The sequence below is a fragment of the Xyrauchen texanus genome, chromosome 43, assembly GCF_025860055.1.
Source record: "Xyrauchen texanus isolate HMW12.3.18 chromosome 43, RBS_HiC_50CHRs, whole genome shotgun sequence".
NCBI classification, from domain to species: Eukaryota; Metazoa; Chordata; class Actinopteri; order Cypriniformes; family Catostomidae; genus Xyrauchen; species Xyrauchen texanus.
The window spans coordinates 2,665,065-2,809,243 of NC_068318.1; the positions used below are offsets into that span (position 1 = coordinate 2,665,065).

General features: G+C 39.0%; 4 protein-coding genes across 6 annotated transcripts in view; 3 read left to right on the forward strand and 1 right to left on the reverse strand.

Moving 5' to 3' along the window:
• The first annotated feature begins 417 nt into the window (after positions 1-417).
• chd1 (chromodomain helicase DNA binding protein 1) lies at positions 418-89,588 on the forward strand. 2 transcript variants are annotated; one of them, XM_052116265.1, is made up of 37 exons: positions 418-648; positions 24,754-24,882; positions 25,589-25,769; positions 36,665-36,793; positions 39,629-39,681; positions 39,786-39,935; positions 44,852-45,111; positions 45,242-45,467; positions 45,554-45,654; positions 45,741-45,919; positions 46,026-46,150; positions 48,096-48,312; positions 48,663-48,752; positions 49,058-49,248; positions 52,079-52,267; positions 52,408-52,570; positions 53,109-53,261; positions 53,481-53,552; positions 54,276-54,425; positions 56,978-57,126; positions 57,287-57,383; positions 57,635-57,730; positions 57,831-58,007; positions 58,428-58,588; positions 61,992-62,033; positions 62,116-62,249; positions 62,340-62,478; positions 69,577-69,727; positions 69,862-69,984; positions 74,478-74,627; positions 78,318-78,575; positions 78,829-78,954; positions 82,454-82,632; positions 82,752-82,851; positions 84,623-84,674; positions 84,834-85,068; positions 89,015-89,588. In XM_052116265.1, exons 2-37 carry the CDS (start codon positions 24,830-24,832, stop codon positions 89,313-89,315), a joined length of 5,352 nt encoding a protein of 1,783 aa, XP_051972225.1. In that variant the 5' UTR covers positions 418-648; positions 24,754-24,829; the 3' UTR covers positions 89,316-89,588. The 2 variants fall into 2 exon arrangements, with proteins under 2 accessions (XP_051972225.1, XP_051972224.1); XM_052116264.1 differs by lacking the exons at positions 418-648; positions 24,754-24,882; positions 25,589-25,769; positions 36,665-36,793 and having other exon boundaries at positions 39,004-39,681.
• Positions 89,589-92,415: 2,827 nt separating this feature from the next.
• On the reverse strand, positions 92,416-102,224 carry reep5 (receptor accessory protein 5). The gene is made up of 5 exons (XM_052116307.1): positions 101,981-102,224; positions 101,695-101,788; positions 98,121-98,259; positions 93,807-93,975; positions 92,416-92,942 (listed from the first exon to the last, which is right to left on the reverse strand). The coding sequence occupies exons 1-5, from the start codon at positions 102,096-102,098 to the stop codon at positions 92,893-92,895; spliced, it is 570 nt and encodes a 189-aa protein (XP_051972267.1). The 5' UTR covers positions 102,099-102,224; the 3' UTR covers positions 92,416-92,892.
• A 504-nt stretch (positions 102,225-102,728) lies between these two features.
• Positions 102,729-117,575, forward strand: dcp2 (decapping mRNA 2). The gene is made up of 11 exons (XM_052116284.1): positions 102,729-102,966; positions 103,925-104,076; positions 104,262-104,389; positions 104,490-104,588; positions 104,690-104,842; positions 104,946-105,058; positions 105,813-105,908; positions 108,522-108,636; positions 114,432-114,512; positions 114,589-114,640; positions 117,210-117,575. The coding sequence occupies exons 1-11, from the start codon at positions 102,914-102,916 to the stop codon at positions 117,347-117,349; spliced, it is 1,182 nt and encodes a 393-aa protein (XP_051972244.1). The 5' UTR covers positions 102,729-102,913; the 3' UTR covers positions 117,350-117,575.
• A 23,470-nt stretch (positions 117,576-141,045) lies between these two features.
• The window catches only part of ca9 (carbonic anhydrase IX), a 117,637-nt gene continuing 114,503 nt past the window's right edge, over positions 141,046-144,179 (forward strand). Inside the window, exon 1 of one of the 2 annotated variants that reach the window (XM_052116286.1) lies at positions 141,046-141,256. In XM_052116286.1, the coding sequence (XP_051972246.1) occupies positions 141,127-141,256 (130 nt within the window). In that variant the 5' untranslated portion in view covers positions 141,046-141,126. The remainder of the gene's footprint in view (positions 141,257-144,179) is intronic. The other variant, XM_052116285.1, reaches the window with a different exon arrangement.

Here is a 144,179-nt window from a genome sequence, read left to right on the forward strand (position 1 = left end):
AAACAATTACTGAGTGCATCTTCAATACCTTATATATATATATATATATATATATATATATATATATATATATATATATATATATATATATATATATACATACATACATACATACACACACACATTTTTTTGTAGTTTTGTGTAGTTCATATTTTATCAGAATTAACCCCCACCCACCCGCTTCCTTGATCCATGGTTTAGACAGCTGTATTTCTTCCTTGAGTTAAAAGTTGCTAATTTCGTTCTCGCTGGTATTTGTTATATCAGTTACATTTGGTTACACCTGCACATGTTACTTTGTTTCATATTCATCAATACTGCTGTTTCGCGGGAGAGCTGCTGCAGGTGACGTCACATCCCGGGGTTTCGCTCTCTCATTTTCTGTGCTCGCTCACTGGTCAAGTGCGTCATGGCGGAGGCCGGATGGTGTAGGATATACTGCTGAAATATGCCTGCTATCGCAACCTTTTCTCCAATATATGGAATACGAGAAACTGTTTTGCAAATAAACACAAGACTATCTTGAACGCGGAGGGAGAAATCTCAGGAACTCTTGTCTCAGAATAAACTAAAATTGATTTGTGGAGCTCTTGAGCGTTCGCGGCTCTCACCAAAAAGAGAGTCGGACAGCAGTGCACGGGCAGACAGGTAACACAAAACACATTTAATATGACTGCAGTTATGTTTGAAACATGAGGAAATTATGTGAATCGCGAAACAATCTTGGATTGGGGTATTCGTCAGGAAAAGTCCGTATAATGTTCATTATATGTTTGTATTTGGGGGGTTTGAGTGCTAATGAAAACTAGATGAGCGGCGGATCTACAAGAGCGCAGTGCGGGATTCAACAGCGTGATGATCGGAGACTAATACTCTGAAAACGCCTGAAATTCAGTCTGCACCTCCGATGACCATACAAAGTCCACGAGTTCATTATCACAGACGTTTATTTAAGAGCATGGAAAAAATCTGTTGACTCAAAAGCAGAAAATCCCTTTATAATAAAACTCTTGAGTCAGGCTGCTCATTTAGCTTAGCAAGCGTGCTAACTGGCTAAATCGTATGAGCAAGGTTATTCAACACCGAATGTAAACAAAAACATGAAAGTAGTTGTATATTCCCTGTAAATGGGATTTAAACATGGGTATATTGTTTAAATCTACACGACTGTGTATATGCCATGCTCCAGAAGAGTGACTTTGTTTAGCCTACCGGTGGCCAAACAGTTAACACATGCTTCTCTCTTAACTTTAGCTTGATGCGCTAAGTAGACAATCCTGCTAATACAAAACACACTCATGAAAGATTTTAAATATAGCGCCAACCCAGCACGACTAGTGGGGTGAAAGATTAAAAACATTGTCCCAAAGTAACAATGTGTGGTGTAAATTTTAATTTTAAGTGTACATTAACTTAATAGCGACGGTTGTTAACCGCCCCGAACATAAAAATAACCCGACAGTGATGCGCTGTTAAGCCGAGCAGGGCGCTGCCGCAAGCGGCCGCACTGTGCAGGAAAGTCCGCTGCTTTGTAGGCCTGGGTCCAATGGCCTCTCCGATCAACATCAGACTGAGCAATTTCAGTGATTAAGCAATGCTGAACAGTTCAATTCATAATGATAGATAGGAGACTTATTTGTGGATTTTGCTTCGGAAAACGTTAACGCAGTGTTTAAAGGTTGGTCAATACCTGAAGCATACAGTTTAACGACGATGAAAGATATGTTTAGAGTTTTGAAGGGAAAGAGTACATGTAGCAGTTTATCGCCATTCCAACAATAAGCAAACAGTGGAGAGAGGACAACTAGGTAGGGTTGCACCAGCTGTGCGTTAGTTCTCACGTAAGTTGGGACGTAAAGTTCACACTAAGGGCTTAGTAATTACTAGTTAGTTTGTATTTAAGTGCTTAATTTGGTTTTACCGCCTGTTCTTAAGGCAAAACTTAACTAGTAGGTCGTAAACTTTCTGTAAAGTGATGCGTTGTCGCATAATATGACGTTTACCTGTATTTATCCAATAAGCAGCCTTCAAATCTGTACACAGAATTGTTAATTTCAGTTTGATCTAGTTACTGTTGATGTTCAAACCTTGTTTACTCACGTAACTGTCAGCTGTAATAAATTCTATACCCATTAAAATACGATACGTAATATAAGTTTAATAAATAGTATATTTGCCCTGTGTTAATAACAATATAGAGTCTAGGAACTGTATATAAAATAAGGGGTGATTAATAAATACTAATACAACAGGCTGGGAAAATAGACATTTATGCATTTTAATATCCTATATATATTTTTAATGTGCTGAAACTTGACACCGTGCGACGCATCCTAAAAACTGCACCGTTTGAATGGTTTCATGCTGAAGAGCCGCTTAAAAGTAAAACTTTGTTTCTCTCGTAAGTCAACATCATAATGTATATCTAAAGGACTGAAGCCTGTCACGCAAAATATGAGCTCATTGATGTCATAAAATATCAGTCTGCTTTTTTATTCCAACCGTTATTCCTGGTCGGAGGCTTCCGTAGTGTTATGTCCTACCTAAGTTTAGTGGTGCAACGCTCAAATATTTAGGAGTGCGTAAATTGTGACTTGGGGCCCATTTACGCCACAACAAGACTAAGGGGGCTTTCACACTAGCACTTTTGGTGCGCACCCCGGTTCGAATGACGTCAGAGTTCGGTTCGTTTGGATGATGTGAACGCTGTCTTCCGAACTTGGTGCGCACCCTCGAACCGTACTCGGGTCCGCTTAAAAAGGTGGTCTGGGGTACGGTTCATGTGAACTCCAGTACGGTTCGCTGCTGATATGAACGCAATCGAACCAAACCGCGGAAGTGAACCGCTATTGATGACGTATAATGTGGTCGTCAGTCTCACACGCGTCACTTTCAAAATGAGCGGAAAGGGTTTACTTTCGTGCATGCGTGCGTGCGTGCGTGTGTGTGTGTATACACTTACCTTGACGAAAAGCGGGATTGACGCACACGCACTGCAAGCAGAGAGATGATTTCTGCTTGCCTTCGCAAAAATTGTCTTCGGCGGACAGCCCGCTGTCTTTTGAACGATTTCAGTATTTTTGCGGCAGACAGACGCAAGTGTGTTTCTGTATCTTGATGTTGAAAACAAAACCAAAGGTTAAAAAAAAGAAGAACAAATGTGAACCGAGCAAGTCTATTCATTGAATTTTGACGCCTTTTCATTTCGCGGTTATCAAGCAACACGATTACGCACCAGCTGCAGCTTCATGACGCAAGTGTACCGCAGTTCGGATACAAATATATAATGTGAACACAGTCCATCGGGGGCAGGGGGGAGGGGGGAGCAATCGAACTCGGGTTCGGAACAGGCAATCGAACCAAGTGTGAAAGCCCCCTAAGTTGTAACTTGCGTATAGCTGGTGCAATAGCTTCTCTTGATTGGTCAGCTTCAGGTTGATCGCCAAATCGGCCCGAATCTTTTAAACATTCGTAACATTTATTGGGATGTCATAACCTGCTTGGCTCGCTTTACTCAGAATTCCTCTCACACGATGTGAGCTGCACAGTAAAAAAAAATCCTGTTGGTTTTACAAAACAAATCTGGCAGTTGTGGTTGCCATAATAATTATGTAGAAAATAAAGTTAAATGTACTGTAAAAGAAAAAAAAAAATCTGTTAAATTTTCAGTAAAAGACATTCATAAACATGCCTTCTGAAACTGTATAAATCTGTTGTTTACTTTATAAGGTATTTTGTTAATCACCGTAGTAACCACAGAGGGGGCAGTGACCAATAAATATATAGCGACAGTGCTCAGTATCACTCACACAAACACTAAACACCATCATGGTAACACATATGAGATTTAAATAATGCAGTAAACACTAACTAAATTACTTCAAATATAAAACAGAACACCCCAGTGTACGAAACTGACGAAAAATATGACGAAACACAACTATTCCCATAAAATAGAATGAAATGTAATGGGTCATGAAGGTAATTGTGGGAATGCCCGATTACTGTTTTTTTACTGTAATTTTAACAATAATTTACTGTAAAAAAAAGTACATGTACTCTTGTTCTTTTTACCATAAAGTTTATACCTTTTACATTTAAATAATGTAATTTTTAAATAATTTTATTGTAAAAACTACTGTATTGTCTTTTAAAATATATTAAAACATTTTACTGCATATTTTGCAGTTAATATTTGTTAATCAATTAAAATTGTATTTCTGTAGCATTTTTACAGTATTTTACTGTTAAAATTACAGAATTTTTTTACAGTGTGCGACCACACGAGCATCAACGATTTCCACGCGATCTCTCCCGACTGGAAAAAAACGGTTGGAAGCCTGCACAATAGCTGAAAATCGCACTATGTACACCCACCTATAGATGAACTTTTAGGATGGTTGTAATGCCACTGTTTTTAAAAAAATTCAACATACCGGCTCGTTCACACTCCTCTCTCATTTGGCATAAATCCAAAATTTTCCCACCTCGGAGCTGTGGAATGCGGCTTTGAAACCAAGTTCATTTGGAAGTATTCTTCCAAACTTTCTGCCTGGAATTATGCAGTCCTCGGGAAAAACACCTATCAGCCTCAAGTAACACAATCTTCACCTGTCGCTGTCCGTTCTGTGTGTGTGTGGAGGGGCTGCCTGAGCCCCGCCTCCGACACATAGAGCAGACGAGAGGACAGAAGCGGCGCGACTGGCTTAAATATTTGTAATATTCATTCTTATGTAAACAAACACAATGGGCAATATCGAGATAAGCAAAAATTATCGAGGTCACGTCCATATATTTTACGATAAGTCGATAACGTAATTATCATGACAGGCCTTGACGTCCATAACACTGGTATGTCTTACCACAATTTACACCGGGTTATTTCATTAATGAGTCTTATAGAGGCTTGAGTTCATTCATCAGATCATAATTTACATCATGCTTTTTAACCGCATGCAGAGTGGAGCTTTTGTGTCGCTCAGTTCATGCCCGTGAGCAGCCTTTGGAAGACACGGCTGAATCTTCGGATGACACGCAGCTCATTTTTCCATCTCCGTGAGTTAACGAACCCCACATAACACACGAGACACGTGAACAGTGCAGCGTGTCTTTCTCTGTACATGACGTAACTAATGTACAGAGATTAGTTTTTATCCTATATCTATATACACTGGCAGCTAAAAGTTTGGAATAATGTACAGATTTTGCTCTAATGGAAAGATATTGGTACTTTTATTCACCAAAGTGGCATTCAAAGTGATCACAAATGTATAGTCAGGCCATTAATAACATGAATACTATTACATTTACATTTATGCATTTGGCAGACGCTTTTATCCAAAGCGACTTACAGTGCACTTATTACAGGGACAATCTCCCCCCGGAGCAACCTGGAGTTAAGTGCCTTGCTCAAGGACACAATGGTGATGGCTGTGGGATTCGAACCAGCGACCTTCTGATTACCAGTTATGTAATATACAATTTGAAATAAATGTTCAGACCTTCTTAAACTATTTAAAAAAAAAAAAATCCTTCACGTGCAGCATTGACAGCTTTGTAGATCCTTGGCATTCTAGCTCTCAGTTTGTCCAGATTCTCAGGTGATATTTCACCCCAAGCTTCATGTAGCACTTGCCATAGATGTGGCTGTCTTGTCGGGCACTTCTCACGCACCTTACAGTCTAGCTGATCCCACAACCTCAATGGGGTTAAGATCCATAACACTCTTTTCTAATTATCTGGTGTCTTTTTGTATTTCTGTTGTGAAAGTGGCTTTTTCTTTGCAATTCTTCCCATAAGGCCTGCACCCCTTAGTCTTCTCTTTACTGTTGTACATGAAACTTGTGTTAATCGGGTAGAATTCAATGAAGCTGTCAGATGAGGACATGTGTGGCATCTATTTCCCAAACTAGAGGCTGTGATACTTATCCTCTTGTTTAGTTGTTCTTCTGGGCCTTCCACATCTCTTTGTTCTTGTTAGAGCTAGTTGTCTTTTGTCTTTGAAGACTGTAGTGTACACCTTTGTATGAAATCTCTTGGCAATATCAAGGATTTTAGTGCCTTCATTCATCAAAACAGTGATTCACTGAAGAGTTTCTAGAGAAAGCAGTTTCTTTTTTGCCATTTTTGACCTAATATTGACTAGTCTATTGCATTCTGTGGCAACTCAAAAACAAACACAAAGAAAATGTTACGCTTAATTTATTAAACCAACTTTTGGCCGTGTGTGTGTATTTTATATATATAAGGGCTGTCGATTTAACGCGCTAATTCAGTGCTATTAATTTTATTAAAAATAATGCGTTAAAAAAATTAACACCATTAATCGCAATGCTCCCGGACAGTCATATGGTAGATTCCTGAGAAATGCAAGCTTGTAGTACCACCTGTTTACTCCAGAGGGCAGTAAGTGAAACTTTGGCTGTGTGGCAATGCGCAAAAAACAGCCTTGAGCAGCAGACACACAACAAACATTGCGTTACGTTCTTGTGTTCAAAACACTTGGAGCGCAAATCCGAACTAAGGGATCTAAATATGTGTTCTAAATATTAAACTATATTTAACTTGACACAGTGACCTAAAAATTTTATGTTTATGACGCTACACAAGCATGTCTGACGCAGGTGTATATTGACGGGTCCTTAATCAAGCCCTCATAATAAATCTCGAACTGATTGACAAATTCACTTGTGTAATGGATTCCTGTGAACTGTATGCCAATGATTGGCTTATGTTCAATAATATGGTAGTAAACAATACATTGTATTCTAAAGCCACTTTTTGTATTGTCTTATTAATGATTAACTCTTCTGCCACAAGAATGTAATGCATTTTAATTATCTGTATATTTTTTTATTATATATATATATGAGGGGCTTTCTCAGTAAATGTTTATGCGATTATTCACGTTTAATTAATCGGGACACCATGTAATTAATTCGATTAAAAACATCGGTTATGTTGTTTTTGTTGTTGATATTGAATTGCTCATGCAAAAACATCACAAGAAAAGTGGTCGATACTAGATAGTCACTATGAGGGGAAAAGTCTCCATGGGTGTCCTGTGCTCTTAAGAGTTCTCTTCCAGAAAGTTAGGCCTACTAAGGGAAAAGTACCAGGATGTTGGGTGGGAAAGGGCATATAGGCCTACACGTTTGCAACAATGAAATGTGAGTGTGTGATGACAGAATTTTCATTTTAAGTGAACTATCAACAAGTCAATACTCAGCTGTTGTATTAAAAATATCCTTTTAATGTTGACAAAATGCATAAAAATGGAGGAATGCTGTACAGTAGCTTGGTTGATTTTGTTTTAGATCTGTTATTATCTGTTTCTTTACTCACAATGGTGCATTTGTGTGCTTATCCTGAATGTCTCAACCGAGTGGAGAATGTGAGATTACCTCAGTATCCATGGCAACACGAATACGTCACACAAGAGACTGCTTGGTCTCCACCCTCTCCTAAAGTGTTGGGTTATAGTTAAAATTATTAAATATTGATATTTTTCACACCAAAAACAATCGTATTGCTTTAGAAGACATTAATTTAACAGTCTTTATTGATGATGTTTATGCTGACTGTCTGTGATTTGTGTGAAAGAAAAATCGCAATTCGCTTAGACCTACTGAGCTAAGAAATTTAAAATTTTTCTTCAAATGTGTTCTGTAACTCCTGGGATATGATGAATAGTGGTCAATTGATATGTCGTAGATGTCAACAAATCTCAAATTCTAAAACAAAATCAGAATTTAATTATCAGCATCAGTCGATACATTTTCCCCTTTGGAAGTGACTGAGACATGTAAATGACCAGTCACGGTTAGTTTTGTGGTTTCGTTCCATGGGGTTACAAAAATAATAGACTGGTATTCAACATGGTGTCATTTAAACGGTCCGCATATCAGAGCAGCAACAGAAGTGTTTGAGCTCATGTTAAAGTGCTGCCTGTTTCATTCTCCCTCTCCTCAGCAGTTCCCTGTAACATTTATAATGATAAAATGCAAATATCAATAAAACTTCTATTGTGTACCATATGCAAATATGCAGATATCTCATTTAAAAAGATGTAATTCAGATAAAGATAAAATCCAGCATTTTCATCCTGTCGAGTGCTCCTCTTAAATCGTCCTCTGAGGTACTTATTCCATCAGCCAGAATCAAAAACTTAAAGCTCAGGATCAAAACTTAAGATTCACAAATCATGACGGTCAGTCTGTGACAATCCAAGCAGGCGATCCAGGCCGTTTAAACTGTCAGGAAATTGTTGCTTGTGCTAGATGTGAGGGCAGTTTCAAAGTAAAAGCATTTTACGTGTGCTAGAAGTAAATATCTTATTCACTATGCACTGTATGTGCAATTGGTTTGATTCTGTATTTTTTGAGAATGCGATTGCTAATGTTACATGCCATCCATGGACTACTGTGTGTACTGTTATTGCTTTCTAATATAATAACAATTTCTTCATGTGCAAATAAATTACAAAAATTTTATGACTAAACAAAAATATGAAGAAACCGCTATCTACCATTTAAAATACCAAATATATATATTTTAGTGTGAAATTTTTAAATACAGTGCTAAAGAGTTTACTAAATATTTTTAGAAATTGTATGTTTGTTATTTACTAAATTGTGATATATCAGCATGAAAATAATTAGGGTTTTATTATAATGCAATTATCACCAGGGAATTTGTATTTGTGGTTGCGTACTCGTAGGGGTGTGAAAAAATATTGTTTTTGCGAATAATCTTCATTTGAACTATATCGATTCTTAAATCCCAAGATCGGTCTTTGTTCACCTTTTTGTTTGCCAATGTGTGAATGGCTTGTAACGCAATGTAAAAAACGAGCCCTTCCTGGACTTTTATTAGCCTGTAGACTGATTTTCATGCCAAGGCAGCGGGTTGGCTTTGCCAGGAAAATCCAAAGGATGTGACGTTTATGCACGCTCATGAGAGCCTAGTCTCAGTGCTTCTCTTCTGCTATTCAACAGCAAACTGCAACACTAGGTAACGTTACCTTAGAGATAGAATCCAGCAAATGTCCGGCTGCAAGCACAACACTGACTCTTACACAAACTCAGCGTAAGCCAAAAAAAAAATTATCTACTGAATCCCATGTGGCTAAGCGGGAACGTGATCGTGGTCGATCGAAAACTAGAGTGGACATCGGCAGGGCGTTTGATTCCTGGAGGGACCGTTGTTCGGTTTTGGGGACCCTGAATTGGCGTTGTTATTATTGGACAGGTAAGGTTGCATAACTGCAAAGCATGTGAAATATAGTGCCATAAGGATTGATCTGACCTAACTTCATCTTGCCTGCTAATGCTGACGAATTGCAAGCTACCTTGCTTAATAACTTAAACATTATTCCAACATTCTTCTCTATATACTAAAAGTCAGGTATACAGGATATATTTAAGCAAATACGCTGGTTTCTTGATTTGTAGTACAACATATACATACTATAGTAAACTGTCTGGTATAGTTTATTATGTAGCTGTATGTGTTTATCAGTATGCTATGTTAGCTAATAAGTGGTTTTAGTTTATTCTCAAAGTTTGTAGTAAACCAATCATAACTGTGTAATCATAACATCTGTCAGCATGATGCCGGTGAATCACGTTCAGTCTCTTTGTATGTTACATCATTGTTTTGGCCTTATGGAGTGTGTGCATGAGTGTGAGCATGTGCAAAAGGTAGCTGGAGTTCACTTAAAGGCCACAGGTGTTATTAATAATGAGGGTTTCTGAATCGTACGTACTCCTGGTTCTGTTTCATTCCTACTGACCGCCAGAGGCAGTGTAAACACTACTAGATTATTGCAGCGCCAGCCAGATAGGTCGAGAGAATATACCAACAAAGTCACGGATTGACGTATGCTGAGCCCTGGGGGTTGTAAACCACAATCGCTCAGCACTCTGCCTCTTTTGCTTTCGTGGTAGTTTGTTTTGGTTAAGTGATATATTGCGCTGTCAAGTGCAGCTTACGAGAGCAGCGAGATATCGTCCTCACAAGCTGTGTCAGCGCGCATCTACGCCTCCGCAAAGGATTTTAAGTGTTTAGCCGTGTTTTGGTGAGTTTCGTTCCTTTTTGTTGGTAACACTCTGTGCCTCTCTGTGCTATCCGGTGGCTGGTGTTTTCCGCGCTATAAGTTAATGGTCTCCTGTTGACGTTATCATCATCCATTCAGTTGTTTTGAACTTTTTTCAATTTTTTTCGTGAGATATTTCTTGACATTACCTGTCTGTTCACCCGGAGGAATCATTTCATTGTTATTTTCCTTGACTTAAACCTTACGATTCTAAACCGAAGTTGTTATTAGCGAGTAACTATGGCTCACAGCTCGATTGCCACTGGTTTCCCACTGATTTGTAAGCTGTGCCCTAATAATCTCCTCCCGGACGACGGTCATGACATCTGCCCGTTGTGTTTGGGTGTTCAACATCTGAGAGAGGCTCTCACGGACCCATGTCTGCACTGCAGTCTTTTACCTATGTTGGAACGGCGGCTATGTCCAAATCAGTGAAGTGGTTTACTCCTGAATATACTAATTGGCCCTATAGAAATAAGGTGTTAAGTTAGTATGATTTCAAAGTACAAAAAACTTAATGTTTCTAGATGCTCAGATGATTTAATATAATGTTCATTACAAACATGAAATGCAACAACTTAAATATTAATTGCAATTATGTAAAACAAACCAACAAAAAACACTGCATCGTGATTGGAAAAACAAAAAACTGCTTCGTGATGAACGTGTATGTCTGCCACCACCAAAGACCATTTTTGACCTAGGGAAAAAAACCTGCCTGTATAATTAACCGCATTAGCTGGGAGATACAGTGCATCCAGAAAGTATTCACAATGCTTCACTTTTTCTGCATTTTGTTATGTTACAGCCTTATTCCAAAACAGATTGAATTTATTATTTTCCTTAAAATTCTACAAGCAATACCCCATAATGACAGCGTGAAAGAATTTTGTTTGAAATCTTTGCAAACTTTGCCATGACACTCAAAATTGAGCTCAGGTGCATCCTGTTTCCACTGATGATCCTTGCTGTATCTACAACTTGATTGGAGTCCACCTGAGGTAAATTCCATTGATTGGACATGATTTGGAAAGGCACACACCTGTCTATATAGGGTCCCACAGTTAGCAGTGCATGTCAGAGCACAAACCAAGCCTGAAGTCCAAGGAATTGTCTGTAGACCTCCGAGACCGGATTGTATCGAGGCACAGACCTGGGGAAGGGTACAGAAAAATTTCTGCAGCATTGAAGGTCCCAATGAGCACAGTGGCCTTCATTATCCATAAATGGAAGAAGTTTTAAACCAAAAGGACACTTCCTAGAACTGAGCGATCAGGGGAGAAGGGCCTTAATCAGGGAGGTGACCAAGAACCCGATGGTTGCTCAGACAGAGCTCCAGCGTTTCTCTGTGGAGAGAGGACAACCTTCCAGAAGAACAACCATCTCTGCAGCACTCCACCAATCAGGCCTGTATGGTAGAGTGGCCAGACGGAAGCCACTCCTCAGTAAAAGGCACATGACAGCCACCTGGAGTTTGCCAAAAGGCACCTGAAGGACTCCCAGACCATGAGAAACTAAATTCTCTGGTCTGATGAAACAAATATTGTACTCTTTGGCCTGAATGGCAAGCGTCATGTCTGAAGGAAACCAGGCACCTCATCACCTGGCAAATACCATCCCTACATTGAAGCATGGTGGTGGCAGTACTGGAACTAGGAGACTAGTCAGGATCAAGGGAAAGATGAATGCATCAATGTACAGAGACATACTTGATGAAAACCTGCTCCAGAGCACTCTGGACCTCAGACTGGGGAGAAGGTTCATCTTCCAACAGGACAACGACCCTATGCACACAGCCAAGATAACAAAGGAGTGACTATGGGACAACTCTGAATGTCCTTGAGTGGCCCAGACTTGAACCTGATTGAACATCTCTGGAGAGATCTGAAAATGGCTGTGCACAGACGCTCCCCATCCAACCTGATGGAGCTTGAGAGGTCCTGCAAAGAAGAATGGGAGAAACTGCCCAAAAATAGGTGTGCCAAGCTTGTAGCATCATACACAAAAAGACATGAGGCTGTAATTGGTGCCAAAGGTGCTTCAACAAAGTTGAGCAAAGGCTGTGAATACTTATGTACATGGGATTTTTTTTTTTTTCTTTTTTTTTTTATTATAAATTTGCAAAGATTTCAAACAAACTACTTTCATGTTGTCATTATGGTGTATTGTTTGTAGAATTTTTAGGAAAATAATGAATTTAATCAATTTTGGAATAAGGCTGTTACATAACATGTGGAAAAACTGAAGCACTGTGAGCAAAAGGGACATTGTAACTGAAATAAACCCATATTAATCGATATTGAATTGAAATTTTAATCGATTCGAGAGATTGTGAATTTAATTGAATCTGGAAATCTGTATCATTGTTTAAGTGCTCATTCTCCCTCTCTCTCCTCAATAGTTCCTTGTAACTTTTAACTGTCTTGTTTAATGATAAAAGCAAATATCAATAAAACCAATATAATATACCATTTGCTAATATGCACATATTTGGTTTAAACAGATGTAATAAACCAACCTCATAACGTCCAGTTACCTGAGGAGCACTCATTTATCTCCTAAAGCACGTATAATATCAGAATCTTCTCAGCAGTTCCCTGTCACTTTTAACTTTCTTTTCTAATGATAAAAGGCAAATATTAAAAAAAAACTTCTGTTATATACTGTTTGCAAATATGCAGATATCTCGTTTAAACCAATGTTATTCACAAATCCAGTGTTTTCTTCCCCTTGATGTGTGTATTTTATCAGCCAGAATCAAAACGTAAGGATCGGGATCAAAAGTTCCTCTGATTCACAAATCGTGATGGTCAATGGTCACAATCCAAACAGGCGATTCAGGCTGTTTAAACTGTCAGGAGATTGCTGAACCTGCACGCGCGCGACCAAAGTCTTTATAGCAAGTCAGTCCAATGTCAACCATTTTTGGAATGCTTTCGGGAGGCTATTTCCAGTCATGAAAGTGCAGCTCCGATCTGCTTGAATGGGGAAAGGCCGAAATCTCAAATGGTTTGACAAAATTACAATCAAAGAACATATTTCATATCAGCAGTAAAATCTGACAATACTGGTATCATATGTGTATCATAAGTAAATGTCTTATTCACTTTGTACTATTGGTGCAATTGGTTTGATTCTGCATTTTTTGAGCAAATTTGATTGCTCACATGGACATGCCATTTATGTTTGCTGGACTTCTGAATGTCGTGTTTTCAAAAGTACCGGTAATTTGGTGCCAAGTCGATACTAAAATAAAAAGATGTAATGATACCAGTGTTTTTGCAGTACCGAACTCTGACTCAATCCGGTACCAGTGCGCAATATGACCGCTCTGTTAGTCCTTTTACACTGAAATGGAACATTAGCAAATTAAAATCGTGTCATGTCCTAATGTCATTTATTAAACTGCTAATGGCTGCCTTCTTGGTGTGGATGAGCGGAGTAATTTGAATGTATAAATTCTACAGCTCAAACACTGGATACGCATCAGACATTGAGAATCATTTGCATTGTTTCAACTGCAGAGCACTCATCCACTGTGAACCATGCAACACGTATAAACTACATATTTATATAATTAAATCACACGTTTGCGCTTTAATCTCAACTCAAACTTTATTTACATTTGAAGTCAAAAGTTTGCATACATTTAGGTTGAATTCATTAAAAAAAATGTTAACCACAGATTTAATATTAGCAAACTATAGTTTTGGCAAGTCATTTAGGACATCTACTTTGTGCATGACAAGTAATTTTTCCAACAATTGTTTACAGACAGATTGTTTCACTTTTAATTGAGTATATCACAATTCCAGTGGGTCAGAAATTTACATACACGTTAACAAGTCTGGTTCATCCATGGGAGCAATTTACAAATGCCTGAAGGTACCACGTTCATCTGTACAAACTATAGTATGCAAGTATAAACACCATGGTACCACGCAGCTATCATTGTTTATTTGGAAGACCCTTATGCGAACTAGCTTTAACTTCCTGGCTGATGTCTTGATGTTGCTTCAATACATCAACATAATTTTCCTTCCTCATGATGCCATCTATGCAGCAAAGCACCCCCACAACATGATACAGCCACCATGGTTTGGATGGTGTCCTTTTGGCTTGCAAGCCTCACCCTTTTTCCTCCAAACATAAAAATGGTCATTATGGCAAATGGCAAAACATTTAAATTCAGAGATGAATAGTAAAATATCATCTGTGTAAAGCAAAAGCTTATGTGCCATTCCTTCCACCACCACCCCTGGAAAATCATCCTCATTTTTTATTGCAGCTGCTAATGGTTCCAGGGCAAGACAGAACAATAATGTGTAAAGAGGCAACCCTGCCAGGTGCCCCATCCAGAGTAAAATAATCTGAAATTAATCCATTTGTTTGTACTGCCGCTACCGGGTGTCTATAAAGTAACTTAATCCATCCATTAAAAGTATTCGCGAACCTGTATATTTCCAAAATCTTAAAAGGATAATCGCATTCTGCTAGGGGTGCAGCGGTATACCGGTTTCACTGTGTACCATGGTTTGAAAATGGAGTTATCATACCATGTACATTTGCTTATGTACGGTATTGAGAAAAAAATACAACCGGATGGAGAATCTCAACTGCGCGTGCGCATCTCCTTTATTCCTTGTCTGCCTGTCAGACTCGTCAACTTGCGCAGCGGAGAAATTGTCTGAGAGAAGCGAGGCGGTCTGACATGATGTGTGTGTGTGTGTGTGTGTGTGTGTGTGTGTGTGTTAAAGCAGTGTTTCTCAACTAGTCTATTCGTACAGCAGGGAAAGAGCAATGCCATGGTTCTCCCATTGAAGATATTTCTGCGGCCGCCCAAGTGATAGACTATTTAGGACTGCCGACGTAGATTTAATGATAATCTCGCAAACGGCTAAAGCAGACATGGGCAACATGCGGCCTGCGGGCTGGATCAGGCCCTCCACATGGTTTAATGGGGCCCGCGGCTCATTTATCGTAAAAGTGTTTTTATTTTTCATTGGATATTTTAGTTAACTTGCATTGGGACGTAACGTGTCTCCACAAGCGTTTAACATGCTCAGGGTTGCCAGATAAGAGACGAAACACCCCCAGGTTTGAGATTTATACTTGCACAAATTGGAAATATTCCGCCTAATGTTATACTTATTTTGTGCAATCTGGCAACCATGCACACAAGTCTGCTATTGCTATCTCTTCGCTTTCCCCTTTGAACAAACATGGCGATCTGTAGTGCAATATTCTGCTCAAGGAAAAGTGTTATACGGCTACACTTGTGTCCATTCTTGAGGCTGCTTGTGATGTTTGGTGCTACTAATTTTGCAGGTAAACCTTCTCAGTGATTAAATTAAATATTTAAGTAGATCTCGGCATCATTGACACACGCAGGAGTAATCATTGACGTGAGCAAAAGCAAGCCAGAGACAAATATCTATTTATTATTTGTGCAATTTAGAAACGTTGAATTCCCTTCACACCTGTATGTTAATCTAACTCTTGCAGTAATCATTTATCATATTCATTCAGTTGTGTGCTGATAGTGAAACCATCGAGGAGACCCGCATCATGACTCTTTCAGCATGTAAACGGGTAAAGTTTTAGGAAAAGAAAGTAAACTTGCCCGCTTTGCAACAAACATTAAAAGTTCTATACATATATTTTTTTAATTATTAAAACTGAATAATAAATTAAAAGGAAGTAGAGATGGAAAAATACATTTATAATCTCCGCCTTTATTCAGTTTTTTAATGCCTCATAGAAAAGTATCTGTCTTTGTAGAGCAATATAATACTTTAGGCAGTTGCAGAATGGTCTCACTAGTCACAGATACACTTCAGAAAATGGAGTACACAACTATTTCTGGGCTTACGAGATACAAAAACTAAACCAATGCAGAACATTGTATCTCAAAAGCAAAAGAAAAAGTGGCCCCCTATGCACTATTACAGCCCGATGTGGCCCCTTTAACAAAATAGTTACAAATATTAATAATTACACATCACCTTTAAAAATTAACTGTTATATTTTTTCAATGTTATAGTTTGATATGAAATAATCTAAAGGTAAAATCTATTAGACCTCATTTTATATCAACAGTGGCCGTTTTAGTTAAAGTTCAAGATGTGTTTCAGCTAGTATTTATTTTCATAAATACATTAATTCATTATTATTACTATTATTTAAGACTAGCACACTGACCTAACCATGGTAATAAGGAGCCTTTCCTTCTGTGTAATATGTGTATAAATATGTAATATTAGGTAACAAATGGGATGATAATAATGGGCTCATAAAAGTAAATATTCTCTTCAATGTTTAAAATGGTGAGAGACAAATTCCTGTATATCATACCATGAAAATCTCATACCATTGCAACCCTACATTCTACCATAGCAAAGAACTTTTCGCTGTCAATTGAGATGGCAGCGACCGAAGTCTGATCATTCACCATTGACCACATGATACTGATGAAACCCCTAATGTTATCAGAAGAGCTGTGGCCCCGAATAAACACCACCTGATCTATATGTATAAGAGATGTCATAACTTCATTTGTAATCCAAACTTTTTGACTATTTTTTACATCTAGTTGGATCAGGGAAATTGGACAGAAAATCTTACTCACTTGGATCTTTGTCCTTTTTAAGAATCAGACTGATCCGGGCTTGTGTCATGGTTGGCGGAAGCTTTCCATTCTTTAATGATTCTGTATAAACTTCTAAAAAAGATCTATAAAATTCAGCGGCAAATCCATTTGGCGACGGAGCCTTGACTCATCCAAGTTTATCTAAGAATCATAGTTTTTCAGTTTAGGGAGTTTTAATGATTCCACAAAATTTCTTATATCTTCATCATTAGATGAATACATGGAGCTATAAATAACCGAAGTATTCTAACAGAGCACGATTCTATTTGGCTCTCAAAGATGCACGGGCGCATAATATACTGGACGCGCCAAGGCAGTCGCGTGCATGTACAAGATCGTGCAGACACGGAGTACAATCCAAGCACTGTCCTTGCTCTTTTCCAAGTGTTTTAGCAGCAGCTAATATGAATGTGTAGAAAATAGCATTAAAAAACCCCACTTTATTAATTTTGTAGCAGGATTGCACGTCTTACGCAACATTTGAAGTATCCCTGCACATTCCGTGTTCACAGTGCATGAAATCCCAATATTTTTTGTTTTTACATGTTGGTGAAAAGCAGTAATCCACACATTGGAACACAAAATATCAACGGTTTCATTCTATACGACTGAAAATCCATGTCCCTCCAAGCATAATGTCTCATCATCATCTCTCTCTGTGCAGCGTAGACTGTTTAACACGCCTGTGCTCTCATAAAGGGACAGAGTGCTGGTTTTATTCCCACTGTAAAAAAAAAAATCTCATTTATTCACCTTTAGAGATAAAGCGCCGAATGAAACATAATAAACTTTGTTAAACCCCAGTTATAAATCTGCCTGGAAATCACAATCTGCTCAGTATCCAAAATGTAAGTACATTTAATTAGGTTAGTTTCAAAACATAATAATTCGACATGTAATGGCGTTTGATAAGAAGCAAAATCACTATGGCTATTCGAATATTATTATCAGTGTGTTTATCTGCAGGGTGAAGATGAATATTCAAAACAGTCTACTTCATATCATCCTCATGAAACACCAGTTATTTCTCATTTCTGGACCGTACAGGTTTTTTTGTGCTTTGTGAATCAGGCTGTGTTGGTCTTGTAGGTTGTCTGATTTCATGTTATATACACATTGTTAATTCACAGATTATGCCTAATCTGTATATTCATATATATATATTGCCCTAATGTATATTACACGTCACAACAGATTCCTTTTCTCAGTGATTCGTATGTTTATCTCATTCAGCCAATAATCGCATCTTTAACTTGGTGATTAAATCATTTATCCTTTGTGTGAATATACTACACATGGCCAAAAGATGCATGACTAAATGGGTGACTGAAAACCCATCATCTGCACAACAGAACTCTTCGCTTAAAAACTCATGTGTAAATGGCAGGAAGGCTGAGGTTAATATGATGCATTTATGAATTTGTATGTGTAAAGCGCTTTGGATTACATAAGGCATAAATCGTATCTTGCAAATTATAAATGTGATTCAGTTTGGGGGGACTTTGTCTTAAAAACATAATATACGTAGAAAAATAATTATCTTCCAACACATTTTTAGATCCAAGAAGGTTAAAAACGGCTATTTATCATTTTTGTGTTGGTGTCAGTGAAAATTTTGGCAGAGCCAGTAAAAATCTGAAGCACTGACCCCACCGGGCCATTAGCGAGAATCCTTGGCGTTGAGCCCTGCAACTGTTCTTCATTAGACATTTCTAAAAATGACTAAATAATTTTTTTCATTTTATATTTTTATGATTTTTTTTATTTTTATCAAATTGCAATACATATCAAATCGGCTAGAAAAATATCATTGCAATATCGAATCAGGAGGTCTGTGGCAATTCCCATCCATAGCACACCAGTGCAATTTTCTGCCGATCCGGCTGGAACACCGTCCTGAATTACTCTTGACGGTGTTTCCAGCAGCACATCTATGCAGCAGCGCTGCCCTTTACTGACTCTAAAGCGTAAAACACAGCTATACAAGTGCCAGCTCTTTTGAATCTACAGCGCAAAACATACGGTGCTTCTGGTATAGTTCGATCCCAAAAGTACCATTCTAGTGAGCGAACAAGTAATCTTATACTGATGTGCAAGTTATGAATGTCCAACTCAAAAGTAAATAAGTCACAAGCCTGAAGTAAAACAGGCTACATTACACAGTCTAAACTGTCTTTAGAACATTAACTGTTTATTTAATGAAGATATGTGTCTCTATTAAATCAAGCAGTGCATTAACTGACTGGTTGTTCATATGACAATGTATAATTAAAGATACATGAGTTTTGTTGTAATAAATGGAATTGTATAAAATAATAAATTAATGAAATATGCAATCACATTTCATGTTGGTTAAGATTTTAATTTAAAATATAGTTAGGATCTATTTTTGGGTTCCATTTAGGGATGATCCGATACGGAAATCTCAGTATCGGTCGATTCTGATTGATACCAGTGTGGTTTTTAGCATAATCAGTTTAGAATATCTTTTCATTATTGTGTGGAACTAATTGGGAGTACTCTTTAATATGTAAAACACAAACCTCTAACTACACATTATTTCAATATAAATGTATAGCTTATTAAAAAACACTTTATTATTAACTAGTATACTGGATAAAGTAGCAGCAAAATTAACAGCAATTCACCAGTAGAAAAGAAACCAGTGTTTTTTTTTTTTTTTTTCCAAAAATGTTTCACATTTTTTGTTCAATATATTTGTAAGACATCAGTCCACTTTTCATTCACAGTTATTTTTTGAAACCCATTCAATTTAAATATTGTTATAAATTGTAAACAAATACTAATGATGACAATAATAATAATAAATGGTTATTATTATGGACTTTTGACTTTGAATTTTAAATACAACAGTAATATATTTAAGTCCTGCACTTTTTAAATCTCACGCTTTTATTTTGACATTCCATCCAAATTCTCCTGGAAGTCCTGTATGTATATGTTTGTATGCAAGTTCACAATGTGCTTCTTATTCAAATTCTGGTCTAATGCACCTCTGGTGCCATTCTATATGCATATTATAAGTGAACCGAACTATTGAGCATCTACATCTGAGATGTTGTTTATGAGTAGCGCTCAAATGTTGTGCAACGCGTGAAGGCAAACATAGCCACGAGTGTGTGTGTAAATGGAGCAGAGCCATTCACTAATATGCTGGCGCTGCGCACACAAATATATTTACCTATTAAACACAGCCTTTTGTGATTCACAGAGCTATCGCACGTCTTCAAGTGGCTTTGAATAAAATGCACGAGTCATATGAACTGCTTTAATGGTGTTTAAATGGTTCTTTGTCATTTTTGGAGCTTGACCGTAATGAACATGACTAATACACTATCTCATTTGGATCGGGCTCGTCGAACTGATATTCTATCAGTCTAAAAGCTTCTGTATCGGAGCCGATACCGATCCAGCTATCAGATCGGTGCATCCCTAATTATATTTACGTCTCTTAAAAGGTTGCAAACACGTTTTACAAGAACTGTATTCAATGTATCTCTGATTGTTATATTTGCTCTGTAGAAATCTGAAATGCATGATTGTAACAGACAGAGGGTAGTAAATGCAATAAGAATTTCATTTCCATATAATTATAATTTTTTTTTTTTAAAGTACTAAAAGAATGACTGGAATCGTTACTGTAATCATTAAGGAACCAGAATCGTTAAGAGTAGTCTGAACCGGAATCGTAAAATTGTTTTCTATTCGCATCCCTACTTGCAATACCTAGCTGTACTGTTTAGGGCGGCTAGGGTCCGGATTGGGACGTAGGGAATGACTTTTCCTTTTGCTCGCATTCATGTTTTCCACAATAATAGACTGGTGTGCAACAAAGTCTGATTCAAGCAGTCCCCTGATGAACAGATGTGCATGAGCTCATGTGCTGACTCCCCATCTCTCCACAACTCTTCCCTGTAACATTTTTATTTTATCTAATTTTCTCCCAATTTGGAATGCCCAAATCCCACTATTTCTTAGGTCCTCATGATGGCGCGGCTACGTCTCGTCTCTTATCAAGTGGCTCACTGTGCATAACGGCGTGGAGACTCAAAGCACGTAGAGGCTCATGCTACTCTCTGCGATCCATGCACAAATTACCACGTGCCCCGTTGAGAACGAGAACCCCTAATCTTGACCGTGAGGTGGTTACCGCATGGGATTCTACTCTCCCTAGCAACTGGGCCAATTTGGTTGCTTAGGAGGCCTGGCTGGTGTCACTCAGCATTCCCTGGATTCGAACTCTCTACTCCAGGGGTGGTAGTCAGTTTCAATACTCGCTGAGCTACCCAGGCCCCCTTACCTGAAACTTTTAACTGTCTTGTCTAATGATAGCAACACTACTTCTATCATACACTCACTGAGCACTTAATTAGGAACACCTGTACACCTACTTATGCAATTATCTAATCAGCCAACTGAATGGCAGCAGTGTGACACATTACATTATGCAGATTCGGGTCAGGAACTTCAGTTAATATTCATATCAATCATCAGAATGGGGAAAAAAACATGTTCTCAGTGATTTCAACCACGGCAGGATTGTTGGTGTCTAGACAGGCTCTTTTGAGTATATCTGGAACTGCTGATCACATGGGATTTTCATGCACAACAGTCTCTAAAGTTTACTCAGAATTGTGACAAACATTTCTGCAGACAGAATGCCTTGTTGATGAGAGAGGTCAACTGAGAATGGCCAGGCTGGTTGAAGCTGACAAAGGCTACAGTAACTCCGATAACCCCTCTGTACAATTGTAGTGAGAAGAATAGCAATATGCTGATATTTCGTTTAAAGTAAACTACTGAATTTCTTTCAAAGTTATAATTCACTAACCTCACAAAACATGCACAAATGTATTGATTTCTTCTTGTGAAGCTTGTATTCCTGTGGCGCACTCATAATTCTTCCTGTGAAGTGTTTATGATATCAGTCTGGATCAAAACTCTGTCCCTCTGGCTCATGAATGTTACATGACACTCAAATGCTACACCAGCCATGTCAGCATTTCAGAGCTGTTTCCAAGCATTATGAAAGCAAAATGCTGCAGGTCCACTCCATTACGCAATTCCAAATATCTCTACTGCTATAATTTATTATACAAATCTATAAACTCCACACAGTAGGCTGATCACAGACAAGGAGGCGATGACAGCATTTTATTAGACTTGTAATGAGGAATTCACACAAATGAAGGTACATTTTCTATGTTGCCGGTGAATTTTGCAGTCACACACCACTCTGATGGGTGTTTTTTGTTTCTGTTCAATTTGTTAGCTTGTAAAATAATGCAACACATTCCAGTTTTGTCCTCAAGGGGGATCTGTTGGCCTACAGTCAGTCAGTAAGGTTGCTGGTGTTTACATAGTAAACAGTAGCTCTGTGCTACTTTCCCCAGCGGCTCAGCAGTAGTCTCAGTTAGCTGTAAATCTAGAAGCAAGACGAAAGCAATGTTCATGCCATTGCGAAGAAGTTAACACCTCTCTTGGTTTTCCAGTGGATGTTTTCCAATGACTTATTATAATAAAGAAACTCAATGATTTTCATGGCATTCGTTTTAGTAATTCAGTAGCTGACTGAATTAATTGACTCACTCAAAAAAAAAAATGGTATATTGTGTTTTCAGGCTCATGAACTCTGTGCACAGCCATTCAGATGTTCAATCGGGTTCAAGTCTGGGCTCTGGCTGGGCCACTCAAGGACATTCACAGAGTTGTCCCGTAGCCGCTCCTTTGTTATCTTGGCTGTGTGCTTAGGGTCGTTGTCCTGTTGGAAGATGAACCTTCGCCCCAGTCTGAGGTCCAGAGCGCTCTGGAGCAGGTTTTCATCAAGGATGTCTCTGTACATTGATGCATTCATCTTTCCCTCGATCCTGACTAATCTCCCAGTTCCTGCTGCTGAAAAACATCTCCATAGCATTATGATGCCACCACCATGCATCACTGTAGGGATGGTATTGGCCAGGTGATGAGCGGTGCCTGGTTTTCTCCAGATATGACGCTTGCCATTCAGGGCAAAGAGTTCAATGTTTGTTTCATCAGACCAGAGAATTTTGTTTCTCATGATCTGAGAGTCCATCAGGTGCCTTGTGAAAAACTCCAGCTGGCCTTTTTACTGAGGAGAGGCTTCCCTCTGGCCAATCTACCATACAGGCCTGATTGGTGGAGTGCTGCAGAGATTGTTGTTGTTCTGGAAGGTTCTCTTCTCTCCACAGAGAAACGTTGGAGCTCTGTCAGAGTGACCATCGGGCTCTTGGTCACCTCCCTGACTAAGGCCCTTCTCCCCCGATCGCTCAGTTTGGCCGGGCGCCCATCTCTAGGAAGAGTCTGGGTGGTTCCAAACTTCCATTTATGGATGATTGAGGCCACTGTGCTCATTGGGACCTCATCTCAAGGATGATCAGTGGAAACAGGATGCACCTGAGCTGATTTTTGAGTGTCATGGCAAAGGCTGTGAATACTTATAAGTATTCACAGCCTTTGCCATGACACTCAAAATGTGATTTTTAATTTTTTTTTAATTTTTATAAATTTGCAAAGATTTCAAACAAACTTATTTCACGTTGTCAATGTGGGGTATTGTTTGTAGAATTTTGAGGAAAATGTTGAATTTAATCAATTTTGGAATAAGGCTGTAACAAATGTGGAAAAGTACTTTCCGGATGCACTGTATATGTCAACGTACTTTAAAATAAAAATTTTGTTTTGTTGTTAGAAGTGAACAATCTGAAAAATATTTTTATAAATACACTCTGGCAATGAAATATTTAGAAAGATAATTATAATCTGTGTTGTTTTTTTTTTTGTTTTTTTTATACGAGTGAGATGAGGAAAGAGTGCTGTTGCATTACTATATATCCTCTTTATATTTGCATATTCCAAATGGACTCGAACCGAATTTAACCAAACATATTTTTTAATGTCTGGTTAAAATAACACAATAATAAAAACAAGTTACAGTGATATAAATACACATGGAATAATGTACATTAAGGAAAACGGGTATAGAATGTATGATGTTTTACATTACTAATTATATTAAAGAAAACCGGCTCACAGGCTTTTCTTTATTTAATTAATGCACTTTTGTGTTGAAGTTAGAATTTCTTTTGCATGGTGAGCGCTGTTACAGCAATACATTTTATGTAATATCCTTGCAATAAAATGTCTTCGCTTGTAGTAAAATATTGTATGTAAAAGAGTCTTTTTATGTGATACTTTATTGTGAGCTAGTCCAAAGGAATTGCCGAACCTCACAAATTTTTTTTTTTTTTACTGCCAGGATAATATAACGGGCACAGTGATATTGAAAATAATGTACATTAAGACAACACACAGGTGTATTATAAAATTAGGTATCAGCACATTACATAAATGGCATAAGAAAGATCAAAGATGTGTAAAAGCTTTTACTTTTACACTTTTTTATTATTAAACTCTTGCATTGAATTCATATTTTTTTGTTCATGAGACAAATAAAAGTGCACAAGAATACTCTCCGCTGTCTTTGTTTATGAATATTTATAATAAAAACACATTTATTATAAGCAGACTTTCAAAAATTAGATGGGGTTAATGTTTGTATGAACTATAATTATTTAGTTTAAACTTGACAGTTGATTAGCACTACCATAGTGCTGGATTGAGCAGCTGCAGGATTGCAGATCCATTGCAGTCTGAAGGGAAAAAAAATAAAGCTTAAAACTGCTATGTGGAAAAAAAAAAACTTTGGGATTGTCGGCGGACGATTGGCCTGACCCGATGTGAATAGCGACATTAGAATGCATTGTTCCTATTCAAAAGCTTTCCCAACCCTGCCTGTACTTAACGTGGAACATTCCTTAAAGGCATCTCTGGATCTTTAGCTGAGGTTATCAGATTGCTTTTGTTTTGACTGCAGTGTCTAAGGAATCAATCTGACTGAACAATAGTTACAGAAAAGTACATTTAATAGAAGTAATTTTAAGAGCTTCTCAATGTTTTTATTTTTTAGGTGAGCTGGTCTGTGAAGTGCCACACACCGACTGTAATCTCATCTTGGACTGATCTTTAATACCTGATCCACTGAGATGGATGGACGCAGTGAGGATGAAAGTGTCACCAACAGTACTGGGGAGTCCAGGTAATCGGATGGAATATCATTTTAATGTTTAAGGTTGAAATATAAAAGGAACAGTCCAAAAATGATGATCATTTTCTTTCCATCATGTTGATCCAACCCATGTTATTTCCTCTGTGAGACACACAAGGAGATGTTGGAAAAAATGTCCAAGCTTCTGTTTCTCATTACAAGAAAATTGGATGATGATTCATACACTCAAACTCAAAGGACAAAGTACCACAAAATCATTGCATTATATTCCAAATCATCTGAAGCCAAACGATACCTTTGTGTGAGAAACGGGCTAAAATTGCTTATTAAATTGTAAATTCATATTCATTTAATATTAAATGCATTGTATAAATGCCATTTTTAACAACATAAGTATATGGAAAAGATAAAGCAAGCAAGAAACAAACAATGGCCAAAGTAGATTTGATGCAATGTTCAAAATTTAAGTTGTTTCTCTCTGTACTAAATATTCACCTGTGCCACAGCCAGTGTTGAAGTGATGGACTAATCAGATTGTTGTAATCATATCACAAAAATCAAGATTAATGCAAATTATATTGTTTAATTGTAAAAATACTATCAATTGTAATCTGCTTGCAATCATCATCATTATGGTTAAAATGTATTAATCTTATAGTTTACAATCAGAACATGCAAAGTGTCTTGTTTGAAATGATTCATCTATCTGATTTGTATAAATGTGCATGTGTCTCAGTAACTCAGATGATGAGTCTGGGTCAGGCTCTGGCTCCAGCTCAAGCAGTAGCAGCTCCAGTAGTAGCCAGTCAGAGAGCAGTGACTCAGGAAGTGGCTCAGATTCCGGAAGCCAGTCAGACTCTGACTCTGAGAAATCCAAGGAAAAGAATGATCAGGACAACAAAATTGATGGAGCAGCGGTAAGGCTTTATACATTTTTTTTGTTAAGTTGTCTGATGAATGGGTAATTGCCAATGTACTGCTTTAAAGGGGGGTCAAGCACCACAATTCAATCACTTGCTTAACACACTCCGAGATATGTTTGAACATCAACAAGTGAGTGGAGACAAAAAATGGTTTAAGGGCTATTTGCTGTATATCAGTATATCATGGCACAACGTTTGAACATGTGAAGAGTGATGATGATAGAACAGTTTGCAAATTAAAGTTTTGGGTGTTTTATCCAAACTTTTGAGAATGAATTGAGAACCTCACTCAGAGCATTGGCACCAAAACAGCTTTGGGGTGTAACATAAAAAAATTGGTATTTACACTTTCAAGGAATGTTTCCTTTGAAACAGTTGAACTCTGTTTTCAGCATTTGTGTCAATGTTGTTTACCACAGAAAATAATTGTTCTAAAGAAAAAAATAATGTGCAATAAGATACGTACAATGAAAGAAAACTGGTCCAATACACAAAACGGTAACTGCACACTTTCAAAAGTATAGCCTCAATACTTAAACATAATATTCGTTAACATGACTCTAATGTGAAAACCTTTTCCGTGTAAAGTTATCCAGAATATATGACTTTGTTGTCATGACGAAGTAACATCAGTAAAGTGTGTAGGCCTAAAGGGCATGGTCACACATACTTTCTCAGGGCAAAATTCCATGGGCGAAGCTGGCATTGGCTGACCAAATATATAATTGTCAAGCAGCCATTTTAATGCTGCACTTTGTACTCCGTGTGTCTTGAGTTAAAAAGAAACTGGCCGCTAAAATGATATCCTTGTCCATCGTGAATATTCAGTGTAGCTGTGTCTGAATTATCGCTCACACAGAGCAATTCCTATTGGTCAAATCAGTGCGAAGTCCACCACTGGAAGCTAAATTCACTATTGCACAGATTCCCACTATGATGACTGTATTTTCCCATGGGATGTTGCAGTTTGAAAATATGTGACTGTGCGAAAGTTACCATGACTTAAGGCAATGTAAAGGATACCTTTTGCGTGATGTGTGCACTTGGCAGTCTTGTGATGTAGGGGCATTTACATTTTTATTAAAACACAAAGGGACCCCCCCAATGTCTTTTTTTTTTTTTTTTTATTATTATTTCTTATGGGGTGTCCCTAATGCCTTATGGGGGGGCCCCCGCATCCCTCTTTTAGCAGTTCAAAATTAGTGTTGTGGGGGTTTCAAGGCCCTTTAAAGTAAATGTAAATCCAAATTTGAAAACATTTACTTCATGTTTTTAGTCTCATTGTGCATGATTCATCAGTACATGTTATTCCAAAGAATAAATGTTTGGTAAAACGTTGTTTTACAGTTTGTCTCGCATATACAGTGTTGAGGAAAAAGTATGTTACCCTTTGGAATTACCTGCATTTATGTAAAATCTGGTTTGATCATCTAAGTTGCAGTAATAAACACAATTTATTTTAACTTATAACACATAAATTATTGTATTTTTCTTGTACATATTGAATACTTCATTCAAACATTCACAGTGTAGGTTGGTAAATGTATGAACCTCTAAGCTAATGATGTTAACAAAAGCTAATTTAGAATCAGGAGTTGGAAAACCTGGCATCCAAATTAATCCGAGATTGGAGGTGTTTGTTAGAGCTACTTTGACTTCTAAAAAGTACTCAAATATTTTAAGTGTGCTAGAAGCATCTGCTGATGTGGATCATGATTCGCAAAAGAAAAAGTTCTCGGAAGACATACTATCAAGAATTGTTGCTTTGCATAAAGCTGGAAAGGGTTACAAAGTTATTTTGAAGAGCTTATTCATCTGTCCACAGACAAATTGTCTATAAATGGAGACGATTTAGTACTGTAGCTACTCTCTGTAGAAGTGGCCGTCCAGCCAAGATAACTCAAAGGGCACATCACAAAATGCTCAATGAGGTAAAAAGAATCCTAGAGTGACCGCTAAAGACTTGAAGGAATGATTGGAACTGGTTAAAATATATGTTCATGAGTGTACTATACAGAAAACATTAAACGGCCATGGTGTCCATGGCAGGACACCACGAAGGAAGCTGCTGGTTTCCAACAAAAACAATGCTGTGCACCTAAAGACCACCATGACGTGTTTTGTGAAATGATAAAACGAAGGTTGAATTGTTTTGGAAGAACACGCAGCACTACATATGGTGTAAAAAAGGGCACCCCATACCAACATGAAAATATCATCCCAATGGTGAAGGGCTGATTCGGGGCCTGGACTGTTTGCCATCAAGGGAAAAATGTATTCTCAAGTTTATCATGATATCATACAGGATAATGTCAGGGTGGCTGTGTTCATGCTGAAGCTTTGTGAAGTTGGTTGATGCAGCTGGACTATGACCCTAAACATCGAAGTAAATCCACTACAGAATGGCTTAAAAAAATAAATACACTTTTTGGTGTGGTCCTGTCAGAGCCCAGACCTTAACCCAATAGAGTTGCTGTGGAATGAGCCATTCACAGCAGACATTCTAAGACAATTGGTTGATGTTATTGCAGCCAAAGGAGGATCGACCAGTAGGACTGTTGGGGTGACAGTTTTTACCACCACGGTGATTAAGGACCAAAAAACTTGCTTCAGTGGCTCGAAATTTAGCTACCGCCAAAAACTTTAAACGGTAGGAACAACCCTGGCAGGGATGTATCTGAATGGTCGACTAGTCGTTCATCAACCAGTATGTCAATTAGAGAGGTTGACTTGTCATTTTAATAAATAAATAATTTTATTTGTATTTATTTTTTACTAATATTTAAAGCTTAAAGGCCTAGTTCACCCAACCAGTGGTGTCTCAGGATCATTATTTAGTGTGGGCACAAACAATCACTTAAACAATTATTTGACCAATCTTTGAAACATTTCTGAATGATTCCAAATTTTGTCTGTCATTTTGACAGATAAAAAATAAATAAGAAAATCATTGTAACCTAGCGCCTCTGTTTTGACTTCACTATTTGTTCCTCACATTCAAGTCATGTGCCCTGTTTATTCCCTGATATTAATATGCATATTAGATGTGTATTAACTGGCACATCATTAACCCCTGGTATTGTGCATCTCTTTTGTGTTTAGATTTTGAGTAAAGGGTATCTGATTTCATGACTGCATACATCGATCATTACTTCAGTGTGTTAATGCATGAAAATAAAGCACAAACTGCATAATAACAAAAGGATAACACAAAAAGCATAACAAAAATAATCAAAACAACAAACTCTCAATATTTAGCAGTCATTGATATCTAATAAAAACCAAAGCATCAACAACACAACACCTCAATGCAATGGCATACAATTAAGTGAAATGAAGAACAGTGCTTAACTAATCCAACCAGTAACGTAATCTAAAAAAAATTGCTTTTAAAACTTAACAATGAAGTTCACTACACAGGTCTGCAGTCAAGATGGTAACTTCTGATGCTCATGTCAACAGCTGACATAAATATGATTGAAGCTTTTGCCTGGGGCTCAGGGGCAAAGGCAAACTAGCCCTCAGGCAATCATTGAATGCTGGTTACACATGCGCATGACGTTCTCCAGATCTCCGTTGATTAACATTGAAGATGAAGAACTAGCCCCACACATAGCAAATGAGAATGATTAAATGGCTTTTACGCAACATACCTTAATAATAATAGACTTTCTCAGTAGAATATATACTTTTTTTTTTTCTTGTATAATGGACATATAATACATTTTAAATTGTGGTAAATATATTTTTTTTCTTAAAATAATTTATGATGCCATGCAATTTGAACAACAGTTCCACCTCAGGTTGCGTCACTTGCCCCTAATGTAGAGCTGCGGCTGCACCCAACAATAAAAATGATCTCCTCATTTGCTCATCCTCATAGCATCACGTCTGTATATGACTTTCTTCTGCAGAACACACAGATTTTTAGAAGAATATCTCCGTAGGTCCATACAATGCAAGTAAATAGTGACCAAAACAAAAAAGGACAAAAGTGGTGTAAAAGTAATCCATAAGACTTTTTTAAAAATCCATATGTTCTGAAGCGATCCAACCGGTTATCCGAAAACACTTTCACCTTGAACCTAAAATTTCATTCTGTTTAATTTTCTTTTGGTAGCATTTAACTACATTAATGAAATGCAATGCAAATTGTTAGGCAGCAATAATTAGGGAAAACAAGGGAATTTATTATGTGCACACCTAATGGGACAACTGGCTTTTTAAATATTCATTAAAGTTTCAATTCTCTTATCGTTTACTCTACTCTGGTGGTCCATATCTTCTGAAGTAAAATGATAGGTGTGGGTGAGAAACAGATCAATATTTAAGTGTCTTTTACTATAAATTATCCTCCCTGCTCAGTCAATCTCCACTTTCACTTTTACATTATTCTGTTTTTGGGGATTTACGTCGTTCTTGCATATCGCCACCTACTGGGCATGGAGGAGATCTTATGAAAAAATTACTTAAATATTGATCTGTTTCTCACTCACACCTATCATATTGTGACTGAACACATGAACTGGATTTTTTTTTATTTTAAATCAAAATATTGTGTAAATATCTATTAAATAGCCCTAATCAATGATTGATTTGCAATGGAGTTTGGCATCAATGTTTTGAAAAGCTAGTGATGCAATAACAAAAAATGGGTTAACAGTTATTTATAAATATTTTGCATCTCTCTGCATCTTGCTTAGATGTTGTGTGCACAAGTTCTGCAAGTCTCCACAATGACAGTATGGTGCCAATTAAATTATATCTGCATCTCCTGCTTCGATCAACGTGCCGGAGTGCCGTTATAAAGACAGCTGGCTGGCAGAGGAGAAATTAAAATCTCTATCTGTATGCAGAGGAGTGATCAACAACAAGGGAATCCTATGTCTAAGTGTAAAGAAAAAATTAAGACGTCAATTGATGTCTGCATTTATTTGCACTAAGCTAAATATTTCGTTAACTTGAATTTACTTTGGAATAATTTGCAATCAATATGTACTATCGAATTAATACTTAAAGTAGGGCAGAGAGTCAACTTATGTGATAAATTATGTTTAATGTAGGGCTGAATCAATAAAAATAAAATTGAAATATAGCTGCAAGCAGCGATGGCTGGCCCAAGCCGGTGGCACCGCCACCCCCGTGCCTTTAGGGTTGCTGTGCACGATGGGCAATAACGTAACCTCGCTTTGACTGTCGAGAAGATGTGTGCTGTAGAGCTTGCCTCAGTGTGGGCTCTGCAAAAGTGCGCATCGAGGGCACATATCAACCACAAAGTATGCGTGAACACCCTTCTGATACCTAAAATGAAAAATGGTTGTGGAGTTAATGGACACATGAAATAAGTACACAAGACTGAAAATTCATATGAAGTGTGCCATTTGGGACAGGGCCTATGACCGTGAACCACAATAGTCACATCTATGAGGTAATTCAAATGTAGAATAATTTTAATGTCATAGGTCAATATTAGGGCTGGGATAAACTATTATTTTTTAAACGATTAATCTAACGATTCATTTTTTTCAGTCCGATTCGATTTCGATTCGATTAATCGACTTGTGACAACACCGGTAATACCGGTTTCATCGGGGGTGGGGGTGTATAAAATGTAAAAAAAAAAAAAAACATTTGCCGGGAGTTTGATTGACTGGCGACCTGATCAATCAATCATAATACGCCATTTTTGTCCGACAAAGTAGTCAGGAGAGAGAAGATTAACGTCGGTGGATTTGAATTTGAATAATGGATTGTAGGCTACTGTACTGACATCTTTCCGCGGTTAAAACAACAGTCCTTCTGATGTAGGCTACATTCATGTTTAGCCTATTTGATGCTATAAATTAACAAAGGAAAAGATGATCGGTTCACGAGCAGCTTTAACTGAGGCAATCTGTCACGGCACATTAAAGAGCCACAAAATAGTAGGCCTATTTATGGTTTAATTTTCTTTGAATGACCAAATTTGAAAGTTGAGACTTTATTAAATGTTACCTGCTTGGACCTGTCTGTCAGCGCGTTGTCAGTGTCCTCTATGTATTTTTTACGACATTCATAGCTATAAGCGCATTATTAATAGCTATAAGCGAAAACTTTAGGTGTCGACAATGTATTATAGCCTACTCCAACATAGAGTGCAAAGTGGGGAGTTGAAAAAAAAACTTATGGTGCTCTGTCATATGCAGCTGCAACCGGGTGGCGCCTCTTCAGGTGCTGGTGCATTGCCGTGGTGCTAGAATGGAAGGCCATCTCCATTTTGCAAAGACGACATATCACGGAATTGTTTCCTTTTAAATTAAAGAATTACCATACTTTAGAGGAACGAGTGCATGCCGCCTTGCACTTCTGATAGTCTGAGGAGCCACTTGTGTTTTTACTACTCGCCGGCGCCGCCATCTTTGTTTTGGGTCCGACGAATCGACGCGCATATTTTGGGTCGACGTATTTTTTGCGTCGCCGTCATCGATGACGTCGCCGCGTTGTCCCAGCCCTAGTCAATATCTTTTGCAGCACTTAAATGTGTTAATCCAGAAGGCCAGTATTTATCTGGAGGTCTTTGTACAGGTTTATCAATGTAATTATAATTAAATGTACTGCTGAAGTTTCATCGAGATCAGTTAATGTATGCAGAAGTCTGACAGATTTTGACAGTCTACCTTGCTTTTAAGCTCCCTTTATGTGCTTTTTGGAGCTTCAAAGTTCATTCCATGTGTTCCATATTCAAACCAAAATATCTGACTTTCTGTTGGTATGTTTGTTCACTTGAGACATAAGAGGGTGATTTCAAAGCATTTTGAAAGTGACACACTTCCTTCTGCCAGTTGGTGGCGCTATAACTTTGACTCACAATAGTCACATCCATGTGACACACTGCTGAAGTTTCATCGAGATCAGTTTATGTATGCAGAAGTTATAACACACTTCCTTGCTATTTGCTCCCTTTATATGCTACCTTTATGAGGTTTTTGGAGCTTCAAAGTTTCATTTGAAATGTGTTCCACATTCAAACCAAAATATCAGACTTTCTGTTCGACTAATGACTGTAAATTTGGAAAATTGTCTGGCTCCCTCCACACACACACACACACACACACACACAGAATTGGCAGGGGGCACTTTGTCAGAGAGAGACAGAGAGAAAGAAAAACACAGAACGGGAGGGGCCACTCTGTCTGTCAGAGAGAGAAAAATTCCAAGAAATCCACATTCAAACCACAATATCTGACTTTCTGTTGGTCGGAGCTAATGACTGTAAATTAGAAAGTTGTTCGGCTTGAAGAGAACAATATACACGCCGAGTTTTGTAACTGTAGATAGAACTAACTAAGTTATAACACACTTTATGTGTCCTTTTTAGTCCTAAATTAATTAGCTACAGTACTAAATCGTCTAAATTTCCTCGCCTCTGCCATACCGTTCGAGATATCAAAAATCCGTCCGCAATGTAGCATCCTCAATGTCTTGACTTCATGCTGACCGAGTTTGGTGGCGATTGGATTCATTCTCTAGGAGGAATATATATATAATTCCAGAGCATGTGTTTCCAAACAAGCAATAATAGCCGACTTCCTGTTGGGCTGGCGTAAAACTTAGAGCACGAAAGTTGTTCGGCCCGATGAGATCTACAAGTGTACAGAGTTTCATATTACATGCAAGCATGTTTGATATATGGACAAGTGTTCGAATCCCATTCCAGGGGGCGCTGTCGAGCCCCCCTGCCACGCCCGGGTACCATCTTCAGCCCGGCCCTGATGGCCGCGGGTTCTGACCCGTGTGCAAAGTTTCAAGAGTTTTCGAGCACGTTAAGGGCCCCAAAACCTTGAAAAACAAAAATAAAAGCATTCTCACTCATCAGCCAAATCAGCACCCTCCCCACAGACACAGAGAGACGTAGGGTCAGTGAGAGAGGGAGAGAAAATTCTCCAAAACATCCACATTCAAACCAAAATATCTGACTTTCTGTTGGTCTGAGCTAATGACTGTAAATTAGAAAGTTGTCCGGCTCGATGAGAACAATATAATTACTGAGTTTTGTGACTGTGGGTCAAAGTGTAAAGCAACCCCCCCACTTTTGTCAAAAGGTGGCGCTACTGAGCCCCTGCACCACGCCCGTTTCTGAAACTTTGCACATGTCTACTGGCTAATAAATGTGATGTGTCTGTCGAGTTTCATGCAATTTCAAGTATGCTAAGAGTCTCAAAAGCATCAAAAAAGAATATTCAAGTTTGAAGCATTGCCGCGGCAACAGTATCGAAGATATCAATAATCCTTTCACATGTCTACATCTGCCGTGTGTTTACATTACACACCAAAAGTTTTAAGTAAATCGGGTAAAAATAAGAGGGTGATTTCAAAGCATTTTGAAAGTGACACACTTCATTCTGCCAGTTGGTGTCGCTATAACTTTGACTCACAATAGTCACATCCATGCGATTGGCCTCTTACAGCGAACACACTGCTGTAGTTTCATCGAGATCAATTAATGTTTGCAGAAGTTATAACACACTTCCTGTTTCTCTTTTCGCGCCATCATTTTGTTTCCTCGCCACGGCCAAACCGTTCGAGATATCAAAAATCCGCCGGCAATTTTTCATCCTCTATGTCTTGACTTCATGCTGACCGAGTTTCGTGGCGATTGGTGGAATTCTCTAGGAGGAGTATTTCAAATTCTATTGCATGCGTTTTCCAAACAACCCTAAATAGACGATTTCCTGTTGGGCTGGGGTAAAAAGTAAAAGTATGAAGGATATATGAAACGATGAGATCTATATGTGTACCAAGTTTCATATTATTACATGCAAGCGTGTTTGATTTATGGACCAAGTTTTCGGACCCCGTTCCAGGGGGCGCCGTCGAGCCAGCTTCAGCCCGGCCCTAATGGCCGCGGGTTCTGACCCTTGTGCAAAGTTTCAAGAGTTTTAGAGCACGTTAAGAGCCCCAAAAGTGCCCGAATAGTCGTAAGAAAAATAATATTCTAACGAAAACAATATTGCCTTGCCTTTTCAAGGCTTGGGCCCTAATTCACAATGTGGCCTGTTATTTATTAACCCCCCCAAAAGGCTGCGATTCAATTAAATAAATCTATACAAATAAATAGTCTGGATTAACAATGGTCCAAGCCCACCTGCAGTTTTTTTAACTGTCTTAGTGGCTTGCAAACATCGGGCAGCCCACACAAACTCCATCCATCTCAGGACTGTTCATAGATTGGTTTGCTAACAGTGCGCGGTGCTTTTTTCTGATCATGTGCATTGAGAACGCAAAGTGTTACAACATTGCAAGGAATACATATGTCTTCATTTTACCATAAAGTCTTGAGGGTTTAATAGGACCAATGCTGTGTGAATGAATTAACTTATGACAAAAATATTACTTTTGTACTACAATAAAATTAACATTATATTACAGTAATATAATATTATATATTGAAATCTCTGAAGTTGTCACGGACGTTCCAGATGCTTTACGTTAAATAATTTTGTATAATTTGTAGTCAAGTATTGTTTATTTATGTTTATTTAAATTATGTATTGATATGTTGGTACATTTACCAATAATATGATTAACACATTTTATGATGAATATTATTCTTCCATGAACTAATTAAATGGAAAACACGACTTGATTATTTGAAACTTGCAGAAACATCTGCAAAACTTGCCACTGAAATCACTCATTATATTCATAATAACAATATAAATATATATATATATTTATATTGTTATTATGAATAGAATGAGTGATTTCAGTTGTTCAGATGGCGAAAATATGTAGGCAAAGGGGCAATTGTAAAGCTAGAATCGGGCACACATTCAGCAATGCCTTTAAACATGTAACACTGCTTATCAAACAGGGTTTCTGCAAGTTTCAAATAATCAAGTCATGTTTTCCATTTAATTAGTTCATGGAAGAATAATATTCATCATAAAATGTGTTTTTATAATCAAAATCAGAATGCGCTTTATTGCCAAGTGTTCTCACATACAGATTTTTTTTTTTTGATGATAGGAGAAACAAGAGTGCACAGAATATTATGGTGAGACACAGAATATAAAACTAGTTAAGAGTATAAATAGACATACAAATAATATGACATAACAGAATGGCATATGTACATGTGCAAATGGTAATGTATGCTAGGTTGGGGTATGTAGACTATTGAATTAAATATGTGAATTTACATATGTACATGAGATGTATTTACATTATTGCACTATGTAAATATAATAACAATAACGTAATATTCTTCAAATCAGTCTGATAATTGCAGTCACGTCTTATGCTAGTGTGAGGGAAAACAATCCTATCACATTGAAATGTGAAAAATTCACAAGCGCTTTTTTTTAAAATAGCCCAATCTATTTTATTTTTCTTTAAATTTTCTACATGAAAATGAATAACTAACTACAGTAACCAGGTATACAGGTACCCTATGGTAATTCATGCCAAATAGATAACATGTGTAGCTGAATGTGTCTGTTAATGCAAAACTTTGGTTGTAATCATATTAAGGATTCCTGTCTTGACTATCTGTGGGCTTGAAGGAATTCTTGAAACTTACATTTTTATAGTTTGGACAATGTTTAAAATCACAGAGGATGCTTTTATTGTTGCATTTTTGTTAATTAACATTTAGAATAGGATAATATGTAAAGCTTTGAGGTGCTTGAAAATATGATTAAGGTATCTTAAAAATGCTTGAAAAGTGCTTAAATTTCACTCTTAAAAAAAAAAACCTATACGATCCCTGACTCTGGGATTGCTTTTATGTTGGGAGTGCACCTATGATGCCTTAAAATGCTGCATAATGTAGGCAGCTCACATGGTTGTGGAACAGAGCCGGTATATGCCATGTATTAATTCCATGTTTTTGCCACTCTTTACTGTAGTTTTGGAAGTCCAACCCCAGTATCTTGACAGTGCAAAGGTCAGCCATGCTCAGGAAACAAGAGCAACTCCAGCTACAACAAGAGCAACTCCAACAGCAGCAGAGCTCCTCAAACAGTGGCTCAGATGAGGTACTGCATGCATGTACTGCAGAACAGTCACTTAATGAAATTCGGACCATAAAATCATCATAGAGCTGTTTTTTTTTTTTTTGATGAATTTTGCTGTGCCCCTTTCCGATTATGGATGATATTAACAAAATCTTAAATTGCAATATGAGTGATTTTATATCATGATAACTATTTATATCACAATATAGTATTTATTTATTTTTTTATTCTGGAAAACCATTAAAAATCTGTTAACATTGTAAATAACCATATTATAATGCCTTTTTTATTTTGGGAAAATCTTGTCAGTGATATGCTTTTTAAATGCAAACAACTTTCCGCTCAAATCATTTTCTCTTTATTTAGTACTTGACAGACCGTCAAAGTTAAACATGAATTAAAATAACCACTCAAAATTCAACCTTACCATAATACTCTATTTCACATTATGCCAAATTTCAGTCTATGTTATTGACCAATATTATACAATTTCCTCAAACTCTTTTCAAAGCAAAGTAACAAAGAAAATATTACATTTTATTTTAGTAAAAAAAATTAAATAAATGCACAAAAATAACACGTCTTGCAGAAAATAAATTCCAAATATATTTATAAATGCCTTGCAAAAAAATAAAAACAAGTTTGTATAAACAAGTGTTCATCTTCGCACGACTCAGATTTTTCTAATCGGTGTCGGCTTTTGTGTACAAACACCACAGATGTCACCTGTTTAGCCTGTTCAACTATTAGGTTTTTTTTTTTTCATATCCAAACTGTCATACCCAAATCTGAAGGCTCCTCTTACCCACATACAGTGAAGTAAAATTTTGGTCTAATTTTTAAGGAAACTTAATTATTGTATTATTATTATCAATAATTGTTATTGTATGTGTTCAAACTACTGTAATAAACAGATTATGTCTTTGAAAATGCATAACTCAAGCCCTGTATGCTCTTTTTATATATGGCAAGTTTTGTTTGATTCCACTAGATGGCAGAAAATACTGAAAAAAATAAACATTTCTCTATCATTTACCATTTAAAAGGTATTACTATGAAACTGAAGGGAGGCAAAATGGCCATTTAGTGTCTCCAAGGTCCTGGGTTATCCAAAATGCAAAAAGAAGCTATTTCAAAGAATATTACACCAAAAATCCTACTTTTATTATTTGGTATACATGACAACAGCACTTACAAGGATACCCAAACAGGTTTTCTTATCATATTTTCAAAGACACACAAAATATTAGTAATGCGATAGATGAAAAGTAGACCTGAGACAATTGTGAAGATGTTTTTATTTATTTATAATATCATAACAAATGTATAAACTAATATAAAATGTAAAACAGTAATATACTGCAACAATAATACAAAGTGCAAATATTTCTTTAGAACAAGCAAATATTGAATGAAAATGACAATAAACAGCTATATAATTTGCAAACACAATCTATAAGGGTTTGCAATTTATATATTATATATTAATCCAGTTGCTCTAAAACAGCCTAAGCACCAACAAAAGCTTTTTTGGAAACATATTGAGAAATAAGAAGTAGAAATAAGTCTCCATGTGCATCTGCAAGTGCTTTGGCAATACGAAGTGCGTCTCACGTGAGCGCACGTTACAGGCCTCGTGTTGACGCCCAGTTGTGCACAGACTAGGATGATGATGATGATGATGATTATCTCAATCTCTGATTCTTCGGTAGGGAAAGATGTACATGTCTTTGATCATCAATTTTCCAATGATATGTGTCTCGTCATTATCAGTAGACAATACAATATTTTGCCGATTTTATGAAATCGCAACCTATGTTCTGCTCTACTGTGTTTACAAATATAAAAGATCTTTGTGATCCATTCAGCGATCATTTGATCTATTGTTTTATTCTTACAAAATAAACAAAATATAATCTGCAGAATGAGAGCTTTTGCTTGATATATGGCTTGTCTATGTTAATCAAATCTTAGAGATATGAAAAATATTCAAATTCATAATCATACTTGATTTTTCTGTATATTGGTTGCGGAAGTGGGAATTTAAACATTCAAATGCTGCACGATGTAAAATAAGTAAGTAAATGATGGTTTTGTGTGAAAATTAGTGGGTCTTGGCTTTGTAATGATACCGGTAATGATTACTGTAATGAGACTGGTATCCATCAGGACATATAAATATTGAAGGATGATAGTGATTATATCATTTTGATATTTAAAATGGGTTTAAGAGTTGAACAGGTTAATAAAAAGCTCCCCTTAATTTTCTTGACTTTTCTATTGATCATATTGGCAATAATTCATCAAATGAAGTATGGATTTGTGATGTAGTGAAGCACACCTTGGCATGTTAAAGAGATGATCCAGATCTCTGGATCGCAGTGATGCTGTCATGGCAGAGTGTGTCAGATCACGTTGGACTGCTGCTGCATTCACTGTATAGTACTCCGAATTGGCCCGCAAAATCAGAATTGCAGAGAATGAGCAATGAGTTTGTGGCCGTGTTTGCGGCATTACCTGATCTATATAATTCCTTTAGTAAATCAGGCAATTAAACCAGCGTGCACAAATAACAGGCAATTTTGCCAGCCACAACTCATTTCTCGCTCAAGCCTGCTTTCAGTCTCACATGAAGCATGCTCACTGATATGCTTGTGCTGCGCACAAGGATATTTACATATCATGATATATACACAATATAGGAAAATTATATATATAAATATAATCATATCGCCCAGCCCTACATCCTCCTTGCCCCTTTTAAATCTTGTAGCTGCTGTGGTATTTGCTGTCTTCTCTGCTCTATTTATGTACTTGTTTTCAGTTCCAATAAACATGTTATGTCCTTACCTGCAGGACTCTTCCAGTAGTGATGACTCAGACGATGACTCAAAAAGCAAGAGTAAAGAGTGAGTGAATGTATATTTGATGTGTAAACCCTTTGCATTGATCCAAAATAGATTCAGTCTCACTCTAGCTTCTTTTTAAAATGTGTTTCCTGTTATGTGTGCAGGTCTGGATCAGACTCTGATTCGGGTTCGGACTCTCGCTCTGGTTCGGGAAGTGGCTCATCGGGCTCCTCTGCAGAGGAGGGGAACAGTGATGAGTCTGTGTCTGACTATGAGCCCAGTCAAAAAGTCAAAAGCAGAAAACCTCCAAACAAGTACTATTTTCACCTTGATTTTAGGTTTAGTCTGGAATTTGTTTTTATGTAAATGACTTCTGCTTTCTTTTCAGAGCTCAAAACACATGAGAACATTGGCATTGGTGCCACCAAGTTCTATAGATTGTGACATTAACACCTGATTTTACCTAACCGGGCAGAGGAACGGTGACTGGGGAAAAATTAAAAATAGTGATAGTATTAATGTGTTGCACAAATTAAGTGCAATTTCACAATAAGTTATAATATTGCATGTTTTTGTTTACTGTTATTACTAAAAATAATTGTAATTTATATAGGGTTACAATCAAATACTCAGACTGTGGGTCCCTCTTAAGCTTTTAAGCTCTTAATTATTGAAGAACCTCATCCAGGTGGTCTCGAACCTATTGTTTTGGTGCGGAAGCTAATGCAGTTGATGTATTCACATATACCTATACGAACCGAACCAAGGGAGAAAACACACCAGGTTCTAAAACAAATGCTCGCTGAAGCTGTTCAAAAGATACACGCAAAAGTAAATTTTTTTAGCTGGTGGTGGCGCTAAAGAGTTTGTTTTAGAAGTCCCAAATTTGCTATGGTTCTATGGGCTACCAAAGTCTCCCAGCCAGAAGAATATTAATAAGTAACTGATTCAATAGGTGCCACAGCACTGTCTATCACCCCTGATAATAGATAATTATCTGATAATGGATAATACTACATTAAGAAATTACAGAAATATACATATAACAATTGTATTATATATGTATTATATTAACAATTATTAAAATTATTATTATTAGGGGCCAAGCCCCGAAGGTTGCTTTTGGCACCAGTTGTATCCATTAGTTTTCTTCCTCTTAAGCAACCTTTTCACTGCTTACGACAAACACTAGGATGGAAATCAGTCATTTCCAGTGGAGAGTCACACAGGAGCTACGTGGTCTTGCGACCATATCCTGATGCAACATTTCGGATCCGATTTGAGCTTTGGCTGTGTTGAAATATTTCAACACGTTTGACGAGACCTAATGCGAACATCTGACCTGATGTGATGTATTCATGCAAAGCTATCAGTGAGAAATATCAATGGATTTTGACCTAAACTTTATACTAAATGGCAGCTACAGCTGAACTTTGGACAGTTATGAACGTCGAAGTCAGAAATGATTGTCTACGTTGCAAATATATTACAAAAAGCGTTTTTATTACAGTAAACGTGATTTAAATTTGTTATTTGTAAATTTGTTAAATTTGTGAATTGAAATCTTCATATTTCAATTCACATCTATTTATTTCAGCTTTACGTTTGCTTTTTTATGGTTGTTGTTGCTGTAAATTATCATAATAACTACATAAAACAGTTTTAATAATAAATAATACTATTAATAATAAATATTGAGTGAAAAACTATCATGAATTTTATTGAATTCCTTCATCTGCTCAATAAAATCACACACAGTAATGTCATTCTAAGGTAAACATTTGATAGCTTCTCCCTTCATGAATAAAATCCATTGGGAGCAACATGAGACAACTGCCATCTACTGACAACTTCATCACAACTGCCACTAGGGGGAGAAATAAGACAGTCGTATGTGAATGATGGAGACGGTGAAAAGGCGGCTTTATTATAAAACTTCAGGCTGGCAGCCCATGGAACTGTTTGTAGGAAAATTATGAAATTTGGCACACTGATGGTGGTAGTGATGAATAGTCCCCATAGCAAATTTGGGACCTACAGGACAAACGCCATTGTGCCACCACCAATTCAAAAATGAACTTTGCTTTTGTGCGTATCTTTTGAACCATTTGTCCTAGAGACCCAATTCTTTTTTTTCCTGATTACTCTCCTCTTGATTTAGACCCTTCAACGATGATTCAAGGACCTTTTAAATTAAAACCCTGCACATTACAGTGGCTGCCATCTTTTAACTTTGAAACGTTTCTGTTCCTTCAAACTTAGTCCGATTTGTCCAAACAATGGAAATTAAAATATATCTATAAATCTCCAGACCAAGCCGCACAGAATTAATAGTACAGAATTGAGAGTTTTGCCTTTTATTTAAAAGTTACAGCATCACAAAGCTAAAGAGGTCGATGTAAAACTGAAAGTGAGTCTGTATCACTATAAACCCTTTGTCCTATCAAAACGAAACTATGTATGGGTAAGCTTCATTAGGACCGTTATCTGAGGGTACATGCAAAATTAGGTGACCGCACCACCTATGGGTCAAGAAAATTTCAAAGTGGCTGTTTAACGCTGTTACTTTTGAAAGGTATGTCTTAAAATCTTGTGCATTCCTTGGGTCAAGAGGATTTCAACTATACAAATATTTCCAAATTGTCCATACTGCCTGTCCTCCTTATTGATTTTCCACTTTTGAGTGCATTGTTGAATTTAAAGGAAAATTGGAATGCATTATCAACATGTCCTGAAGATACCTGGGTAGTTTGGAGACAGTGGGTTAGAGTAAGGCAAAGTTCTGCAACCCTCTACAGACACGTTGGAGAGAATCGCCATTTGCTAGTCATTTTTATTTTCTTTAATTGAAAAACTTTTGACAACATGCAAGCGTGTGTATATATGTATATATGTGTGTGTATTAGGGCTGTCGATTTAACGTGTTAATTCAGTGCAATTAATTTGACAAAAGATAATGCGCTAAAAAGATTAACGCAATTAATCGCAATGCCCCCGGACCATAATAAGGAAGATTCCTGAGAAATGCAAGCTTGTAGTACCACCTGTTTACTCCAGAGGTCAGTAAGTGAAATTTCAGCTGTATGAGCAATGCGCAGTTTATACAGTGAAGAAAACAACCATCCAGCAGACAGAACAACACAAACATGCGTTACGTTCTTGTGTTCAAAACGAAGGAGCGCAAATACGAACTAAGGGATCTCAAGATGTGTTTAAAGATTTAGTATTAAACTATATTTAACTTGACAAAGTGACCTAAACATTTTATGTTTATGACGCAACACACCCGATGCACTACACAAGCATATTTGACGCAGGTGTAAATTGACGGGTTCTTAAACAAGCCCTCATAATTAATCTCCAACTGATTGACAAATTCACTTGTGTAATGGATTGCTGTGAACTGTGTCAATGATTGACTTATGATCAATAATATGGTAGTAAACAATACATTCTATTCTAAAGCCACTTTTTGTATTGTCTTATCAATGATTAACTCCTCTGCCACAAGAATGTAATGCATTTTAATTATCTGAATATATGTTATTTATATATGTATATGTGTATATATGTATGTGTGTGTGTATATATATATATTTTATATATATATATATATAATTTAATATTTAAAGATTACTATTATATATTGATATAAATGTTATAATCATTATATATTGAATTATTGTTATATGAGGGGCTTTCTCAGCAAATATTTGTATTTGTGATTAATTGTAATTAATCGGGACAACATGTAATTCATTCGATTAAAAAATGTAATCGATTGACATCCCTAATATGTGTGTGTGTGTGTGTGTGTATTTACACACACACACACAAATACACACACACAGCTCTGGAAAAGAGACCACTGCAAAATTATCAGTTTCTCTGGATTTACTATTTGTAGGTACAGTTTAAGTCAGAACAGTTTACATCGACTTAGGTTGAAGTTAGTAAAACTAATTTTTTAATCATTCCACAGATTTAATATTAGCAAACTATAGTTTTGCCAAGTCATTTAGGACTTCTACTTTAAGTAATTAGTAGTGCTTGTCGAGCAAAACATTGTAATCTCACATACTAGTTGTTGTTCTTATTCTTCCGTACAAAATTTCGGCACCTAAAACATCCCGCACCGTTTAGTGTAGACCCATGAATGAGGTGTCAGATCGACCGGTTTCTTTGACACCTGTGCTTATGACTTTTTTAAGGGGGTGGGAGGTGCTCCCCTGGGGGCCAAAAAAACGTCCTGAAGTTTGGGGGTAAGATGTACCCCTGGGGGGGTAAAACGGGCACAAATATGCCCCATAGGCATACTATGGCAAGGGTCTCGCCCATGAAAACAATTGTTTTACCCTACTATGACAAGACACTTTTGTGGGATCATATCAACCAATCAAATTGTCGTAGAGACGTGGGGGTGGGCTCATTTCACTCAGACTACCAATCAGTCTTTAAGTATCACCTTGGAAATTGTGCAGCCATGCCCTAGCAACCATATACAGCACCCTAGCAACAGCCCCATACACTTCCATTCCAAATGGCTTAGATGAATATCTTCAGAACAGAATATTGTAGACACTTGGGGTTTGGCTCTTTTGAGTCAGGTTAGTAAGCAGCCAATACGAATTTCACTGATCACTGGCTAGCCACACCCTGGCTACCAATTAGAGCACCCTAGCAATGGGTTTCAATTACAGTGTAATATCTTCGGATCAGAATGTTCTAAAGACATGTGAGTTAGTTTGTTTTAATTGGGTGAGCAATCGGTCAAGTATCATTATGAGAACTTGGGGTACTTAGCCACACCCTAGCAACCATCCTACGCTGTAGGATGTGGATGAACTGAAAGCATTGTTGGCTGAAACCTAGAGTAAATTTTCACCACAGCTTTTATAGAAACTTGTTGATTCTATGCCCAGACGTTGTCAAGAAGTTCTGCGAACGCAAGGATTGCAAACTAAAATACTTGAAATTGTAATCTTTAATGAATCCATTATCAAGTGTCCAAATATTTTTTTGTCTTAATATTAAACCATATATCTGTTATTTTATCATTTACTGTTTAGTCCACTAGTCTGTTAGTCTTACAGATCCCTAGTCACATTATAGAAGTTAAATGTGTTGTAAATGCTGTTTCATGTCGTTTCAGTACACCATTATGCTCAAAAACATTTAGTCTTGTAATTTACTTTGTTAAAAACTGCCTGGATCTCTTCTGTTCTCTCAGGGCTAGTGCTAGGAATGGGAAGAGCAAAGCTTCAAAGAAGAAGCCCTCCCTCTCCTCAGATGAAGAGGATGATTATAAGAAGGCCCTAGCAGGACCTCGGCGGCAGGCCACAGTCAATGTGAGCTACAAAGAAGACGAGGAGCTGAAAACTGATTCAGATGACTTGGTGGAGGTGTGTGGAGAGGATGTGCCTCCACCAGAGGAAGACGAGTTTGATACACTGGAGAGAGTGATGGAAATTAGAATGGGATTGAAAGGAGGTAAGGATGGCCCCAAAACATGCTAGATTTGCATTTTTTGACAATTTGAAGGATAGAACTTTCAGTCAGTTTAGCAGATATCATTTATAGTGGCACTGCTTTTGTTAAGGTGTCATTTTGTCCCTTACAGCAACAGGGGCTGTGACAACAGTTTATGCCATAGAGGCAGACGGAGACCCCAACGCCAACTTTGACCCTAACAGGCAGCCTGGTGAGGTGCAATATTTGATCAAATGGAAGAATTGGTCTCACATTCACAACACCTGGGAAACAGAGGAGACTCTCAAACAACAAAATGTGAAGGGCATGAAGAAACTGGACAACTTCAAGAAGAAAGAGCAGGAGAGGAAGAAATGGTATGAATGCTTACAGAAATATAATTTCCTGTAGGTAACATGGCTTTAGTTGGTGCTGATTCTGTTTTTGGACACTGTGTCCACAGGCTCAAAACTGCTTCACCTGAGGATGTGGAATACTTAAACTGTCAGCAGGAACTCATGGATGATCTGCATTCACAGTATCAATTTGTGGAAAGAATCATTGGTAAGAGGACGCTGTCCTTAGTTTTCATTGTTTTGAAAAATCGTTGGGAGCTTTTACTAATCCTTGCTGTTGTCTTAATCTTAAAGGACATTCAAATCAGAAGTCGGCTGCAGGTTATCCAGACTACCTGTGTAAATGGCAGGGGCTGCCGTACTTTGAATGCAGCTGGGAAGACGGAGCTCTTATTGCCAGAAAGTTTCAGAAGTGCATTGATGAATACATGAGCCGAAATCAGTCCAAATCCATCCCCTCCAGAGATTGCAAGGTAACCTTTTCCAAGACACTAGACCTTGAGCACACATCTATTGCAGAACACTTGAAATGATATAAGCTACTACCCAGTCACTTAAAGGATGTTTGATTTTATTTAGGTTTTAAAACAGAGACCACGATTTGTGCCAATGAAGAAACAGCCTCACTATATTGGTGGAGATGGCCTAGAACTGCGGGACTATCAGTTGGACAGTCTGAACTGGATGGCCCATTCTTGGTGCAAGTATGTACATTTTGCACATCACCTCAGTTTTGGACACAAATCTGACATCCCATGTAATTTTACCCAAAGTCTTGCCATCTTGATGAAAAATTAAAAATCCAAAAAATGAATGACTGAATACTGTCAATAATACATAATAATAATAATAATAATAATATTAGAACAAACCTTGGTGATGCTAATATAGAGTTTATCATGAGAAGCTAATTTTGTGTAAACCATCTGTGTGTTTAAATCAAGGTTATTAGTTTACTTTTTATGTTTTTGGTACTTAGTCTGTTCTCATGGTGTGGATAGCCTTGTTGCTGATATGGTGCTAAAAATAAACAAATAAATATTTGCTAACTGAAACCAAATTCCATAAAGTGCTTGATCCTGTTCTGTACACACACACAGATCACTAATTTATGAGTGAGAACTGCATTCCACAACCAAATTCAATCCCGAAAAATGTAGGTAGTGATGACCCAAATTTTATAAATTCCACATAGTGTCTACAAAACCAAATAGAACATCTATTTATTGAAATTCTGCTGAATGATAATGTACTACTTGGGGCTGAAACAATATTTAGCTGTTCATTCCTTAGCAATTTTATCTGCAGATATCAGTATTGACTGTCTGCTTGCAGTATTAAGCTGTGTCCCAAACGACACTATACACTTAAAAATATATAATATGCACTCTAATATGGATGTAATTTTCAAAGTGTAGCATCATCCCAAATGGAACACTTAAAGATTTCTACTACACTTAAGCATTGAACTTACATTTGTAAGTTGCTGAGTCCACTGAAGTTTTGCTAGCTCCTACATTCTTCATTATTTATTTACAACTGTTTTGTCAGACCAGTGGATGCAGACAAAACAAAGGCACAGAAGGAGAACATTTTTTTATTATATTGTAAAAAAGCAGCTCAAACTTTTAGTCAAAGTATTAAGTGGCTATGTGTACTTGTAGTCTAATAAGCAGCTAGCTCCAACATGGCACTCCATGAATTTCTGTCTAGGGCAGAGACAGTGCTCAGCACTGTAAAGAGGTGCACACACACACTGGATGAGTTTTTCCTTAGTGTACAACTTTGTGGAGCAGAACACAGTCTTATTTGCATTATTTCCAACTTCACACTGCACATTAATATTGTGAATGTTATTGCTCTGATCAAGCCAACAGTGTTTTAAAAATGCACGGGACCATCCAGCCGTGACAAGTTGAGTAACCTGTCGAAAGAGCAGAGAATTCCACATTGTGTACAAAACCAAACTGGACAACTACAGTAGTTGTTAATGACGTGATCAATAATGTGTGTGAGAAGTGTTTTACCTTTTCCTGGTGCAAATCACACAAAGATAGTTATGCGTCTTCATTTATATATTAGAGTCTGTCTTCACTGCAGTTTCATCAACCCTGCGGCCTCAGGGTAATCCTTACATGTTTAACAGCTGGCACTTAACCACCACAAACAAAATACAGTGACATTTGAAATAAAAATGTAGGGGATTCATGCGGTTGTCACTCCCAAATCTTTGTAGTGTGTATGTAGCCAGAAAATATTTTCAGTTTAATTTTATTACCTTAACTTTAGCTTGTTACAAAATCTTTTTCTTTTATCATCTCTGTTTGTTGCATTGCAAGCATGACATCTACTGGCCATTATGATGTTCCAGCTGTGTTTGGAGTTTTTTTTGTACTGACCCAACAAACTTAAATGTGCACCTTTTGAAGCATGCACAAGGATTTGTACCGTGACATGAAAGACAGAGAGATAAAAATGGTCACTTCTTTGGAAATTGCACAAAATAGAAATTGATGCCTCTGTGCCTCTTTTATGAAATGTAACAAATTACCTAATGTCCTGAAAAAGTCCTGTAAATTTATCTCTGAAAAAGAGTGGGAACCCTTTTTCATCAGTTGCTTCATAACTAATACTCTTCTGCTTTCCCAGAGGGAACAGTTGTATCCTAGCAGATGAGATGGGTCTGGGAAAAACCATACAGACCATCAGCTTCCTCAATTACCTGTTCCATGAACACCAACTCTATGGGCCCTTCCTGCTGGTGGTGCCTCTGTCCACCCTCACATCTTGGCAGAGAGAAATCCAATTGTGGGCTCCTCAGATGAACGTTGTTGTCTACCTGGGTGACATCAACAGCAGAAACATGGTATTTAATGAAATGCAAGACTGAGCTGTTCCTAGAATGTTTACAGGAAGTTTTAAGCACTCGAAGGTCGTATTTTATTTTTTTTACACCTAGGCTTGTTATTGTGTAACTTGACATTGTGCGGTGTAACAAAAGTTTAACTTCAACTGTTCTTAACTTGACACACTGTCTTGAAAAGGGAATGCTCATGCATGTGTACATAGTTCAAGAGAATAATAGAAACTGACTACTAAATACACATTCATGGTCTTATATGCCTTGAGCTTTGCATTTTTTATTGATGTCTCTAAGCCCTCTTATTTTTGAACCCCTCATGTAACACAGTTTTAAATTTGTTTCTGCTTGTTTAGATCCGGACACATGAATGGATGCATCCGCAAACCAAGCGACTGAAATTCAACATCCTGCTTACTACTTATGAAATTCTCCTGAAGGATAAGGTACTAATTGCAGCTGAGACAATAGCTGTCCCTTCCTGAGCACTTTTATCTGCAAATATCAGAATTTTCTCCTTGCGGCATTTGTTTCCTCTAGTTAACTTAAGAGGTTTACTGCGGTCACATTATGTAGATTTGTTGGACCATCTTATGTTTGTCATTTTCCGCAGTGAGGGTTTATTGTGCTTGACGGAGGAAGTTTATTATGCATTATAAATGAGAAGCTTAAACTTTTATAAGTATTTTTCTGTGGCTACAAAAGTCTAATAAACAAATTACTTACTCTTTCTGTTCTGTTTCTCCTGCAGTCGTTTTTAGGAAATGTAAGCTGGGCATTCATTGGTGTGGATGAGGCCCATCGGCTCAAGAATGATGACTCACTCCTCTATAAGACCATGATGGAGTTCAAGTCCAACCACAGGCTCCTGATCACTGGCACACCCCTGCAGAACTCCCTCAAAGAGCTCTGGTCTTTACTGCATTTCATCATGCCTGAGAAGTAGGTGGCTGCTCTTGTGTGTTAGTGAAACATTAATTCTATTAGATATTTGTCCACAGACTTTTTATTGTTGCAGTGCTGTGAGTTTTTCATGGGGATTTTGCAATAATTTGTCATATCTGTTTCTGTGTTCGTATGGCAGCATTTAAAGGGTTAGTTCACCCAAAAAAAAAAAAATGTAGTCATTGTTTACTCACTACTGTGTTATAACCCCATTCGACTTTCTTTATTAACACAAAGAAAAACCTTATATGATAAGGTTTGGTGAGAAAACAAAATTGAATGTATTATTTAGTGAAACTGTTTGCCGACCGTTATTCTCCTGCGCATTCATGAGTCTGCATGGGAGCAAGTTCACACAGCCCCGATTGTGAAATAGGGCATTCAAGCATTTACCTGCTATATCTGCATAGTTACCATAATCTTCACTACTTTAGGCTCTGCCTAACCAATCATCACTCCTAATGCCGAAACCTGACAGCCAATACGAGTCAGAGTAGGGCAGTTCCCCCCCCCCACCCCCAAAGTCTGCTACACTGCGAGTCGGACACACTGCCGAACGAACTGCATGTCGGAAAGCAAGCCTTTAAGTTAGCTTACAATGTTAACTGTCCTGTCAGAAACAGTGATGTTGCCAATTTCATTATTTATCCCACTGTATCCCACATTATGTATTCAATAATGTTAGCTAAGCTAATTGTTCATTTATGGAGACTAGTGGCAGTAACCTGGATGTAATGTAGGCTAACGTCATCAACAGGATAAAACATGTCGGTATCTTTCTCTTGTTGCACGTTATCTATAAAACATGTAAGCTAATGCAAGCAGGAGCCAGCTCCTATCTGCTAGCTTTTACAGAAATGAGCCTGACCTCCGTTTTACATGTTGAATACGATGCTGATAAATAAAAAATGCACGTTTTACATTTTAAACGATCATGGCCAGAAAGATACAGATTTTAATTTAATAATTATATTTTACCGTATTGGTCCGAATATAAGACAATGTTTTTTCTCCTCAAAATATGTCTGAAAAAGCACTCGTCACAGCCGCATGCACATGGAGCAGAAATGCGCTCCAGATACTGTTCTGTGTGCACCCGGAGCAGAAATGCTCCCTCGCGAGGATGTTTTACACCAGCGGATATGGTTCTGTGCGCTCATATTACGTACGCGTGCCTGATTTGTATGTGCGCTATTATGGTACTAGGCAAACATCAAAAGAAAGTATATTTGCCCATAATGTGTAACATTCAATAGCCATTCAGACTGTCAAGTACACCCTCCAATCCGGGGAGAAGATGGCAGTAGAGTTCTTCAGACGACATGATGTCAAATATGGGGAGGTGCATCGCACACTCTGCAAGAACATCCGTTCAGCAGGAACCACTAACAAACGCCAGCAGCAGCAGAGTCTGCTTAAAAAGAGACTCAACTGTGGCTGCAAAGAATCTAGTAGTGCTCAGGATCTCAAAAAACAGGCAGCTGAAGAGGGGAAGGCTGAGACATGGTTCTAAACAGAGAAAACGGGCCCTTGAGAGTCTGGTTCTGGTGAAAAAATAAAAAAGACCCCTCTTTTTTTGTGGAATGACTTGCCTCCACACATTAAAATGGCCCCCATATTTTATGTGTTGTTGTATTTTCTTTTTATTCTTTGTGCAACACTTTGGTAACCTAGTTGTTTTTTTTGTAAATGTGCTATATAAATAAAGTTGATTGGATTGGATTTTTTGCTGGCGTATCTTTCTCACCTTTTTTACCCCTGACCAGTTTTCATGCCTGATAGAATAGATGCATTTCTATGCCCAGCCTCATGTTTATCATTGTTCCTCAGAGTATATCAAACTAAGTGATAGAGGCGGGAATGTCCGTCACCTTCTCCATTCTGAACCGGTGAGTATTTGTGTCAGAACTACTACTGAAAAGAGCGATACCTCAGTGAAAACATTTGGTAGGTGTAACTTTGTTGCCCAAAATCAAGTCATTTTTAACTGGCTGGTGAAACGCTGGCTTCAATATCCTGTCATGAGAAAGTTTTTTGACCGGTGCCAAGAAACCAAGTGATCAACAGTACTGTCTATGTACTGTCACTCTTCATGGCTGGTTGGGACAAAAACTCTGATTAACATTGTAAACATACCTTTTGTCAAACAAACCATTTCGTGTGCCATCCGGTTAGGACATGGTGTGCCTGCCTTCAGCCTCCTATGTCTGTCTATCTGTTTGATTGAGAACTCTGTTTCAAATAAATAAGGCTTAGAAATGTATCTATTCTCTGACTACAAACTCATCTCATCAGACATATTTAGTTTGGTGTTCTGGTTTGTGTGCAGCTGTGAGCATCGCTGTTGCAAACCTGTTTTAAAATAAAATGAGTTTTCACTTGAATGCCCCATCTCATGACAGATACTGCGATATTCAGAGGAGAGCAACGGTCGGACAAAGGTTTCACTAAATAATACATTCGATTTGTCTTTCTCACCAAACTTCATAGAATGAGTTCATAACCATGGAATCATTTTTGAATTCTGAATTATACTTTTGCATCCTTTTGAAGCTTGAAGAGGTGGTCGCCATTGTATGACATCACTGAGCAAATGTTTTCGCTATTTTGTCATTTGTGTTAAGAAAAAGTAAGTCATATGGGGTTATTAACACAGGGGTGAGTAAACAATGACTGATTTTTTTTTTTTTTGTGAACTAACCCTTAAAAGACAGTTTAGGCCTTGAGCAATCAATGGAACTGAGAAACAAAATTATAATTTTTTACTTAATTAGAATTTTGGAAATATGTATTTTCCCAATGCTGATATATGTTGCCATGTGTGCAGGTTTCACTCGTGGGAGCTGTTTGAAGAGGATCATGGAAAAGGTAGAGACTCTGGTTACACCAGCCTTCATAAAGAGCTGGAGCCTTTCCTACTGCGCAGGGTAAAGAAGGATGTGGAGAAATCTCTGCCCGCCAAGGTGGAGCAAATCCTCAGGGTGGAGATGAGTGCCATTCAGAAACAATACTACAAGTAAGAACCAACATCATTTAGAGCTGAGAGATATTAACTAGACTTTTTCAATGATGTTGGGTGAACTATTTATTCCAGTGCTGTCTGATGGCTCCTTGGCTTTTCTCCATCATGTGTAATGAATGTGATTTGTTCATTAGATGGATATTGACAAGGAACTATAAAGCCCTTAGTAAAGGCACTAAAGGAAGCACGTCGGGCTTCCTCAACATCATGATGGAGCTGAAGAAATGCTGTAACCACTGCTACCTCATTAAACCACCTGATGACAACGAGTTCTACAACAAACAAGAAGGCCTACAGGTGTGTTTAGCTGAATTGCTCTTGGGTATGAAGCTTGTCTGAACTAGACACAATGTATCATAAGGTTGTTTTTTATTTTTATCCTGCCTAAAGTTGAAATAATGGGAAATTTGAAAATCGCAGCCTATCAGAATAAAATGTTATGTTTAATATAAAGCTATGTGATCAGGATTTTGGACCAATAGGATTCCATTGTGATCAGAGCTATCCAGTGCGACATGAATGACATGGAAGCAAGTGACCATCAAAATATTTTGACAACAGATTGACAGTAATTGCTGGTTAGGTCAAAATCTCATTAAGATAAAAGATAAGTGATTTATTGCTTAACACTGTGCAACGTCACGCCTATTTAAGGACACATTGTTTTGAATTTTCATTACAAAACCCTTGATGTCGGTAGTTACATGTCAAATTTGAAGTCGTTTCAATAGTTAGTGCAGAGGCATAACATTCTGTCCTTCATATCCACAGCTAACTAAACCATTGTGAATTCTGCAATGCCTAAATACTGATTGGATTGTTATTCTGTCTGCAGCATCTGATTCGCTGCAGTGGAAAGCTGATTCTTCTTGACAAACTGCTTGTGCGGCTGAAAGAACGAGGCCACCGCGTGCTCATATTCTCCCAGATGGTCCGGATGCTGGACATCCTGGCCGAGTACCTGAAGTACCGTCAGTTCTTATTCCAGGTGATTAAGGAACTCTTTCAAAGTGAGGAAATGAGAGCTGGTGGATCAAGATATGACTTGTAGGGTTCACACGGTCGACAATGTGAATACCTGGAAATATATCTGAAAATGTAATTACTTGTGATTTCCAGGCCTGATGTGGCTCTGTAGTCAACAAACTTTTTTGTTTGTTGTTGCTCATTTAAAAAAAATTTTTAACGTATACATTTGTGTTTTTAGAGACTGGATGGTTCCATAAAGGGTGAGATGAGGAAGCAAGCATTAGATCATTTCAATGCAGATGGCTCAGAGGTATGTTAAACACTTTTTACAGCATGCCCTAACCAGACGCGACACGATTAGATTCTAGCTACAAACAATCTGTATGTCCTGTTCACCCTTAAGCTGCATTTAGACATTCGTTTTTTTGCGGCAATGTCCAAATGGATAAATATGCAATCGCACACATGGGAAAATTAGTCCATGAATTACATCCTAATTCAGTCTGTTATAATTATGTTCACCGGTAGGCCTGTTATTTAGCTGATTTCTACGTGACAGGGAATTGGAGAGAAAGTATGAGGGACTTGTCACCAACTATAACCATTCTGAATCAGTGTGTGTGGCAGACCTCTGTCTGAAAAGAGGGAGATTTCAGCACAATAGTTGGTAGGTGTTACACCCTCGGCCAAAATTTTGTTGTTTTGAACCAGCTAGTGAGATGTCTGCTTTAATGTACTGTTATGAAATCATTTTGGACCGATACACATCGGACAAGATCGAACACTCATTCGAAGATCGTTCACAGTGGTGATGTTATCTGCCTCGACGCCGCAGAAATGGAAACCAATTTAGGGGTTGAATTTAGGTCCTGTCATTTGTTGATTGTCATGTTTGTGGCTGGTTAAAAAAAATAGACAACATAGAAAAGATACCTTTTATCGCACATCGCCTCTGGTTGGGGAAAATGTTATAATGTTGCATGCTGTTCTTTTATTTTTTGGCTCATTCACATGACTGTCTTTGTCTCTGCAGGATTTCTGCTTCCTGTTGTCCACTCGAGCTGGTGGTCTTGGCATTAATTTGGCCTCTGCAGATACAGTGGTTATTTTTGACTCAGACTGGAACCCTCAGAATGACCTGCAGGCGCAGGCCAGAGCTCATAGGATTGGACAAAAAAAACAGGTGAACAACCCTCTAATCGGGGTTCCCACGCATCCTGGAAAACCTGACATTTTGCAATGCAGTTTTCCAGTCATGGAAAATGTGTAAAATACCTTAATGTCCTGTAAAATAATAATTTGTCCTGGAAAATATTTCAGTATAATAAAACTGTTTGACTGGGCTGCAAGCAAGGTTTCTGTTACATGTACAAAAGCATGTTAACGATCGGGACACAGAATAGGAGTAAAATACACAAATTTGTATCGTTTTGTGTCTGCTGGCGGCTGCACATTGTGAAACAACATCACCGGTTAAGGGTGCTTACACCCTCATGATTGATTAAAGCTACAGCCAATCGTGAGCTTTGCAGTCACGGTCCAACCGAGGCAGATACCTTGATTGGTTAGAGCTACTGCCAATCACGTGCTTGGCTACAGCAGCGCCTGCACAGTGAAAAGCGGCATTCGAGAAAATTCTCATTCGTTAACTGAATGACCTGGTATGTGTACTAGTGTTGTCACGGTACCAACATTTCAGTAGTCGGTACCAATACCAGTGAAATTTCACTGTACTCGATACCATTTTCGGTACCAAAGCAAAACACAAAAACAGGTTACTGAATAACACTTTTAATAACAAAGTCTACAAAACATTAGCAGCAGAACTAAGAACAGAAATATGCCATTGAGCAACACTTTAATTTAAATATATTATTTTTATTTATACAAAACTGAACAATGTATGTTTAAAGTATTTTTGAACACTTATATAAGATTTGCTTCAACTTTTGCAACTTTTAATTTACATTTTTACCAAGAACTAAAAACAAAACCTAAATAAACAAGCATACAATAGAATTAATAAAAAACTATTTCCAAACTAATTTGCAAAGTGCTCTCTTATTAATAAAGCTGCATTTTGCCATTTTTCTTCATGATAAGAAATTCATATGGACATATACATAGATATTATGATTAAATAAGTTCTAATCTAGCTGCATTAAGCGTCTGCGCTCGAGGGATGAGCGTCCCCGAGGCAGAGTCTCTCTCCGCCGGGTGCAGTTTCAATCTCTCCCCCTTAGATCGGGACATTCGCGCAACTCATGGAAGAGGCACCGACCACACAGAGAAATGGCAGTTTCTGAGTTTATAGTTACATTTACATTTATGCATTTGGCAGACGCTTTTATCCAAAGCGACTTACAGTGCAATTATTACAGGGACAATCCCCCCGGAACAACCTGGAGTTAAGTGCCTTGCTCAAGGGCACAATGGTAGTGGCCGTGGGGTTCGAACCAACGACCTTCTGATTAACAGCCCTGTGCTTTAGCCACTACGCCACCACCACTCCGTAGTTATTAACATGAGTTTAATAAAGCTATAACACATTAAATTTTACTGCATTTAAGATGAAATGCCGGGGTGTTTCCTTTAAAGAGCTCCGCCTCCGCTTATCCCACAATGGTACATGCTTCTGAATGTACTTTTTTTTTTTTTTTTTTATCATTCCCTAATATTTTGGGAAAATAAACTGAAAGTTTAGCATGCATCTGGACTGATCTGTGTAATTCTTCCTCCATTTCATGTTACGTGAAATGAGATCAAACGACTATTCAACAACGAACATTTTTCTCGTCAATTTTGTATTTTCGACGATGTCGATAATGTCAACTAAACGTTTCAGCCCTAATGCAAATTATAATATGCTTTTAAACTCAACTGCTTTAGTTGCTTGAATAAATCCGGGTGTATGTCTTTCAGGTGTTTTATTAAGTTTGATGTGTTTCCTCGTTAGAAAATTGCGACAGCTGCGTTTTACATATGATGTTTCCCCAACCTATGAATTTCCAAACCTGGCTTTTTCCACTTTTCTTTTCGACAAGATTCAGTTGAAACTCCGCAGCAGCTTTGCTTGTCATCTTTTGTTTGTTGTGAGAGTTCAAAAGTTCCCGACTATGCATGGGTACCAGGTACACCCGGTACTCTGTACCCCAGTATCTCCCGAAATTCTGGTATCGTAAATGTTTTGTTTGAGTACCGACATGGTACCGGAGTACCGGTATTTTTGACGACAATAATATGTACTGACCGATAGAATGAGTGGGGCATGTTGTTCGTTTACTTAAGCTTTGGCATGCAAATCTACCTTGCTCATCAAGGAGAGAAAAGGGTGGAAGAGCTATTAATGTGTAAAGTGACTGATATTTATACACGTTGAGGGGATTTCACATGACTCACGAAAGTTACAGCTTGTTACAGCTCAAAATAATCATAGCAAAGAGATGACCTGAGATTCGACCTTTTTCGATTTTTGATATTTCGCCCTCAAAATATAGGATCAGAAAAAGCGTGCACCCAACATTTTGTGAGCTTTTTCTTACCCTTCAAAACATAGCAAACATTGACAGGTCACTCTGTTCCTTACACTCTGTCCATCATTTATATATTGGATATTGTTTTTGAACTTTTTGGGCATTCTTGCACTGATTACCAAATTCTGATTTATACATATATTAGGTAATAATGAGATTTTAACTCCAATGAAAATTACACACTGCCTTGGTTCTCTCCCAGGTGAATATATACCGTCTGGTGACAAAGGGCTCAGTAGAGGAGGAAATTATTGAAAGAGCCAAAAAGAAGATGGTGTTGGACCACCTCGTGATTCAGAGGATGGACACCACTGGGAAGACAGTCCTTCATACGGGTGCTGCGCCTTCCAGGTACTTCTTTCAATAGAACTTTCCTCCAAGACTTAATCATATTTTAAAGGCATGTTCAGGAGCCATGTAATGCATAAGTGGTTCCTTTTTGTGCACCAACTAACAGAGTCCTCTTCAGAATTATATAATCGCTCACTATGATTGTCTTATTCCTCTACAGTTCCACTCCATTCAACAAGGAGGAGCTGTCGGCCATCCTGAAGTTTGGAGCTGAAGAACTATTTAAGGAGCAGGAAGGAGAAGAGCAGGAACCTCAGGTCTGTAGGGTTATTCTAGATTGGTCCATTGGTTTAATTGTGGTTTTCAGGCTTGGAAAAGACAGACATTTTTGAGAATATAGTTAGTTCTACTTATGCTCATTATAGAATGATTTTAAAAATCCTTCGCTTTTAATCATGAATAACTGAAAGTCATGGAAAAGGTGTGAGAATCTTAATGGCCCTCTGTATATGTACGTGCACTGGTGTGCAGCTGATTGTGTTTGACAAGCTGTTGGTTGATCTGGTAGGAGATGGATATAGATGAAATACTAAAGAGAGCAGAGACCAGGGAGAATGACCCTGGACCATCGAATGTGGGAGAGGAGCTCCTCTCACAGTTCAAGGTACATGCTTTAGCACTGTTCCAAGACCTTCTCAAAGGCTGTCTACCAGACCCAGCACATGATTAACATGACACCAAACAATGCTTGCTCTTTCCTGCAGGTTGCAAATTTCTCCATGATGGATGAAGAGGAGATTGAAATGGACACAGATAGGAATGTTAAGAACTGGGATGATATTATCCCAGAGGAGCAGCGAAGGAGACTCGAGGAGGAGGAACGACAGAAGGAGCTTGCAGAGATTTATCTACTGCCCCGCATGAGGAAATGCGCTAAACAGGTTTGTCTTTTTTTAGACAGGGTAGTAGGGTTGAGAGAGGGGAAGTGGCATCAGTACATTACCCAGTTCAGACTCAAACCTGAGTGTTTGTGAGCCAACAAATCTTATATTTGAGCATATGCAATGACCACTGCACCACAGCTCTTACCTGAACAGGTTAGACATCACACGCTACAACAATGTTGGCAAATTTACCAAAACCTGCTTTGTTTGACAAAAGTGTGTTTGTATTATTATTTTATTATGGAGGATCATATCAGATTCATATTTTACATAATGATTCATATACCTGTCATACATTATATGAAGAAGCATACCGTTCATACCAAACTTGTTAACCCAGGAGCTGCTCCAGTTGTGGGGTGGTGCTATAACTGTACCTCTTGACAATGTTTTAATCTGTTTATTTGGTAATAACAGACCAACTTTAATGGTAACGAAGGCAGACGCAGCCGGAACAGGCGATACTCTGGTTCAGACAGCGATTCTGTCTCGGACAGGAAACGGCCCAAAAAACGGGGAAGACCTCGAACCATTCCAAGAGAGAACATTAAGGGCTTCACTGATGCTGAGATACGCAGGTAAAACATATGATGCCTAGGTTATCGAATATTTTAACAATATATTTCCAAAAATCTTTGTTTGTTTCAATGTTTTTTATTAAATAAATGTGCTAATGCCCTTTATTGAATAGTACAGTGAATTAAATATTTAATGACAGATAGGACTGTCACCGTTATGAAATTTAACTGACGATTAATTGGCAAACATAAAATTGAGATTAATTGACAATTAATTGTCTTTTTTAGGGCAATGACGATTAATTGTCATATTTTTTAAGGTAAATGTATGCTTCATACACCTTTTAGAAGTCCTTGTTTACATATTTAACTTCAGATAATAAAATTGGGATATATGATTTCCTTAAGGCTGAAAAAAATATGTTTTAAATATCAAAATATTTCCTAATACTTAATGTTTCTTTTTGGTCAACTTCAGGCTTTGTGAATTTTACATTTACACTGTTGTTTTTGGAACTCATATTTTAGAATATATTTTTTTTAAAATGAAAATATAGATTTTTTTAAAATATATATTGCATTATAATATATTATATTATGCACTAGTAAAATATTTCTGGCCTAATTTCTTCACTTCCACACATTATTTTAATGCTCTTTGATTAAACACACAAGCCCTTATTTCTCATGAAGCAAAACCTATGAGATTCAGTTTCATCATTTTTTCACAGTGTAAAATTACCTCTCCTCTGTGTCACTGCATGTATGAACCAAGAACATTTGCCACGTTTGCCATTAGACAATCGTTTAAAGTGAAGCTGGAGGGTTTTGCGTTCACTATCAAAGTTTATATATCTTTGTTTATATTTTTGCTGGAGTTTGGCACGAGCCTATACTGATGGCGCGTGAATCAGAGCACTGTTAGTAAAATACGATTCGGATGCTTTATTCTGCTTTCCTCGCAGTCACTCTACAAAAAAGTAAATGTTTTGCTCAAGACTGTACTGAAAACATAAAAAGCAGATAAGCAAGCATCAAGGTCACATTGTTCCATCTGAGGCCTATTTCTCACATTGCCCACTTTTGTCTCAAAGAGATAAGTGCCTAAGATGGCTACTCAAAAATCACAACCTGTTTACTTAACATTCTAACTTTTACTCATTACCATCATATTCCTCCCAATGTTTTCCATAACCATTTCTGTCAGCATCTTCAAGGTTTATCAGAGCCAAAGAATTTCTCTGTTCCTGTCCATAATCTGTGTTCTCTTGGTGTGGTATTGGGTTTACTTGAACTACTTTTGTTTGTTGTTTTCTCAATAGCTCAGACAACCATAGTGTGATCACTTAATTCTACCATGGCACATCTACCTATTCACAATTCTGGCAGAGCAGTGTACCTTTACCGCTGGTGTAAATGCACTATGCAGCATATGCTTACATACATGACTATCTTTCTTTCCTGTGTTTTTTTGCAGTAAATTTAGCTAGTTTCCACCACAAATTGGTAGCATAGGTATGTGGTGCATCAACATCATCTATCCATCTATCCTTGTCTTCGTCCCTTCTAATTCTCAAGTTCCTGGTTAGGCACTGGCGCTGCGTGTCCAGCTCCTCCAGTACTTTCACCATTTGCTTTTGAAATAGTCAGGCTCTCCCCTGATGCATGCTTCACATGGCTAGAGTGTATCCACTGTGGTTGCAGATCTGTCAGTACCCCCATCCTGGTGACCGTCAGAACCGTTGTTGGACCCAGATACTTGTGCTCACTGAGCTTTGTTGGTTTCAAACACTTTACTAGGACCTGCTAGTTTGGAACAAATGGGTGAGTGGGTGGGAGAGAAAGAGAAACATCACTATTTATGCTATTCAATGTTTTGACAAGGGAATCCACGTAATCAGCTACTACCACCTAGGGCATGATGATTCATCGACGTCATCGATTACAGAAATGCGTCGATTTGCATAACATGCGTCGGTGCGTTGCAGTGGAATAATTAAAATGCCAGTGCCCGGTTTAAGCATGTATTCCCAGAAGAACAAGCTGCAGCTAAAAAAACTCAGCCCACGGTGATCTAAAGCATGGGAGTATTTTAGCCAGAGACCCACAGTGTGGTGCTGAGCAAGATATGCAAATTAGAAATGGCAGCACCTTAAGTCCGGTTTTTACTTTTTGTCCCCACCCAAACATGATATAGTTTTACAACACGTGTTTCTGTTAGTAGCAGTCACTTCGCCCCCATGTTAAAAGTAATTTCTGCACCGCTGCTAACGTAACTGTACACCATGCGTCATCCAATTTTGTTATTTGTCCGCTTTATATTTTCTGTTTACTTTAACGGCCATGTGAAAATTAAGAAAATGGCGTAAACTGTGTGACTTACAGTCTGTAAATAATTTAAATTATATTCCTTGCCCCACTGAGAATTAATGCACATTGCAATAGCTGGTTATTCCTGTTAGAAAAAGTTAACTGTTGCTCGAATCGCACTAATTTTGTAACTAAGTTGAGGGAGAGAGGAGGAGAGGTGGAATGTGGAGGGAGGGGAGGGAAAGATGGAGGGGGGGGGAGAAATTGTGTGTATGTGCTAAGTTGGGTGTGTGTATAACTAAGACTTGATTAAGAATGCACAAGTTTTAGTTATTCCTGTTAGAAAAACATTTAAGTGTTACACAAAGTGCACTAATTTTTACTGTAAAATGATTTTATGTTGGACTGCTCAACTCGAGGTTGCACAATGTTTTGATATTCCTCCTGAAAGTGACGTGAATTTTACATTTGTTTCATTTATTTTGTTGTTGGATTGCTTAATGTAGATTGCACTTTCCTTTTACTCTAATTGAACAACTTCTTAATTAAAATCACTCCAAAATAAAATTAATCTACATTTAGCAATCCAACAACAAAATAAATAAAAAATGTTCACTGTTGGAATGCACTGAAATTTCAGACCAGAGGCACTGTTCACTCATTATTTGGTAATTAAACCCAGTGAAGAATTTTAAAAATTAAACTTTTATGTTCCATGAAAGTCAGTCATGTAAGTTTGGAGGGACATTAGCGTGAGTAAATAATGACAATTTACATTTGTGGGTAAATTAATCCTTAAATAAAATGACATGAAGTACCTTTTTGTTAATTATTTTTTTCTTATAATGTTTATTTTTATATGCAACTTGATGGATGTAATCAGAAGACCAGCAGTACAAATACAGTTTCGCATTGTGTAACCGTTATGCAAAACGAATATAAATAAATGGATAGTTCCAACTCTAAAATGAGTTAATCTGATTTAATGCTACAAGTTGCTTCTTAGCTTAATAACTACATCAGGCACTAAATAAAATCTACAGAATAGCAAAATCTCTACTGGTTGACATGTTTTTACTGCTACCCTGTATATTCCTTCATACAATGCTATAACTTAATGTCTTCCAATGTAACTTGTTTTTTCTCTTTACAGATTTATCAAGAGTTACAAAAAATTTGGTGGCCCATTGGAAAGGTAAAAAGCATTTTTTAATCAATTTTATTTGGAGACAGTGCCACCTTGGCCTCTTGTTTACGTATCTGTGTGTGGTTGACAGGCTTGATGCTATAGCACGAGATGCTGAGCTTGTGGATAAATCAGAACATGATCTGCGTCGGCTGGCTGAGACCGTTCACAATGGCTGTCTGAAAACCCTGAGGGAGAATCCCTGTGGACCGGAGAAAACCTCAGGCAAGAGCGTTGTGAAACCTCTGACACATTGACCCTCATTTGTCTGCGTAAACTGTGCCCTCATTGTCTTTGGTCTTGCCTTGTCATCAGGAGGCAGACGAGGAAAGGTGAAAGGACCCACCTTCAGGATCTCAGGGGTCCAGGTTAATGCTAAACTGGTGATTTCTCATGAGGAGGAGCTGGCACCGTTACACAAAGCCATTCCTGCCGACCCTGAGGAGAGGAAGAGGTGACCAAGAACTAACTACTGCAGAACTGTTGTGTTGAACTGTTCTTGTTAAAGTAACATCAAGAAATTGACACAATCAAGTTAAGCAATAAATTAAAAAAAGGCATCAAGAAGTAAATCCTTTAATGACAAGACATTTTGTTGAAAACTTGGCTTCTTGCACACTGTGAAATCTCAGTCAAAAACGTGCCGTGCATAACTATATATTAAACATTAAATTTGTTCTGGTTCGCTTTAGTCGCTTTGCTTATTAAAATTTCAGTGAGGACAGAAAGAAGGACAGGCACATCAAGCACAGTGTTAAAGGAGTCATGACATGCGCATATATATACAGTGAGGAAAATAAGTATTTGAACACCCTGCTATTTTGCAAGTTCTCCCACTTGGAAATCATGGAGGGGTCTGAAATTGTCATCGTAGGTGCATGTCCACTGTGAGAGACATAATCTAAAAAAAAAATCCAGAAATCACAATGTATGATTTTTTAACTATTTATTTGTATGATACAGCTGCAAATAAGTATTTGAACACCTGTCTATCAGCTAGAATTCTGACCCTCAAAGACCTGTTAGTCTGCCTTTAAAATGTCCACCTCCACTCCATTTATTATCCTAAATTAGATGCACCTGTTTGAGGTCGTTAGCTGCATAAAGACACCTGTCCACCCCATACAATCAGTAAGAATCCAACTACTAACATGGCCAAGACCAAAGAGCTGTCCAAAGACACTAGAGACAAAATTGTACACCTCCACAAGGCTGGAAAGGGCTACGGGAAATCGCCAAGCAGCTTGGTTAAAAAAGGTCCACTGTTGGAGCAATCATTAGAAAATGGAAGAAGCTAAACATGACTGTCAATCTCCCTCGGACTGGGGCTCCATGCAAGATCTCACCTCGTGGGGTCTCAATGATCCTAAGAAAGGTGAGAAATCAGCCCAGAACTACACGGGAGGAGCTGGTCAATGACCTGAAAAGAGCTGGGACCACCGTTTCCAAGGTTACTGTTGGTAATACACTAAGACGTCATGGTTTGAAATCATGCATGGCATGGAAGGTTCCCCTGCTTAAACCAGCACATGTCAAGGCCCGTCTTAAGTTTGCCAATGACCATTTGGATGATCCAGAGGAGTCATGGGAGAAAGTCATGTGGTCAGATGAGACCAAAATAGCACTTTTTGGTCATAATTCCACTAACCGTGTTTGGAGGAAGAAGAATGATGAGTACCATCCCAAGAACACCATCCCTACTGTGAAGCATGGGGGTGGTAGCATCATGCTTTGGGGCTGTTTTTCTGCACATGGGACAGGGCTGACTGCACTGTATTAAGGAGAGGATGACCGGGCCATGTATTGCGAGATTTTGGGGAACAACCTCCTTCCCTCAGTTAGAGCATTGAAGATGGGTCGAGGCTGGGTCTTCCAACATGACAATGACCGAAGCACACAGCCAGGATAACCAAGGAGTGGCTCTGTAAGAAGCATATCAAGGTTCTGGCGTGGCCTAGCCAGTCTCCAGACCTAAACCCAATAGAGAATCTTTGGAGGGAGCTCAAACTCCGTGTTTCTCAGTGACAGACCAGAAACCTGACTGATCTAGAGAAGATCTGTGTGGAGGAGTGGGCCAAAATCCCTCCTGCAGTGTGTGCAAACCTGGTGAAAAACTACAGGAAACGTTTAATTGCAAACAAAGGCTACTGTACCAAATATTAACATTGATTTTCTCAGGTGTTCAAATACTTATTTGCAGCTGTATCATACAAATAAATAGTTAAAAAATCATACATTGTGATTTCTGGATTTTTTTTTTAGATTATGTCTCTCACAGTGGACATGCACCTACGATGACAATTTCAGACCCCTCCATGATTTCCAAGTGGGAGAACTTGCAAAATAGCAGGGTGTTCAAATACTTATTTTCCTCACTGTATATATATATGCCACAACCTTAAAACCACCTGCCTAATATTGTATAGGTCCCTCTCGTGCTGCCAAAACAGTGCCAACCCGCATCTCAGAATAGCATTCTGAGATACTATTCTTCTCACCACAATTGTACAGAGCAGTTATCGGAGTTACCATAAACTTTGTCAGACCAGTCTGGCCATTGTCTATTAACCTCTCATCAACAAGGCATTTCTGTCCACTGAACAGCCGCTCACTGGATAATTTGTTTTGATCCATGGCGTAAGAAAGTAGTTCCATGCACAAATGTGTTTTTATGACCGTACTCAGTTTTTCTCTTGTTCATTGAACTGGTCTGGTCACTCGTAATCGTGCTATAAGGCCCTAAATCAGCACTGCCAAATCACAGCAGTGCTGCTGTAGGGCCATATTGCACTCTTGCTCGTGTGATATTGATTAAATATCTTCCCTGAGGTCCACTTATGTCAGTAACGTTTATCTATTTTTTTGCACCATAATTTAATAATATATGATAATTTTCCACCCTGATTCTAGCCCTCTGTCTGAAGTGCCCAGTTCTGAACTATCTGACCCTTTAAGACTTCAATGTAAACGTCCACTGATCTGATGAACATTGTGCAACACCTCAAATAAAGCTATATTTGAAACTTAATCAGAAGTAAATGAATGAGCTTCACATAACCTAAAACTACATTTCGGGGTTAACATGTCGTACACTGAACACAGTTCATCTGAATGTACCAAAATGTTCACTAAAGCACAGCAACTATCAAACAGTCATAACATTTGAAACATTCATGTATTAAACTGTTTACAGTACTCACGGGTCTGGTAGTGTTTAACCGCTGCATCTTTCATTAACATTTCCTTTGCAAAAATTGAATCATATTGTGACTAGCTTATAAGCAATCCTTGCTGGTATGAGCCCAAAAACACATACAGTCCACAATTACCTGTTCTGAATACGTGAACGTAATCCAATCCATGGTGATGTTGGGTGCACGACACATTGTCCGTGCATGCGTTTCTCCCAGACAGTGGCAGCATCAGAATGAGAATCATTTTTAAAAGTTGCGCTTGTACTTCTCTTGAAAGGTGATGCACATCATCGGAAACGCATGTTTACAAAAGACCAACAATTAAATATTGCACAGATGGGTGCAAAAACTGTCCAGTATGCCTTCAAAACAGCAAGACACAGCGCAGCTGAATGAAGTAGAATGGAGGTCTCGTTTATTTTATGTAATTTTTTTTATAACTTGACATTGCGTCTTTTAAAAGAGCCGTGAGATTCATGATATTCATCTTGTGTAGAAAAATATTTAATTCCAGATAAATATCCCATGACTGATCCGGTCTTCTCTTCACCTGTGTGACTGAGCACCAGTTGGTGGGGCCAAGGGTGCAATGACTAAAAATAGGCATTTATGTCTTGCTGAAGAGGCAGTCAAATGCAGACGTATTTGGTCCTTGTGATCTCACAAGTTCCACAAATTCCAAACGAACCTTTTCAACAGCCTGGTTTAAATAAATGTATCCGAAGTAACAGTCAGTATCTGGTGTGGCCACCACGGTAGGGTTGCACTAACTGTGTGTATGGTATCACGTAAGTTGGGACGTAAAGTTCACACTAAGGGCTTAATAATTACTAGTTAGTTTAGTAGTTTAGTAACTAGTAGGTCGTAAACTGATGCGTTGTCGCATAATATGACGTTTACCTGTATTTATCCAATAAGCAGCCTTCAAATTTGTACACACAAGTGTTAATTTCAGTTTGATCTCGTTACTGTTGATGTTCAAACCTTGTTTACTCTCGTAACTGTCAGCTGTAATACATTTATATCCTCATTAAAATACGATACGTAATAAAAGTAGATTTAATTTAATAAATGGTATATTTGCCCTGTGTTAATAATAATATATAGGCTAGGAACTGTAGATAAAAAAAAATAAGGGGTGATAAATATTAATACAACATGCTTGGAAATTAGACATTAATTCACTTTAATATATATATATATATATATGAATGTGTTGAAACTTGACACCAAGCGATGCATCCTGAAAACGGCACCGTTTCAACGTTTTCATGCCTCTTAAAAGTAAAAAAAATAAAAATTCTCTCTCTCGTAAATGTAAATGAGTGTAAATATCAACATCGTAATGTATGTCGAAAGGACTGAAGCCTGTCACGCATAACATGAGCTAGTTGATGTCATAAAATATCAGTCTGCTTTTTCATTCCAACTGTTATTCCTGGTCGGAGGCTTCCGTAAATATTGTTTATGTGTAGGGATACGTCCTACCGAAATTTAATGGTGCAATACTCAAATATTTAGTAGTGCATAAATTGTGACTTGGTGCCCATTTATGCCACAACTAGACCAAGTTGTAACTTGCATATAGCTGGTGTAATCGGACCCAGCTGTTTTAAGTACTGCAGTGCTGCATCATCATGGACTGCACCAGATTTGCCAGTTCTTGCTGTGAGAAGTTACCCCACTCTTCCACTAAGGCACTTGCTAGTTTCCGGACATTTCAGGGGGAATGGTCCCTAGCCCTCACCCTCGGATCCAATGGGTGCCAGATGTGCTCAATGGGATTGAGATCCAGGCTCTTCGCTGGCCATGGCAGAACACTGACATTCCTGTTTTGCAGGAAATCACGCACAGAATGAGCAGTATGGCTGGTGGCATTGTTATGCTGGAGGCTCATGTCAGGATGAGCCTGCAGGTAGGGTACCACATGAGGGAGGAGGATGTCTTCACTGTAACCTACAGTGTTGAGATTGCCTGCAATGGCAACAAGTTCAGTCCGATGATGCTGCGACACACCGCCCAAGACCATGACCAACCCTCAACCTCCAAATCGATCCCGCTCCAGAGTACAGGCCTCGGTGTAACGCTCATTCCTTCGACGATAAACGCGAGTCCGTCCATCACCCCTGGTGAGACGAAACCGTAACTCGACAGTGAAGAGCACTTTTTGCCAGTCCTGTCTGGTCCAGCGAAGGTGGATTTGTGCCCATAGGTGACATTGTTGCCGGTGATGTCTGGTAAGGACCAGCCTTACAACAGGCCTACAAGCCCTCAGCCTAGCCTCTCTCAGCCTATTGTGGACAGTCTGAGCACTGATGGAGAGATTGTGCGTTCCTGGTGTAACTTGGGCAGTTGTTGTTGCCATCCTGTACCTGTCCAGCAGGTGTGATATTCGGATGTACAATCCTTTGCAGGTGTTGTTACATGTGGTCTGCCACTGCGAGGACGGTCATTCCTGTCTCCCTGTAGTGCTGTCTTTGCATTGCATTTTAAGGCACGTTCACGCAGATAAACAGAGACCCTGGGCATCTTTCTTTTGGTGTATTTCAGAGTCCGTAGAAAGGTCTCTTTAGTGTCCCAAGTTTTTATAACTGTGACATTAATTGCCAACTGTCTGTAAGCTGTTAGTGTCTTAATGACTGTTCTACAGGTGCATGTTCATTAATTGTTTATGGTTCATTGAACCATTTAATTTTTTAATCTGTAAAGTTATTTGGATTTTTTCAAAATTATCTTTAAAATACAGTGTCCTGAAAAAGGGATGTTTCTTTTTTGCTGAGTTTATAAATCATTATCAACCATTAAGGCCAGATCGAGTTTACCCGGGACAGTCCCTTTTTTAAGAGGTGTGTCTAGGTCTTCCGACATTTCTCAATTTTTTTTTTTACATGTCCCTTTTTCAGCTGATTAAAACAAATTGATTAAAACAAATCTAAATAAATAAATGAATAATAATAATAATAAAAAAAAACATATTTCCCTTCTCGCTATTGTCTCATTTGCAGAGAAGCTAATTTGTTGCGTCACACATTGATTCTTTCAATGTTGTCTTCAACAAATCAGCTGAATGGTATCTGGTTACCATGGCAATGACATCATGCGCTTGGCGATCGCCCTCTTTGTCCTCCTGTCAGTCAGCGCAAATGCCCAAATAAAAATACTTTTCAACAACGAGCTGAAAGAAGTCAAACCATTTCTTTGAGTAACACGTGAAAATGTAAGCTAGTTGTTTTCGGTCACTGGAATGTTAATTTCCCTAGACAATGTCAGGACTGCACTGTTTACATAGTACAAGCACTTAAATGTTGTTGAGATGTGGGGATTCTATTTCAAATTTTAGGTTCTAATGCTGAATTTGTTAAAATGTGTACCCTAACTGACATGACATGTTATTTCATAATTACACATGCAAAATGACATATGGATGGAATAGATTACATGGAATTTGTATACATTATTTTTTTTTTTTAATGTGGTTAAATCATTAAAAACAAAACATAGAATAAAATCTACATTTTCACAAACTATATAATAAGTGCAGAAGTTTTCACACCCGTTTCAGAATTTATACAAATATAAGAGATACAATATGGTATATTTATGTAGTACTGCTCTTCAAAAACTTCAAATATACACATCCTGTTTATAAGTTTGCATCACATTTGTTCTTGTGTTGCCTTGAGCATCAATGAATGTTTGTAATAGTTTTTGTAATAGCCTTTTGTAATGAGTCCATCAGTGGTCAAAGGCTGGATGTCAGTATCATATAGCTATGGTTAGGAAAATCTCAAATGTGCAGAGGATGCTGGGGAAAACAAATAATATTCACTTGTTGGAGAATTTTTCTTAAGAAAAGTGGGCAACTTCACTGCTCAGGATAAAGAAGGGACTCATGAAGAATTTACACAAACAGTCATTGATCATCGAGAAAGCAACGCACAATATTAAGAACCAGTGGAATGTAAACTTTTGAACAGGAAATTCAAAAGTGTGTAAATTCAGTTATTATATTGTCTTGTGGAATATGCAGTATGTGAGTATCTGTTATGTCAAATAGTTGCTGCTGGGTAGTAATAAATGCAAAATAAATGCAGTTTTTATGTTACCTCTTGTTTAAAAAAAAAAAAAAAAAAGATTATGCATTTACATTTAGAGAACATATTGGCCTATTATGTTCCCTTTAATTTATTAAATTCTTTAATTGGTCTTAAGAAGGTCTCAAAGTCTTAAATTTAGTTTCATAATACCTTCAGAAACCCTGTACCTATAGTCCTACCCCTAATCTGTGATAAACCCTGAGCCAGTAATCTTAATCAGTATAATCTTTATCTTTATAATGACTTGCTTTACGTTTTCAGGTATATAATCCCATGCCACTCAAAGGCAGCTCATTTTGACATTGAGTGGGGTAAAGAGGATGATTCCAGCCTGCTCATCGGTATCTATGAGTACGGATACGGCAGCTGGGAAATGATCAAGATGGACCCAGACCTCAACCTCACACATAAGGTAGAAAAACAGATGGGATGGGTATGACAAAATTTAGATTAATAAAATATAAATTAAGTTGTATTCCTGTTATTATATATAATATATTACAAAATATTATAAAAATTAATTTGTGACTCAATTACTTGTTACAGCTTCTACCAGATGATCCTGACAAGAAGCCACAGGCCAAACAGCTTCAGACAAGAGCCGACTACCTCATCAAATTACTGAGTAAAGACCTGGCCAAGAAGGAAGCACAGAAACAAGCTGGCATGGTGAGTCCCTGAGATAAAATATATTCTTCTTTTTTTGTGGATCAGATACGCAGACAACCTAAGTGCAAACTTTGGCCTTTTCCTCCCAAAAATAACTGTTACACAAATCATCTCTCAGAATCTGAAATACTGATACAAAACTGGCTACAAAATTACAACAATTACAGGTTAATGTATTATGAAATTATTTTGGATAACTTTTAAATATAGTTAGAGGTATACACCCACATTTAAGTGTAACCTCCTGCTGCTTCAATTTTCTCACAAAATGTGCATTTTTATCATTCATTGCTCCCTATTTTCTTACTCGTGTTTATGGTCAGAGCTATGCACTGACCATAAGCTACAAATGGGTATATATATGTGCAATTATGCATTGTCAATAGATCAATATGATTATTTATGCTTGCATTTTCTCTAATTTAACAGAACCTACAGCCAATTAGTCTTAAAGTGCAACAACGTTTCCATGCAAACATTAAACATTTTAAACACCCCCCTCCCTTTCCATATATGCATAAAGAGTGTGTGATAGGGGTATACCAGCTTTTCAAGAAATAGGATGCAGTTACTACACAGCATAATGACAGAACATAAAAGCACAATTGTTTCAAATTCTTAAAAAGCTATAATTCTCACCAGATCTGAAGCGCTCGAACTTTGGGTTAGGGCTATGGATGTGTTTTCAGGGTTGAGGTAATGTTCAATGTCAATTGAAAAGATTGTATTGAGATCAGTTCTCAGTTTCTTTAGGGTTAGGTTAAAAAAAGTGTACAGCCCTGAGTAGATGACACAGCAAAGCACTCTGAAGCACACAGCAAACACAGACTATACAGCTCTGGAAAAATTAAGAGACCACTGCAAAATTATCAGTTTCTCTGGATTTTACTATTTATAGGTATGTGTTTGAGTCAAATGAACATTTTTGTTTTATTCTATAAAGTACTGACAACATATCTCCCAAATTCCAAATAAAAGTATGGTCATTTAGAGCATTTATTTGTAGAAAATTACAACTGATCAAAATAAAAAAAAATTGGATTTCGAGTAATGAACTAGTTCATATTCATTTCAAACAACACAATACTAATGTTTTTACTTGGGATGATCAATATTTGATGGAATAACCCTGATTTTCAATCACTGCTTTCATGCATCTCCGCATGCTCTATACGTCTTTCACATTGCTGTTGGGTGACTTTTAAACCACTCCTAGTGCAAAAATTCAAGCAGCTCTGCTTTGTTTTTGGCTTTTGATCATCCATTTTCCTCGATCACATTCCAGAGGTTTTCAATGGGGTTCAGGTCTGAAGATTGGGCTGACCATGACAGGGTCTTGATCCGGTGGTTCTCCATCCACAACTTGATTGACCTGGCTGTGTGCCATGGAGCGTTGTTGTGCTGGAAAAAAGAATTCTCAGATTTGGGGACATAGTCAAAGCAGAAGGAAGCAAGTTTTCTTCCAGGATAACCTTGTACATGGCTTGATTCATGCGTCCTTCACAAAGACTAAACTGCCCGATTCCAGCCTTGCTGAAGCACCCCCAGATCATCACCGATCCTCCACCAGATTTCACAGTGATTGCGTTACACTGTGGCTTGTAGGCCTCTCCAGGTCTCCATCTAACCATTAGATGACCAGGTAGAGGATCGTGATGATCTGGGGGTATTTCAGCAAGGCTGGAATTCGACAGATCCTTACAAGGTATGCAACAATGTTACAAGCCATGTACAAGGTAATCCTGTATGAAAACTTGCTGTCTTCAGCTCTGACAATGTTCCCTGACTATGAGGATTGGTATTTCCAGCTGAACAATGCTCTGCCACACAGCCAGGTCAATCAAGGTGTGGATGGAGGACCAAGACCCTGTCATGGCCAGCCCAATCTCTAGACCTGAACCCCACTGAATACCCCTGCAATGTGATCAAGAGGAAGATGAATGGCCACAAGCCATCAAACAAAGCCGAGCTGCTTGAATTTTTGTGCCAGGAGTGGCATAAAGTCACCCAACAGCAATGTGAAAGACTGGTAGAGAGCATGTCAAGGCGAATGAAAGCTGTCAAAATCAGGGTTATTCCACCAAATATTGATTTCTGAACTCTTCAGAAGAGAAAACATTAGTATTGTTTAAAAATGAATATGAACTTGTTTTCTTTGCATTATTCGAGGTCTGAAAACACTTAGTCTTTTTTGTTATTTTGACCAGTTGTCATTTCTGCAAATGTTCTAAATGACTTTTTATTTGGAACTGTTGTCAGTACTTTATAGAATAAAACAAAACTGTTAATTTTCCTCAAACACATACCTATAAATAGTAAAATCCAGAGAAACTGATGATTTTTGCAGTGGTCTCTTAATTTTTCCAGAGCTGTGTATTTATTTTAAGTTTAATAATCACTCTGGGCCATGTAGCGAACTACTTATCTGGAGGGGAGAATCTACCATCAAAAACACACTGAAATGTTAAAATAAAAGCTTGATTTTTACAAAAATGGTAAGTACTGTATTGTAATGTTAAATGTAATTTATTAATAATAAATATAGCTGCAAGCAGCGATTTAACAGGGTTCAAGCCTTTAAGGTCCTTTAAGTTTCCATGCAAAATATACTAAAACTGGCAGTTATAACAGAATGCACTGGGTGGCGCTGTTGAGTGTGCAAACCTTTCTGTCAGTACATTTAGGTGGACACCAAAAAAGCGGGTTATTGTGAGAATTTGGCTTACTGTGAGAAAGCTGGCTTCCTGTTTAAATGTACTGCATAAGTGATGTGCACTTTACTCCCGTATATGTGCAGCTCGTCAGAAAGCAGCAAATTCAGTGGCAATATCTGATTCTGTTCCAGAGTTATAGGCCATGCCCATTATGAATGTTTTGGCATACCATTTGACAATAAATAAAAATTTCAAAATTCCTTTTACTTTTCATTTTGGGACTCCAGCGAATCTTTCTGCATTGGTTTGGTTCCGATCGGGCAAAAGGCCTAGGACTAGTTGGAAAAAAATAATTAAAAAAATAATCAAGTTTTTATTGAATGTTTTGTTTCACACAAATGGTTCTTAAGACAAAGTTGTTCAGAATGAGATGTACAAAATGTTATGAATAGCATGTTTCTTTGTGAAACATAGCATTATATACAATGATTTACATGCATCCATGACCATTAAATGGCCAATTTTTTTACATTTTGCACAGACCTCTTGGACTAAGAGACAACAAGGCATACCAAGTTAAGTTCCAGTCGGCCTTCTTTAACCCTATATAAAAGCTGCTGAAAGCTGATTGGTCGATGACTGCTATGTCTTTAAAGATATGCGACTGTCCTCATAAACGTTGTTGGCACCTTGGACGAAGACACTGCATGCAAAATTTCAAGTCGATCGGACCAGTGGTTCCATAGAGGCATTTACATTTTTTTTTTTTTCATTATTATTGCGACACAAAGAAGCAGATGTGTGCAAATTGTGTCCTCAGAATGTGCCAATACATACGTGTACCAAATTTGGTGATATCTTTGGGCTGAATTAAAATACTCTGACAGCGTGAATGAGTTAGAAAATCTTTCACGGTTTCCGTTCATCAGGATCTTACTAATTAAAATAATAAACTGAAGACAAAGTATTTTTAAATGGTTTAATCACCAACGCATTAGTGGTTTTCATTGAGTTTTAAAACAAATAATCAATGCAGAATCCACGACCCATCCCACGTTTCTCGCAGCACAGTTTATGATGATCTGCGCGGCTGAGACCTCGAGACCGGCTCACGTGTAAACACGCGTCCTCTGTGCTGATCTTTCCATTGAGCCATGGTGACTGATCCGGTTAGAGTGGTTTTGTTTAGCTTTTATAACGTTTGCCGTTTGATATTTCTCATACATAACAAAAAGTTTTTTAAATCAGAGTCGGCCAACATTGTAGTTGCACCAGTGCAAACTCGTACAAAGTTTAATCGCACTGTTAGGAACAATTGTCTCAATGTGACCATTTAGTCGCAATCTGGAGCCCTGTGTTGTATGCAAATAAACTATTTTTGGGCTGAGTAAAACAAATGTTTTATTCTGTTCATTAATTTACGTCAGCAACTGTTTATCTATGGATATTCCAGATATTTGGTATGCCCTAATTATCCAGTTTACTGACTGTTTTTGAATGAATTAAATGCCACAGAAAATTGTGGAAACTGTTTTGTCCCATTTCTCAAGAATCAGTGATGTAATTGACTAAAGTTCACAACAGTGCAACGGTGGTCTTCATGTAACTAAGGGGTTTTTCACATGGTAGCTGTTTCTTTGAATTGGTTCTATTTGGTGTGGATCAAAGTGTGATTTTAGTGTTCATGTACAGTATGCCTAAATTAACCAAACTAAGGGAGACAAGACAATGCAACAAGTCCTGAATTAAATGCTCTTAACTAAGTTTGAAAACGCCCTTCAGTTCCATAGCACAAAATCCTGTAATATAGGAACTGATGCAGTCTCTTCTGCTCTGTAGTCAAATTCACGGAAGAGGAAACCCAGAGGCAAGAAGAATAAAGCTGTGAAACCAAAGGTGGATGATGTTATGAACAGTCTGTCTTCAGTGCCTCCCTCAGATAAGAGCTCCGAAGATGAGGATGAGAAAGAGGAGGAGGAAGAAGAAAAGGTATGTGAGGCTTCTTAAGCCTTTTCCCTCCACTATGGGCACTTAGCAGATTTATCAGATGTTACTTATTGAAAAGATTTAATGACAACATGGAGTCTAATGTCACTTTTCCACTGCACATTACGGTTCAACTAACTCTACTCGCATTACTTTTCTGAGCTTGCTTTTCCACTTCTGTTTACTGCTCCCTCAACTTGGGTGGGATTATATAGGCTGATTGTCATAGTTGAGCCACCTCTACTGCTGTGACATCATCTTGAATGCAACAGAAAACAATAACATGACCGCTAGCTGTTAGCTACTAACTCATTGTGCTGCATAAAGCAGTTGTTGCATGGTGATTTTACACAAGTGTAACAGTTAAAGGCCAAGTTGTTTTAGAAGCACGCTTTCCAGCTGGTCAACTAAATAAAGTAAAGCTTTCAGGCAGAGTATAGAGTTAACGTACCATCCTCCATCTTGGACTCCAGTCCAGGGCACTCTCTCTCCCATTGCTCACCAGTCTAGATAGTGTCCATTTGGTCAAACCACTTCCACTTTCTTTTTTTTTTTTTAATAACTTTTCCCTACACTGTTGGTAGGTCCGGTGGTAGCCATGTGCGGCCAACAGCTGAGACACTTCCTGAAAGACTCTTTCGTTTCACGTCATTTGGTTCGTTGCTAACGAGAGGAATGTCTGCACCTTGTTTATTGACCATGGCGTGGTTTTGCACAGCCATTTCTTTTTACAATTCAAAAGTCGCATGAACAAATGATACTGCTATCGCTGTTGCTAACTTTAAAACTAGCGGGTTGATGTCCCGAGTCGCAAATCCAATGATGCTGGTAGTTTTTTCATAATCTTTCAGCAAAATGAGTTAAACGACTCTGAAACAGATTTTCCAATGACGTAACCAAGCCACATGGGCAGGACAAATTCTATTAACCAATAATATGATCACCTAACATGCAAACATCCAGTCAAATCCTGATGGATAACATCATCTTGTCATTATTTCCTGCTAAATATTCTGTTTCAATCTAACATGAGTCGTCATAGGGAAGTTCAGTGCATCACAAATGCTGTTATAATGATGTCTTCAGATTTTTCTAGGTCAAAAATTGTCTTCGGTGGTGGCTTGTCATCCATACATGTGATGCAGATTTTTTTTTTCCTCCTATATTTGCAATTATTATTTAAAATATGTAGTTGCATTTCATGTTTTGATTGAATTAGTTATTTTGATCATCTGAGCATCTCCCTTTTGAATTCAGTTTTTGTACTTCAAGGTGCTGTGGGACATCAAACTTAACACCTCATTTCTATAGGGCTAGTTATAAAATATTCATGAGTAAACAACTTTACTGATTTGGAACTTAAAGGGTTAGTTCTCCCAAAAATTAGTTTTCTCATTTTCTCACCTTTATGCCATCTAAGATGTGTATGACTTTTTCTTCTGCAGAAACTAAGATTTTTAGAATATCTCAGCTCTGTTGGTCCATTCAATGCTAGTGAATGGTGGCCAGATCTTTGAAGCTTCAAAAAGCTAATCAAGCCTGCATAAATAATCCATTAAACTCCAGTGTTTAAATCTGTGTCTTATGAAGTGATCCAGATGGTTTTGAGTAAGAACATACAGAATGACAGAATTCTTCTTTGTGATAATGATTTCAAGCTCGATTACACTTCCTATTTCATCCAGCGCTTTGTGCATGCATCAAGCACTAGGAAGTGTAATCAAACTTGAAATCATGATCATGCTTAGAGTCTGCTATGGCCAGATGTGCAGTTTTAAAGGGCACCTATTATGGCATTTAAAATGTTCCTAATATTGTTTTGGGAGTCCCCAACAACAGTTTTCCATGCATGCAATGACAAAAAAACACTTTTGTTGTCTTATAATATGCAGTTATGTTTACCTGATTTGCTCACCGACTCCCAAATGATTCGTTTAACGACTCATTTTTCCAAACCCCTCCTTTGTGTGACGCTAATCTGTGGTGATTGGTCAGATGACCCAGTCAGTTGTGATTGGTATACTCTGTGCAGAGATTGTCGGAAACGGAACGCCCATCACCGCTTTGTAATAAAACAATCAAAATCAGAGAAGGAATTTGAGTTGATTTATCGATCATAGCCCAAAGTTCGGTGGTAAACACCCAATCAGTTATTGTTTGCGTTAGCCCAACGCATAAACATATTGGTAAAGCACTGCATTACTACAAGTTATTGCTCTATTCTTTATGACAACTTCAATAACATCGACAAACATTTCACATATTTCAAAAAAATTGACATTGGAGACCTAGAAGCTGCGCTGAGCGTAACTTACACAACACACACAAATACTTAAGCATGCTAAAAAAAAAAGCAACAATTATTAATAATACTTACAGGTTGTGATTCGGAGGAGGAAGCTGATCCAAATAAACTTGGTACTGAACCTTCCTTCAGTATCAACCGGCTCGCAAATCCACACTTGAAAGCATTCATGTTCGTAAAGCAATCGTCATTAAAATGACGCGAACACAGCACAAGGTTCGGGCTATACTTGTGTGGTATAGTTGTAAATATAAACTCTAGCCACTGATTCTTCACATGCTCGTCCCTGGGCAGTGAAAAAAAGGTCGCTTTTGATATGCACTTCAGAACACAGTGTCTTGTTGTCGACATGATGTTTTAAAGTTTTACCTGGTGTCTGCGCGCGCAATGAGTGGGCGCGGCCAATTTGATCATTTTTCGTCTTGACGTCACAACGAAAAGGAAAATGACTCATTGGAAAAATGATTAATTACATTGACTCAGAGTCGACTCCTACTTTTGAGAGACAATAACTTTTTTTACGGTGAACTTTCATATATAAAACTTTGCAGGATGTTTTTGTTCACTTAAATCTATGTTACACACTACATGAAAGGTAATTTTCAAAATTCCATAATAGGTGCCCTTTAAAGGTGTTATATTTTGCTTTGTTCTCACCCAAAACCAACTTGATCGCTTCAGAAGACATTTATTTAACCACTGGACCATAAACTGTTTATTTGTTTTAAAAAAATTGCCTAAACCCATTTAAAAACAGAAGATTTTTTAACGAGAACCGCATGTGTTTATGCCGGAGTAGTGGGGGGATTTGGAACCATCCTGCCAAGTTTGAGGTCTCTACGACATACGGTCTCTGACGCCCAGACACTTTTAGGGCAGAAAAAATAATAAGAGAATCGGAACAAATTCAATAGTGTATTAAATATTTTTCCCGGTGGGCGACGCACTTTTGGGCTGATCAGGGGCAGAATGTCCATCAGGAGAACCTAGCGGGCCGGTGGTTCGTCCGTGAAACGTGCCGAATGGGCCGCGATAAGAAACGAGGAGCTGCAGAATTTATTTTTTTATTATTATTAGTGAATATTACATAATACAGTAGTGAGATATTTGTCCATTTATATGGAGCTTTTATTTTGGCGGGACACCGAGTGAAGCTGGTTTGTAACAACAGCTTCACACCTCCAGAAGAGTAGGTCGCTACATGACAGCGTTTTAAACCGCAAGATTTTAAACAGCAAGAGGGTGGAAAATTATCATGTTTTACAAATATATATAACTTGTTTTTTTTGTGCAAGAATCTTTACTAATATTATAAGGGATACTCATTAAAAGAATAATAAAAAAGGCATATCATGATCTCTTTTAAAGTGTTTTCTGGTTTCTCACAGGAAACATCTGTTGTGAAGCCGCCCAATAGAAAGGGACGGGCCACAGAGCGGGTGGTAAAGGAGGAAGAGGAGTCTGAGGAGGAGCAGCCTCAGGTTAATGAGCTGGAAGAAAAGGAAATGAAGGAAAAGGTGGTGAAAAAAGAAATCAAGAAGGAGAAAAAAGAGGAGAGCCGTGAGAGCAAAGAGAAGGAACCAAAAGAGAAAAAGGAAATTAAGCTGGACCCTGTACACAGAGAGGAAGAGTCCCCGGCAGAGAAGGTCACCATGGTTATGACACTGATTAGATCACAACTATAATAACACCCAAAACTATGGCTGTCTCTCAACATGCTGAGCTGTCTACTCATATTATTGGAAGTTATAGACCTGTTTAGAGTCAAAGTCCACATGTCTAGGTTCCCCAAAATGCTGTCTAGGCAGCTCACAAGTTTATGGGACAGCAATGTATCACTGTGGTTCTTGTACCCAACTACGGGTTTGTTATCTAAACAGCCATTGATTGTGTTCTTAGGCTCCAGAGGTGAAAACAGAAGTGTGGGAAAAGAAAGATGATACTCCCATGCACACACCAGCAGGTGGAGAGAGTATTCCAGCTTCTGAGGAGTCTGAAGAGCTGGACCAGAAGACTTTTAGTGTGGTGAGTTATGGTCTACTCCTATAAAGCTGGAACAACTTGAGCTCACGTGTACTGTTTATTTACTGCGAGGAACAGAAGTTGGGTAGTGACCAAAATGCTGTTCCAAACTCCGTTCCAAATCCTAGTGAGTTGCCTCGCTGTTTCCTATCTCTGTAGGCAGCAACCTTTTAAGGCAGCCTCCATAGAAATGGAAAGTGACTTTGGAGAATTGGAAACATTCCTTATGGGCAGTAACTCTGTTAAAGAAGTACTGTAGTCACTCAAAAAATACAATTGTCTTTGTTAATCACCCTTATGTCCCTCTAAATCTGAATGATTGAGTGCATTAACATGCACTTTAAAAGTTTGATTTCAGTCAGATTAAAGCAATCATTTATTTTCAAAATGTCTTGTAAATGTGTTAATCCGACCTTGTACAAGTCAATGTTTTTGCAAAATCAAATGAGCAGACCTAGATCGGTTCCATCCAGCATTTATAAATGAATGTCAATTGGACCGCAATAGGCCTCAGCGTTATGCTAAAACAGAAGTGCCGCATAATGTGTATTTAACCCAGAAGATGAAAGCAACACAAAGCAGAGAAGAAGAGCAAAAACACATGCGTTTCATTCAGAAGTGATCATCCCTATGCCCTATTCACTTCGCCAGCTTTAACATCCACTGCGAGAGCTTTAGAGGGCTGAAAGATTGGAAATTCAGTTTGAAGCAATCTTACATCATTGCTATTATAATTGCTCATTCTTCTTCCTCCCCCTTTACAAATTCCATCATAAAATACAATAAAAGAGGTTAACAGACACGTACTATGCCAAGGTTAGCACACTAGTGTTAGTATTATTGCCATGTATGCTATATTTAAACATTTTATCCGTACTTTTGATCTGCACCAAAGTTAATAAGTTAAAAATTTAAAAATGCATGTGGCTGTAAAGTTTTTCTAATTGTTTTGCCTGTGTTTGCGTCTCACTGTTGTCAAGCTAGTTAACTGAATACTTCAATGCAAAAAGTCAACTGGATGTCAGTCATTTCCTCAGCTGATGTCATTTCTACATCGATTGCACATTGTGTCATGTATTCTTGGACAGAGAAATGAAGACTGTTTCTTGACAATGCAAAAACCCGTGGAAGTTCGATTATTACTACCCATGTAAATGTACTCCTTGAAGAACTTCTGTAGAACGCAGATGATATTTTTAAAAAGTCTTCAGTTTCTTTTTTTTTTGGTTGGTTTGTTTTTTTTGTGTTTTCAACAGAGTAAAAGCAATTGATATGACTCGTGTGCTATATTCCAAGTCTTCTGAAGACATACTATCACTTTGTTTAATTGATATGACTCGTGTGCTATATTCCAAGTCTTCTGAAGACATACTATCACTTTGTTTAATGAACAGAACAAATTAAAAATGTTCAACTCTGTGGACCCGGTACCTAGTTCTTGGGCACTGCCAGGAGTGTGGAATAAGTTGAGGATTACAAAATAAAAGTCCTTGGATCCACAAGGCAGGCATATGTGGTACCATTTGAAAGCCTAGAATCTAGACTTTGTACCGAACTCCATCATTTTTGCATTTATTACATTAACAAGATAAGACCTAAAATTCTTTTCACGAATGAGTGCCATCTTTTGGTAATGATGTATAAAAATAAATATGAAATGAAAGTGTTTCATATAGCACATTAATAGACATGTATCAAATGAAAGCTCTCATTCTCATGAATGTGACTTATGTACTTTATTTTGTGGTCGTAACGCCCAGTTCGGAAGTTTATCAAAAGAATCACGAAGTGAAATAAGACGGTGAAGGCAAACGTCTCATGTCTGCACTTATCACTGTTCTGTAAGCCACAAACTCTAGATCAATTCTTAACTTCGTTTTCTAGTAGTCTCTGAGGTGAGCTTGCTTGGGTAAATAATCCAATGTTATGTCTCAAAATCCAGAACAAAATATGCAGTCCAGATGACAATGCATGATAAACAAATCATCAGTATAATTTTCTCAGCTTTCCAAAGAGGATTTAATCTTTTCAATGACACCAAGATTGATCTTCTAGACAACTCAGAAGCAGAGATTTTCAATGAAACTGAAGCAGTGCGCATGTGCTCAAAATATACATTTGTTGTCTATGAACCAGTGCACGTGTCAATCTCTGCTGCATCTACATTTCAGATCCATTTATTATTAAGGAAGGTGATATAGGAAACATGATTTTTCCTTGTATTTGCTGCCATCTAGTGAAATGATATAAGATTTTTTGGAGGGAGAAAGGGCAAACAAACTGGGAGTTACATGCTGAAAATTGTACTTAAAAAATAAAAATAAAAATACATATATTATTTTCACAAGATTGTAAATGTATACAATATTATTTATGAATTCTTGGAATCTTTCCTTAAAATGTGAGGTAGTTTTCTGTACAATTTATTGTGGGTTTGAAAAATGCATGCTACAGCCAAAAAATGGACCAGATTTGAAGATTTCATTTTTTTTTTTTACTTTTAAATCATTAAAGAGCACCTATTATGGTTTTTCAACGTTTGTTTTAAAGGTCTCATACAATAGGTTTACATGCATCCAAAGTCAAAAAAAAATTCCCATCAAAAATGGCTTGTTCAATGATCTGTTCTAAAGCATTCATTCTAAACTCCTCCTTTCAGAGAGCCTACTCTGCTCTGATTGGTCAGATGTCCCAGTCGTGACTGGTCTACAACTTAGTGTAGTGTTTGAAGGCGGGTCAAAGCTGTTTGCGAGCAGCCAATGTAGACCAGAGGTGGGTTTTTTGTTACCAAATTACATAGGTTGGTACAGGAAGTAAGTCTGGAATTACTAACGACTCGTTTCAGGTGTTCAGAATCGGTTCTTTCTTTTGGGAGTGAATGACTCCATTTGTCGTGCACTTTGATTTTTAAAACGTTGCAGACTTTTTTTTTTACATTCACAAACGGCTATTTAACACTACATGAAAGGTAATATTTGAAAAACATAATTGGTGCTCTTTAATAAAGTGCTTAATTCAATTATGTGTAATACCAACCTTGATAATATCAAACCTCATTGGTTCTTGGTTTTTCGAGTGAATAACAACTTCAATTTCTTTCTGTTCCTGTGAACGTGTAGTTGTTTTGTTTTTAGCTTGACAGACCAGAGTCACAATTCACTTTTCAATATATTGCAAATAATCCTATGAAGACTTTTTTTTTTTTTTTTTTTACCTGTTATTAAGGTCATAATTATTTAATGCATTAATAAATTTTCAAAGTTTTTGGAATCTTTGGAGCCTAGTTTCTCAATCGCAAGGTTTTATGACAGACAACTTTTAGATGATTACTCTGCATTGGTTTGGTAAGGAAACATGGAAAAAACTGGGGACTTTCCTTTTACTTTATTGCATAAAACTCAATTTAATTCTGGGTGAATGTGACTCACAATGATGGAGCAGGTCAAACATTCATTAGTTGAAATGATTATACTGACAAAGCATCTCATACTGTGTATGTTAGTGCAAGGAGCGCATGAGGCCAGTGAAGGCGGCACTAAAGCAGTTGGATCGTCCAGAGAAGGGTCTGTCTGAGCGAGAGCAGCTGGAACACACACGCCAATGCCTGATCAAAATAGGAGACCACATCACAGAGTGTCTGCAGGAATACACCAACCCTGAGCAGATCAAACAGTGGAGGAAGTATGGCCATTTTATCACAATCTTTACCTTCAAGTATAAACATTATAAAAATAAAAGTTAATATTGAATGTATTTTGTTTTTAATTTGAATGGGTTTATCATTTATTCCCACCTTCCAGAAATCTTTGGATATTTGTTTCCAAATTCACTGAATTTGATGCAAGAAAACTGCATAAACTGTATAAGCATGCAATCAAGAAAAGACAAGAAATTGCTCAGGTATGGACATGTCAACAAAATTTTTAAGGTTTCTTTATAAGAGGAGAATTATTGCTTGATGTTTTGTGATGAATCCGTGTCCATATGAACTGATGCTGTAAATGTGTTCAATAAGGCCACGTTCACACAGTCAGTGTTTGGGATTGACAATCATATTTACTTACAGGTGTTAGTCTCCAGATGTCCTGTACATACAAGAGCTTACAGTAGCGGCTTTAATACTGTCTGTATGAACAAACAACCCAAGTCAAGCCTGTATTCTCACACCTGTAACCATATTGATGGTGACAAATGTAAATATCAAAGATGGTAGCATCTGTAACAGCAGCAAGTCTTATGCCTCAATTAGACTTGCTTATTTAATAACCTGGAATCAATTGTGATAAGTTAATGTGTCACATCCTAAATGATTATTTCACCCAAAAATGACAATTCTCATCATTTACTCACCTCATGCCACCCCAGATGTGTATGACTTTCTTAGAACTATGGAAGCATATTTAAGCTCTGTAGGTTCATTCAATGCAAGTGAATGGTGGCCTGGCCTTTTGAAGCTCAAAAAAGGAAGTCTGAATAAAGGTCATCCATAAGACTTAAGTGGTTCAATCAATGTCTTCTGAAGCAATCCAGTTGGTTTTGGGTGAGAACAGACCAAAATGCAACTTCTTTTTCACTTAACATCTTGCCATTGCAGTTTCTTGATCGATTTCAAGTTCGATTACACTTCCTAGTGTGTGACGCATGCGCAGAGTGCTAGATGGCGCTATAGGAAGTGAAACAGAGCTTGAAATCATGATCACCAAGGAGACTGCTGTCAAGATGTACTGTGAAAAAGGAGTTGCATTTTGATTTGTTCTCAGCCAAAACCCACTGGATTACCTCAGTATACATGTATTTAACCAATGGAGTTTAACAGATTTATGTTTATGCCACCTGGCCAACATACACTTGCATTAAATGAACCTACAGAGCTGAAATATTCTTCTAGAAATCTCTGGGTTCAGCAAAAGAAAGTGTTATACGTCTGGGTTGGATTGAGGGTGAGTAAATGATAAGTGAATTTTACATTTTTGGATGAACTAGCACTATTTAACTGACAGCAGCTTTGAAAGATTTTTAAAGGGGTCATGATGCAATGCCTTTGTCATTACTTTATGTTCCTTGAGTATCACTTATAATATTAGAAAAACTTTATTTACAAAAGAAAATTTGTATATTTGTAAAACATGATTGTTTTCCACACTCATTCTGACCCTTTGTAAGAAATGCTCCATTTTGGTGCTGCTTCTCTTAAGACTTGACAGCAAACACCCACTTTTATGATTGGCTCTCTGCTCATAAATGACCTACCATCTCATTGTCCTCTGCTGCTGAGGGCTACAGAAGTGATTAGGTAATAGTAGGTTCTATGTTTTGCTCTTATCTCCGTCTCCATGTGTAACCAAAACCCCACATGATAAACGAATCACATACATGACCCCTTGCCATGTATGACGTGCCAGACAACTAGTTGTCAGTGCTGTTCCGTTCACACAGCACAGGTTTGCCAAAAATGTGGTTGCGAGTCCTGACAATTGACAGGTGTCAGTTTAGTTAGAGAATGCAATTGTCACTCTTGTAAAAAACTGAATTGTGTGTGAGCACAACCAAATTAAGCATTCAAATATAGGACTGACAACTCTATTCTGCTACTGTGTGAATGTGGTACTAAGTGATGCTTCTTAATGCTGGAATATCATAATTGATGTCTATAATGTTTGTTTCATTTCAGGCAGTGGAGCAGAACACTAGCACTGTAAATACACAAAGCTTAAAACACACAGGTATGACTACTCTGACTGCATACAAGTTCATTATCTTTTAAATGGACACGAAATGCATAGACATCCATGAAACATGGTCTTTTTTCCTTCGGTTGATCTTTATACCACTATATGTACAATCTCTTCTGGGAAACTCTGAATGTTATTGTTTTTTTACAGATATTGAACGGATGAAGGAGTCACAGCAGGACGACAGCAGCAGAGATAGCTACAGCTCAGACAGACACCATTCATCATCTCGCTACCATGAACACAGCAAAGATCGCCACCCCGGTGATTCGTACAGGAAGAGCTCCGACTCCAGGAAGAGACCCTACTCCTTCAGCAATGGCAAAGACCACAGAGAGCGAGAGAGAGATCACTACAGAGAGAGAGGAGAGCGACAGGACAGCAGGTCAGTAATCATGCAGTTTTATCTAGCTTGAGCTTCATACATACAGCCATGTTTTTTTTTCGCCAATTTGGAATACCCAATTCCCAATACTCTCGAAGTCCTCGTGGTGGCGTTGTGACTCGCCTCAATCCGGATGGTGGTAGAGGAATCTGAGTTGCCTCCACGTCTTAGGCTGTCAACCCGTGCATCTTATCACGTGGCTTGTTGGGTGCGTTACAGCAGATATATAGCACGTGTGGAGGCTTCACACCATCCACGCACAACTCTCCACGCGCCCCACCGAGAGTGAACCACATTATATCGACCATGAGGAGGTTTCAGTATGTGATTCTACCCTCCCTAGCAACCGGGCCAATTTGGTTGCTTAGGAGACCTGGCTGGAGTCACTCAGCACACCCTGGGATTCCAACTCGCGAACTTCAGGGGTGTTAGTCGGCGTCTTTACTCGCTGAGCTATCCAGGCTCAGCCATTATAGGTATAGCATTATAGGTATTAGCTACCTATACAGCCATTGTTGTAAAATTACATTATTTCGCTAAGAAGTATGAATGGGTCCTGTCATCGAAATGCTGGAGCAAATTTGCAATCTTAGAGTACATTACCAAAAAGGTTCAAGATTGCAGATTTGTGTGGACAATAAAAATGTAATGGTTGAAGTACGTATAAAGTTATATGTTTGCTGTGAAAGAGACACAAAGTTTGCAGTAAATCGTTCAATCACACAGCCGTAAAGGATATGACACAATTATACATATGTTACTTGAAGATATTTGTGACATGGTAGTCAAAAATCTGCTAGGCCATTTGGTCATATAAAGGGTTAATTACTAGGCAAAATCTTAAAGAGCATTATATTTTTCACAAAATATATTTGTCTTAAAATGGTTATTTTATATATTTGGCTTTCAGGGAAATATACATTTTAGATTTCAACATTCCCTTAAAAATAGTATTGAATAGAAAAACACAAGAAACCCTACAACAGACTGTATGGCCCCCAGAGAGCCTGGACCAACATCTTTGAGTCAGTCTGGGATTACATGAAGGGACAGAAACAACTGCGACTGCCTAAATAGATAAAACTTGCCACAGTTCTTCTCTTAGAACATCCTGTCTGCCAACAACCAAGAAAAACCAGTGTCCAGCTGTACCTAGGAAATTGATGCTGTTTGAAGGCAAAGGTTGTTGCTGAATGATTTAGCTTTTTTAGTTTACTGGGCTTAGTATGATGCTAATTGATAAATTAAATGATTTATTACATTTATTTTAGAAGACATCTGACTATACTTCATTTTCAACAAGTGCCTAAAACTTTTGCACAGCACAACCCCATACATAGTAGTATATACTGTATGTGAATATTCACGCAGATGGGGAGGGGGTTAGGGCTTGTCGATTAGGCTACACATCCATGTAAATGATTTGGTAAACTTTAGCATTATGTGAATAAGCATTTTCTTCAGCCAATTGCATCCTTGATTATAGCAGCACAAGCATTTACCATCTCTCTGGTCAAATACTGATTACTACAGTTCAAACTAATAAGGCTTGGCAAAGAAATGCATCTTTATGTCTACTTTTTAACTCTTCAGACATGTTTTTTCTGTTATATCACTGGTTGGTCTGGCTGAAGTGAATTTAAAGTCGTTTCTCACTTGAACACCCCATTTCGCGAGCGGGGGCTGTGCATTTTGTTGTTTTCATGCACTCATATAATAGTATTATGTTTGGAAAGGTTTACAAAGTTCTTTAGTCATACAGGAAATAATACTTAAATAAGAATAGCCAGTACTTGAATAAAAAACACACACAAAATGCAAACAAGTAATAATTTATTTTTTAGTTGGTATTGTTTAGAATCAGGCAAAATTACAGAAGCAAACAATTGTTGTATCAAGTGCATATCTGAACTGTAATCCTGGGCAGTAATATTTACATATTAATATTATTTTGCTAAATTAATTTTCAGAAATCTTAAAATAATAAATCAAAGCATTGTTTCACAGTATGGTATACAATGGACTCTTCACATTTCTGGGTTTTGTAATGTGGAAGTAAACGATTGCAGGGTGAATCTCCAGTAGCAGTGAATGGGAGATCACACTACATGTAATTTTTGCTTATCCATTTGCTCCAACTTCAAAAGAAAAATGCCATTATTACGTTTCCACAGCTTTCCAAAAGAACAACAAAAAACATATTTTCACTCCCTCAGCAGCTGTATTAGAAACCTCATTGCAGCTGTGGTAACTTGTTTTTAAAACGTATTCCAAGTAATATAATACAAAGTATAATATATTAAATTTATACTAAATAATAAAGAAATTGCGAATATTAAAAAAAGCTTGATAGATTTATACTTCTGAAGGTGGAAACAAGTCTGTGAACAGGGTCCATAAATAACAATCACATATATCATGGATATGGTAAAGAAACGGTGCGATGACTCTCTTGTCTATGTGTACTCAACTGTAACACTTGCTCGCTAAGCTGTGCCAGTTCTCAAAGAGAGAGTACCACTAATGTAATGAAAACTATAAACATGCAACATATGTTATATAGTGCAATAACCAAAATTAAATTCAAATTGCACTCCAAACGAAATAAAAAAAAAAACAATTAAAATCATGAAGTGATAAAAGAATTCTATTTTTAGAGTTTTATTAACATCATGGTGAAAATTACTTACACAAATGAAGACATTAATTATAAATGTAAAAATAATAATTATAATGATGATAATAGTCACTGAAATATAAATCAGGATTCGAGGTGAACATGTTTTTGTATTTTATGTTGTAATCACAGATGTAGGCTATAAGCTCAGTTCAGTTCACTTTATTTCCACAAAGCACCTCATGATCTGAGATGTCTGAGGTCATTTGAAGCACTCATAGACGATACCGTACTTGCAGAAAAAATAAATAAATTCAGAAGACGGAAATAAAAGTGAGAACCTTTTAGATGTGCGTGTTCCACAAGACTGCATGCCTCCGTATCAGTGCGACATGCACGCACATAGACGGCTTTGCTGTCATCTGTTCTAAATAATATAATAGTGTTTCTTCAAGTGCGTGCCTGTGTGCCATGGGGCAAATAATTTTTAATATTAATTTGATAATAGCCTAATAATAATAATAATAATAATAATAATAATTTAATACATGAGAAAACAAGCCAAATATCTTCTTGACATCGTCAAGGGCATCAGCTATTGGCGATCACTCTGACCATCGTCGATCCTCGAAATTATCATCTGTCTCTCTATAAATTAACTAAATGTTCAAACGGTCTCCTTGCTGGTTTTCCAGACACATTCAGGATCATTACAGCTTTTGCCGGTGTCACTGGGTTTGTGCGTGCGCTTGTAAAATGTATATTTTGAAGTCTCACTATTACGGTTTAGTATTTCTCTCTAATGTAGGACAGTGTTAGCAATGTTCAACTTATAACATTCTTTCTCTGCCCTGGAACTGAAAATGGTTTTGATAAAACTTATCAAAAAATGGTTTATCATAAACGTGTGACTAGTCAACTAATGGCTTAAATTAATTCCTTGTAGTTGACTAGGAAAATCTTTGGTTGGGGGCAGCCCTAGAGCCTCTCACAACTTGCAAATATGAGAGTGAGATGTTTTAATAGCGATTTACACTTCACTAGCAAAAATGCAGTTAGAATTGCATTAAATATTTTGGTTAAAAATAGTCCAAAGCCATGAAAAACATCAGATCTCATGTGTTTCAAAACATTGCTCGAATCACAGTAAAAAGAAATGAAGGCATTTTCATGATTTGTTAAATGTTCCACTGAGACGAACTGCTGTTTGAATTGCAGACTTTCTGCTTTTAATATCAGTAAGTTTAATCATAATGTGCCCAACTTGGGTGTATTATCTTGAGTAATCATTTGCCATCATCTTGACTCAGTGTCTGACTCATTTCACAGATACTTCAGCGACAGCAAGCACAGGAAGCTTGACCACCGATCAGACAGCAACTCCAAGGACAGGATGCACTCCGAACACCGCTCCCACTCTGAGCACCGCCTCGGCTCTGACTACACACACCACAAATCCTCCAGAGACTACCGTTACCATTCAGACTGGCAGATGGAGCACCGGGTGTCAGGGAGCGGCCCCCGCTCTCCCAGAGACCAGCGCTCGCCACTCGGACACCGGTCACCCTTCGAGTACTCATCTGACCACAAAAGCACACCCGAACAGGTCTGGAGCAGCCGCAAGACATAACGCTCTACGCTCGGCTCTCCTCTCCTCCAATCAGCCATAGACACAAAACACACAGGAAATGCCTTAGGGGATTGTCGGCCGCTGCACTGGGGCTCTGGGAGTGCCACCCTTTCCTCATCGGGGAGGAAACACAGATCGCATATTTTTGTATTTAAGAGTCGGCTGCATCATTTCTTAGGTGCTGCTGAGTAAAAAATGTTTTTTATTATTTTTATAAATTGACTTTTTTTTTTTTTTTTTTTTTTACTTGGAAACAGATGATTCCATGTTTCACTATCACGTGCGACACTGGATCTAGGCATTGACTTCATACACACCTAAATAAACATGATACAGCTTATTTAAGAAGTGTTGAGTGAAAGGATGCTAGCTATCGTCTTTATCATGCTAGAGGATGTAAAGGGTTTCTGTTCTGAAGGACTGGGGTTCACCTTCCAAAGTACCTCGTTTACATTGTCTTGTGACCACCTTGCCAATTTTTATCGGTAATTTTTCCTTCCACCATGCTTGAATTATTTAAATCTGTCTTTTTTTTTGTGCTTATCAAATAATGTCACTTTTTCATATTGTACTACTGTAAATTATTGTATAAAGTAAATCAAATGGGCTTTTCTCAGGCTTGTGTAATTTTTTTTTTTTTTTACTATTTCCCCATAAACTCAGGCTTTTTTGACATTTCTAAATCTAAATAGTTCTGAATCATGATGATATGGAATGGGGAAAATATTCCATGTGTGTACTATCTAGGAACATTTTGTTTGTAGTATTTTTTTTGGTTTGCTTTAAAGCCTCATTGCATCATGTAAAAAAAAAATAATAATAAATAATTAAAAAAAAAATCAAACCATATTATAAAACGGACACAAAAGGGTCATTCATAGCTAGAGGCACTTATGAGCTCACATTAGAACATTTCCATGATTATCTTTCCTTTTGTTTTCTATAAATGTTGGCAATAATGTAACATTTTCTATGCAGCCCAAATGTATTTCTGGTGACTGGCCCAAGTAAATCAGAATGCTGTTACAGGACACACTGATGTATATAGATCACCTCTATATTTCAAACTTACACTGAAAATGCATGGATTTTTAAAGTAATTGTTTTATATAATGGTTTATAAAGTCATTAAACTCGAGTCATTGTTTTCACCTTGTTTACATAAGCATGCTTTTCTATGCATTTTTCAATAGGGAGAGGGGGCATTTGGCAATGATTATCAGTATCTCTGTTGCTACTGAGATCACAAACCATGCCAACTAAACTCACTTAATGGAGTCATGTTGCCTGTGGTTTGGACATGGTGTACTAAGTTGTGTAGAAGCCAGCCAGTCGGTTTCAGCCAGCTCTTATTTTTGAGCAATATAAAAGAACGCTCTTGAGGGGGTCCTTCTGATACAAACCACTAAAGAAATTAATTTGTTGATCTTACTAATATTATTTTTCCATATTTATTTTGCCTCAAGCAGCTCACATTTGTTATAGCATTTGTTGATCTTCCATAAAACTGAAATGTGCCATTTCTGCACCTCCAAACAGAGCTGCAAAAGAAACATCGTTTTCAAACAGCGTTTTGGATAAACCCTTCATCAGCATTGGCTGAACTAACAGATAGTCCCAGATACAGTGCTATGAAAGAGTTTTCCCCCTTATCCTCATTTCTTCTGTTTTTGTTTATATCTTATACAAAATTGTTTCAAAAATTCTAACAAAATCTAACAAAGGCAATCTGAGAAAACACAAAATACAGTTTTTAAATTATTTATTCTGGCAAAAAAGTTGTCCAATACCAACTGGGCATGTCTGAAACTTATTTGCCCCTTTAGTTACTAAATCCCCAAATCTATGAAACTGCATTCATAATGGGGTTCAGCTGGAATAGACCGATTACTGCCAGCACCAAAAAAGCCAAGGAACTGCAGGCCTCTCTCACGTCAATAAAGGTCACTGTTCAGAACTCCATTATCAGAAATATACTGGCAAAAAATGCCATGCATGCAAGAGTGGTGAGGTGAAAACCACTAACCCAGAAGAACATTATGGCTTGTATGAATTTTGCCAAAACACACCTTGATGATCCTCAAACCTTTTAGGAGAATGTTCTGTAGACTGATGAGTTGAAAGTGGAAGACGGGTCCCGTTTCATCTGGTGTAAATCAAACACAGAAATCCACAAAAAGAACATCATAACTATGGTCAAGCATGGTGGTGGTAGTGTGATGTGGGGATGCTTTGCTGCTTCAGGATCAGGGCGACATGCAGTAATTGAGGGAAACATGAATTCTGCTCTCTACCAGAAAATCATAAAGGAGAACATCCTTTTATCAGTTAAAGCTCAAGCGCAACTAGATTATGCAGCAAGACAATGATCCAAAGCATAGGAGTAAGTCCACCTTTGAATGGCTCAAACAAAGCTAAATTAAAGTTTTGGAGTGGTCTAGTCAATGTCCTGACATGAACCCAATTGAGATGCTGTGACAGGACCTTAAATGTTCAGTTCATGCTTGAAACCCAATGTGGCTGAACTAAAGCAGTTCTGCAAAGAAGAGTGGACCAAAATTCCACCACAGTGTTGTGAAAGACTGATCTCCAGTTAATGGAAGCGTTTGGTTGCAGTTATTGCTGCTAAAGGTGGCACAGCCAGCTATTAAGTATAAGGGGCAGTTTGTTTTTCCCATGAGTGATATAGGTCTTGGATAACTTTTTTGCTTCAATTAAAAAAAACAAATACATATTTGAAAACTGTATTTTGTGTTCACTCAGTTTGCCTTTGTTTTATGGTGTATCTTGTTTGAAGATCTAAAATAATGTAGTATGAAAAATACACAACAATAGAACAAATCGGGAAGGGGCAAATACTTTTTCACAGCATTGTATGCCACCGGTTAAATCAATGTGTTTGTGTCAGGCTGACAGGTCATTCAAAACAGGAATTTGTATAGTGGCACAAAGACAGTTTTTGAGAAAATGAACCTTTTGGCTTACTTCTAGTTGTCCCCGCATATGAAGCTGGGATATAAGAAAGTGTTTTTACACTGAAAAGTGACATACTTCATCTTTAAAACAGCTTGAGGGATGTAATGAGAATTGAGTCTTTCAATAATTTGTTTAATAGTTTTATTCATTCAAAAGCATGACTCATTTGCTAACAGTTCTCATGATTGTCTGATGACATTCAGTAAAAATGAATTCTTGTTCCACAAATAAATACAAATTACATGATCAGTGACTGTAAGATGCAAGACATTTAAGTATATAACCAATTACTATCAACCAGCATAAGGCATGTCTACAAGAAAGATATAAAGGATGTTTATAGAGACTGAACATTACAAGTAATTGTTACTGAACATTTGTAACATGATACGTACCTTACCTGCTTAAACGTTACTGACTTGGTATTGTCAGCTCTGAAACTATCTGATGTAATATAATATGGTTATATAGTTTAGCTGCTAGTTTAAAGACAGGCAAATGAGTACTACTAAGATTTTACAAAAGAAAAACACAAAAGGCAACATTTATTCAGGCAAGTGACGTCCTGTAGGATATGAAGCCGTTAAAATGGCTGCCATCTTTAGGAGCTCTTTTTCTCCTCAAATATGATGTTGGCAGTGGCTTTCTTGGCTGCAAGGCAAAAATGATTGATTGATTATTGGATAAGCACATTTGATAAACCACTGTTACAGATGTAAGGAAACTAGTGGAGAATACTAGACATGCTAGACATCATTCAGTCAGGATTAAATACAACACATAATTGGTTGATCTGTAGATTAATTCAAGAAATGTCTAAGGCTGGTCATCTGGGTGACCCAGGACTGGCCGGACAAGGAAACAATGATACTCACTCTTACTAATGCAAAGCATTTGTCAAAGTGCTTGACACCCCACATGAAACGATGAGCTTTGCTTGGATTCTGCTGCAGCTCTGTGGCCATTATTAAAATTGTGTTTTTAGTAGAAATGTTTTCACCACTGTAAAGTGACTTCAGTGATGGATGTTCTTCATGCCAGATTGGACATATCAACTAATCATAATTACATTTAATGATTTGATTTTTCAAATTAATTTTTACATGTACACATTTTTTCATAATTTTTTTAAATGCTTAACTTCGCCGTCCCTCCCCAGTGAGTTTCAATGTATTCATTCAATTAAAACAAATTCTAACAGGAAAAAAAAAAAAACATGATGGATTTGTTTGTTCAACTACAAAATCAGAATTGCCTAAATTCCACTTCTACAGTATGTCTAACACTTTCTTTGTTGCAGTGTTCGATCTTCACATAAGACTTACTACTAATGAGATTAGGATACCTCTCCAGCTGTTAAATAATTTAGGAGCTGAGACTAAGTCTTAACACATATGAACCATCATGCATGACATTTATTCTTAACTGTTGGAATGATAGCAAAACATTTTTAATTTGGACATTTAAGAGTACATATTTACTCAAAGTGGCTTTACACATACACATGTTTTTTACCTTCGTCTTTAAACTTGTCTGCAGCATCTGATGCCTTATCCTTGATGTCTTTCATCACATTGTCAATCTTGGCTTCATTTCTCAAGAAGAAGGGACGAATTATTCTTGTGTAGAGCAAAACGGAGCCATTTGATGGAGTGGGGGCCATGCACCAAACCAAAAATGCGCACTAGCAATACAAAAAAGAAACAGTATTAAATATTACACTGAGCTTGAGCACTCAAACACTATCCACTGCTTAGGCCTACATCCTCTACTGAAGTAGGTAAACACCAATCTTTCTAGCTACGCTTGTGATTTTACACATTCTGAATCAAAGTTTCCTGTTATAGTGCAATTTATAATGCAACATAAGTACAGTACGTGTTGTATTCTCAGCACTGTTGCAAGGGGAGTACATAATAGCAGCCTTTGCATAAGAATAGCTGAAGGATGACATTAACTTTTTTTCCAACATTAAGATTTTAGTTTATAAGGTATACATTTTAATAGTGTAACTTTTAATTTATTTTGAATTTTTTTTTATTTCACTAGTTCATTACATTGATCCTGTTACACATTTTCTGAGAACTTTGTTTTAAGCACTAAACAATGCAGGTTTTTGTGTAAACATGCAAATCACTGTGAATGAGCTTCTCTTATAGTGCTCATGAACACTTCATGGATGTCAAGATTTATTTCAGAATAATGACTTAAATTTCTTACCTAAACCTATCATATGCCTTCATTAGACTTGGAATATGATGCACAAGTCACATGGACTCCTTTTACTACACTTTTGAGTCCTTTTTAAACTTTAGTCCCTATCAACTGCCTTTTCAATTGTATTAAAAAAGAAGGACCAGAATATTCATAAAAATGGATTCTTCCGCAAAAGAAAGTCATACAGGTTTGGAATGATATGAAGGTGAGCATATTATGACATAATTTACATTTTTGAGTAAACCATTCTTTCAAATATTTACAACAGACCATGCGCTTGCAATGCGTAGGCCAAGCATGTGTTCGCATGCTTGCATCAAGCATCATTCAGGCCTTACGGTCACTGAAACAATTCAAGTTGTAGCAACATTTTCACTGTCAACAAGCAACAAATATGAACATTTTCATCAGTTTCCCATTTACACCTTTAATTAAAGAGGCCCTATTATGCTTTTGGGGATTTTACCTTTCCTTTAGTGAGTAACATAGCTCTTTGTGCATGTAAAAGGTCTGCAAAGTTACAAAGAACAAAGTCCATGCAAAAGGGATTTATTCTATCCCAGAGGCAACACAGCTCAAGAACTACAAGAAACAGCTGGATTGTAGTCCAGCCATATCTTCCATAAAGTATCTACATCACATTTGCATAATGCCCACCTAAGGACTACTTTGGCCCGCTCTCAAACTAGTTATAGCAGAGGTCAGGATGAGTTGGGTTAGTGTTGTCGCCATGTCGAGAAGATGCTATTTTCTTCACTGTGGAAGCAAAACCTCTTTGTTTGGACTTTCCAAAAGGCAGACGAATTGAAGAATCAGTGGTTCAAATTGATTTAAATTATTTAGCAGTACATCCACAACCAATCCCGGATTATCAAGTCAGTTACTCCTGAAAGATGGTACAGTTCCCACGTTGTTGGGACAATCTGGCGCTTCAGGATCACAACCTGTAAGTATGTTTGATTTTTTGTGGATTTATCTGCTACCGACAGTTCAAATGCAGAGTTTTGTGTTGTAGCTGTAGGCCTCTGCTAACCTGCTAGCTAATGTTATTGTGTTGAAATAGTTTTACTAATCAGCTGTGGGGACACTTTTACCTACAATTGTGTGGAATTATGCAGATTGCTTGTCGTTCTTACTATAATGAATAGTGATCATGAGTGGGGATTTATTTTTACATCATTTTACATCTGCAATCCACAGTAGTGCTCGGCTAACTTGCTATGTAACGTTATTGTTTTGGTATGGGTTTCCTATTCATTGTGGACCGGCTTTTAACTAAAAGTGTGTAACAAAATGGTCGATCTCAAGAGTCTTTATCAGTGGTAAAGTGTGAAGGTTTACTTATAATTACAAGCTGTTACGGCCGCTATCCATGGTGGTCCATGGCTAACTTGCTCACTAACCGGGAGTAAGCTTCTGTTCTCCTTTCATAACTCTGGCAAAAAAAGTTCTGCTAGACCCATTCCAGCAAAAGATGACTGTGGCAAGGAGGGCGGGACTGTGCCGTGAGGATTCACGCCCGGCCACTAATCAGGCTAATCAAGACGACAAGAGGGGAAAAGGCGGCCAGAGACCACCTTTTTATGTTTGTGTCTGTGTCTTGATCAGTGAAGATTTCTTTCGGAATCACCACCCAGAAGAATATTTTGAAGTGTCTCCGCAACACTGTGTGCTGAGATGTTGCATAGAGGCACTGCTTCTGGATATCACGTTGCATAGTCCACCAGAACTAATACAAAGCGATGTCTGCATGCTGACCACTCTAATGGCCCGACAAGGTCCATGCCAATTCTCTCGAAGGGGACCTCGATCAGCGGAAGGGGGCGCAATGGTGCTTTTGGGGTGGTCAGTGGATTCACCAGCTGACAGTCGCGGCATGCCACACACCAATTGCTTTACATCGCTGCCAATGCCTGGCCATTAAAAACCGGCTATTAGTTGGTTTAGTGTTTTCCTCTACCCTAAGTGACCTGCCATAGGATTATAATGAGCAACCTGGAACAACATTTCCCGGCGGCTCCACGGTTTTAAGAGCTGGGTTGTATCTTCCTTTGTTTGAGCGTCCTGCGTCACTCTAAAAAACTGCTCCTTTATTATCGCAAAATATGGATTTGAAAGTGTGTTGTTCGGCTGGAACCGTTGACCATCGATAACTTTCACTTGGTCGAAGGCGCCTGAGGGTTTCGTCCCTGGACTGCTCCAGATGGAAATCCCCATCGGGAAACCGCTGAGGATGGGAGGACCCACAGTCTCTCCCCCCCTCATCACCCTGACGAAGACAGCCCCGGCTCCGCCTCCCCTGCCAAAGAATCACGCATTTCACATCTCGCTGCTTTCGTGCAGAACCCATTTGCACACATTCCCCTTAACACATTTTTGAATTCAGGCCAATTATTTCCCAGACATGCTGTCGCTTAGTCCTCGATCACTCCTCCACCCTCTGGAGGACAACAGCCGCTCCTCCCCGGGCGGACCCGCATTTTTACGGCCGATTGGGAACTCCTTCGCCCCTGGCAGCGCCTCTACCACTCCAGGCGGTCGGCAACGAGCCCCTCCTCCCCTCACGGACGGTGCATGCACCTCTGCGTCCAGGCAGCCGGTAGCAACTCTTCCGTCCCCAGGCGGATGGCCGCGGCTGCTTCTTTGGTGTGGATGGTAGTGACGAGGACTCTCGGGCAGTGAGAGGTGAGAACAGGATGAGACATCAAAGTAGTGTTTATTTAAGCAAAATGACAAACATAAACACATACAGGGCAGCTGCCTGTAGCCCTCTCTCTCTCTAACTGCTTCCTCCGGCTGCCTTTATCACTCTCGTAGGCTTGATTAGCCTGATTAGGGGCCGGGCATGCGTCATCACGGCCTGGCCCCACCCTCCTCCTTGCCTAACTTAGGACCAACTTAGATGCAATACATGTCTTTTACTTGAAGCTTTGTTAGGTTCACATTAATCAACAGTGTACTAGTAAGAAAGCTACTAAATTAAATCTTACCACTGTGAAACACCCTGCTCAAGTCATGCTTCCGAATGTGGTTCAGCTTGTTCTTCCAAACTTTCATTATTTCATTCTTTATCGGACTCCGGCTAGAGCTGGTATGGCAAACACCGATGCCATTGTTACCATAGTTAATATAGTGTTTACAGAGCAACTCATCAAGACTCAGGAGCTGAAACTCGGTTATGGTAAGGTGCATTACATTTCCGACACATGCTCTACATGGTTGACCAATCAAAACAAACTAGGCCAGCTGACCAATCAGAGCCAGAAGAGAGGGGAAAAGAAATGTACAGTATGAGGAAAAATTATGTGTTTTTTGACCATTAAAGCATGTAAACCTATTCTAGTAGACCACCAAAATAAAGTTATGAACCTGTAAATTAGCATAATATGGGCTCTTTAAGAAAAGATCAGATGAAAATTCTAATTTTGAAAGAGTGACCGGTTTAGATTTGTATTCTCAAAATTATGACAGCCGTTTGCCCAAATTGATAACCGCCCCTTTGTTTCCCCATGTAATTCAAACATGTACAACAACACACTCTTATTGCAATACATAAATTTAACTGTACAAATATTACTGTTGTTAACTTTTACGTCATGTAATGCACACTACCTTGCCCAAGAAGTAGAATGGGAACCAGGAGAGGAAAATGTCCGCAAAGAACTCTGCCACACTGAACACTCCGTAAACCACCCAGTAGGTCAGCCATTTGGTATCGTCATCTTTGGTTGCACTTTCAATGGCTTTAATTCTGCAAACAAAAAGAGAACAACGATTTGATATGAGCACATCTCACTACTGTCACTGATAATGGTAATTTGGTTTCTTGCCAAGCTGCTGTTCTGTCATTTCTGAATTAGTAATAATAGATAATCTATTGTAAAGAATGTGATCTTTCAGCGAATTTGATATTTGTTGTTTTTATATCTTAATTTAGTTCTTTCATGCGTTTAAGATTGCAAAATGCTAATATTTTTTTTAATCATTATCGTAACGGTGTCTCATACAGATTGAAAGTTCAAACTTATTTTAAACCTTTGAAATCTGCACTTATTTAAATTAGATTGAGTGCCAATATGTTTTGGCTTCTGAAAGGCTTTTTGAGTCTCCTCAAAAATTTAGCCTACATTTCATTATCATAACGGTAATTAGTTGACCTGAATGGTTACACCCACAGTGAGCAGTATCTACTAAGAATTATTTACACAAAAGGCTTGCATCTGGTGCAGTCGATCTTACTGGGCAGTACCTACATCTGCCATCACATCAAGTGTTGTGTCACACAAACATCACAAAAGCAGCTGCTGCTGCCAGTCACTGAAGTGCTACGTCAATCGGGTAGAAAATCATTCCTAGCTAATTGAGTGCTAATATGCTTTAAATTACTTCTATATATGACTAAATAGTCTAAATATTACAATACTATATATCCTATGGGACAGAATGTGGTCTTCCTCAAATGTGCATTTATCAGAAATTTGAACTCCCCAATGAGCTGCATTCAAAACAAAAATTATATTCTTGGTGGCATTTGTACACCAAAAATGTATAAACATTTAGTTCTATTAATTCTAAACTCTGGTACCTAACATGCACATGCATATCAGCGTTCAGTGGTAAATACAATGGCTACCACCCCTGGAGTTCGCTAGTTCGAATCCCAGGGCGCGCTGAGTGACTCCAGCCGGGTCTCCTAAGCAACCAAATAGGGCCGGTTGCTAGGGAGGGTAGAGTCACATGGGGTAACCTCTTCTTGATCGCTATAATGTGTTTCGCTCTCGGTGGGGCGCGTGGCGAGTTGTGCGTGGCTGCCGTGGTGGATGGCATTTAATATGACATTAAAGAAGTATAGAAGCACCATTAAAATAGTCCAGCTGACTCATGCATTATATTGAAAGTCTCTTGAAGCACACAATAGTTTTGTAAATCGTTCAATCGGAAAATATACAGTATGCATGTGCAGTGAGCTTCTGTGAATTAGCGCTGCTCCGTTGTTGACAGACACATAGCACACACACCACGTGATTCATACTCCATCTCAACTGTAGATGCTTAAAAAAAAACTCCTACATCCTTCAAAATACTGTATCTGTGTGTTCCGCAGAAGAAAGTTAGATGATTTTGAGATGGCATAAGGGTAAGTAAATGAGAGAATTATCATTTTGGGGTGAACTATCTCTTTAAAATGTGCTTCTTCCCACAGCCAGCGATGTGTTTAAGTTCCGTCACAATACTTACACTGAATATGTTGTTATATTATATACAGTTTTATAATACACTGCGGTGCTAATAGTATCTACCACTATTTACGCCAAGTGAAAATACCATCCACCTTATCTAAAAGGAATAGGCCTAGTTCACCCAAAAATGTAAATTCTTGCATCATTTACTCACCATCATACCATACCAGATGTATGACTTTTTTCCTCTCGCTGAACATAAATATTTCGAAAAGAATATTTAAGCTCTGCAGGTCCATACAATGCAAATCAACAGGGTTCAAAACTTTGTTCTAACGTTCTAAAAGCATATTAAGACAGAATAACAATTCCAGTGGTTAATTCATGTCTTCAAAAGCAATATGATAGCTGCCCGACACCTGTGTGTGTGTGTGTGTGTGTGTGTCTGTCTTTTGGTTAAGTTTATTATTAAAATATTATTAGCATTATCAAGCCGGTTCTCGCCTCGTCCTTTCCATTGAACTGTGCCATTTTTGATGTAAATGAAAATGAAGCTGTGAGGGATAGATTTACAGTCCATTTAATGGCATGCACAGCATCAGATTTTGTCTACTGAAATATCTTTAAAAGATGTTGCTTTTTTTTCGTTATTTTTTGCAATGTTTCATTAGCGGAACATTCAAAACAAATTTGAAGAACATTACAACCCAATGAAGGGACTGTATGTCTATACTTTACATCCCCGTCATTATCATCAAAAATTAAAGATAGTGAATTAGGTCTATGAGCCCTTTTCACATATCCGGGTTTGGAATGTGAAAGTAAATGATAGCAGTGTAAAATGTTATAGCGGTGATCGGGAGGACACAGCAAATATCATTTTTGCTTACCCTTTACTTCAATGGTAAAAGACAATATATCCACTATTACGTGTTCACAACTTTCCATAAGAAGAAAAAATTGAGTGGGGGAATCACAGCAGTCAGAAGAGAGAAAGATGACACATTTTTTTACTTATTCCATGGTAATATAATAAAAAGAATAATGTTATAAATGTATACTAAATAATTTTTTAATTGCAAATGTAAAAAAAAAGTTTGCTAGGTTTACACAGCTAAATAGGGCTGAAACACATCATCAAAGTCTGTAAAAAGGGTCCATTGTACAATACACTACATTCTGGTGGCCTAATAGCCTACATGAGGTGCTTGGACCCCAACGACTGCAGCCATATTTTGTGCATTTGTTTGGCATCATCCAAATTTAGTTTAAATGCGTGACATGTTGTAATAACCATTTCCTCACATGGTTAGAGGAGCTTCTCAGGTGCACTTGAAGGCTGCATCAGTGCTATTTATACTGGCAGAAGTGTGGCTGTGTGTATTTTATTAAATATATTTGTGAACATATGTTGGTATGTTCTTTCTATATATTTTACGGTGTTCCAAGCTGTAACCATCCATGTGTCTGAATTTTTATATTATACAAATACATTTTTTTATTTGCTCTCTAAATATATAAATCAATGGGGTTTTGTTGCTGTAGTCATATGTGCACTTTTTGCAGAGGTTCTTTATTATCTAATGCTTTATTGTCAGTGTGTTGCTTGAAATTATTTAATAAAAACAAATATGCAATAGTTAAAGTGTGTTCCTTTACCCTATATATCAATGCCATGGCTTTTTTAAATACTAATTTGTAAAACTTCATGTAAATAAAAACCATGTAAAAAATGTGGCATCAGATTGAAGTCTTTACGTCTGTCCCAAATGCACACTTTTACCAATCATGCCCCTCATGGACTTGCTGACTAGTGCCCCATCGGTCTGCACTCTATTACGTCATCAAAGTCTGCACTCAGAGAAAGACCACAAGGGCGGAGGGTGCCATATGGGACAGGGCCAGGGCAGGACCGCAAGGGTTAAGGGTGACATTTGTAACAGGGCCTATGACCGCTATGATGACGTCACTATTTGCTGTGCTACGCCAGAAAAATGCCAACTCACGATATATAAGCGGGATAGACGAAACCAATGAGATTACACAGGAGAGATGCGCCGTATCCGATCACCAGATAAATTGCAATGATGGCGATGACAGCTGCAAGACAAAAGACAACATCAAACAATGATCAGTGGTTTAAGTTTGATCCACACAAACAAAAAGATTTGTCTCATTAAAGTTACATAAAAACTAGTGCAACGGCTGATTTCCCGTGCTGTGTTGCTTAAAGTGTCCGACATTACGAGCACAATGTGTTCCTGGTTCAGATCTGCTTCCTGCAGTACTCACCATATGCGATGTACGACCTGTTCACTCCGGTTTTCGCCTCTATCTTCGCCAACAAGTCTGTAATTATATTTTTCTCATGAAGGAACTTGTCAAACCGTTCTTTTAGCGCCTGTGCCATGATTTGTCTGGATTGATGGTGGCTTTTTTTTAAAATTTAAATGAAAACAATGAACAGCAGCGCAAGATCTGCTGCTCTACTTCACCAGCACAGTGCGACTGACTGACACGCTGAGAACGTGACGTCACAGCAACATTTCCTCGACCACACCCTTCACCAATAGTAAAAAAAAAAAAAAAAAAACCTTCACCACTAGTGTAAAAGAGATTTCTATAAAACAGAAAATATTTTATTCCAGATTAAATATTTATCGAATCTGATAAGGTATCACACTGTGCAAAATACCTAATGTGTCCGTAGCCTCTAAGATATAGCATTCAAAGTTAGCTTTTTCCACATTTGTGTAAACAGCGTGATTGCAACCAGCATCACATGATCCATTATTAACACCCCTATTCCTAAAAACGCGTCCTCACTAGCCAGACATGCTTATTTACAAGTCATTCTGTACTGTTGATCTATGATTAGCTCTTGATTATGTCAATTATGTAGATCGTTTAGTGATTGGTCAAAAGGACTTAAGGCATAGTTTATACGCTCTGTCAATGGCGTCTGCCTCTAGCCCCGCCCATCACAGGGGGCGTTCATGAATTTGCGCGGCGCTCTGTATTTTTAGCTGATTAGCATGCTAGCAACAGTGTCGTCGTTATTATTTCGTAGCACTGGGTCCTCTGTTATTTTTAAGTGCTTCAACAGGACATGATCATGCACTGTAGTGACGTATTATAAATGTGAAGCACACAAGTGTAGTAGCTTTGTGCCGTTAGGTTTTTACCGCACTAGTTTTGTTTGTTCGGTATGTTTTTACCCTTAACATGGAGTCAAAAAGATGGGAGATCCCCAACGGCGTACTGGACGACCTTTGCAGGTTAACAGAAAGCTTGAATTAATCTGCGACCGTGTGTTATTAGTTATTCAAATCTAAATTATTAATCTACGTGGGTTTGATTGGTTTACGAAACCGGATATATCTTTAAATACACCGTAATGTAAAGTGAGACTATACGATGACTTCATTTAAAGCGTCGTTCAGCTGTAGTTAGCATAATGGGAGTATTTCGAGTCAGTTGCAATTTTGGGAATTTATGATGCCCAAAACGCAACTCGCTAGGTTTTGATACCCGGAGAGAGAAATGCTATCGTCAGTCAACCGTTTGATGATGATATACAGTATTGTTGTTGGTATTTTTTGTTTCAAAACAGTAGTTGTATTGAACACAATGTTAGGCTACTATATCATAACAATTTATCAGCTTTTTAATCAGCCTTAAAAGAATAGTACACCCAAAAATGAAAATTCTCTCATCATTTTCTCATGCCATCCTATATGTGTATGACCTTCTTTCATCTGCTGAACACAGTTTTAGAAGAATATCTCCGCTCTTTAAGTTCACAATTTAAGTCAACAGAGTCCAAAACTTTGAAGTTTAAAAAAAAAAAAAGCATTTAACGGTAGCATAAATGTAATCCATATGACTCCAATGTGTAAATCCATGTCTTCAAAAGGGACATGATAGGTGTTGGTAAGAAACAGATCAATATTTAGGTCATTTGTTACTTTAAATTCTCCTCCCTGCCCAGTAGATGGTGATATGCACAAAAACCTAAAACAAAAGAAAAGCCCCTACAAGAGAAGAGTGCTTAGGAGGGCTGTTTTAAAGTGAAGATTTGAAGTAAAAATAAATACTTAATTACTTATCTGTTTGTGTTCAGTAGGAGAAAGTCAATTACATCTGGGAGTCAATTTTCATTTTTGGGTGAACTTGGCTTTATGTATCTAGTGTTGTAATATTTATTAATGAATGTTTTTGTATTGTCTCCTGTAGTCGCTTCATTCTTCATATCCCCAGTGAAGAGAGGGACAATGCAATCAGAGTTTGCTTCCAGATTGAGCTTGCCCATTGGTTTTACCTGGATTTCTGTTTGCAGAATTCACCAGGATTACCTCAGTGTGGGATAAGGGACTTTGCCAAGGCTGATATCCTAAAGAGATTATATATTATTTTCATCGGAAGCATACACATGCCAGAGTTTTGAGTTTGTGTTTAATGTATTAGTCCTTGAACGTTTTGGTTTCGTGAGAAAGTCCAAGGGTAAAAAATAACTAAAAATTCTCAGTGATTTGTTAGTTTTCTCTAGGTGTCTCCTTAACTTTATAATCACTTTTTAATCACTGTCCATTCCTGCTGCCCCATGGAGAGGATGTTCAGAAGGTTTTAGAGCAGTGGAAAGAGTATAAGATGGGTGTACCTACATTTGGGGCAATTATTCTTGATGAAACACTTGACAATGTGAGAACATAGCTGCTAGATTCATTACATAATGACAGATCCTTCATGTATTTTAAAGCTTAAAACATGTATTCATTTAGATTCTTTATTTTATCTGAAGGTGTTGCTAGTCCAGGGCTATTTGGCCAAGTCTGGCTGGGGATTTCCTAAAGGGAAAGTAAATGAAGATGAGGCTTTCCACGACTGTGCTGTGAGAGAAGTATGCTAACATCTATTAGCTTGGAAATGTGAATGGTGCTTTGATATCTGTTGAAATACTTTGCCATTTTGCAAATCTGATGTGTCTAATTTCTACTGCAGGTTTTGGAGGAGACAGGCTTTGATATCCGGGACCGGATCTGCAAAAAGACATATATTGAACAGAGAATTTCAGATCAATTGGCTCGATTGTATATTATTCCAGGAGTTCCTAAGGACACAAAGTTTAACCCCAAGACCAGAAAGGAAATACGGGTGTATATTCTTCTTAATGCTCTTTTTGTTCCTATATAGAAGCACATATGTTTGATTTTAAAGACATCTAACTTAATTTCTCTGCTCTCTTGATTCCTCCAAGAACATTGAATGGTTCCCATTGGACAAGCTGCCCTGTCACAGGAACGATATGACTCCTAAATCCAAGCTTGGACTGGCTCCAAATAAGTTTTTCATGGCTATTCCATTTATGAGGTACATCCTCTCTTTTTGCATCATTAAAAGAGTAGTTAACCCAGAAATAAAAACGTTGTCTTTATTTTCTCACCCTTTTTGATCCAAACCTGTATGACTTTTTTCTGCAGTACAAGCGGAAACATTTGAAAAGCTGTTCAGTTTGCATATTTCCTTACAAGGGCAGTTGATATTTACTCAATTTAAAGCTTAAAATCTTAAATGTAGTCCATGTGACCTATGACTCATATTACAAGTCTTCTGAAGACAAACTGAAATGCAGTTTATTTTTCATTGAAAATCTTGTCTTCCTTCAAAGCTGTCCTTTTGAGTGTTCATGAGTGCATGAGAGAAGCTTCTCAATGGCTTGTGGACACCTGAATGAGCATCTCTCATGCACCCATGAATGCGATGGGAAAAAAAATTACTTAAAATAAATGTTTCATGTTCTTTCTGCTAAAACCTGTAGTGTTAAAAAGACGTGTAAATGCATGGGTTGCATGGACCACTTTTATGAAATTTTGGGTTCTTTTTGAGCTTTAAAGTGAGCCACTATCAACCACCATTGTATGGAAATCTGTAAACAACATCAAAAAATGTTCATTTTTGTTCTGCAGAAGAAAATCCTTACGGATTGGAATGACATGAGGTTGAGAAAATAATGACAGAATTAAAAATATATATATTTTTAATCATATCTAAAATGATTAATGGTTGAATTTTTTTGTTGTTGTTTGTATCAAGTACAATTTAAGTGTAATGTGCCTGTCTGTAGGCAGCTCAAAGAGTGGATAGCCAAACACAAAGGAGAATCAACAAGCAGTGATGAGGATTTGGCATCCAGTGGCAGCACACCGTCCAAACCATTCCAGTATGATTATTGCCATAGTATACATTCATCCTCTTCACCTTTATATGTCCATACAATAGCAAAAGAAAAAAAAAATCACTATTACGCTTTCACAGCTGTCCAAAATAATAGTGAGCGATGGGTTACTGCAGTCAGAAGAGAGAAAAATGAAAACATCTGTCACTTCCTCAGCAAATGTATTAGAAACCTCAATGCAGCATTTTTTTTATTTATATACTTTTTCCAGGGCAATATAATACCAAGTATAATGTTATTAGGTTACACTAAATAATAAAAGAATTGCAAATAGATTTAAGCTGCTAAATAAGATGGAAATGTATCATCACAGTCTATGAAAAGGGTCCATATTTTGCAAATATGTTGCTCACAAAAAGGTGCAGAAATGTAACTTTTGATGCAACATACTACGATGTAGGCATCCATCGACCAGTGATTGTTTCAGAGAGGTGGAGTTGTGTTTTAAAATATATATATTTTAAAACTGACTCTGCTCTTTCCACACACTCAAAATGGGTGCTATCAGTCAGATGCTTGGGGTTTGTGAGATAACTCGGGTGTTCATGAGATTGTGGCAGAAATGCAAATGCTGAAGAAAATATAATAAAATGCATTGTAAAAGTACAAAGTACTTTATGCAGATATTTTTAACATTATATCCCATCATATCAGTATTCTTTTAACAAACTCTAGACCGCTGTCAAACACAACTTCTCACACGTGTTTCATCACAATTGTAGTTAAAAACACTCAGTCAGTAAACAAGATAATTAGTGCTTAGCAAAGATGTTTGCAAATATCAAAAGTATCCACAGACAGTCGCTAACACTAATGAATTAAATACATCAGCCATATTTTTTTACTTGCTGACTAAAAGCTGTTTGATTGTATACAGCATAGAGTTAAATATTTTACACAAATGTGGCTTTATTTTGTTGTGTTTTTTGTGAAACAAACATAATATGAAAATCAGTGTCACATGATTATTTAAAAGATTAAAACAAGTCCCAAAACACCTTGATGCATATGATGCAATTGCGTAGATCTTGAGGTTATCTTCACTGAGCGAATGTTGACATGCTACTGAGGGAAGTCGGGTGGCTGCTTCCGGATCCTAATGCCTGCCACCTGCACTCTATCAGTGTGACTTATTCACAGAAAAGATTTATCTGTGTTTCTTTTTTCTCAACAACGCTATTTTGATCAAGTGCGACTTCTACTCGGGTGCGACTTTACATCTAGAATATATGGTACATGACGAGTGATGAGAAAATGTTGTTGTTACAGCTTAGTAGTTTTGAATTGAAGCAGAAATTATGCAGAGAAGTACGTCTTACATTGTAATAAGCATAACATGAAGACTCCGAGGTGAACAGAAGTAAAAAAAAATGAATCCTAATTTTGCTGAATTCTAACTTCCAATCTTTTGATCCTTAGTCCAGTGCTTTAACCACTAGGCCACTCAGTTGGCAAACCTCAACAATGGCAAAGATATATGACAAGTTTAGAGTCAACACACAAAAGCATTGGTTAGCATTCTAACTGATTAGCATGCTAAGCTAATGTTGCCTACAAATAACATGGGTTATAGTTTACCATTAAAAGGTAAAATAGCCTACAGTTAGCATGCTAATGATTAGCATGATGAGCTATAATAGCATTTAGCTTGTTAAACAGACCATTTTCTTTTGAACTATCTGTGGTGCTGTTTTCAAACTGCTCAGGTTCCCTCAGGACATTATTTCGATGACACGTACTAATTTTCATGTATGTTCGACAAAAAGTTCAAAAGATTCAACAATTTATGTTAAAATTCAAAATGGTGGAAAGTAGGGGTGGGCGATATGAACTAAATCATATATCATGACGTTAGTAATATTAAAAAAAACCTCTGGATGTTAGTATAGTAAAAAAAGGAAAATCAAGAATAATACATTAACCATATTGTAATGCCTATTTTTGGATAATCCAGTCAGTGAATTTAATACTTCCAAATTGTTCCTCATATTTTTTGCTTTATTTGGAACTTAACAAACATACTATAATATACACACACACATACATTATGCCACATTTCAGTCTATGTTGTTGACCAATATTATTTTTATGAACTTTCCTCAAGAAGCTCAAGATCTTCCCTTCAACAAAGTAATGAATAAATTAAAATCCAATGAAACTAAACACCTCTTACAGAAAATATCCCAAATTATATAAACATTTCTTAAAGAAAATAAATATGAAATTAATATAAATGCTTCTTGCAAAAAAAATAAAAATAATAACCAAATTAATGCAGAGCACATCATTTGGCTCTTAATATTCTTTCACATGCTTTATTTTGAGCAGATTACAGTGTTTCCTACAGAAATGGGGGGACTCCTTGTTTTTCAATTGTTTTTGATAAAATTTTCATTTAACAGTTTTTTTCTTCCCCTCAAATGAGTAAAACTTTTGAACATTATTGTGTGAGTTTTATGTATTTGAATTCTAACGTTTTTTTTTATTTATTTTTTTTTATCTGAATTTGCAAAATAAAAGTGGCTGGTGTGCAAAAAAGCTCATTTCATACCCCTGCTTATATAAGAATACTACAAGTGTTTTGTTTTTGTTCCTCAGCTCTAAGCTTAGAAAGTCTCAGATGTTGGTGGAAGCATTGCCAGGGTCGGGTGAGGGCTGGTCAAAGCAAAAACAAACTGCCCAGAGTGAATTATTAGATGTGCTTAAACCCAAGGTAAGTGTTCACCTCTCAGAGTGATGCATGTGTATATAGTCCTTTACAATTGTTGCTTGTCAGACTGTACGATATGAACTCACTGATATCGCCATGGCACACTGTTCGATGCTATGTCAGACTGCACGATATACATCGTAGCCGTCTGTGGTCCCAATCGTCCCGATCAGTGAATGTGACTCACGTTATGGGAGTTTTGCGGGATAGAAGCGAAACTGCTAAATTTACCCACCAGAGCAATTTTTTACTCTCTGAAAGTCAAGACATCAGCATTTCCATTGCTCTAATACCCCTCCATCACAAGCATAGACTAACATTTACAAGAATGATGGATTTTGTCAAATAGGCCTATAATAAGACAGCCTGATCACTAATACAGAAAATGAGAGATGTTGAGGATAAACGCGAGTGCGGGAGGTAGCCTACAGTAATAATGAGCTACCACATGCAAATATTCATTGTGGAAATAAAAAGACCTGTGGCCCGAAAAATGACAAAAAAAGTTATAGTAAAGTTATAAGTTATAGGGTTATAGTGTCTTTCTCTTTTAGATTAGTAACTTTCTTTCTTTCTAAAATTCTTAAAGGCTGATTCCCTATGGATAATGCACAAACATGATATAGATTTCTATAATTGTATCCAATTGTATTTGCTGATTTGGATTCAAACGTCTCATAAATACTTACAGTATAAATTGTTCAATTTTATTTATTTATTTATAAATAAAATTTGAGGTGTGAACCTTAACTAAACAAGTTTACAGACATGTAAATACAATTTATTAAAAGTAAAATGATAATTAAATTAACGTTGTAAAGAAAATGTGAAATAAAGGTGAAGGAAAAAAAACGAGAAAATGCAATCATTTATTTATTTTAGTTTTGTAAGCTCTGTATATATTTAATTCAGAGAATAATGCTTTCATATTTCTGATGTGTTACACTTTCTCATTCACACTGCATTTATTCATTACAACTTTTTATATAAAATGAAAAGAAGGAAAAACATTTAAAGTGCTTGAGTGGAGTAATAATTGGGCACAAATGTTGCTATGGTGCAAACGCGGAGCAGGTTTCTTTCAGGTGTGAGAGAGGACCGAAATATCTCATCTGGCCGTCGTAATAGCGGTCACACTATATGGCTGCAATGCAACATTTCAGACACTGCCCAAATTTCTTCTGAGGCTGATGATCATCGCAAAAGCTATTAATCAGCCATCTGTGAACATGTCATACTGAACGTTGCAAGATTGCCCAGCAATGAGAGAAACCCTTTAGGATTCCCGAAATTTGTCTCAGACGGCAGAATCATGGCCAAAATCGTACAGTGTCCAAATTTTTACAGACATTTTTGATTTTACAGCTTGATTTTAGATCTGAAATATCTGCAGCATTATTTGCATTGTCAGTCATTCTCTACCATTCATTCAAATTGCAAGTGGAAAATGTTAGCATGAAAGTAGGAGTGTTATAAGGGCTCAACAATAAGGACTGCCCAATGACTTTGAGAGAGATTCGGGCCAGTTGCTAGAACTGTCACTTGCCCAATTGGGCCAGTACTGCACTTTTAACGTTAGTGTAAGCAGACAACAATTGAGAGAGCACAAAAATTACACTTAGTGAACACAGTCTTCTAACCGGAGCACTCCGAGAACTGTCCTCACTCTGTTCCAAGTGTCTTTGCAGCATCTATTACTAATGTGTTGTAAATTGCAGGAAAAAAAAGACCATGAATTTGATGGTTAACATGTTGGTGATGATTATTAAACCACACATAAGAACACAAGAAATCCCCTGGACGGTAAATCTATGTTTCGCCGTACATCTTTCTCGTCATCTCTCTCCGTGCAGCTCAATTAGATGCCGTTGAACGTTCATGAGCACTTGTAAAGGGACAGAGTGCTATTATTGTTCCCACAGTAAAAAAGTCTTCAGATATGAAGAGCTGGTTGAAAAGGTAATAAACCCCGGTTATACATGTGGCTGGAAATCTGAGCTGCTCATTATTCTAAATGTAAGTACATTTAACAACTACCGGTAGGTAAACTTTCAAATGTAAAGAATAATTTGTCATGCTAATGGTATCTGATATGAAAAGAAGCAAAATTACAATGCTATTATTATTATAAATGCTGTTCAGCTCTAACATGACATTTCAAACAGTGTACTTTATATCATCCTCATAACACACCTGTTACATTTCTCATATCTGGACTGTACAGGTGTTTTTGTGCTTTGTGTGTCAGTCTTGTTTAAGTTGTCTGATTTAATGTTTATATCCACATTCTTAATTTATAGATTAGGCCTAATATTTACCTAATGTATATTACACATCACAAACAACTTAGAAGGTCTCCTCTCTCAGGAATTCATGTTTGTTACATTAAGCCAATAATCAAAACGTTAACTCCGTGACTAAATCCTTGATCCTGCTTGTGAAAACATTACACATGCCCAAAAGTTGTCAACTTGACTAAACGGGTGACTCAAAACCCATTGTTTGTTCCACTGAACTCTTTGCTGAAAAACATGTGTTAATGGCAGGATGGCTGAACCATATTTATGTATCATGTATTTATAAATTAATATCAGTAGAGCACTTATATGGTGTACATAAGGCAAATAATCTTGAATATTATAAATATGATAAAATCTTTGGGAGATTATCTTAAAAATGAATGTATATAAAAAATATTTAGCTTCAGACACATTTTTAATGTCATGACGGTTTCATTTTTGTGTTGGGCCACTAAAAATATTGGCAGGACAAGTACAAATGTGAAGCAACGGCCCAATCGTGCCAGTAGAACAAATCCTCAGTGTTGAGCCCATTTATAAATATTTTGATAAACTTACCAAAAAAAAAAACATAGTAATATTCTTTAAAAACAGGTGGATAAGTGTTCATTTGAACTGGGGACCTAATATGCCTTCTTGCACCAGTGCAGATGCAACACTACTATAATACTTTGACTGTGTATTCTGCACTACTGTTCAACAGCACGGCAACACATAAGCACACAGACTCACAAATGGTCTTTTGAATCTTCACTGCAAAACATACAGCATTACCTCCCAATCAGCAGCATCTTTTTAGTAGATAACTTACTGAACCACAAATGATTAATTTAATCATGTCTGACTATAAATTAATCCAGAATTGTTACTGTGTTGTGTCTACCTAGGCTTTTGAGATTTAAATCAGAGTAATTAACTATGGTTGTTGAAATGAGGTGTTGTTTAAGATGAACATTATGAGTGTTGTAATTAGGGGTGTTTTGTATATACACTGCATTCAGAAAGTATTCAGACCCCATTTCACATTTGTTATGTTGCAGCCTTATACTAAAATGTTATTTTTTTAATATATATTCACATCAATCTACACTCCATTCCCCATAATATCAAAGCAAAACCCAGGTTTTTGATAACTTTTCAAATTTATTATAAAGAAAAAACTGAAATATCATATTGACATAATATTCAGACCCTTAACTCAGTTCTTAGTTGAAGCACCATTGGCAGCAATTACAGCCTCAAGTAATTTTGGGTTGCTCCGATACCAAAAGGTTTGCTTCGGTACGATACCAGCCCTGGCATCTCGGTATCGATACTATAATCAACAAATAAAAAACCTCAGATTTTTTATGAAATTACACAAAAATGGCTTGATTAAAAGAACTGTGTAGTAGTAGTAGTAGTAATAATAATAATAATAAATATACAACCATTTAATACCAAATAATTTATGAGTATTATTGCTAGTTTTGAATATTACATTTTTATACAGTAGTTATAGAAGTCTTCAATTTCACGCATCCATTTGAATAGATCTTTCATGTTAGCAGGATTTTTATTTTGACAGACCTTTGAGTTCTTCCTGTTTTTATGGGTTAGTTTTATCAAGCTTCCCATTAATGCTGATATAATCCCATGGCGACTCTCGATCTGAAATTAAGGAGTTAATTTAAGTGTTAACAGCCATTTATACTCTAAACACACTGCTTGAAAATTAAGTACCAGACGAGAGCGCATGTGTGCGCGTGCGTGCATGAGCGCGAATCAAAAGACAGAGCTGAGCTGCACCTCTTCATTCTGTAGCATGCTGTGCATATGACTGTATATTATTTAATTACATCCTTATGCTTTTTAATGATCACAATTTGCCATATCCAGAGGGTTTTTTTATTATTTAAAATTTTTGAAATTGGTAACAAGGTGATATCATACATTTTCATAATTGTTTTTAAATGTCAATAATTTTTTTGTATTGCAATACTTCATTAGTACCGGTAAACCGTGCAAATCTAGTATGATGCGACAAGCTTTGCTCACGAGGATGTGGGGATTTTCTGCCATTCTTCTCTGCAGATCCTCTCAAGCTATGTTAGATTGGTTGGGGACAGCTTTTTTCACACCCCCACAGCTTGATGCTACCATCATGCGTCACCGTTTAGGATGGTATTGTACAGGCGATGAGCAGTGCCTGGTTTCCTCCAGATATAAAGCTTAGAATTGAGGCCAAACAGTTCAGTCTTTGTTTCATCAGACCAGAGAATATTGTTTCTCACAGAGAGTCCTTTAGGTACTTTTTTGCTAATTCCAAGCAGGCTTTTATCTCCGTATGGCCACTCTGCCATAAAGCCCAGATCGGTGGAGTGTTTAGTGATGGTTGTCCTTCTGCAAGTTTCTCCCATCTCCACACATGATCTCTGGAGCTCAACCAGAGTGACCATTGGGTTCTTGGTCACCTCTCTTACCAAGGCACTTCTCTCCCGATTGCTCAGTTTGGCTAGGCAGGCCAGCTCTAGGAAGAGTCCTTGTTGCTCCAAACTTCTTTTTGTAGCCTTCCCCAGATCTGTGCCTTGACACAATCTTGTCTCTGAGCTCTGCAGGCAGTTCCTTTGACCTCATGGCATGGTTTTTACTCTGATATGCATTTTCAGCTGTGAGACCTTATATAGACAGGTGTGTGTGTGTCTTTCCAAATTATGTCCCATCAATTGAATTTGCCACAGGTGGACGCCAATCAAAGTGTAGAAACATCTCAAAGATGATCCAGAGAAATGGGATGCACCTGAGCTAAATTTCAAGTGTCATAGCAAAGGGTCTGAATACTTATGTCAGTGTGATATTTCAGTTTCTTCTTTTTAATACATTTGCAAAGTGAAATTTTTATTTTGCTTTGTCGTTATGTGGTATAGAGTGTTGATTGATTTAAAAAAAAAAAAATATATATATATATATATATATATATATATATATATATATATATATATATATATATATATATATTTTTTTTTTTTAAAGCATTTTAGCATAAGGCTGCAACATAACAAAATGTGATAAAAAAAAAATACTGAATACTTTATGAATGCAATGTGTATATATAAAAAAGGAATATAAATTAAATATCTTGATTAGTCTGTAAACACCTTTTGCAAGAATCTTATGTTAAAAAATTAAACGAGCAAGCTGCCGAGGGCAGTAATTCCAATATTAATTGCATTTATTATTTCAAATATTTAAATCTCAAAAGCACACAAATCTGTTAAGGAACTAGATTAAGATTAATCTAGATCAGAACCGGAATTATGAAATTCCTTCGGATTGAGAAAGCCGTTGCCCTCTATGTTTTATGTTGAAATTAGACTCTTACAATTTATTCTGTTCAGAGCTGAGTGACCTAAACTTAGACCTTAAGTGAGTTCATATATATACAGATATGTTCAGTCATGCTGGATATCTTTAGAGGTCAGTTAATTGCTGCTTCAGTGAATGCTTCTGTTTTTGCAGAATCATGTGAAAGGCAACGGAAAGAGACGCCAGGACTCTCCAAATATGAAAAAAAGAGCTAACGGTGTCAGTAACCAGCAGGTGAGTCCCTCATACACCCATTTACTGTACATTAAATGTGACAGGAATAGTCATCTAACACTTCATTGTCTTGTAGAAAGATGACAAGAAACTTCAGCCCAGAAGACTGCAGGATAATTTTGACACAGGTATAAGTAATGATATTTAATACATCTTATACAATTGCATTTTCAAGACATTTTTGCCAAGTAAATTTCAAAATGTTTAATACAAGTAGTAGTACAGTAAAATCTAGTATTTGAACCCAAGCAAGGATATTTAATCATTTTAATTTATATATACTAATACATGGTAATAAACACACACATTCTACAGAAACATTTGAAATATACTGGCAGCCAAAAGTTTAGAATAATGTTCAGATTTTGCTGTTTTGGAAGGAAATTGGTACTTTAATTCACCAAATTGGCATTCAACTGTTCACAAAATTTAGTCAGGACATTACTGATGTAAAAAGCAGCACCATCACTATTTGAAAAAAGTCATTGTTCTGATTTAACAGTTTTTATTGATTCATTTAACAAAGAAAAAAACAATTTATTCACAAAATCAAAATTTAACCACCACTATTACCTCTCCCAATCCCCAACCCCACCCTGACCCTCAACGAACATCCCTGTGGTCACACATGAGTATAAACACACACACACACACAAAAATAATAATAAGCACACACATTTAAACTACTCCCTCCACTGCCCCTCCCCGAGAGGCCTCCAAGAACGTGAAATAACTGCCTCTTTTCTCATCAAATTGTCCAGTGGTCGAGGAAAATTTAACACACTGGTTATTTTTGTCCATATCGAGTGCAAATGCGAGACAACGGGGTGTAACTTCTTGTAACTTCTTTGCAATGGCAAAATAATGGCAAGAACTTCCTGTTCAATACAAAACCAGGGAGGGGCTCTCTCAGGTAGAAGTGATCAACGAGGCAAATGTCTGAGACCGACTGCATAATAATAAAACAAAATCTTGGGTAGGCCTAACCCACCTTTGTCAATCGGCCTATGTAACTTACTGAAATGTATTCTAGGAAGTTTACCAATCCAAATAAAAAGGAGGGACATTTTTAGGGAGAGACTGTAGCAGGTAGTTGAATTTTGGAATAAAATGTATTTTAATAACATTAAACTTCCCAATCATCGATAAATGTTATGATGTCCACTTGCCCACATTGCTCAAACCATTTTGTTAAAGGGTCAAAATTAACTCTAAATCACACAAATTTGCAGGGAATAAAATTCCCAAATACTTAATGCCCTATTTGGGCCACTGGAAGGCGCCTGGCTGAAAAGCTGTTACCGGGCAGTACACTGTTAGAACGAAAGCTTCGTATTTAGACCAATTAACTCTGTATCCTGAGAATTTCGAAAAGGTATTAATAATTCTGTGGCGGCAAGGCATAGATCTAGTAGGGTTGGAGACGAATAAAAAAAATCTCATCTGCGTAAAGAAAAAGCTTATGCGCCATACCTCCTGCCACCGCCCCTGGAAAATCGTCCTCCTTTATTATCGTGGCTGCTAATGTTTCCAGGGCAAGGCAGAACAATAATGGGGAAAGAGGGCAACCCTACTTGGTGCTCCTATCGTGAGGAAAATAATCAGTAATTAATCCATTCGTTTGACCCGCCGCTACCGGTTGTCAATAAAGTAACTTCATCCAACCAAACAAGTATTCTCGAACTCATACATTTCCAAAACCTTAAAAATATATTCCCATTCTACCATATCAAACGCCTTTTTCAAGTGAGATGGCAGTGATCACTGGAGTCTGATCATTCGCCACTGACTACATGATATCGATGAAACGCCTAATGTTACCAGAAGTGTTATGGCCCCGAATAAACCCCACCTGATCTATATGTATAAGAGATGTCATAACTTTAATTAAGCCAAAATGTTTGACAATATTTTCATGTCTAGCTGGATCAGGGTAATTGGATGGTAACTCTTACACTCGCTTGGATCTTTGTCCATTTTAAGAATCAGACTGATCTGGGCTTGCGTCATGGTTGGCGGAAGCTTTCCATTTTTTTATGATTCCATATAAACTTCTAGCAAAAGTAGAGCCAATTCAACAGATGCATGCATGTGCATCTGTTGAGCATAAGTAGAGCATAAGATCTAAAAAAAAAACTTAGCGGCAAAGCCATCTGGCCCCAGATCCTTGCCTGTATGCAAGGCCTTAATTACCTTGCCAAGCTCCTCCAAGGTTATCACAGAATCAAGAGAATTGTTTTGCTCAGCCGTCACTTTAGGAAGTCATAGTCGCACTCGCAGTCGTTCCACAAAATTTCTAATATTATTAATATACTAATATTATCTAATAATAACATCGGTAGACAAAGACGTGGAACTATACAAACAAACAGCTTTAAGTGATTCACGGAAATTAATCGAACCCTAATGCCAATTTTGCTACTAAAATAAAAAAAAACTAGAGATTTAGACACTGAAAACATCCAGTCTGAATCTTTAGGAAATGTAATGCCTCATGCAATAAATTATGTTGTTTTGATATTGCCACAAAAATTATCATGATTAGTCAATATTTCAGGCAGGCCTAATTTGTACCACTACATATTGTTACAAAATGTTTCAACATTGTTTAGTTTTGTAAAGTGGGTTTATGTAAAAAATATTATTTATTTTTAATGTTTTTGAATTTAAAGTGCAACTTGTAACTTGTTTCCCCAGATTTAACTGATAATGTAAATGTCTATAATGGACAGACGAGCGTGTGTTATGGGGACTCTGAGTACATCATATCCTCGCAGTCGTTCCTCGGCTTCAAATTCGACAGGGAGGCCATCATGAAATCCTGCTTTGACTCCTGAAGTTCTGTTGCTCAGTCCCTCTGTTTTAAAAGATCTGATGGCGCAAATTTACCCAAGGTACAATGAGATGCATTGTGTGTTGGACCAAGATTGCAAGATTTTTTTTTGTTTGTTTTTTTACACACAAATGTCAGTTTATAGTAACCTGAATCAGAAATTGCAATTGCTTGAGTAGACTAATATATATATATATATATATATATATATATATATATATATATATTATGCTAAAACTTAAATTAGAAACTTAAACATTTGAAAGCATCATGATAAATCTAAATGTTTCACGTCATTCAAAAGAATCTGGTATTGGTAAACTATCTTGTTTTTTTTTTAATCCATGGAGCAACTAACTGGTTTGTCCATAAAACAAGTTACTGTATTCCATTAGCAGTTGGAAAGGGTTTTGAATTGAGTCAGAGCACCTGAAAAAGGGCATATTGTAGCTCTACTCTTGTGGTTTCATTGTAAACTTAAGTCACATGGACATTTTATTTCTATGGCTGAATTTATCTCTGTACATTGTTAGCTTTTTTTGTTGTGTAAAATGTGATGAATTTCAACTTCAACCGAAGGCTAGTTTCAGAAGCTGTTTAATGAGGAAAGCATGCTTGCTTAATGTCTCACGACTGGTACTGTAGATACAAATGGGGGTGATGCTCCTTGTCCAGAAGCAGTACAACTCCACAGTCAGTAAAACATCTTATTTTGACATTCACAGATGACATTCATGCATCTGTTGTTAGTGAAACAAGTGTTTGGATTGCTGTTTGAACAATATTTCATACACGTTTCCCTGATAGGTCATTGGCTTTCCTGTCTATACCTGAAGCTGTTTTTGTGTACATGTCTGATCATTTTTTTATTATTATAAAGGCGTTTATATTTTTATCATTCTTTAACTGCTGCTCAAATTTTACATTTGTCTTTTCTTTTTTTTCTCCACCCTGTTCAAGTATTAAAAAAATACATGTAAAAATGCGCTGATGTCTTTGGAGCTCAGTTTACAATTCAACAACATGATTCACTTAATCACATTATCTATGGTCTGTTTTCCTTGTGATTTCTTTTTTTTCTTTTGATAAATAAAAACACTTTCTTAAAGAAGTGATAGCCTGTTGCCTTTTCCTTTCCTCTTTTGTTCATTTTGGCAATGATAAAAGCTTTTTTTTTATCACAGATGCAGCAATTGCTTATAAGCTTAAATACTGTTTGTTTTCCATCTATAATGTTACGTCCCAGGATGTATCCACTGCTCCCTATATGCATACTATGCAGTCTGTGTGGCACCAACTTCCTAGGGGGAACCATCTTACCCTAGGAGGGCACCAGAAATCCACCGGCTGCCCTTACTCACTCACTGGGGGGCCACAGACAAATACTTTTAAGACATGACATTCAATTACTTTAAGGCATTACAGGATCACTGTTTGTACAGCATAATTTTCTGTAAATCTGCAATGTGTGTCATTAAAAGCACCATACAAATAAAAATAACTTGGACATGTGAACTGCGAGCTCTGTGCACTTTGCTAGTTTTTAATTATTTTAATGTCATAAACCAGTGAGATTTAAAACAACATGATTCTTAACCGTGTTATGAAGATAATATGTCAAAGAATTCATAATCCTCAGGCTCAAGCTGATACTCCAGACAAGGCCGCAGACCAGGGATTCAGTTTGGATGGTGCATTGGGAGAAATTCAGCAGCAACTGTCCAGCATGTCTGCAATACTGGCGAAGGTCATCGCAGACTTGGAGGATCTTGCTGTAATATGTCGACGATCACTACCATGGAAGAAATTCACTTGGTAAATTCACAGTTGGTTTCAAGAATGTCGGACATCGGAAAACGAAGCAATTATCTGAAGTCATCGGAGAGGGACTTGGCTGCTAAACTGCTAGCGACCAAGACAGACATGCAGCGCTTTTGGGAAAAAACTGAGGATTTGGAGAATCGTAATTGACGAAACGGCATCCGAATTGTTGGAATTGGAATTCCTGAACATGAGGAAGGCCGACATGGTGAAATTCCTAAAAGAGATTTTCCAGAGTCTGCTCGACATAACAGGCCATAAACTGGAAATCGAGTGAGTTCACAGGATCCCAGTTTGGAGATCTGCTGAGGGAGACAGGCCCCGATCAATTCTGGCCAAATTTCTGAGATCATCTCAAATCACTTTATTGTCACACTACCATGTACACAAGTGCAACAGTGGTGAAAGTCTTGTGTGCAGTTCCAAGCAACATAGCAGTCATGACAGTGACGAGACATACACCAATTTACAATAAACAACATATTTACAAAACACAATTTACATATCAAATGTACACATACTTACACAATAATAATATACAATGTACAGTAAACAATACACACAATATATAATACACATACAATAAAAAAAAAAAAGTATATAAAAAATATATATATTGTAGTTGTGTTGTGGAGAATATATTTGACAGTCCAGTGTGAGATAATAAGATTAATAAAGTGCAGTGCTGATTATTGATCGTGAGAGATCAAGTGTTCAAAAGTCTGATTGCTTGGGGGAAGAAGCTGTCATGTGGTCGGCTGGTGCGTGTCCTGATGCTGCGATACCACCTGCCTGATGGTAGCAGTGAGAGCAGCCCATGACTCAGGTGGCTGGAGTCTCTGATGATCCTCCAAGCTTTTTTCACACACTGCCTGTTATGTATGTCATGGAGGGAGGGAAGCTCACCTCCGATGATGTTTCTGGTAGTTCGCACCACCCGTTGCAGATCTTTGCGATTGTGGGCGGTGCTGCAGCCAGTCAGGATGCTCTCTACAGTACTAGTGTAGAACCATGTGAGGATGTCGTGGTTCGTTCCAAACTTCCTCAGCCGTCTCAGGAAGAAGAGGCGCTGGTGAGCCTTCTTCACAACGACCTCAGTGTGGACAGACCATGTGAGTTCCTCAGTGATGTGGACACCGAGGAACTTGAAACTGCTGACTCTCTCCACCGGTGCTCCATTAATGGTGATGGGGCTGTGTTCTCTGTCTTTCCTCCTGAAGTCCACTACAAGCTCCTTGATCTTACTGACATTGAGGGAGAGGCTCTGCTCCTGACACCAGCGTGTCAGAGTGTGCACCTCCTCTCTGTAGGCTGTTTCATCATTGTCAGTGATCAGACCTACAACTTCGTATCATCAGCAAACTTAATGATGGCATTGGAGCTATGTGTTGCCACACATTCATGTGTGTAGAGGGAATACAGGAGTGGGCTGAGAACACAGACCTGCGGGGTTCCAGTGTTGAGGGTCAGTGATGAGATGTTGCTGCCCATTCTAACCACCTGACGTCTCCCTGACAGGAAGTCCAGGATCCAGCTGCACAGCGAGCTGTTTAAGCCCAGAGCCTGGAGTTTCTCATCAAGCTTGAATGCTGAGCTGTAGTCTACAAACAGCATTCTCACATATGTGTACCTTTTTTCCAGGTGGGAGAGAGCAATGTGTATTTTAGATGCAATGGCATCATCAGTGGAGTGGTTGTTGCGATGGGTCCAGAGAGGTGGGCAGCACAGAGCAGATGTAATCTCTGATTAACCTCTCAAAGCATTTGCTGATGATGGGGGTCAGAGCAACAGGACGCCAGTCATTTAGGCAAGTGATTTTGGCAGAATACCGTCTTGCCCCCTGGCTTTATGGATGTTCACCCATCGGAAGGATCGGGTTACATCCACAACAGAGACGGAGAGTGAACCAAACTCTGTAGTGTCGGCCGCGAGTGCTCTCTCCACGAGGGCGGTGTTGTTGTCCTCGAAACAAGCATAAAATGTATTAAGCTCATCCGGGAGAGAGGCAGCGGTGTTCATGGCAGAGTTTGTATTCCCTTTGTAGTCCGTGATGATGTTAATTCCCTGCCACATACTTCTAGAGTCGGTGTTGTACTGTACTGATAGAGTTACGGAGGGCATAATTGGCTTGTTTATGCTCCTCCGCGTTCCCGGAATTAAAAGCGGAGGTAGGGTTAATTTCTCATCATAAATATCTTGTGTTACGTGAGGCGAGGAGCATAGCATTTTCTTGTTCCCAGACTTTGAGAATTCTACAAGTGAGAAACGTGATAGAATCAAGGATTGCAAGAATCTCTTACATCAACGGAAGGTCGCTTTTGCACTGATGTTTCCGGTCAAATTGAGAATAGATAGATAGAGAATGAGTTCGTTTTATGTAATATAATTCCTTCGGGACAGCTTGTGGATAAATCTGCACGTTTTTGGTGCTAGCCTGGAGTTTGTTTTTGTTCTCTTGCAGGACATTGGTGTGATTGGGTCTTTTGTTACACTCATGTATATGGGCTGGCTTATTGAACATTCGTTTGACTGCCCGAAGAACTGAACTTTTTATTTATTTATTTTTATTATTATTATTCATTATTTATAACATGTTTTGTGCTGGTTTCACTAGCGGCTGGAGTTTGTTCTGTGGAGAAACACACCTTCGGGACAGTTATGTGGATGAATCTATACATTTTTTGGTTTATTCCGCTTATTGGCTAGAGTTTGTTTCATAGATTATCTTCTGCTGTGTAATTCTGTTTCACAAAATTTGTATAGAAACACCGGACTTGAGCAATCCGATGGCAAAGTTGTCACGGGGACTCTCATAGTCATACACGGACTGTTTGAGTTTAGAGGGATGGATGGCGGTTGGCGCTGTTTTGCTTTTTTCAGTTTTTTTGGTTTGGGGGGTAAGTTTGGGGTTTGATTGTTATGCTTATGTTGGAATGTGGTCTTTATAAAATTGTTTATGGCACATGATCTATTTTTTCTAATATGTCAAATCTTATTATGAGTGTATTATCTCTCTCCATGTGGAATGTAAATGGGTTGGGGCACCCCAAAAAAGATTTTCTTTTCTTTTGATATGCGTTTCTTGAAGAAACACTATATTTCCCTGAAGGAAGCTGAAAACTTTGGGAAGATATGGGGTGGACTTGTTTTCTTTAGTGCAGGATCAAGTAAGAGCAGGGGAGTCATTAGACTGATAAATAAACATCTACAATTCAAATGTCTCAAACAGATTAAAGATAAATTAGCAGATAATTTAGCAGAAATTCAGGGGCAAAGGTTGATTTTGGCTAATATTTACACTTATGGACCCCTTGATCAGAGTGAAGAAGAAGTGTGTAAATATCTTGGCCTTACAGATATTTGGAGAATTTTTAACCAATCTGGTAGGGACTATAATTTTTTTTTCATCAGTCCATAAGATTTATTCTAGAATATATATATTTTTTATATATAAATCTCTCATTTCATCTGTTGTTGATTGCTCAATTGGAAACATCTTAGTCTCAGATCATGCCCTTGTGATTTTAGAGGTGTTGCCACATACAGAGAAAAATAAATCATATAGTTGTCACTTTAATGTGTCCCTTTTGCAAAATCCTAAATTTCAGCAAATGTTGAAGGCTAAAATTAATGTTTATATGTAGACCAACTGCTCCTCGGTATCCTCTGTGGGCGTGGCTTGGGAGGCACTTAAGGTGGTTCTTAGGGGTCGGATCTTACAGTATGCATCATTCTCCAAAAAATCCAAAGCACGAGAACTTGTGGAGTTGGAAGGGAATATGAAAAGTGCAGAGGCAGAGCTGAAGCGCCATATGTCATCTAATGGACTCAAAGATTTGACCCGATTGAAATGGATATAATACTATTTTGTCATGGAAGGTGGAGTTTTGTCTATTCAGGGCAAGACAGTCATACTTTGAGTAGGGGGACAAAGCAGGGAAGCTTTTGGCTAGATACATAAAGTAGAGAGAGTCTTTCTCCGTCTGTCGCTCACTTCGACGTTGTGTCGAAGAAGCGACACTAGGGGTCTCACTTGAGTGCCGAATATGCCTCTGAACTATGAAAAAAGGCCAATGAGAAGTTGGCAGCCAGTATTTGCATACCCTGCCCCCGGACATACAGGTATTTAAGCAGGCATATACGATGAGTTCATTCAGAAATTTTCTTCGGAGCCAATGGTAGTGCATGCAGTCTGCTGTGAGTCACACACACCAGTTCCTGCTTTTCCCGCTCTGCATGCTGTTGGATTGATGGCGCATAACAGCGGCTTTCTCCTTCTTGCATGGCTGTGCATTCTGCCCCTGGGCGCTTCGACAGCGCAGAGAAAAACTCGAAAGAGTTATTAAAAGAGTGATTTTCTTTGTAAAAGAGTAGTTCCTCTAAAAGAGCAAAACACAGCGGCGTTGAACGTCCTTTTCAGGTCGCGTCTTTGTAAAGATGCCTTTCCGCCCCTGTGTTGTTCCTGGATGCGGTAGAGTGCTCTCCGCTTCAGACGGCCACAGGCGTTGAATCGTGTGTCTGGGCAGCTCCCCCCGGCCCCCGGCATGCTCGTTGACCCCCGACACTGCTCGAGGTAACAGCGGCTCGCCTCACAGGCAGTCTGTCTATCCTCTTGAGCTCCAAGTGGATGAGCTCGCAGCTGCATCGGAGAGCGCGGCATATGATGCCGAGGACTCCCCTGAGCTGCCGCCTTCGGGCCAGCATGTGTCTTCGGCGACACCGTCGAGGACTTTGGCCAGCAATTCTCCGCGGTGAAGAAGCAGACGGAGGCCATATCTCACATCATGCCCCACCGCAAGCTGGCTGCCATGGGCCATGCCCCGTCTGCTCGCAGAGAGGGTCCCCCTGCGGCTAAGAGAAGCCCTGCTCCGCCTCAACCCGAGGCACACGCCCCCTGTCTCACAGAGCCCCTCGAGGACCTGGACGGCTCCCAGGCGCTCCTGAGACATCCAACCCAGAGCCCGAGACATTAGCTCTGGAGGTGGTAAGACTGCTCCGTCCCCTGGTGGTGGGCTAGGAGGAGAATCTTGTGTTGAATTATTTCATTTGCCGCACCCCCTAGCCGGGGCTGCGGTACCCACATTCTCAAAAACAGAGCTATTTCCTTTGTCTCTGGGTCACCTGGCCTGCAAATGCCATTCTCACGGCACTTTGCTTCCAGATATCAACAGTCCCGTTTCCCTGAACGTGGTACCTCCGCCCTCAGCCCCACGACTGTTCCCCGGCCGGCCGGTTTAGACGAGTCCCGAGGACGCCGACATCGGACCTCCTCCTCAGTCACGAACCCGCCCCCTGCCGGGTGTGTGGAGCAAGGTAAGTGCTTTGAGTTTTTTCTCAGCACCAAATCCTCGGGACGCACCCTTGCCTCCCGACGCCGCATTACCTGCTCCGCCCCGCTGCGAAGCCCCGCCGGGTACGTCAAAAATACTCGTCCCCCTGGTGCCCCTAGTAAGGAGTTTGGAGGCGTGGCTTTCACTGCCCAACCAGTCACACTGGCTGGCCCGGACCATTCGACTTGGTTACGCAATTCAGTTTGCCAGGCCCCCGCCCCCCTTCGCGGGTGTCCGCTTTACCACAGTACACGGCGAACGTGCCAATTCCCTGCGCACGGAAATCGTTACTCTTTTACTCAAAGACGCGATAGAGCCTGTCCCTCCAACCGAAATGAAGAAGGGTTTCTACAGCCCTTACTTCGTTGTACCCAAGAAAGGCGGCGGCTTACAACCGATCTTGGACTTGCGAGTTTTCAACCGGGCTCTGCTCAAACTCCCATTCAAAATGCTCACGCATAAACACATCTTGACTTGCGTCCGGCATCTAGATTGGTTCGCAGCGGTAGACCTGAAGGATGCGTACTTCCACGTCTCGATTCTGCCTCGACACGACCCTTTCTACGATTCGCGTTCGACGGTCAGGCGTATCAGTACATAGTCCTCCCCTTAGGCCTGTCTCTGTCCCCTTGTGTTTTCACAAAAGTCGCAGAGGCAGCTCTTGCCCCGCTCCGAGAAACCGGCATTCGCATACTCAATCACCTCGACGACTGGCTCATCTTGGCCCACTCGCAAGAGTTACTATGCGTGCACAGAGACCAGGTGCTCAGGCTTCCTTCAAGCCAGGCATAATGGTCCCTTTAAAACTTTTCCAAAGGCTCTTGGAACATATGGCATCCTCCGCGACGGTCGCGCCACTGGGGTTGATGCATACGAGACCACTTCAGCACTGGCTTCAGACTCGAGTCCCGAGACGAGCATGGCACTGCGGCACACACCGTGTGATGATCACCCCCACCTGCCACCAGACATTCAAACCCTGGACAGACCTCTGCTTCTTACGGGCAGGTGTACCCTTGCAGCAGGTGTCCCGATGCGTCCTGTCACGACCGACGCCTTCAGATCGGGTTGGGGCGCCGTGTGCAACGGGCACGCAGCTGCGGGCCATTGGAAAGGGGCCCCGCTGCGCTGGCACATCAACCGCCTAGAGTTGTTGACTGTTTCCCTTGCCCTGAGGAAGTTTCTCCTGTTAGTTCGGGACAAACATGTCCTAGTCAGGTCAGACAGCACTGCGGTGGTAGCGTACATAAATCGCCAAGGCGCCGTACGCTCCCTCCAAATGTCACGACTCGCCCGTCGTCTCCTCCTTTGGAGCTAGCAGCAACTCGGGTGACTGCATGCCACTCACATCCCCGGCAACCTCAATGTGATAGCGGACGCGCTGTCATGACAACGCTTGCCCAGTGGAGAGTGGAGGCTTCACCCCCAGTCGGTCCAGCTGATTTGGGAACGATTCGGCAAGGCCCAGGTAGACCTGTTTGCCTCCCGAAAAACCTCCCACTGCCCGTTTTGGTATGCCCGAACAGAGGCTCCCCTCGGGGCAGACGCACTGGCATACAGCTGGCCCACGGGGCTGCGCAAGTACGCATTTCCCCCAGTGAGCCTTCTTGCACAGGTGCTGTGCAAGGTCAGGGAGGACGAGGAGCATGTCACCCTAGTGGCTCCGTACTGGCCCACTCGGACTTGGTTCTCGGACCTTACGCTTCTCGCGACAGCCCCTCCCTGGCGAATTCCTCTGAGGAAGGACCTTCTTTCTCAGGGACGGGGGGCGCTCTGGCATCTGTACCCAGACCTTTGGAACTCCACGTCTGGCTCCTGGACGGGACGCGGAAGATCTCCTGCTGTCATAGACATGATCAACCAAGCCAGAGCCCCTTACAGCAGGCACCTTTATGCCCTAAAGTGGCGCCTGTTCGCGAATAGGTGTTCTTCCTGGGCTGAAGACCCACAGAGGTGCACAGTTAGGTCAGAGCTTCTATTTCTGCAGGAGAGGTTGGAGGGGAGGCTGTCCCCTTCCACACTAAAGGTATATGTCGCCACCATCACGGCCCACCACGATGCAGTAGACGGCAAGTCTCTGGGTAAGCACGACTTAATTATCAGGGTCCTAAAAGGCGCCCGGAGGTTAAATCCCTCCCGGCCCTCACGGGCCTCCAGAGACCTCACTTCGAGCCGCTACAATCAGCTGGACTCAGGGCCCTCTCTCTTAAAACGGCCCTGCTGATCGCGCTCGCCTCCATCAAGAGGGTCGGGAACCTGAAAGCATTTTCTGTCAGTGACACTTGCCGGCAGACACATATGTGATCCTAAGACCACGGCCGGGCTACATGCACAAGGTTCCTACCATGCCCTTTAGAGGCCAGGTAGTGAACCTGCAAGCGCTGCCTCGGGAGGAGGCAGACCCAGCCCTTTCGTTGCTGTGTCCGGTACGTGCTTTGCGTACCTATTTGGACTGCACGCGGAGCTCTAGACGTTCTGAGCAGATACGATTGGGGGATCATATTTTCCCGCTTAAATACCCGTATGTCAGGGGACGGGGTATGCAAATACTGTCTGCCAACTTCTCATTGGCCTTTTTTCATAGTTCAGGCTTATTCGACGCTCAAGAGACCCCTAGTGTCGCTTCTTCAATACAACGTCTCGTTCCCTCCATCGGGGAACGGAGGTTACATACGTAACCTAGACGTTTTCTACCATCCACTCAGTGAAATCTGCTGGTTGGAAAATATTTACCTCGTCCATTGATATTAATAATACTTTTAAAGAATTTTATCTTGATCTCTATAGTTCCACGTCTTCATCTACTGATGAAGATATTAGAAACTTTGTGGAACTATTAGAACTCCCTAAAAAATATTATCTTGATTCTGATATAAACTTGGAGCTTGACGAGGTAATTAAGGCCTTTGCTACTGAATTTTTTAGATCTTATGCTACAGAATTTGCTCCACTTTTGCTAGAAGTTTATACAGAATCATTAAAGAACAGAAAGCTTCCACCAACCATGACACAAGCCCGGATCAGTCTGATTCTTAAAAAGGACAAAGATCCAAGTGAGTGTAAGAGTTACCGTCCAATTTCACTGATACAGCTAGACATGGATTTAATCGCCTGCAGGATTTAATCTGAGGGTACGCACAGAAATCTGCCGTAGAGGTCTGCACGGGACTTAAAATAAAACCCTGACCCCTACCCGAGACCGTGTGGCCCAAATCTACCTGGCCTGACCAATACCATTAGATTTTCAGGTCGAACCCGACCCGAACCTGCTAACTGTCTAATTTCATAATTGCAAGTACTGTTGCAATATGCTGTATTTTATGTAAGCATATAGGCAACATTCATAACACTACTGAATCCGTAAACATACACAGTTTTAACAAGGCACAGCATCCCCTTAGTACACTGGAGCAGAAGAGGGGGGAGCAATGACTTACGATTTATTTAATGAAACCTCACTTGGTGCAGAACAATCTGGAATAAAATGCCGTTCGAGGGGCATCAAGCAAGCTTGGAAAGCGCTCGAAGAAGCCGGCCGCCGCCACCTTCAGCCATCCTGCGAGCTACGCCATCTGGCGACGTATCCTTTTTAAAGCAAATTAGTTCCTCAGTGAACTTCACAAAAGAGCACGAGCGTCTTTTTAAAGATGCCTCGCACCTGCGGTTCATGCCGCACCCCTCTCAGCGCCGGAGACCGCCACATCATCTGCACTCTCTGCCTGGGACTGGGGCATCTTTCGCCGTCAGCGAAGCCTTCGCTAACGGCAGATGCGACCTCTGCGAGGAGCTTCCGATGTCGACCCTGCGGGCTCGACTCGAAGCGCTCAGGACCGAAGCCGCCGCGCCGCCTTCTGTTTCGCCGCGCCAGAAGAAGCGCCGCTCCCAAAGGCTGCCGGAACCGGGTTTAGAAGCGACTGTCTCGCCGGTGCCTCTCCCTCGAGCATCGCGTTCACCCTCCCTGCCCCCCCGGGATGCGCAGTTGCCGCCGAGCGGCCGCACTGCTGCCACCTCGGAGAGCGAGGCGGAGGACAAGGGCTGCTGTTCCATCATGGCTTCGGACAGCGAGGAGTGGTCACAAGCCTCCTCATCGGCCCAGGACTCCAGCAGGACCCGCGCCGGAGTCGAAGGGGAACTGATACGCCTCCTCACACAGGCCGTCGAACGCCTCGGGCTCGAGTGGTCACCGCCCCCTGAGCAAGCTCCCAACAGACTTCGGCGGCTGCTTTCTTCAAAGCCGTCACCGCTGGCGCCAGCGGCCGGGCCGCTCCCTTCCTGCCGAACTCCACGCCGAGCTCTCTAAATCGTGGAGCAGCGCTCTCTCGGCCAGGATTCGATCCCACGTCTCCACCTCTCTCGCTTCAGTGGACGGCGCCGCCGAGAAGGGCTACTCTTCCATCCCCCCGGTCGAGGATTCGGTAGCAGCACACCTTTGCCCGCCCTCCGCGAGATGGCGGTCTAAGCCAGTGCTCCCATCTAAGGCCTGCAGAACTACTTCCGCTTGTGTTGGCCGCGCCTATTCCGCCGCCGGCCAAGCCGTCTTGCAGATCCTCCAAGCGGACCTTCTTCGGGAGTGGGATGAGAAAGGCAGGCACCCAGAGGCTGTTACAGATCTAAGGAGCACGAATGACCTCACCCTTCGCGCCACCAAAGCTGCAGCTCAAGCCCTAGGGAAGTGCATGGCCTCGCCGACTGTAACCGAGAGACACCTGTAGCTAACGCTAGCCCACATGGGAGAAGCTGAGCGCTCCACGTTCCTCAACGCGCCGCTCTCTCCGTCCGGTCTCTTTGGTTCCGCGGTAAGTGGCATTGTTGACTATTTTTCGGAAGTCCAGAAAGCCACCCAAGCCATGAATCTCTTCCTGCCTCGCCGTGCTAGCTCCTCTGCAGGTCGCCCACGTAACCAGCCTCCTGCACGAGCATCTTCACAGCGCCCAGCTCAACAAAGCCAGACTTCTCAGCATCGACAGGGCGGCGCCCCAGATCGCACTCAGACAGCCGCCGCAGACCGCCGCCCCCCCGCGGGCCTCGGCCTAAGATTGCGCTGAAACCTGAACAACCGAAGTCCTCCTGGCTTTGTTGAAAAAACGACAGCTCAGTCCCGCCGCGGCCGGACCACCGTCAAAGCTTCGCCCCCTGTCAGTCCCCTACTCTCAGGCTACTACAGTGGTGAATTCAGCAGCCAACAAGCCGGTGTTACTACCCGCTTGCCTGCACTCAAATGCCGTTTTCACGGCGACACAAAAAGATCTTGTAAAGAGCAAACATGTCTTATGTGTAGAAAATGTGCCCACAATCCAGTGTTCACCCCTACACACAACCATTACACTTCCCGTGTCCCTATCAGAGAGCAAACATGTCTTATGTGTAGAAAATGTGCCCACAATCCAGTGTTCACCCCTACACACAAGCATTACACTTCCCGTGTTCCTATCAGAGCACACTCACATAAAGCGGGCACAGCCCGCTCGAGTGTTAGAGTCAATAAGCGCGCCCACGAGCCCGTGCGTGCATCCCTCTCTGCCCGCTCTGTCACACGGCCAGCAAACACCTCTCTATGTGTAAGTCCCGTGCCCGTGACTATGCTCGCGCATCACTTAACAGATGTGACTCTTTCCCCATTCATCTCAATCGGAAGTCACTCACAGAACAGCCTGTCCCTGCTGTCTGCGAGCAGTCATGCATAAGCACAATAAGCGGCTCACACATTCTGTTCAGCCCGCTGTGTACGGCAATCAGGCGACTTCGGCCATTCACCCTCTAGTGTTACGCTTCAAAGCGTGGAAGCTATCCCAGGGATATGCAAATGGGTGTTAAGCACAATAAAACAGGGCTATTTGCTACAGTTCGATCGCCGCCCTCCCGCTTCAGGGCGTGCTCGAAACTACTGTGAACACGGAAGCAGCCTGCATGCTTCGTTCAGAAATAGCAAACCTTCTGTGCAAAAGGGCCATAGAGAGTGCCGCCTTCACTGAGCGAGGCGGGGTTTTACAGCCGTTATTTTCTTGTCCCCAAGAAAGACGGCGGCCTCAGACCAATATTAGATCTCAGGGTTTTGAACAAGGTGCTTGCAAAAGACTGTTCAAAATGCTTACAATCAGGAAACTCCTCGCGCATGTGCGCCAGGGGACTGGTTTATTTCTCTCGATCTGAAAGATGCCTATTTTCAGATTCAGATAAATCCCGTCACAGGCCATTCTTGAGATTAGCCTTGACGGTCAGGTTTATCAATACACCATCCTTCTGTTCGGCCTGTCCTTAGCACCCGTACTTTCACGAAGTGCATGGATGCGGCGCTCGCACCCCTCGTGAGTCAGGGCTTGCAAATTCTGAACTATTTGGACGATTGGCTGATTTTGGCACAGTCACATACGGAGCTTCTGTCTCACAGGACAGTTCTCCTCAGTCATCTGAACAGTCTGGGTCTTGCAGTCAATTGGACCAAGAGCTCACTACAGCCCAGTCAGGCAATTTCCTTCCTTGGAATAGAACTAGACTCTGTGGCAATGGCGGCTCAGCTTATCTACACGCGGCGTGTCTTTTCAGATGAACAGCCTCACGCCTCTGAAAAAATTTCAGAGAGTGTTAGGTTACATGGCCTCAGCCGCAGCAGTACTTCAGCTGGGTTTACTGTGCATCGCCCGCTTCAGCATTGGCTAAACACCAGCGTCTCGCCGGGCGTGGGCCACAGGCCGCCAGTCGATCAGAGTGACTCAGACCTGTATATCAGCTCTGCAGCCTTGGACGGTGGCCAAATGGTATCAGCGGGGAGTGGCGATGGGAGCTGTATCTCGCCCGAAAAGTCATCTCGACAGGCAGCGTCCAACACGGGTTGGAGCGCGGTCTCGCGAGGGCTCGCCGGTTTTCGGCCTATGGTCAGTTCAGGAAAAGCTCCTTCACATAAATTGTCTGGAAATGATAGCGGTTGAGTACGCGCTCGTGCGCTTCCTCCCAGTCATTCAGGGTCACCACGTCCTGGTCTGTTCGGACAACAGATCTGTGGTATCCTATCTAAACCGTCAGGGCGGTGTCAGATCCAGGAACCTCTTCCATCTGACAAAACGCATACTAAGTTGGTCCCAGGGCCACCTGCGCTCGCTGAGGGCGACGCGCGTGCCAGGCCACCTGAGCGGCGGCCCAGACAGACTGTCCAGAGACAATGTTCCCCAGGGAATGGTCCCTGCACGCTCAAACAGTCCAGAAATTATGGCAAATATTCGGCAGAGCAGAGATAGACCTCTTCGCGTCAGAAGAGAACTCTCACTGCCCAGTATTTTTCTCGAGCGAGGAGCAGCTGGCCCAGGACTGGCCCAACCGCCCGCTTTACGCCTTCCCTCCCATCTCGCTATTGCCACAGGTAATACAGAGGATCAGGGAAGCAGCGTCACTCTGTGCTCCTCATAGCCCGGCTGGGAGAATCAGACATGGTTCCCGGAGCTTACGCAGCTGTCACTGACAGCCCGTGGCCCATCCCAGTGAGAGCAGATCTCCTCTCTCAAGCTCGCGACGCGATCTGGCATCCCCACCCAGAGCTGGGCGCTGCAGCGTGGGTGATCAGCGACTACCCGTCGCTTTGCCAGAAGGAGTAATGAACACTATCATACACGCTAGAGCCCCTTCCACGAGAAGACTCTATGCGTCCAAATGGTCGGTGTTTGCAAAATGGTGCACCGACAGAGACCTGGACCCACGGACATGTGGGGTGTCGTCACTGCTCGTGTTTTTACAAGAGCTGTTGGATAAGGGCAGATCCCCATCCACGCTCAAAGTGTGCGTGGCGGCCGTCGCGGCGTTCGCCGAACCCTGCACGGCCAGTCACGGGGAAAAACGAGCTAGTCATCCGCTTCCTCAGGGGAGCTAGAAGGATGAACCCCCCGCGCCCCCCATCGGTTCCTATCTGGGATCTTTCTGTAGTTCTCAAAGCTATGAAAGTCCCCCCTTTCGAACCGCTTGAATCCGTGGATTTGAAATACCTTTCACTCAAAACCGTTTTTCTGACTGCCCTGTCATCAGTTAAACGTGTGGGAGGCCTTCACGCACTGTCTGTCAGCGCTGCGTGTATGGAGTTTGGACCAAGTGACTCCAAGGTCATTTTAAAGCCTAGACACGGATATGTCCCCAAGGTGATCGGTACTCCTTTCAGAGCACAGATTATTTCCCTATCGGCGCTGCCAGCATCCGATAGCGAACGCGACACAAATCTCCTTTGCCCAGTCAGAGCACTGAGATTGTATACTGTGCGCTCCGCCTCTTTCAGACGCGCTGAGCAGCTTTTCGTTTAGTTCGAGGGCGCACCAAGGGTCTCGCCACCTCAAAACAGACACTGTCTAGATGGATAGTGGACGCTATTGCTGCCGCGTCGCGGCGTCGAAAGACCTGCCATGCCCGTTAGGCATTAGGACTCACTCCACCAGAGGCATGGCCTCCTCGTGGGCATGGTCCAGCGGGATTTCCATTCAGGACATATGTGTGGCAGCGGGTTGGGCTTCCCCTCCACCTTTGTCAGATTTTACAATCTGGAAGTGCCCGCTCTGCAGGCAAAACTACTAGCGGTTTAATATGCTACAGCTCCCTGGTGAGCTGCACTAATGGGACACATTCCACACAGACCGGCACCGCCTCTGTTTTTCCTTCCCACTATGTGCTTATGTATCACACACACACTGACCCGCACTCTTGCCGGCCAAATATTATTTCCCCACTCACAAGGGCTCCCCCGGGTCCCCCCCAACCCCCTGGGGCTCATGCAGTGGATGCTTGGCGCGCACGGCGTTGACAATGGGTTCCCGTAGCGTAAGCTAGCTTACGCAATACGAGAGAACCTCTCATAAGAGAACGTCTCGGTTACCTACGTAACCTTGGTTCTCTCTAGATGAGGGAACGAGTACTGCGTAGCTGGCCGTGCTCGCGCCACGAGCGATTTTCGCTTCATTCAATGAAAACCAGGGTTCCAGCCTACCAACTGCGCTTATATGCACCCTAGCCACGCCCATTCTGGCGGGCTTTGGGACAGTGAGCACGCGGGCGCCTCTCATCGGGCGCGAGTTCACGCAAGTTCGTCTATAGGCTGCAGCAGTTGCCGCAGAGCAACCAATGAGCTCGCTAGATAGCCCGCTCAAGGTCTGCAGTTGCTGCACTGCGTTGACAATGGATACAAAATTAAGGATAATTTTTTGGCTTCAATATCTCAGAAAAGATGAATCTTTCCGTAGCTTAAGCTAGCTTACGCAATACTCGTTCCCTCATCTAGAGAGAACCGAGGTTACGTAGGTAACCGAGATGTTTTCATTGTCTCAGGTCCTGTCAGGTCGGGTCTGGTTCCAGACCTCTAAATCTGCCTAATAAACCTTAATCTCCCTAATACTCCTCCTTGCAAGCCCGTTTGGCCAATTCACTGAAAAGAACCGACTCAAAAGAATTATACATTTGCAATTTTGGCATTGTTAATTCTTTAAAACAGCCAACAGAAATAAGGGACACATTTCATAATTGGTGAAATATTCTGAGAGTAAATATTTCTCAGGTCAGTGTGAGCGCTCATGGTACACACAGTGTGTACGGCCGTAGAGTTGCAGGCGCCACTGCAGTTAGACGTAAAAATGTTGTCAAAAATTCTGGCTAATGGATTAAGTTATGACATCTCTTATACATATAGATCAGGTGGGGATTATTCGGGCTGCAGCTCTTCTGATAACATTAGGCATTTCATCAATCTTATGTGGTCAGGGCGAATGATCAGACTCCGATCACTGCCCTCTCACTTGATGCCGAAAATGCTTTTGATATGGTAGAATGGATTTATTTGTTTAAGATTTTGGAAATATACAGGTTCGGGTAACTTTAGAGACACCAACAAATTGATTAATTTTAGATTATTTTACTCTGGATATGGGCACCAGGCATGGTTGCCCTCTTTCCCACATATTGTTCTGTCTGGCCCTGGAACCATTTGAAGCGCGATAAGAAAGGAGGTTGATTTTCCAGGGGTGGTGGCGGTAGGAATGGCGCATAAGCTTTTGCTTTATGCAGATGATATTTTATTATTTGTCTCCGACCCTTCTAGATTACCTCCATAGAATTATTAATTATTTTTCCAAATTCTCAGGATACAAAGTTAATTGGTGTAAACCCAAAACTTTGACACTGACAGCATACTGCCCAGTAATGGCTTTCCAGCCAGGCACCTTCCAGTGGCCCAAACAGGGCATTAAGTATTTGGGCATTTTATTTCCAGCAATTTTGTCTGATTTGGTTAATTTTTACCCCTTACTAAAAACTTTTTTGAGCGATGTGGGCAGGTGGGCTTGAATGGTAAGGTTAATGTTATTAAAATGAACTACTACCTGCTACAATCTCTCCCTGTAGATATCTCCCTCTCTTATTTCAAGAAATTTGATAGCATAGTGAAGTCCTTCATTTGGAATTGTAAACATTCCAGATTACACTTTAGTAAGTTACATAGGCCAATTGATAAAGGTGGGCTAGGCCTACCCATGATTTTATTTTATTATTATGCATTCAGTCTCAGGAATTTGGCTCATTGGTCGCTTCCACATGAGAGAGCCCCTCCATAGTTTTGTGTTGAACAGGAAGTTCTTATACCTATTTCACCATTGCAAAGCATTTCTATCAAACTAACCAGAGAGGTTAAGTTACACACCGTTATCTCGCATTTACACTCGGTATGGACAAAAGTGTCCAGAGTGTTTAATTCTGACGTTTATTTAAATGTTGTGCTAAAGAGGAGGCCCTCTTCAAAGTCAGATATTGTGCTGTGCGTTTCAGCTGCACTTACCTGATCAGACTCTGCTTTTAGCTGGGCAGCTTCAAGCTGCCTGCGTAGGGTTTCATTTTCCTCCTGCGTCCGGGCATTCTCACCTTGGGTGCACCTGACTTCTTGGCGCAGGCTGAGATTTTCTCTCTGCACTGCTTGGTAGCTGTTCTGCAGCTGGACGAGTTGGGCCTGGTGCTCTGCGGTTTGCAGTTGGGTTCTGTTGTGATAGAGGAGGAACATTTGGCCCACGAGGACTGGGATTGTGCGCTTTGGCTTCCCGACCGGGTTTTTGACATAATCAACTAGTTCCTGCAATGCTTCATCACAATAACTAATATCGTAGCCATTAAGTTTATCTCTCTCCTCTATGGAGAGACGGAGGACAGCGGCGACCACACCTTGCAGTGCTGGGTTGACTGACCTCTGAGGAGCTTCAGCTCCGGCCAAGTGGCGACTCATTTTACAGTGGCACTGACAGCTTGTTGTGTTACAGTTGCTATAATGCTGACACAAATGCACAAGGTGAGAGGCTCGACCTGTGGCTTACTGTTATGTAATGAGTGAAGTTCACTGTGTTCTCTCCTTGGTGAACGTCTGTAGGTGAAAATCTAGGTGAAAGCGTTATAAGTTAAATAACAACAATAGTAGGCTTTGAGCAGACCATCATAAACTTACCAACCCCTAATTTACTCGAAGAGCACTTTCACACCACACTGGCTTAAGCTTGGCAAGTCATAAGAGAAGTCAATTGTCAAACAGAACCAAACTTTGAAGTAATGATTCAAGTAATGATTATTTTGCATACGCACTGTGACAAACTGACAAGTAGGATTATTTAGGGCTCTACGTTTAGGAGCGAGTTTGGTTATTAGCAATAATTAATAATTATCATAGATATTTATTCATTATTAAAATCAATAGAACACTGATTAGAATCAATGTTAGCTTTATAATCCTTTAAATCAACAATCATCAAAGACCATCAATTATCAAATTCAATAGAATATTAATTATTATCAAAGATAATCATTAATTATTAAAATTAATGGAATTAACACTAGCTTATTGATCCTTCAAATTCAACAATAATCAAAGATAATTGTCAGTTATCAAAATCAATAGAATATTAATAAGGATTAATATCGCCGGGGCACCTCCCTGGAATCAGGGACTAATAACCAGACAGTATAACAGCCTTTGACACATGTGTAAGCAAACCAAACCAAAACACTTCTCTTTGAAATATAACATAAGTTTATTGATGCAGTAATATCAATTAATAATCAATACAATGCAGTCAATAAACTTCCGACTTACAACTACAAACTAAACAGTGACATGATTAGATATAGTAACCAAAAATAAGCATATAACACATGAGGAATGTGTGTGTGGAGTGATGCGCACAAAATGGCAAAAGTGACTTCAGTATGTCAAACGAGATTTCCGGCCAGACAGTATGGCCGTGAATGTGGGCGGAGAAAAGCCAGTTAATGGTGTCTCAGGCATCCCAACCTGCAAAAGTCATTTCAGGGAGGTATCCCGGACCCCCCCCATAAGATATAAAAGCATAATATATAATTTCTTTAGGCTATAGGCCTATGCAATTATTTGTTAATGATGTAGATTACTTTTAATATAAACTGCTTATACTATTTATGTAAACTACTTTTATTTATATTCCATTGCAACTTTAAACAGGTCTAAGGAGTTTATTGTTTTCAGCGTGCAAGACTGTCATTATGTTTCACTCTTATTAGACATCGCTTTTTGGGGCACTCTCCCTCTGCCATGGCGCTCCTGTGTCTAGATACACTGTCCTGATTAATTAGGTTCGGGAGAAGAGATAAAAGCCCGCCCACACTGACAATTGATTGGTTGACTTACCGAAACAGGCCAATCAGGATGCTCTCTGTCTTCCATGCACTTCTTGATGCACACACACACGCAAGGTCTCTCGCTCTCTCCCTCTCTGCCGTGCGCGATACACGGTTTGGAGCACAGTCTAACCGCTCTTGCTCGCTCGCTCGCTCTTGATTCCGGGAGATTTTAACTAATTTGTGGGCATCAGGGAGCCGCTATCAATACGCGGGAGACTCCCGGAACTTCCGGGAGACTTGGGATGTCTGGTGTCTGCCCTTTTACCGCGTGTCTCCACTTGTATGATAACTTGGGGACAAAGCTGAGCTTTATCACAAAGTTATCTACTAGCCAAATGTTTGTAAGGAGTCACGTGTGTGCGGTTATTACGACAGAGAGAGAGAATAAAGTGGCGGTGCAGAAGCCGGTTTCGCGATCATGGGAGAGAAGGCAACTGTTGGTTTATCACTCAGAGACGCGGTGAACGGCTCGTAACCTGTCCCGTGGTCTTTGGTCCTTTAATGGATAAACACAGTGTGCCGGTCTCATGCACGATAGCGTAAATACACAACAGTCCAACGTGGTTGGATTACAACACAGCAAATCTCATTCATGAGAACAGTATGTTACAGTAATACCTTAATACATTATTATTAACAGCAATGAGCTGTTCGGTGGTCTGTAAACTCTACTAGCAATAACCTTGATACACAAGAATAACACACTATAATATTCTATCTCTGCCCAGACGTAACCTCTTACTTGAACCGCGTGAGGACGCGAGTAGAATGTGTGTTCATCCATCGTTTGACTCCGACTCGGTTCCTCAAGGCTTGCTCTGTCGGCGGGCGGTATGGCTGCTGATTCTCGGCGGGCTGGTGGAGAAATCAGCGACGTCGACTTCACTGCTGCAGGCAAACGGATGAAAATGCGGATAGTGTTCGGTGGAACACAGAGTAATCTCAACTCGTCCAGGCAAGATGGAGATTGTATGGCCACAGTTTCAAGTCATATGTTACTTCCTTGTGCAACGAGGCTACACCAGAGAGCAGCGATGAGCTGCGTCTACGTATGGCACGCAAAGTCACTGGAAGTAATACACAGAAGGAATTTGGAGGTATTTCTACTCCCGATGACATCATGGTTGAGGGGCGTTCTGTTGAGGGTCTCATCCTATAGGAGTTGAGAGTTTGATCCTTTGGAACACAGTTGTAAAGTGAGCAAGGATTCTTGGGATTTGAAGATCGTTTTGTACTCCCTTTGTTTGATTTTGGCGCGTTTTTTATCAGTAAGATTTACGAATTTGTGTTTGTGGGCCTCAGTCAGCCTTTATGACTGTGTTAGGCCTGCCTTTGTCTTATATCTGAATAAATTAGGCCTAACTCTGGTCAGACTTGCAGTCGGTGCTGAACTGTCTTAGAGCATTCAGGCGGAAAACGTCGGTTCCACTGAAATTATTTCAGAGGCTCCTGGGGCATATGGCATTCTCAGTGGCGGTCACGCTGCTCAGATTGATGCATATGAGACCGCTTCAGACTCAAGTTAACCTCAAGTTCAGACTCAAGTTAGACTGCTTCAGACCCAGTGTTATGCCAGAAAACAAACTCCAGCCATTAGGAGGAACAAGTAGAAAAAGACACAAAAAAGGTGCTCAGTTTCATCAGACAGTCAAGTTAATGTTCAGTGAGTCAGGCCCACTAGGTAGCAACATGAAAATCACCAAATAGCTTACTCACTCGATTGTCTTTATGAAGGACATAACTTGATGTGGGCATGTAAATGTTTTGCAGCTATCCTTAGCATCTATTCTCAGTTTGGCTGGAAACATTAGTGCAAAAGCTATCTTCCATTGATGTAAGAGTTTCTTACATTCCCTGAATGTTCACGTTTCTCTCTTGTCAAATTCACAATGTATCGGATTATCTCAGAAATTTTTCTAGAATTGATCAGGGCCTGTCTCCCTCTGCGGATCTCCGAGCCGGGAAGGTGTGAGCTCACTCGATTTCCAGCTTATGACCTGTTATGTAAAACAGATTCAGGGAGAGCCCGTCTAGGAATTTTACCATATCTCAGCCTTCCTCATACTCAGGAATTCCAACAATTTGGCCGTTGTTTCGTCGATTACGATTCTCCAAATCAAACAGACATGTTCCAAATCTCCCTTGATCACTAGTGGGTGAGCAGCTAATTCCCTCTCCGATGATACCAGATAATCCGTTTCTCAATTTCCGCCACTCTCGTAACAACAATTTTGTCTCCATAGAAGAGATCAATCGACGTGTCACAGTAAGATCCTCCAAGTCTGCAATGACCTTTGTCAGCATTGCAGACACGTTCATCAATTCACCTTGGATTTCTTTCAGTTCACCGTATCAATGGAGTCCGGGGTTTTCGACCTACCCCTGAGGGGAACCAGCTTGAGCACGTAAGTGTCTTTTAATATCTCCAGAGCTCGAGGATTTTGAAATCTTTGACATATTGTCTTCCAAGAACAGTTATGGAACATGGTGTATCAAATCTCACCGGTTTATGACACAAATAGAATTCAAACTAGCAAAGTGCGCAGAGCTCGCTATTCACCAACCCTCACATGGCGCCACATGACTCCCAAAAATTGCATTTCTTAATGCACTTACAGTGACTGCCTGTGGTGATATTCTTTTAAACATTGACACATAATTCTAAATACTGTCCATCATTTTAACAGAAAAAAAAAACTGATATAATTTATATTTAAATTATTGGTTCAGTAAATGGTGATATATGCAAATCTCTTATGCAAAATCAACATTCTTACTGTCTGTTTGTGTTTTTTTTTTTTTTCTGTATAGTGTAAATTATCCCACCATTTACATTTAGGTTTTTAGCATATTTTAGAAAATAATTATGCATACAAAATAATCTAATTATTAAACATAAAATGTTCATACATTGACAGACCTATCTACTCTATTGATAAAAGTGTCATTCATTTGTTTGGTTAACCATTTAAACAATTTTGAAGCGACTGCTACTAAAAAAGATTTAGAGCCCCTGCCCCTCAAAATGTCTGTGCACGTACATGATCCTGCACATAACCAGCAAAGTTTAAAAAACTTGTTTCAGTGCAGCAGTTCATTAACTCGTACTTGGGGCGTCAAAAAATCTATCATATATCCACTGTCATTATGCCATTTTAATGGATGCTATGCCCCTAAATGTAGCCCTATTTATGAAATAAAACCAAGTATAACAGGAAAAATAAATCGAATTTGACAGTTCAATCCACCAGACAAAGATTTGTTAGAGTGTAAACTCAGTCCTACTGTTAAAAGGATTATTTAGACCATTTTACAGCATAACACATATTTTTGTTCAGAATTTTATATTACAAAAAAAAAAAAAATGCCCCATACACTTCCATAGGACATTACTGTAATTATGTATCACAGTCACGTGTATCAGTCAAAATCATTTTCTGGCGAAATCCACTACATTAACTTGTGATTAAGATGAAACCTTAATTGATTAGCAATAAAAAATACAAATAAAAAATAATTCAGATTAGATGTAGAAAGTGGTAAAAATTTATAAACAAAAGGAATCTTCTTCTGTCAAATGTAACATACAGTATCTCAAAATACTTTTCAATGTTGCCATTAATCTTAGAATAACAGCATTTTTGCTTGCACAGGATTAGTCAGTAGTAGCTCATTATGTTGGCCTGACATTCACACTGGACTTTGCTCAAGGAAGGAGGGGAAAGGTGTGTAGATTATGAGAGATTAGATTAGGTTACACTAACTTTTAAACGAAAGAAAGAGAGTGATTGAGAGTGAGAAAGAAAGAGGGATATCCTGGGCACCTTGAGCAGCTCGTATGTTCTGATTGGTGTATTCTTTGAAGCCCAGCCCCAGACAGCAGACCCTTGAGTCATTGGAGCAGAGGCTGAGATGTGTTTGTGTGTGTGTGTGTGTGTGTGTGTACAGGGTGATCTGGGAGAGAAGACAAGGTAGAGTTATGAGAGTCAAGGTAATGCTGCTACAGATATTCCTCATCCTTCATCTTCTTCAGGGTAAGTTGCTCATTTCAGCATCTTCGTCGTCTGAGGAAGATGATAGCAGTGGGAGGGATAAAGAACACAACAAAGGTGTGTATATCTGGAAATACAGTAATTGTAACAGCATAACTGGCAAATTTTGAATTCATCAAAGTTCTCTGATAGCAAGTGTTTTTTGTTTGTTTAATTGTTTTTTCACTCTTAGTTCTTCAGCTTTTGGTTAAATTTGCTCTTTAAAAAACTCACAGACTAGATATAACATAAATGTCTATAAACTTTCTAAAGTTAATCTTTTACATTTTAATAGTTGAAAGTTTTATCAACTGTGAAGTTCACAACAGACAATGCTAAATTAACCACAGAAATACCAATTCTTGAGCAGTTATTAGTAAAACTGCTGAGTTTGATTGAATGTATTGTAAAAGCATTATAAAATGCCACTGCACAATTATTAAAAACTGCTGTAAAGTGAGAAATATTGTGAAACTGAGTCATTTCCTCCTGGTAAATAATACAGTTTTTACTGGCTTTGATTGGTTCTGTTAACTCTGTGATGCCAGCACACAGCTTTCAAATGCATCTGATATCTTAACACTAGAGCTGCATTCTGGATCAGTGATTCACACTCACCATGTGGACATAAGGTCAAATATTACAGCTACAGTACATGAGAAATTATCACCTTTAAAAGCCTCAATCCTACTGTGTGTTTTGATTTAATTTCATTAGTACTTTGAGATCTTGGCTTTGTTAACACACTGATGATTAAGGGTGTTTGTTTACTATGGTATGTCGATGTAGGTAATGTTTGATTACTGTATGGGAAAATATTTCAACATGCAGCAAGATGTCACTGTTCAATAATGAATTAAAGACAATTGTTCATGCTGTTCGTGTTGGTAAATATTTCATTAAAAGTTTTGGATGTTCTGTAAATTTCACATAAACAAATCAATGCACATTAGTGAAACAAATGGAAAAGCTTAATAAAAAAAACTATATATATACAAATTAGCAGTAATGAACCATTAAAATTTAAGTAATGAAATACATGAAACTAAAGTCTCTCTGCTGTTCAGATCATGAAAACATGCATAACATTTTCCTGGATGTTCTTCATGGTGCTCATCGGTAGTTTGTGGTTTTGTAGGGTTAGTGAGAGCGTTTGGTCTACGTGCCACTCTGAGTGTACCAACACTTTTATATGTTTTCATGATGTTTCCATGGAAACACATAAATCTTAATCTTTATTAAAAAACTTGATGAATCATAAAAAATATATATTGACTCCAAAAATATATAAAAGTAAGTACAGTAGTATAATGTACATTTGTTTTCCAACAACTATATCATGCCAGTAAAATAGTACAATTATGCAGATGTGGTGTGATTTGGCTGCTGAATAATCTGTATGATGAATAAGTGGTATGCATAAAAATATGAACCTGTAAAAGATACTTACAAGTCATGTGAATGAAAACTTTCCTATCTTACCCCTCTGCATCAGAGTTTAGTTTGAAATAAGCCAGGAAGAAAACTACAGAAGCAAAATTCTTGTTAAGTATTATTCCACAAATGACTAGCTAATGTGCTAAATACCTAACCCACAGTTCTACTGTGAATAACTTCAGTAAACACATCTAAAAAAACAAAAAAAGCAGGAATTTCTAAAATGAAATGATCAGTCATTATGTCTAAATATGTCTAATTTGATATTTCAAAATTTCAAGTAACAGCTTAGAAAAGCTAAAACAAACCTATTTTAACTTAAATACTTAAGTACAATTAAATGTGGAAAGGAAACTTCTTTCACTCATTTATATCTTTCCCTGGAGACTGTTTAAATGAGAAAAATTTTTCACATTTAATAGGTAACTATGTAGGAATGAATGCAGGGCAAATGAGTAGTACTACATTAACATTTTTGTAATTAATATGAACTAATATGGAAATATGATCAACTAATCAGTAAGTAACAGTGAAATGATGACTGTGGTAGTTCACTGTTAGCTAATCAATTATTGCTGAATTTTATTTTCCTCATTGAGAACTAATATCTAACTATTGGTAAATTACAAAAATCTACTAATGAATTACAAATCACAACATTAACATATCCTACATAACACAACATAAAAACCATTGTCTAAAATGTGAACAGTTATATTTTTATTGTCAAGATGAAAATGCAGAGCAGCATGGCATTAGGCCTCTGTGTTATTTAACCAGACTTATGAACCAGACTTAACCGGATCCACTTATGAACAAAACACCCCAAATCACTGCCCGGGGGAATCATACTAGAATCATTCAGTGTCTGGTATCTACAGTGGGTACGGAAAGTATTCAGACCCCCTTAAATTTTTCACTCTTTGTTATATTGCAGCCATTTGCTAAAATCATTTAAGTTCATTTTTTTTCCTCATTATTGTACACACAGCACCCAATATTGACAGAAAAACACAGAATTGTTGACATTTTTGCACATTTATTAAAAAAGAAAAACTGAAATGGTCCTAAGTATTCAGACCCTTTGCTGTGACACTCATATATTTAACTCAGGTGCTGTCCATTTCTTCTGATCATCCTTGAGATTGTTCTACACCTTCAATTGAGTCCAGCTGTGTTTGATTATACTGATTGGACTTGATTAGGAAAGCCACACACCTGTCTATATAAGACCTTACAGCTCACAGTGCATGTCAGAGCAAATGAGAATCATGAGGTCAAAGGAACTGCCTGAAGAGCTCAGAGACAGAATTGTGGCAAGGCACAGATCTGGCCAAGGTTACAAAAAAAATTCTGCTGCCCTTAAGGTTCATAAGAGCACAGTGGCCTCCATAATCCTTAAATGGAAGACGTTTGGGACGACTAGAACCCTTCCTAGAGCTGGCCGTCTGGCCAAACTGAGCTATCGGGGGAGAAGAGCCTTGGTGAGAGAGGTAAAGAAGAACCCGAAGTTCACTGTGGCTGAGCTCCAGAGATGCAGTTGGGAGATGGGAGAAAGTTGTAG

Bases quoted from the DNA above. Each gene is read 5' to 3' on its own strand.
- chd1 (XM_052116264.1), top strand. From the start codon at position 39,260: ATGAGTTTGTGGCCGTGTTTGCGGCATTACCTGATCTATATAATTCCT. The intron at 39,936-44,851 runs GTACTATTTTCA...CTGTTCTCTCAG, and splicing joins AGCAGAAAACCTCCAAACAA to GGCTAGTGCTAGGAATGGGA. The intron at 45,920-46,025 runs GTAACCTTTTCC...GATTTTATTTAG, and splicing joins TCCCCTCCAGAGATTGCAAG to GTTTTAAAACAGAGACCACG.
- reep5 (XM_052116307.1), bottom strand. From the start codon at position 102,098: ATGGCACAGGCGCTAAAAGAACGGTTTGACAAGTTCCTTCATGAGAAA. The intron at 98,260-101,694 runs GTGAGTTGGCAT...TTTTGTTTGCAG, and splicing joins GTCTATCCCGCTTATATATC to AATTAAAGCCATTGAAAGTG. The intron at 93,976-98,120 runs GTAGTGTGCATT...TTGTATTGCTAG, and splicing joins CATTCTACTTCTTGGGCAAG to TGCGCATTTTTGGTTTGGTG.
- dcp2 (XM_052116284.1), top strand. From the start codon at position 102,914: ATGGAGTCAAAAAGATGGGAGATCCCCAACGGCGTACTGGACGACCTT. The intron at 105,909-108,521 runs GTATGATTATTG...TTTGTTCCTCAG, and splicing joins ACACCGTCCAAACCATTCCA to CTCTAAGCTTAGAAAGTCTC. The intron at 108,637-114,431 runs GTAAGTGTTCAC...CTGTTTTTGCAG, and splicing joins TAGATGTGCTTAAACCCAAG to AATCATGTGAAAGGCAACGG.